Source organism: Oncorhynchus gorbuscha, linkage group LG11 (genome assembly GCF_021184085.1).
Source record: "Oncorhynchus gorbuscha isolate QuinsamMale2020 ecotype Even-year linkage group LG11, OgorEven_v1.0, whole genome shotgun sequence".
Taxonomy (NCBI): Eukaryota; Metazoa; Chordata; class Actinopteri; order Salmoniformes; family Salmonidae; genus Oncorhynchus; species Oncorhynchus gorbuscha.
The window spans coordinates 51,113,382-51,257,560 of record NC_060183.1 but is presented as its reverse complement, the minus strand read 5'-3'; the positions used below and the strand labels follow the sequence as shown (position 1 = coordinate 51,257,560).

Here is a 144,179-nt window from a genome sequence, read left to right as displayed (position 1 = left end):
GTGGCAAGATGATTAGTTAAATCGTGCATTTAAGTGTCTGATTGGAACTAAAACCTGTCCGTCCACTCTCCTCTCTAGCTCTCTGGTGTGCCAGCCATGGTTTGAACATTACAGTGCTGTGTAATAAGACCAAGACTAAAGCACCTCCAATACCTGAATGTAGTTGTAAACCTGCAGTCACATGATCACAGGCCCAGACTTGACCCATAAAGCCCCACTGCAATACTCTATTGTAAACACTGGACCCATTTCCTGACCCCTGATGCTTAATCCTCTACCCTCTGAGTGACATTGGATTGTTGGTTGGTCTGTGGCAATGGACGTGGTTGTGAATGTAACTGAGTATAAGAAGTGGGTTCATTGCATTTACAATACAATATTGCAGTGGGGATGGTAACTAACTAATAATTTTGCTTTGTCTTACTACACAGCACTGTAATTTTCACACCATAACAATTGACCAGATCACAACCGTGTATCTGTGTTCTTGAGACAAGTAGAATACTGAATAGATAATTTAAAAAGCTTATTGCAATTTCAATGAGGTAGTCATCAAGGAATGAATGAATCAGGAGACGAATTAATGATGGAAAGCAATTGTGCCAGTATGTAGCATGTGTAATCAGCCCATTCTGTGCCCATTCTCACTTTACTCATGAAATCATTGTTATTACCATGGTGCTACAAAGGTACATTCATCCCCAGTTATCCATCTTTACACCATCTGCCAATGAAGCATGGACTTGTGAGTCATAAATACATAAATGCATCATGAATACAATACCTTTGGAATAACCTTGTTGAATAAGTTAATCAGCTCGTTCAAAAAGTAGAGTTTAGAAAAAAAAGTAGACATTTAGAAAGTGTCACACATTCACTAACGCTGAATTGAAATGGAAACTGTATTTATAGTGTGTTTGGCTGTCACATCACACTTCACACATTGACATGTCTCTGTAGACTATGACATGAAAAAGCATTAATAACCATTCTATATTGAAGGACAATTTTTATTCATAGCCTAGATCCTATATGGCACCCTATTCGCTATATAGTGGGCCCTATGGGCTCTGGTCAAAAGTAGTGCACTAAATATGGGATAGAGTGCCATTTGGGACATAGATATACACTACATGACCAAAAGTATGTGGACACATGCTTGTCGAACATCTCATTATGCAGACAATCTGGAATTTTCATGGCATTAATATTTCTCATAAAAACTAGGAGAAGCATTTAATCTCTCGTCAACACTCAATCAGGAAATACTGTATGTGCAGTTATAGGCATGTTGCTCTGTTTTGAGCCAGCTGCAGCTTTGCTAGGTGTTTCTTTGCTGCACTTGACCGTACTACCAGACAGTAATCAAGATGGGACAAGACCAGAGCCTGAACAACTAGTACAGTTGTGTCATAACTCCTGTGACGATCTGAAGGATCAGGTTACAGTGGGTCTGCTCTGTAGAGCAGAGAGGGAGAGCGGGAAGTCGGCTGTTTTATGGTCGGTATCTCTTAAAGTGTACATTATCCAGCTGTCAGGTTTACATCTAAATATTGTGAAACGTATGTGATTAAACATGAAACAACTTGTGAAAATATGTAATGTGATATGAAAATATGGGTTTTTATATAAAGTTAAACAAATCATTGGCCACGCCCACGTGAGCATAGACATTACGTTGGCGTCATGGACCGCCTTTTCCTACGGAGTATAAAACTACTTCCAACTAAATGTACATTAAGTCAGAGAACGCTGGGATGGAGTCCCCACATTGGAATGGCTACAATTCTATATACCATTAGACCAGAAAATATGGAGCCGAGGCTACATGTTGACATGGTTAAGAACTACATCTCTATAGACCATTAGACCAGAAAATATGGAGCTGAGGCTACATGTTGACATGGTTAAGAACTACATGTTGACATGGTTAAGAACTACAACTCTATAGACCATTAGACCAGAAAATATGGAGCCGAGGCTACATGTTGACATGGTTAAGAACTACAACTCTATAGACCATTAGACCAGAAAATATGGAGCCGAGGCTACATGTTGACATGGTTAAGAACTACAACTCTATAGACCACGGAGACCAGACAGCTGTAGTTTTGGCTACACGGCTTGAAATGGTTCAACTTTGAGACTATCGATCACTGCAGAATAAGAGTAAACCCTAGACGTATAATTACTAGTCTACAGCTGGAAATGACGTAAGTGTAGTAGGAGAATACCGACAATACCGGCATCTATTCTATGCAACAACCATCTGTATGCCTGACGTATCCATTATGAACACAACCAGAGACTTTCTGCCGATTGACTCTTCAGCAGACGGACGGGCGACCACAGGGAGAGACAACAAGACATACACTCGTAAATATGTAAATTGCAATTTATTTTTGAATGAGCGGTCGTTCATGTAAAGTATTAGCAATTTCTATGAGTGTTGTTATTAGCTATAAGTTTCCCGCTCTTGAGCATCCCACAACCCCTTTCCTTTGTCTACTAAGCCATCATACTGGTTTAGCCCACTAGGGACTTATAAATGCATTGTGTTAGTAACCAATATCTACCGTTAGTTTGTTATGTATTTTGTATGTTGCTGATTCATCATTTAGGCTAGGGTTTGTGCAGATATCCAAGGGTTTGCGACGTTCAGTAATGAGAACTGATGAGGTAGTAATGATACATTAATAGAAGACTAATCAATCAATAAGATGTGAAAATATCTGAAGAGTTGATTCGGGAAATAGAGACTCTATAAACATTTTCTCATGGTGACCCAACTTCCTAGTTATTTAAAGTTTACATGACTAGTTTAATCACATAGTAATAATTACACATAGAGAAAATAACAGTCTTCACATTTAATGATAGTCACAGACACAACATTATGGTGCCCCTTGTGAGGAGTCTAAGATAGAATGAGGTCTTCATGATTGAATTAAGTATATATATTAATTGTAAAAACATTTTACTGTACAAACAGACTGCGTTAGATATGATACGAATAGAGCCCATAGTAGTTGCCCCGGTGTCGCGTATCTGATGACGTCAGGGTGTCTTAGGAGTTGGAGAAGGCCAGCATCCCAGAGTCGCCTCTTCACTGTTGACGTTGAGACTGGTGTTTTGCGGGTACCATTTAATAAAGCTGCCAGTTGAGGACTTGTGAGGCATCTGTTTCTCAAACTAAATACTCTGATGTACTTGTCCTCTTGCTCAGCTGTGCACCAGGGCCTCCCACTCCTCTTTCTATTCTGGTTAGGGACAGTTTGTGCTGTTCTGTGAAGGGAGTAGTATACAGCGTTGTACGAGATCTTCAGTTTCTTGCTAATTTCATGCATGGAATAGACTTCATTTCTCAGAACAAGAATAGACTGACGAGTTTCAGAAGAAAGTTCTTTGTTTCGGGCCATTTTGAGCCTGTAATTGAACCCACAAATGCTGATGCTCCAGATATTCAACTAGTCTAAAGAAAGCCAGTTGTATTGCTTCTTTAATCAGAACAACAGTTTTCAGCTGTGCTAACAGAATTGCAAACGGGTTTTCTAAAAACTATAAAAAATATTCCAGCTACAATAGTCAGTTACAACATTAACAATGTCAACACTTTATTTCCGATCAATTTGATGTTATTTAAATGTACAGAAAATTGGCTTTTCTTTCAAAAACAAGGAGATTTCTAAGTGACCCCTAACCCCCCCCCCGAATTGTCATAACGTGGTATGTAGGATGTTATGTAACAAAATGTGGCTGTAATGTAACAAAACCTTACCAAAATATTGATTTCCTTGTCATTTTCATGTCAGAGAAGGTGTAACCCACTTTTCAAACTTGTGTTTTATTATTGTGTTTTGTTAGCAGAAAGGGCCTTCATTTATAGTTTCTGACAGACACCGACAGCTCAAGAACAGTAGTTCCCATCTTACACAAGCTTTTGTGACACAGCAGACAATGTTGTCTGCCTTCTCCTCAGTGTGTGAGAGACATTCAATATCCCTCGCCTTGACAGTACAGTACTGATGAAGTTATTCAATCTGTCTTTACAAAGGAACACTACAAGTTGGATCTTGAAATGTAAATAACGTTACTGGTTACTGCATCCACAGTTTTAAGGCAAACCGACAGCCCAGCAGTGTTTAATCGCAGGGATTTCCTGTGCAGGGCCATTTCTGAGATAGCATGCAGGTAGTCACTGGGGTATTGTATCCAATTTACCTGAGTGCTGGTCGATGATTCAAAAACTAAAGCCCATTCTGATCAATACAGGGGTTAACCAAAGTGATGCGTGTTATCTATTCCTCTCCTCCTCTCGCTCTCACTCTCTCACTCTCGTATTCTCTTTTCCTTTTGTATCGCTCGCTCTATCTTTGTCCCTTAATTCTCTACACCTCTATTGTCAGTCACTATCTTATTCTCTCTCACTGGTCCCATTGTCCATTTCTCTCCACTGTTTCTATGTTGTCCACCGGAATTAGGATTTCCAAAACCCTGAGAGGTACAACCTCTCGATTCAGCATATTTTCTCTCCCCTCTGACGTCAATTGTAGCATAGTGACAAGTCATCACCTTTCTCCTGAGAACCCAATCTCCATATATTCCTCCGTCTCCCCAGCTAAGATCCACTACCAACCTGCTCTACCCATTCAGAGAGAACACCTCACACAGAACATGCCTGTTGGGCACTTGATGAAGTTTGTCATCACCTACCAGATGGTCAGTAACACACACACACACACACACACACACACACACACACACACACACACACACACACACACACACACACACACACACACACACACACACACACACACACACACACACACACACACACACACACACACACACACACACACACACACACACACACACACACACACACACACACACACACACACACACACAGTCAATAACACCATTTATTAACACCTTTGGCTCATAAGAGACTTGACACACATTGATAATAACAAGGCTTTTCTCATATAATGTTCAAAATATATCCTCAGTGTGTACTGTATATGAACATGATTTGTTAAAAACAAAATGTTAGTCTAAAATAAATGTGAGATAATCTTTTTTTTATAGTGGAGATCAAGTTTATAAATTGCCTGGCTGGAATGATAAGACAGTAGATTGCACAATCAGATGGAACTGTGTAAATAGCATTTTAACTTAATAGATTTAGCAGGTTATAACTTGTGGGATAGACACCAGCTGGAATGCGGTTTTAACCAATCGGCATTCAGGATTAGAACCACCCGTTGTATAATATAATAATAATATACACGGTGGGATCTCTTGGGCACCTGTAAACATAGAGGGAATATCAACAATAAGGTCAACACATAACTACAGTGGGGAGAAAAAGTATTTGATACACTGCCGATTTTGCAGGTTTTACTTACAAAGCATGTAGAGGTGTGTAATTTGTATCATAGTTACACTTCAACTGTGAGAAACGGTATCTAAAACAAAAATCCAGAAAATCACATTGTATGATTTTTAAGTAATGAATTTGCATTTTATTGCATGACATAAGTATAAACCAGAACTTAATATTTGGGACAGAAACCTTTGTTTGCAATTACAGAGATCATACGTTTCCTGTAGTTCTTGACCAGGTTTGCACACACTGCAGCAGAGATTTTGGCCAACTCCTCCATACAGACCTTCTCCAGATCCTTCCCAGCTATCGCTGGGAAATACGGACTTTCAGCTCCCTCCAAAGATTTTCTATTGGGTTCAGGTCTGGAGACTGGCTAGGCCACTCCAGGACCTTGAGATGCTTCTTACACAAACACACAGCCAGTTTCCCCCAGTTGCCCTGGCTGTGTGTTTCGGGTCGTTGTCATGCTGGAAGACCCAGCCACAACCCATCTTCAATGCTCTTACTGAGGGAAGGAGGATGTTTGCCAAGATCTCGCGATACATGGCCCCATCCATCCTCCCCTCAATACGGTGCAGTCGTTCTGTCCCCTTTGCAGAAAAGCATCCCCAAAGAATGATGTTTCCACCCCCATGCTTCACTGCTGGGATGGTGTTCTTGGGGTTGTACTCATCCTTCTTCTTCCTCCAAACACAGCGAGTGGAGTTTAGACCAAAAAGCTATATTTTTGTCTCATCAGACCACATGACCTTCTCCCATTCCTCCTCTGGATCATCCAGATGGTCATTGGCAAACTTCAGACGGGCCTGGACATGCGCAGGCTTGAGCAGGGAGACCTTGCGTGCGCTGCAGGATTTTAATCCATGACGGCGTAGTGTGTTACTAATGGTTTTCTTTGAAACTGTGGTCCCAGCTATCTTCAGGTCATTGACCAGGTCCTGCTGTGTAGTTCTGGGCTGATCCGACACCTTCCTCATGATCATTGATGCCGCACGAGGTGAGATCTTGCATGAAGCCCCAGACCGAGGGTGATTGACCGTCATCTTGAACTTCTTTCATTTACTAATAATTGCGCCAACAGTTGCCTTCTCACCAAGCTGCTTGCCTATTGTCCTGTAGCCCATCCCAGCCTTGTGCAGGTCTACAATTTTACCCCTGATGTCCTTACACAGCTCTCTGATCTTGGTCATTGTGGAGAGGTTGGAATCTGTTTGATTGAGTGTGTGGACAGGTGTCTTTTATACAGGTAACAAGTTCAAAGAGTTAATACAGGTAATGAGTGGAGAACAAGAGGGATTGTCATGCAGGTGAAAGAGGACCCAAAAGCGACTTAACAGAAACAGAGTTTATTCAAGTCCAAACAGAAAACGACAAATCCTGAATCCTTAACAGGAAATGTCCAAACAGGGAATAACAGAAATCCTCTAGTCTGTAGAGGGGAATAACAGGAGAAGCGGCCACAGACTGCAGGTCGCTTCGGGTAGGCGCAGGCCGTAGCTGACAGAGACACCTGCTCACACGCAGCATCTGATGAAGGCAAAAACACGACAGGACAGGGCGATACACAATCACAGCACGGTGAATTCTAAACAAGGAACCGACAGGACAGGAACGGAACACAAAGGAAGAAATAGGGACTCTAATCAGGGGAAAGGATCGGGAACAGGTGTGGGAAGACTAAATGATGATTAGGGGAATAGGAACAGCTGGGAGCAGGAACGGAACGATAGAGAGAAGAGAGAGCGAGAGAGTGAGAGAGGGAGGGGGAGAGAGAGGGATAGAAAGAGGGAAAGAACCTAATAAGACCAGCAGAGGGAAACGAATAGAATGGGGAGCACAGGGACAAGACATGATAATAAATGACAAACATGACAGGGATTCTTAAAGAAAAACTAACAGGTCTGTGAGAGCCGGAATTCTTACTGGTTGGTAGGTGATCAAATACTTATGTAATGCAATAAAATACTAATGAATTACTTAAAAATCATACCATGTAATTTTCTGGATTTTTGTTTTCGATTCCGTCTCTCACAGTTGAAGTGTATCTATGATAAAAATTACAGACCTCTACATGCTTTGTAAGTAGGAAACCTGTAAAATCAGCAGTGTATCAAATACTTGTTTTCCCCACTGTATATTGTCAGTATCCATTTTACAGTGCCTTCAGAAAGTATTCACACCCATTTACTTTTTTCCACATTTTGTTGTTTTTCAAAGTGAGATTAAAATTGATTTAATTGTCACTTTTTGTCAACGATCTACACAGAATTCTTTGTAATGTGAAAAATGTATTCTTTAAAAAATCTTCAAGCTCTGTCAAGTTGTTTGTTGATCATTGCGAGACAGCCATTTTCAAGTCTTGCCATAGATTTTCAAGCCAATTTGAGACAAAACTGTAACTAGGCCACTCAGGAACATTCAATGTTGTCTTGTTAAGCAACTCCAATGTATATTTGGCCTTGTGTTTTAGGTTATTGTCTTACTGAAAGGTGAATTTATCTCCGAGCCTCTGTTGGAAAGCAGACTGAACCAACTTTTCCTCTAGGATTTTTCCTGTGCTGTGTAACAATTTTGAAAAACATAATTCAACTTTTATATTGTGGGTATTTGTGTGTAGGCCAGTGTAAAACAAAATCTCCATTTAAATCATTTTAAATTCATGCTGTAACATGACAAATGTGGAAAAAGAACCACGCTGAAGGTAAAACACTCTGACAGGATTTGAACAAAGTAAGGATAGAGATTGACTTGAATTTTGAATATTAGATTCAGTGATGTGCTGCATCTATTACATTTTTGTTGTGTTTCGCGCTAAGATGTCATAAAGTGTGAACTTTGCTATGATCATGAGTGTGGTTTTACACAGTCATTTAAAACAGCACAATCTCTTCTAAATAGATGGAAGTTCATCCCAACAAGCATAACACATTTACAATCCACTAATTTTGGAAACCGCAGACCTCAAGTGTACTATTAGCTAGTGCATCGGGGGCGATCTGTGTGTGGTAAGTGCATCTAGCTCATCCAGCTGTCGTTCCCTCTCTCTCTCTCGCTCTCGCTCGCTCTCGCTCGCTCTCCTCTTCTCTTCTCTCTCTGCTGCAGGCGTTCTGGCGTGAGAAGGGTTTCTCGGGAGAGATAGTGGCACGACCCTCTGCAGAGTGTCCCTTGAGTGTCACTTTTGACGGCACCAGTCCCAGTGGGAGTGCTGCTCTCGTGGGCTTCATCTCCGGCGTGCAGGCCTACGATTGGAGCTCCAGAGAGGTAACCAGGATGGAGAGATAGATGGAATGGATGGAGTGATACGAGGCATATGACGGAGACACGGGGAAGACAGCATAGACAATATGTGGAGTACACTCTCCCTGAACACGGCCCCGGGGGTCAGAGTTTCTATGAAGCGTAGATCATGTTATTAAAGAATGGATATTGTTGAACTGTGAATAACCTAGCAAACGAGGCCCATGTTTTCACCCTGTTTGAACCCAGAGGCATCTATTGGATCATTACCCGACGGCTTCATTATTTTATTAAACATCCGGCTCGTTACATAACACCACCAACAGCTACAGAGATACAGTACAGAGCAAAACGGGGACACACATCACCTTACTGTAGACTACCTGTCACCAAATACATACCAGATAGATGATCGAGAATGAGAGAAAAAAAACAGTTCCACTCCACTGGTAAATGTGTGTGAGATATTTTCACACAGTTTGTGATAGAAAAAGCAAATCGACAGATAAAGTGATCCCTTTCACACAGTCCTGTGTTATCAGCTTCAAATGGCAGCAGGTGAAAGACATGTGGAGAGGGAAAGAGAAAAAGAACGTGGGGAAATAGAGAAGGTGTAAATGGGTATCATTTGGCTGAAGAGTATTGGGAAGGGTGCTTACTGGCAGAGTGTGGTAAATGGTGTTGTCACCCTTTTACAGTATATGGGCCAACATGAGTGGCTCCATATCCATTTAAAAAATGTCAGTAGTGTTGAAGTGTTCACTTCAACTTTTGGGCTAAATACAAGCTGCTACCTATTTTCAGCCCTGAAATTTGAAGTGGTACACCTGGCTGCATCTCTGCTCTCAAGTGAACTATCAAATGGCAAGGCTCAATCTATTTCTTGTTGTGTCATCCTTGAGCCCCAAAACAAAGAGCACACAAAACACTCAAATTGGTATTCTTTCAAAGACGTATTATGAAAAGAGAAAATACAAAACAGATTGCACGCCAGTCCATCTGTGATGATAAGCAGAAGAATAAACAAAACTGCATATCAGTGGGATTCTACAAATCAAATAGAATCAGTCCAAGAGAAAATAGGTTCCCATGTGATTAATCATGTTTTCTCAACTTACAATCTGCTCAATCAAATTTATTTGTAAAGCCCTTCTTACGTCAGCTGATGTCACAAATTGCTGTACAGAAACCCAAAGTGCTGTACAGAAACCCAGCTTAAAACCCCAAACAACAAGCAATGCAGAAGCATGGTGGGTAGAAAAACTCCCTAGAAAGGCCAGAACCTAGGAAGAAACCTAGAGAGGAACCAGGCTATGAGGGGTGGCCAGTCCTCTTTTGGCTATGCCGGGTGGAGATTATAACAGAACATGGCCAAGATGTTCAAATGTTCATAGAAGACCAGCATGGTCAAATAATAATAATCACAGTGGTTGTAGAGGGTGCAACAGGTCAGCACCTCAGGAGTAAATGTCAGTTGGCTTTTCATAGCTGATCATTCAGAGTATCTCTACCGCTTCTGCTGTCTCTAGAGAGTTGAAATCAGCAGGTCTGGGACAGGTAGAACGTCCGGTGAACAGGTCAGAGTTCCATAGCCGCAGGCAGAACAGTTGAAACTGAAGCAGCAGCACGGCCAGGTGAACTGTGGACAGCAAGGAGTCACAAGGCCAGGTAGCCCTGAGGCATGGTCCTAGGGCTCAGCTCCTCAGAGAGATATATATATATATATATATATAATTAGAGAGAGAGCATACTTAAATTCACACAGGACACCGGATAAGACAGGAGAAATACTTCAAATTAAACAGCCTGACCTTAGCCCCCGACACATAAACTACTGCAGCATAATTACTGGAGGCTGAGACAGGAGGGGTCAGGGGACACTGTGGCCCCATCCGACGATACATCCGGACAGGGCCAAACAGGCAGCATATAACCCCACCCACTTTTCCAAAACACAGCCCCCACATCACCAGAGGGATATCTTCAACCACCAACTTACCATCCTCAGACAAGGCCGAGTATGGCCCACAAAGATCTCCGCCACGGCATAAAACAAGGATGGGGCACCAACCCGGACAGGAAGATCATGTCAGTGACTTAACCCACTCAAGTGACGCACCCATCCTAGGGACGGCATGGAAGAGCAGCAGTAAGCCAGTGACTCAGCCCCTGTAATAGGCGTCAGAGAATAAGTCAGAGTCAGAGAATCCCAGTGGAGAGAGGGGAACCTGCTAGGCAGAGACAGCAAGGCCTGTTCGTTGTTCCAGTTCCTTTCTGTTCACCTTCACTCTCCTGGGCCAGACTATACTCAAACCTTTGACCTACAGTGCCTTGCGAAAGTATTTGGCCCCCTTGAACTTTGCGACCTTTTGCCACATTTCAGGCTTCAAACATAAAGATATAAAACTGTATTTTTTTGTGAAGAATCAACAACAAGTGGGACACATTCATGAAGTGGAACGACATTTATTGGATATTTCAAACTTTTTTAACAAATCAAAAACTGAAAAATTTGGCGTGCAAAATTATCCAGCCCCCTTAAGTTAATACTTTGTAGCGCCACCTTTTGCTGCGATTACAGCTGTAAGTCGCTTGGGGTATGTCTCTATCAGTTTTGCACATCGAGAGACTGACATTTTTTCCCATTCCTCCTTGCAAAACAGCTCGAGCTCAGTGAGGTTGGATGGAGAGCATTTGTGAACAGCAGTTTTCAGTTCTTTCCACATATTCTCGATTGGATTCAGGTCTGGACTTTGACTTGGCCATTCTAACACCTGGATATGTTTATTTTTGAACCATTCCATTGTAGATTTTGCTTTATGTTTTGGATCATTGTCTTGTTGGAAGACAAAGCTCCGTCCCAGTCTCAGGTCTTTTGCAGACTCCATCAGGTTTTCTTCCAGAATGGTCCTGTATTTGGCTCCATCCATCTTCCCATCAATTTTAATCATCTTCCCTGTCCCTGCTGAAGAAAAGCAGGCCCAAACCATGATGCTGCCACCACCACGTTTGACAGTGGGGATGGGGTGTTCAGGGTGATGAGCTGTGTTGTTTTTACGCCAAACATAACATTTTGCATTGTTGCCAAAAAGTTCAATTTTGGTTTCATCTGACCAGAGCACCTTCTTCCACATGTTTGGTGTGTCTCCCAGGTGGCTTGTGGCAAACTTTAAACAACACTTTTTATGGATATCTTTTAGAAATGGCTTTCTTCTTGACACTCTTCCATAAAGGCCAGATTTGTGCAATATATGACTGATTGTTGTCCTATGGACAGATTCTCCCACCTCAGCTGTAGATCTCTGCAGTTCATCCAGAGTGATCATGGGCCTCTTGGCTGCATCTCTGATCAGTCTTCTCCTTGTATGAGCTGAAAGTTTAGAGGGACGGCCAGGTCTTGGTAGATTTGCAGTGGTCTGATACTCCTTCCATTTCAATATTATCGCTTGCACAGTGCTCCTTGGGATGTTTAAAGCTCGGGAAATCTTTTTGTATCCAAATCCGGCTTTACACTTCTTCACAACAGTATCCCGGACCTGCCTGGTGTGTTCCTTGTTCTTCATGATGCTCTTTGCAATTTTAACGGACCTCTGAGACTATCACAGTGCAGGTGCATTTATACAGAGACTTGATTACACACAGGTGGATTGTATTTATCATCCTTAGTCATTTAGGTCAACATTGGATCATTCAGAGATCCTCACTGAACTTCTGGAGAGAGTTTGCTGCACTGAAAGTAAAGGGGCTGAATAATTTTCCACACCCAATTTTTCAGTTTTTGATTTGTTCAAAAAGTTTGAAATATCCAATAAATGTCATTCCACTTCATGATTGTGTCCCACTTGTTGTTGATTCTTCACAAAAAAATACAGTTTTATATCTTTATGTTTGAAGCCTGAAATGTGGCAAAAGGTCGAAAAGTTCAAGGGGGCCGAATACTTTCGCAAGGCACTGTACTGAAGAGATGAGTCTTCAATAAATACTTAAAGGTTCTTGTGACCGTAGCGTACGTGTAGGTATGCACGGCAGGACCAAATCGGAAAGATAGGTAGGAGCAAGCACATGTAATGCTTTGTAGGTTAGCAGTAAAACCTTGAAATCAACCCTTGCCTTAACAGGAAGCCAGTGTAGGGAGGGTAGCACTGGAGTAATATGATACATTTTTGGGTACTAGTCAAGATTCTAACAGCCGTGTTTTGCGCTACCTGAAGTTTATTTAGTGCTTTATCCGGGTAGCCGGAAAGTAGAGCATTACAGTAGTCTAACCTAGAAGTGACAAAAGCATGGATTACTTTTTCTGCATAATCTTTGGACATAATTCTTTTCTGATTTTTGCAATGTTACATATATGGAAAAAAGCTGTCCTTGAAACATTCTTGATATGTTCGTCAAAAGAGAGATCAGGGTCCAGAGTAACGCTGAGGTCCTTCACAGTTTTATTTGAGACGACTGTACAACCATCAAGATTAATTGTCAGATTCAACAGTAGATCTCTTTGTATCTTGGGACCTAGAACAAGCATATCTTTTGTCTGAGTTTAAAAGTAGAATATTTGCCACCATCCACTTCCTTATGTCTGAATCACAGGCTTCCAGGCAGGGCAATTTTGGGGCTTCACCTTGTTTCATCGAAATGTACAGCTGTGTGTCGTCCGCATAGCAGTGAAAGATAACATTATGTTTCCGAATGACATCCCCAAGAGGTAAAATATATAGTGAAAACAATAGTGGTCCTAAAACAGAGCCTTGAGGAACACTGAAATGTACAGTTGATTTGTCAGAGGACAAACCATCCACAGAGACAAACAGATATCTTTCCGACAGATAAGATCTAAACCAGACCAGAAGTTGTCCGTGTAGACCAATTTTGGTTTCCAATCCCTCCAAAAGAATGTGGTGATCGATGGTATCAAAAGCAGCACTAGGTTCTAGGAGCTCTAGGACAGATGCAGAGCCTCGGTCTGACGCCATTAAAAGATAATTTGCCACCTTCACAAGTGCAGTCTCAGTGCTATTATGGAGTCTAAAACCAGACTGAAGCGTTTCGTATACATTGTTTTTATTCAGGAAGGCAATGAGCTGTGGGAGAGGAATGGGAGATTCGATATAGGCCGATAGTTTTGTTAATATTTTCTGGGTCAAGGTTTGGCTTTTTCAAGAGAGGGTTTATTACTCCCACTTTTAGTGAGTTTGGTACATATCCGGTGGATAGAGAGCCGTTTATTATGTTCAACATAGGAGGGCCAAGCACAGGAAGCAGCTCTTTCAGTAGTTTAGTTGGAATAGGGTCCAGTATGTAGATTGAAGGTTTAGAGGCCATGATGATTTTCATCAATGTGTCAAGAGATATAGTACTAAAAACTTGAGTGTCTCCCTTGATCCTAGGTCCTGGCAGAGTTGTGCAGACTCAGGACAACTGAGCTTTGGAGGAATACGCAGATTTAAAGAGGATTCCGTAATTTGCTTTCTAATGATCATGATCTTTTCCTCAAAGAAGTTCATGAATTTATCACTGCTGAAGTGAAAGCAATCCTCTCTTTGGGAATGCTGCTTTTTAGTTATCTTTGCGACAGTTTCAAAAATACATTTTGGATTGTTCTTATGGTCCTCAATTAAGTTAGGATGATCGAGCAGCAGTGAGGGCTCTTCAATACTGCATGGTACTGTCTTTCCAAGCTAGTTGGAAGACTTCCAGTTTGGGGTAGCGCCATTTCCTTTCCAATTTTCTGGAAGCTTTGCTTCAGAGCTCGGGTATTTTCTGTATACCAGGGAGCTAGTTTCTTATGAGAAATGGTTTTAGTTTTTAGGGTTGCGACAGCATCTAGGGCATTGTGCAAGGTTAAATTGTGTTCCTCAGTTAGGTGGTTAACCGATTTTTGTACTCTGATGTCCGTTGGTAGGTGGAGGGAGTCTGTAAAGGCATCTAGGAATATTCGGGTTGTCCTAGAATTTATTGCATGACTTTTGATGATCCTTGGGGTCTGATCAGATTATTTGTTGCGATTGCAAACATAATAAATGTGGGTTCAATAGTCCAGGATTATGAGGAAGAACATTAAGATCCACAACATTTATTCCACTGGATAAAACCAGGTCCAGAGTATGACTGTGGCAGTGAGTAGGTCTGGTCCATGATGGCTCCGAAAGCCTTTTGGAGTGGGTCTGTGAACTTTTCCATGTGAATATTAAAGTCACCAAAAATGTGAATATTATCTTCCATGACTACAAAGTCCGATAGGAATTCAGGGAACTCAGTGAGGAACACTGTATATGGCCCAGGAGGCCTGTAAACAGTAAACAGCTATGAAAAGTGATTGAGTAGGTTGCATAGATTTCATGACTAGAAGCTCAAAAGACGAAAAATTTTTTTGTTTGTTGGTAAATTGACATTTGCTATTGTAAATGTTAGCAACACCTCTGCCTTTGCAGCATGCACGTGGGATATGGTCACTAGTGTAACCAGGAGGTGAGGCCAATCACATCAAGATTATGATCAGTGATTAGTTAATTGACTATAACTGCCTTGGAAGTGAGGGATCTAACATTAAGTAGCCCTATTTTGAGATGTGAGGTATCACAATCTCTTTCAATAACGGCAGGAATGGAGTAGGTCTTTATTCCAGTGAGATTGCTAAGGTGAACACCGCCATGTTTAGTTTTGCCCAACCTAGGTCGAGGCACAGACACGGTCTCAATGGGAATAGCTGAGCTGACTACACTGACTGTGCTAGTGGCAGACTTCACTAAGCTGGCAGGCTGGCTAACAGCCTGCTGCCTGGCCTGCATGCACCCTATCTCATTGTTGATCTAGGGGAGTTAGAGCCCTGTCTATGTTCATAGATAAGATGAGTGCACCCCTCCAGCTAGGATGGAGTCTGTCACTCCTCAACAGGCCAGGCTTGGTCCTGTTTGTGGGCGAGTCCTAGAAAGAGGGCCAATTATCTACAAATTCTATCTTTTGGGAGGGGCAGAAAACAGTTTTCAACCAGTGATTGAGTTGTGAGACTGCTGTTGAGCTCATCACTCCCCCTAACTGGGAAGGATCCAGAGACAATTACTCGATGCCGACACATCTTTCTAGCTGAAGCTATGTTGCACTTGGTGACCTCTGACTGTTTCATCCTAACATTGTTGGTGCCGATGTCGATAACAATACCCCTATACTCTCTACACTCGCCAGTTTTAGCTTTAGCCAGCACCATCTTCAGTTTAGCCTTTACGTCGGTAGCCCTACCCTTGGTAAACAGTGTATGATCGCAGGATGATTCATTTTAAGTCTAATACTGCGGGTAATGGAGTCTCCAATGACTAGGGTTTTCAATTTGTCAGAGCTCATGGTTGGAGGCTTCGGCATCTCAGACCCCGTAACGGGAGGAGTAGACACCAGAGAAGGCTCGGCCTCTGACTCTGACTCGCTGCTTAATGGGGAGAACCGGTTGAAAGTTTCTGTTGGCTGAATAAGCGACACCGGTGTAGCTTACCTACAGCATTTCCTTTCAGAAGCCATGAGAAAATTGTCAAGCTGCAGGGACTGTGCGAGGGGATTTATACTACTATCTTTTTATCTTTCCTACACTTAAATTACCATTGCCTAACGATTGCGTCTGAAGCTGGGCTTGCAGCACAGCTATCCTCTCCATAAGGCAATCGTTTTCCTGTATATTATGAGTACAGTGACTGCAATTAGAAGGCATCATGTTAATGTTACTACTTAGCTTGAGCTGGTGGAGGTCCTGACATACCACATCCAGATAAAGCATCCGGAGTGAAAAAGTTGAATGAAAAAAGTTGAGTGAGGGAAAAACTCAAACTAAAAATATAAACGGTAATTAAAAAGTAAAAACCGTGAAGTTGGCAGGTAGCAAAGTAAGGTTTGCAACAAAACGCACATCAGCACGTAAACAGGTGAAACAGATCAGGGCTGATTTTACGTTTGATACTGGAGCTCGGAGGCACGCGTTGAAGTCGCTAAGATTTCAGCACGGACATGTTGGACTTGAGCCTTGATCTTTCATTTCTTAGATAGTGAACATTCATACCGTAGTAGAAGGCTAGTTAATTCATTATGGACACTGAACTATTCATGACCTGTTGCTCCTAAAGTGTATAGTCATAAAAAAAACATGAATCAGGGTTAAAAAGCAGAGGAGACATGTTAACTGTCTGAAGTAACCCCAAGTTTAAACCTATATAATGATACGTTATACCGTATGTCATGAAATGGAGTTTTAGAGGAATACTATAATCTGGCAACGTCTGTCCCTCTGTGCTGTGTTGAACGTGGACTTGTGGCACTCTGGTCTCCACACTCTGTCTCTCCTACTATAACTCAACCAGAGACATGAGGCATTCACATCGATAGTCCACCAGCGGACCTCAGCTTGAAGGGGCTTCATATATTGCATTCATATTTTAACAGGCCAAGCATATTTCTGTGCATGATGAGTGAATTCAAAGCTTCAGGATTAAGACTCTCATTTCTCCTCCTGTTCAGCTGAGCGAGAGGAGGGATGCTGTCATTCTCAGCCTGGTGAAATACCTGGGAGAGGAGGCTGCTAGCTACATCCACTATGAGGAGAAAGTAAGTGTCTAATTGGCCTAGATATAAATGTCATAGAATGTCAAGCCTGAATAGGACAGTCATACTTGAATGTTGGGTCTTAGTGGCTGCATAACCCCCTAAACCTCTTTGTATTTAATAATATGCCTAGTATGATATTCTTTATATAGTTAGAAATAGCTTTGGTTTAAAGACACTGGGAAACTTTGGGACTGTGTTGGATGAGCAGTAGACTGGAGCCTCTCCACTAAACCCACTGTTCCGTCTGCTATCATGGTCCCTGGCTAGTAACTGCCTCAACAACTGCACACTGGTTTTTCTCATAATATCTCTCCAGCAAGAACATTTGAGCAGCATGAAGTGCAAGGGTCAATTGCTTCCCTGGGACTAGTCGGTCTTGTAGGGAAGTAGAAAACACACATATCGCTTGTCGCCGTGACACAACACACTACCAAGATTGACAAACGAGCACATTGGCCTGACAGATGTTGTCTGTTACAATATGTTAGCATTCTGCTCCCTGGGCGGATTTTCATGCGCTTAAGCTTTGAGTGGTGAGGAAGAATTGCCTCTGAGGAATCCAGGGCTAGGAAGGGCATGAGGGGGTGATGATTTTCCCTGCTTGACTAGTTACGAGACTCTGGAGGGAGAAACAATATAGAGAGATGGATATCAACAAGTAGGAGATACAGTGACGACTGAGAGAGGAAGTGAGTGGACAGATGGATTCACACACAACACAGGGGGACTATTAGTGCTTCATTTGAGCCGGATCCTGTTGGAAAAGGATCCGGCACCTCTCAGATTTGACTTAGTTCGTTCCGTCACCGGATCCAGTATCTCTCGCAGCAAGATTGATTCATTATTTCACTGTTCGTACTGTAGAAAAAAGCGTGGGAATCCTCCTATCCTGCCACACTGATTCCAGACCTGCTCTCTTATTTGTAGACATAGAGTTTATGGGGAGGGCCGGTGGGGTAAGTAACTGACTCTGGCACAGGTCTTGTCTTGGTAGTGATGGTCAGCTAATGAAGAGGTCCCTACGTAATCGTGTCACGTAGCTAGGCTAGTCATCTCACTACTGAAGTTGAAATGTGGGAAAGACAAATAAAACAAATCACCACCGGCGCCTCCACTCATGCAAAATTCAAAGCTGGGCTGTACAGCGACAGGCCCGCTAATGGGGGAAATCGACTGTAGGGAGTTAAATGGACTTGACATGGGGAGAGTCATTGTGGGAGGTTTTAAAAGCTAAGGTAGGAACATCTTTTTCCTTTACAAACTTATTCTGTACTGTGAAATTAATATGGATATTGTCACGTAGGCAGGAGGCCTATATATTCTCATACAGTATGTGTGTTCTTCTGTCGTCTACATTGATTTATTGTAGTTGAAGTTCTATTCAGATATTGTGATATTTGTTCTACCGCTACATTGATGTCTGGAAAATGATATGAAATTCAAGTCTTGTAAGCCCTACAGCTGAGTATGTGTGCATATGGCAGGTGTTCTGATGTATGTTGCTGTACATTAATGTCTTGAAAATGTCGCTTATCAGAAATTCTGACTTGTGTAAGCACCATAGCTTTACTGGAGTACGTGGGCATGTTATAGAGTATAGCCTACCATGGCGGGTGTTCTGCAGTGACGTCGAAATTGCTTTGAATTAATCAGCTGTCTGTTTCACACCCATAGATAGTAGGCTGTTGGCTCCAGATAACCCCCATCTCATGCTCACTATGGGGTCTGGGATCTCCCGATTTACAAATGCAAGTCGCTCTGGATAAGAGCGTCTGCTAAATGACTTAAATGTAAATGTAAATGTAAATGAAGTACCAGGGAATATGACATACCTGGGTAACCTAGAAGAGGTGTGGTGCGTTGAGACATCATTTTACAGAGAAAAAGCTGTGTAATTTTACAGAGAAAAAACACAAACCTTGTTACCTTATCTCTGGTTTTCAGTAATTTATTAATTTCAACATGCGAGCACATTAAACACATTAACATAAAAACTGTTGTGTTGTATGTAGTGAACAGAGAAGCCTGTGTTTGTGTGTTGTTGTGGTAAATAGAGACGTGTTGTTGTCTCTAGGACTGTACTGTATGTTCTAGATGTGTGTTCTAGATGTGCTCTGCTGTGTGTTGTGTTGCAGGACTGTGAGTTCCAGATGTGCTCCGCTGGTTGTTGTGTTGCAGGACTGTGTGTTCCAGATGTGCTCCGCTGGTCGTTGTGTTGCAGGACTGTGTGTTCCAGATGTACTTAGCTGGTCGTTGTGTTGCAGGACTGTGTGTTGCAGATGTACTCCGCTGGTCGTTGTGTTGCAGGACTGTGTGTTCCAGATGTACTCCGCTGGTCGTTGTGTTGCAGGACTGTGTGTTCCAGATGTACTCCGCTGGTCATTGTGTTGCAGGACTGTGTGTTCCAGATGTGCTCCGCTGGTCGTTGTGTTGCAGGACTGTGTTTTCCAGATGTGCTCCGCTGGTCGTTGTGTTGCAGGACTGTGTTTTCCAGATGTGCTCTGCTCTGTGTTGTCAGGACTGTGTGTTCCAGATGTGCTCCGCTGGTCGTTGTGTTGCAGGACTGTGTTTTCCAGATGTGCTCTGGTCTGTGTTGTCAGGACTGTGTGTTCCAGATGTACTCCGCTGGTCGTTGTGTTGCAGGACTGTGTGTTCCAGATGTGCTCTGCTGGTCGTTGTGTTGCAGGACTGTGTTTTCCAGATGTGCTCTGCTCTGTGTTGTCAGGACTGTGTGTTCCAGATGTACTCCGCTGGTCGTTGTGTTGCAGGACTGTGTGTTCCAGATGTGCTCCGCTGGTCGTTGTGTTGCAGGACTGTGTTTTCCAGATGTGCTCCGCTGGTCGTTGTGTTGCAGGACTGTGTTTTCCAGATGTGCTCCGCTGGTCGTTGTGTTGCAGGACTGTGTTTTCCAGATGTGCTCCGCTGGTCGTTGTGTTGCAGGACTGTGTTTTCCAGATGTGCTCCGCTGGTCGTTGTGTTGCAGGACTGTGTTGTCCAGATGTGCTCCGCTGGTCGTTGTGTTGCAGGACTGTGTTTTCCAGATGTGCTCCGCTGGTCGTTGTGTTGCAGGACTGTGTTTTCCAGATGTGCTCTGCTCTGTGTTGTCAGGACTGGGCCTTGGAGGAGTACAGCGGGGGTTGTCCTGTTAATGTCATGGCACCGGGGCTGCTGACATATTACCACCCCAGCCTCTGCACGCCCTGTGGCAGGTAATAAACCCTGCTAAGCTGCTACTGTTCTAAACCTCTCCTCTAGTCCCCTCCATCCCTCCTCTTCATCGGCACCATCCTACCTGCACGTAACGCCACTGACATATCTACCCTGTCTATATTTACCAACGACCGCTATTGTACCCCGCTCTTTCACCACCCACATCTTGTCTATGCTCTTTCCTTCCACTATAACACACTCTCACACACACACACACACACAATCAGCCTCTGTAACCACCGTATGGCCCCATAACAAATCCGCACCAGCACCAGCTAACCCCTGAGCAACGACCTGAACTAACATAAAGGAGAACAATATGAGTGATTACTTCTTCACTATGAGACATTCATCGAGGTCCAAGGAAAATGGATGTGGGGTCGGAGGGGACATCACTTTCTTGGGAAGACGGTCACATAATGAATTTGCAATGGCTTGTTAGGAGACGCACACAGCTGAACGGATGCTCATCCATGGACAAGAGAGATGGAGAGAGAAAAGGACGGAAAGAGGGGAAGAGAGGGGGAAAGAGTTAGGGAGATAGTGAAAGAGGGATGGAGAGAGAGGGAAAGATAGATGTAGAGAGAAAGAGCACACATGAAAAAAGACTACCGTTTTACTCTAGAATAGTACAGTATTTACTTTAGAATTCTATAGTAAACTGTAGTATACTGTAGAATATTATACTACACACTGTAATATCCCTCGATCGTGTGTAGTACTTATTATAGAATGCTGTAGTATACGACACTAAATACTACAGTATTATCTGAAAAGAAACACTAGTCCGCAAAAACACAACACTTTTTAAACTATATTAAATACTACGGTATACAATTTACATACAGTCCATTCAGAAAGTTTTCAGACTCTTGACATTGTCCACAGTTTGTTACGCTGCAGCCTTATCCTTATTTTCCCCTCATCAATATACACACAAAACCAATAATGACAAAGCAAAAACATGTTTTTAGAAATGTTTGCAAATTCATAAAAAATGTCAAACTGTAAAATCACATTTACATAAGTATAATGACCTGTTACTTAGTACTTTGTTGAAGCACCTTTGGCAGCAATTACGGCCTTGATTCTTCTTGGGTATGACGCTACAAGCTTGACCCAAGGCCCTTCTCCCCTGACTGCTCAGTTTGCCGGGTGAAAGAGTCTTGATCGTTACAAACTTTTTCCATTTAAGAAAGATGGAGGCCACTGTGTTCTTGGGGACCATCAAAGCTGCAGCCAGTTTTGGTACCCTTCCCCAGATCTGTGCCTCGACACAATCCTGTCTCAGGGCTCGGCTTGGTTTTTGCTCTGACATGCACTGTCAACTCTGGGACCTTATATTAACAGGTGTGTTCCAGATCATGTCCAATCAATTGAATTTACCACAGGTGGACTCCAATCATGTTGTAGAAACATCTCATTGGAAACAGGATGGACCTGAGCTTTGAGTCAAAAAAGCAAAGGGTCTGAATACTTATTTCTGTTTATTCTTTTTATTTTTAATACATTTGCAAACATTTCTAAAAACCTGTTTTCACTTTGTCATTATGGGGTATTTTGTGTAGATTGATTCGGATTTTTAATTTTTAATCAATTTTAGAGTAAGGCTGTAACATATCATAATGTGAAAAAAGTCAAGGGGTCTGAATATTTTCCGAATGCACTATATGCAAGCAGCAATACCCATATAGAACACAACAGAATCAGTGGATTACCCAAACCTCCCATATCTCTCATCCAGACCCACGAGGTGCTTTAAGATCACTGCAGGATCACCAGCAGCATACCACCCTGCATCCTTCTGCTGGCTTGCTTCTGAAGCTAAGCAGGGTTGGGCCTGGTTAGTCCCTAGATGGGAGACCAGAAGCTTTTGGAGTTCCAGTAGGAGGAATTCTTTACTCTGATCTAAAAAAATGTCCCAATGCCCCAGGGCAGTGATTTGGGACATTGCCCTGTGTAGGGTGCTGTCTATTCCCCAGGATGTTGCTGTAAATAAGAATGGGTGCTCAGTCAACTTACCTGGATAAATAATTAGAGGAGATTTTAAATTATGTAAGAAGATTTTTAAATTATGTAAGAAACTGTAATGACTTTAAAGAGCTCCCCAATGAATGGAAGCCCTAACCAGAGGATGTTCACTGTTTGTTATTGTGCTGAACAAACTCTTGTTCTACCCTTCATTATAACTCTGTGTCTGCTGAGGATGAACAGCCCAACACACAAACATCCTCCGCTCACATGTAAGTGATCTGTATTTATATCTATATTTATATCGGAAGAGAGAGAGACCCATTCAGTTGGTGAAAAGCACTGTGGGTAAAGTGACCCAGGTGTTCAGGCATAAGTCAGCCTGCACATCCATAATGCATGCAGAGTAAACATGTTTCTGCTGGAACATCTGGATAGTGTTTTTATTCAAAGATGTTGAGAGTCATTTTTTTTGTTTTCTCTTCAGAGTCATGTAATAGTATCTAATCACATTTTAGATCAGATTGTTCTACAACAGGCTTTATGCTACAGGCTCTCTATTAGCAAATCATCTCAATCAGAAGTAAATAACACGTTGTCCTCTTTGAAGCATATTCTAAGTGCAGGTGTCATTTCTCATTAACTTTCACTCTGATGTCACAGATAATCACCCCCGCTTGTTTCAGGATTGTACTCTCATCGTTGAAATCTGTTCCTATTTAGCATTGGCAAGCAATGAAATAAGCATGGTAAACATTTCAGTGTGAAGACAGCTGGCAGGGAGTGATAACTGTGAATGCAGATGATTCCATAATCTACATCCAAAGCCAGTGTGCTCACTGACATTCTAGATAATGAATTATAGTCTTACCAGAATGGGGGATTAATAATAAACTGGTCTTAAATACATCTATAACTAAAAGCATTGTAGCTACACTATATATACAAATGTATGTGGACACCCCTTCAAATTAGTGGATTTGGCTTATTCAGCCACACCTGTTGCTGGCTGGTGTATGAAATTGAGCACACAGTCATGCAATCTCCATAGACAAACATTGGCAGTAGAATAGCCTTACGGAAGAGATCAGTGAATTTTAACGTGGCGCGGTCAAAGGATGCTACCTTTCCAACAAGTCAGTGTGTCAAATTTCTGCCCTGATAGAGCTGTTCCTGTCAACTGTAAGTGCTGTTATTGGGAGGTGGAAAACGTCTAGGAGCAACAACGGCTCAGCTGCAAAGTTTTAGGCCACACAAGCTCACAGAACGGGTTCCGGCAAGTGCTGAAGCGCGTTGTGCGTAAAAATTAGTCTGTCTTCTGTTGCATCATTGACTACCGAGTTCCAAACTGCCTCTGGAAGCAACATCAGCACGATAACTGTTAGTTCGGGAGCTTCATGAAATGGGTTTCCAGCTGCACACAAGCCTAAGATCATCATGCACAATGCCAAGCATCTGCTGGAGTGGTATAAAGCTCGCCACCATTCGACTCTGGAGTGATGAATCACGCTTCACCATCAAACAGTCCGACGGACGAATCTGGGTTTGGTGAATGCCAGGAGAATGCTACCTGCCCCAATGCATAGTGCCAACTGTAAAGTTTGGTGGAGGAGGATTAATGGTCTGGGGCTGTTTTTCATGGTTCGGGCTAGGCCCCTTAGTTCCAGTGAAGAGAGATCTTAACGCTACAGCATACAATGACATTCTTAGCCATTCTGTGCCTCCAACGTTGTGGCAACAGATTGGGGAAGGCCCTATGCTGTTTCAGCATGACAATGCCCTCGTGCACAAAGTGAGTTCCATACAGAAATGGTTTGTCGAGAACGGTGTGGCAGAACTTCACTTGCCTGCACAGAGCCCTGACCTTAACCCCATCAAACACCTTTGGGAGGAATTGGAATGCCGACTGCGAGCCAGGCCTAATTGGCCAACGTCAGTGCCGACCTCCCTAATGCTCTTGTGGCTGAAAGGAAGCAAGTTCCCACAGCAATGTTCCAACATCTAGTGGAAAGTCTTCCCAGAAGAGTGGATTCTGTTATAGCAGCAAAGGGGGACCCAACTCCATATTAATGCCTATGATTTTGTAATGAGATGTTTGACGAGCAGGTGTCCACATACTTTTGCTAATGTAGTGTATTTGGTTCAAGACATTCTCTAAGACCTCAGCCTTAACTGGAGTTGTGCATAAAGGGTGTGACCATTGAGACAGGTGAGGACATTAAACTCTTAGGTATAACATTTGGTGGTCAATTATCATGCTCAACTCATATTGTCAATGTTGTTGTGAAGATGGGGAGGGGTATTTCTGTTATAAACAATATATATATATGTGACACAAAAATCAACTATACTAGTTTTTCAGGCTCTGGTCTTGTCCCATCTTGATTACTGTCCAGTAATATGGTCTGGTGCAGCAAATAAATACCAAGAAAAGCTGAATCTGGCTCAAAAGAGAGCAACATGGCTTTAACTGCACATACAGAACTAAGGTCAACAACATGCATGCCAGTGTTTCCTGATTGAGGGTTGACGAGAGATTAACTGCTTCTCTTCTAGTTTTTATGATACATATTTACTGTGATGAAAATTCCAGATTGTATGCATAATCAAATAACATTAATCTCAGACACCCATACATACTGTACGCCCAAGACATGCCACCAGAGGTCTCTTCACAGTCCCCAAGTCCAAGATTCACGACAACGCACAGTATTATATAGAGCCGTGATCGCATGGAACTCCCTTCTAAATCCTTGTATCATCACGCACCAGCGACTCCTGTGGCGGGCCGGGCGCAGTGCGCGCTAACCAAGGTGGCCAGGTGCACACTGTTTCCTCCAACACATTGGTGCGGCTGGCTTCGGGTTGGATGCGCGCTGTGTTAAGAAGCAGTGCGGCTTGGTTGGTTGTGTATCAGAGGACGCGTGACTTTCAACCTTCGTCTCTCCCGAGCCCGTACGGGAGTTGTGGCGATGAGACAAGATAGTAGCTACTAAACAATTGGATTCCACGAAATTGGGGAGAAAAACGGGTCAAATATATATATATATATATATATATATATATATATATATATATATATATATGTAATGGAACGGCAGGGACTGTGAGGGGACACACACACTAACACAACATTATTTTGGGGGGGTTGTAGTGTTTGTATTATTGTTACATTTTTCTGTTGTATTGTTCGTATATTGTTGTATTTTAAATTTGTATGTGACTGTCCTTCTATCAGTGTTTTGTTACTTGTCAAGTTTTGTGTTTTTTTTGTGGATCCCAGGAAGAATAGCTGCTGCTCCTGCAAAAGTCAATGGGGATCTAAATAAACAAATAAAATGAACTCTCCTTCCCAGGATCCACTGGGCCGGCACAGAGACGGCCACCCAGTGGTGTGGCTATATGGATGGGGCAATTCAGTCAGGTCAGAGGGCAGCCCTAGAAGTCCTAGCCAGGCTGTGCCCTTTCACCCTGACCCAGGAGGAGCAGGAGGCTGTGCAGGCTGCCCAGAACCAGAACCATGAGTCTGGATCATGGCAACACATACCTTCCACATCCCATCTCCGCAGGGCTCTGATCCTCACCACGCTCATCATGGCCACTGCTGTACTATTGGCTCAGCCACAGCTCTGCCGAGACTGGATTGGACAGGCTCGGCAGGTAGTGCTACGAAGGTTTGCTTTGTGGTAATAGAATATGCTGTTGTGTTGGAAAAACATCCACTTGACAGGGAAATGCCTCCGCTCACAGATATCTAAAGATGTTAAATATGATTGAATTATCTGTGACATACAGTATGGTTAACACCGTTTGCCTGGTGGACATTTTTCATTTAAAGAAATGTAATGCTTGTACAGTGGAATGTGGTGGTGGGTGGGGGTGAGACTATACAGAAAAAAAAGTTTACTTTGGACTGCATTGTACTGTAAGTAAATTCAATTATATGTAAAGGGTTTTATATGTGAACATTCCCTACAGTCGTATTAAGTCATACAGTGCCGTCAGAAATTGTTTTCACAGCCTTGACTTTATCCACATTTTGTTGTGTTACAAAGTTGGATTAAAATGGATTTAATTGTATTTTTTGGTCAACGATCGACACAAAAAACTCTAATGTCAAAGTAGAAGAAAAATTCTAAAATGTAAAAAAAGTGTAAAATGAAAATAAATGAAAATATGAATATGAAAATAACACAGATACAGTGGGGCAAAAAAGTATTTAGTCAGCCACCAATTGTACAAGTTCTCCCACTTAAAAAGATGAGAGAGGCCTGTCATTTTCATCATAGGTACACTTCAACTATGACAGACAGAATGAGAAACAAAATACAGAAAATCACATTGTAGGATTTTTAATGAATTTATTTGCAAATTATGGTGGAAAATAAGTATTTGGTCACCTACAAACAAGCAAGATTTCTGACTCTCACAGACCTGTAACTTCTTCTTTAAGAGGCTCCTCTGTCCTCCACTCGTTACCTGTATTAATGGCACCTGTTTGAACTTGTTATCAGTATAAAAGACACCTGTCCACAACCTCAAACAGTCACACTCCAAACTCCACTATGGCCAAGACCAAAGAGCTGTCAAAGGCCACCAGAAACAAAATTGTAGACCTGCACCAGGTTGGGAAGACTGAATCTGCAATAGGTAAGCAGCTTGGTTTGAAGAAATCAACTGTGGGAGCAATTATTAGGAAATGGAAGACATACAAGACCAGTAGTAATCTCCCTCGATCTGGGGCTCCACGCAAGATCTCACCCCGCGGGGTCAAAATGATCACAAGAACGGTGAGCAAAAATCCCAGAACCATACAGGGGGACCTAGTGAATGACCTGCAGAGAGCTGGGACCAAAGTAACAAAGCCTACCATCAGTAACACACTACGCCGCCAGGGACTCAAATCCTGCAGTGCCAGACGTGTCCTCCTGCTTAAGCCAGTACATGTCCAGGCCCGTCTGAAGTTTGCTAGAGAGCATTTGGATGATCCAGAAGAAGATTGGGAGAATGTCATATGGTCAGATGAAACCAAAATATAACTTTTTGGTAAAAACTCAACTCGTCGTGTTTGGAGGACAAAGAATGCTGAGTTGCATCCAAAGAACACCCTACCTCCTGTGAAGCATGGGGGTGGAAACATCATGCTTTGGGGCTGTTTTTCTGTAAAGGGACCAGGACGACTGATCCGTGTAAAGGAAAGAATGAATGGGGCCATGTATCGTGAGATTTTTAGTGAAAACCTTCGATCAGCAAGGGCATTGAAGATGAAACATGGCTGGGTCTTTCAGCATGACAATGATCCCAAACACACCGCCCGGGCAACGAAAGAGTGGCTTCGTAAGAAGAATTTCAAGGTCCTGGAGTGGCCGAGCCAGTCTCCAGATCTCAACCCCTTAGAACATCTTTGGAGGGAGTTGAAAGTCCATGTTCTCCAGCAACAGCCCCAAAACATCACTGCTCTAGAGGAGATCTGCATGGAGGAATGGGCCAAAATACCAGAAACAGTGTGTGAAAACCTTGTGAAGACTTACAGAAAACGTTTGACCTCTGTCATTGCCAACAAAGGGTATATAACAAAGTATTAAGATAAACTTTTGTTATTGACCAAATACTTATTTTCCACCATAATTTGCAAATAAATTCATAAAAAATCCTACAATGTGATTTTCTGGATTTGTTTTCTCATTTTGTTTGTCATAGTTGAAGTGTACCTATGATGAAAATGACAGGCCTCTCTCATCTTTTTAAGTGGGATAACTTGCACAATTGGTGGCTGACTAAATACTTTTTTGCCCCACTGTATCTTGATTACATAAGTATTCAATCCCCAATGTCAATACATGTTAGAATCTCCTTTGACTGTGATTAAAGCTGTGAGTCTATCTGGGTAAATATTTGTCCATTATTCTTCAAATTCTTCAAGCTCTGTCACATTGGTTTGATCATTGCTAGACAATCATTTTTACATCTTGCCATAGATTTTCATGTAGATTTAAGTCAAAACTCCAACTCTGCCACTCTGGAACATTCACTGTCTTCTTGGTAAACAACTCCAGTGTAGATTTGGCTTTGTGTTTTAGGTTATTGTCCTGCTGAAAGGGGAATTAATCTCCCAGTGTCTGGTGGAAAGCAGACTGAACCAAGTTTCCCTCTAAGATTTAGCCTCTGCTGTTCCATTGCGTTCATTTTTATATCCTGAAAAACTCCCCAGTCCTTAACAACTACAAGCATATCCATAACATAATGCAGTCACCACTATACTTGAAATATAAAGAGTGGTACTCAGTAATGTGTTGTATTGGCTTGAAAATATAGAGGGCAGTACTCAGTAATTCATTTGTTTAAAAAAATTATCCAAAAACATAATTCCACTTTGACATTATGGGGTAAAAATAAAATAACAAATGCAACATTCAACATTTGATCCATTTTTAATGCAGGCTGTAACACAACACAATTTGAAAAAAGTAAACGGGTGTGAAAACTTTCTGAAGGCACTGCTTATCAAATTATTTCACATTAGCTCTATGCTTTTCAAACAAATAATGTTATACAGTTATCAGATTCGGAGTTATTCCATTAGAGAAGAATATAGAAATTGAAACAAGATGAGTAGTGTGTTAAATCAAATTGACATGCATTTAACTCTAAAATGACATGGACGGTACACCAGTGCCATGGTGAATAGAGTAGAGTACAATATATAGTATTTTCCTACAGATATTCAACATTTCTTCATGGTCACACAGCAAGTAGTCAACAATGTAGGTTTGGTTTGAAATAAATGAGGTGTGTTTGAAAACTGGTCTTGACTAGGTTTGGAAGGCACATTTATGATATGCTGTGTTTTTCCCAAAGACCAGGAAAAGCCTGCTAGCGCAGCTTTGTGATATCGCCAGACAGTGCTTACGCACTCACTCTTTCAAACACATACATGCACCCTTCCACAGACACACGCATACATCCACAGACACACTTGCACTTAGATGAGTGTGTGATGGATGAGCCAGTCATACAACGATAACTTCCCAGTGTAAGTGATTTAATCGCTATCGCTCAATTGCACAGTTGAAAGCTTTTTGTCAGACACAGGCTCCCTGCTAGGGGTAGCTCTCACACCCAGCGGTCATTGGACGTCGGTACTGGGTCTCCGTCGGTGCCCAGACATGTTATTTGTCTTCGCTATCACTGGTTTTGTTTCAACCAGCCCAGATTAAATCAAGGCCAGCAGCACCACAACTCTTTGTATGTGTCCATTTGTGGGCCCCCGAATGGGTCACGGGACAAATGTTCCCTGGTGGTTCGAAATTCCTTTAAATTACCGCACATCAATTCAATGGCCATTTGTTGGCATAGTATCTCACCTGATATAATACCAACACACCCACATGGAGAGCTTAGAAAACAGATGCTACGGTAGGTGAATATGGGTAGTTCCTTCTCACTGTTATATATAGTATGTCATCGGCAGCATAAGTCATGCATGTGCCATCTGGGGGTTTGGCAACATGCCATGTTAGCTGTTTTTTTCTGGGGTCATTTAACACAAAGTGATGAGTTGACTCTGTTCTGGGTGAGGGACTGGCAGTCCCATATGGCTTTTAATGTAAAAAAAGGTGGACCAGAAAAGGGAGCTAAGATCTTTCTGTCAGGTCCTGTCTGTGTCTGTCTGATGAACAGTAATGCTAAGGATCAGGGTATTACAGTCTGTGCTTCGAAAATGAATGGTGGTTTTGCCTGAGTCTATGAAAAGCAGTGTGTAACGTTTTTAAACATCTACTTACAATATTGTCATTGCAAAGTCTGCTAAAAGCTAAATATATGCTGTGTTTTCAGAAAGTCACAAGAGCATTACAGTTTGCTTGGGGGACATAGCTGTATTATAGTAATTAAATTGTGGAACCATAACTATCAGCATTAATACTGTCTAAAGGAGATACAGGAATGCTAAATGTGCAATGGAATTGTAGAAATAAACCTTGAAACATAGTGATGATAAGGGGCTCTAAGGACTTTTTTTAATCAAAGGACTTTCTTCCAATTAGTTTTAGGGGAAGTAAACATACTCAACATAACCCGTGCCTTATCTGAAGTGTTTTTCTCTTTCTCTTTAGCTACATTATCAAGACTGCAACCTCTGAATGGCCTTACTGCATTTTATTGAAGGATGATTAGTAGGCTACGGTGTAACCCATGCTGACTTATGTCATCCAAGAAATTGCAATTTTTCTACATTGCACAATGAAAAGTAAAGTGAGGTGGATTCAAATGAGCACTTAGCCTGACTTACGTCAGGAATCTCTTTGAATTGAATGTGAGACTATGATAGTGCAACATTTCTTAGAGACAGCCCATGCACCGGTGTAAATGCCTGGGTATGGATGCGTGGGAGAGGAGTGTGGGATGGAGGCCCTGCAGGTATCGACACAAGCTTTCAATCTCTGTCCTCCCACTACCTTAAGAGAAGTCAGAGGCATAGCTAGCTAGCTGAAATCAGTTGATCTATGCCCCTATGCATGGCTAGCCAGGGAGATGCATTCGGCCATGAAGCACAACCTATGCTTTTAATGTCCAGGTAGACAGATGACATGGACCTGCACACTGCAGAAGGAATAAGGAAGGGAGCGTCATTCATTTATTGTTTCGAGTCAATCCCCTTGGGACTGTTGTGACTGAAGACGGCTAATTTCACAATTCCCCCCATCACTCTTTTCTCTCTCCTCTCATTCTCTGTGGCGAGAACAACAATCACAGCCTCAGCAGGTTGCTATGGGCATTGAGGTGGAAGACAGAGTGAACAGAGCAGACATGGCCATGGCAGTGAGGAAAGGGACGTGGGAACAGCAATTCCTCCATCACCAATTACAGACCTGTTATTTCAACATAACTTGAAGAGCATGAGAAGGAAGAGATGTTTTTACCCGACCCGTTATCTTAACCTTTGATGAAAGAATAATTGTACGTGAGAAATGTATGGGTGAGGATAATCTGTAAATTGGAAAGTGTATTCATCTCGACTGCAACATTTAAAAGACTGTATTCAAGTAGGACAGAAAAAAACACAGTGCTAGGTGTTTCATAAGTGTAGTACTCAAATTACGTCATACTTAAATGGGATTTTTTCACCATGGGAAAATGGTCCATGCAAGTGGAGTCTAACTGGCGTAGACACATTGCATAAGTAGATACACTTCCTGGGTCTATTTTCGGTCAATAGTGGCCCCTGCTTGTTTCTTTTTGTGTCTAAGGACTGAGGGGGTGGTCTTTGCCAGTGCAAAATTGGAGAAAAATCCACATTGGGCTGAATTGCACTACGTTCTTTCTCTGCCCGTTTCAACTATTCTGTATGTAATCCAAATTGCACCCAAATGGGAGAGAGATGTAGTACCTTCACAGTGTCAAGCTGGATTGCATACAATGCAGTGGTGGTCCGTGCCATTTAAGATTAGGGAGGATGATTATTAGAGCTTGGCCTCATTTCTATTACAGCACATTGGATGACTGTCATTCATATTCCATTCACCCAGCTCAATGTAACATCGACACGTATGGGCTACTACATTATACTTGCATTTTCCCTATACCCATCATGAGGTTGCTACAACCTAGCCTACGACAGAAAGTTTATAACGTAGGTGCACAGGTCGGGAGACACATTGTATTAATCAAGGTGACAGAATCTTGCCTGCATCTAGCTAATCTGGGGTGTAATCATTAGTCCAAACAAACAAGGGTTTCTATTGGACAAATTCAGGTAGATCACTCATCCTTTCGTTTTCTTCCGTTTAAGAAACATTTTGCAACAGAATCGGTGGAATGAATACATCCCTGATCAACCGGACACACAGTTCATTTTCATAGCAGCCACATACAGCATCATCACTCCTCTCACCTTTCAAATTAATAAAACTGAAAGCTTACTTTGACTTGGAAGAGTTGCAGTGTTGTATAGCCTTAGCCAGCTAGCCACATAAATAACATTCCTCTCTGTTTGAGTCATGTTGTTGAGTAGGCTAAATTAGCTGCATTATCTAAGTAAGTGAAATGTAAACTAAGAAGAAGAAACAAATACAATGAAATATAGCTAGCTCTCTCGGCTGCTTCTCCTTAATTTTTTAAGAATGTATTTGTTCAAAACTGTTCAACTATTGTCTTTCTCTGAGTCAACTAATCACCAGAATACATGCACTGTAGTGCTAGTTAGCTGTAGCTTATGCTATCAGTACTAGATTCATTCTCTGATCCTTTGATTGGAATGGCAACATGTCAGTTCATACTGAAAGAGCTCTGATAGGTTGGAGGTTGTCCTCCAGATGTCGTCATAATTACTATGCAAGGCTATGGAAGGGGTGAAAACCATGAAGAGGATGGAAACCAACTGTCCTCCGGCTACACCATGGTGCTACCCTACAGAGTGCTGTTGAGGCTGCTGTGGACCTTCATTGAAAAACAGTGTGTTTTAATAAATTATTTGCTGACCTGAATATATTTAGTTTTTATCTAAAAAGGATAACTCTTTTAATGTTTCACTATTTAGATTTTTCCTCTGAGGAGCCTCCACTGGTATACCCTACCGTTGAACATCTTCACTCGGGGGCCTTCCGGAGGAGGAAATGTTATGGACTGCCAACTGTCTGGTCTGGACCCTGGTCAACACTATACAGCCTCATGCATTATTCAATTGGCGTGGTCTCTCCAACACAGCGCTCTGTCTGTGTCACTATCACCGAAGAGCAGGGGGGAGAGAAAGAGAGAGAATGAGTGGAGGATGAAATGCCACAGGGAACACCAGGCAGATTTGCCATCTGGACCTCTGAGGTGACAGCTTGACACACGTTTCAAGAGCAGCTAAACGCGGGAGCAAATTCACAAACTTGGCCCCCTCTTGAGAAAAGCTATGCTATGGTACATGGAGCGTAAAGCGGTTGGTGCAGCGGAGTGGTGCACATGGTGTGTCACAGTATACGGTCGAACAGAAGTCAATGCTCCAAAATTAATTCAGCTAATGGTGATGTGACAGGAGAGATGTGTGTGGAATAGAATGGACTCTATCAAGCATAAACTTACAAATAAGCATACTGTGCGGCAGTCAGTCATTTGTACGATCAGTAACATTCACGTCTTGTGAAGAGTGCTGATGTCTTGGTCTTTTGCTAGTTAGCAGGTGCATCGAGTTCATCGTACAACTTCATACATCTGTAATAACTGCGTATGGACATACACAGGCAGACGCATGCATACACACACCATACAGACACGCAGGGTACTAACAAGTTCATCCAAAGACTACTCACACTTTCTCGAGTTGGTGTGCTCATGCTCACGTTTCCTTCAGTTTTATTATTTAATGTACACCCTGAAAATCCATATGCTGGAGAACGGCTCCGTAACAAATGTATATGGTTTCCATTACAGTATGGTAGAAAAGAAGGATCAATGACATTTCCATTTTATCCATTTATATTGCTCACCATTGACTCAGACATCATTTTCTTATAAAACAGAACAGTTTTCAGTGAACAAATAGTACAGTTAATTATAAAATGTTCGGGGGGAGAAAGCAGAAATATACAGTACAAAATAGCTATCTTTTCAGTGTAGAAATCCATTAATACTCTTTTGACGAGGAAAACACCTCCAAGCTCAACCCCATTTTGAACACATACGAAGAACAAAACAGGTGAAACTAATGACTCCCCCCATCCCTCCCAATCTCTCTGTACACACAAGCACACTCAAATGTAAGTCATCCTTTGAACACTGGAACTGCCAAAGGGCAACGCCCACTGCCATTTGATTTTGTCATTCAAATAAAGCAACATCCTGCTTCTTCGCTGACTTTCCCTTCATATTTGTATTTTACATTGCTCAGCTGTCAGAATGTTTTAAATGTCCTTTGTAAGAAATGATCTGATCATGGATTCTATTACTTACTACTAATCTAATTGATAAAATGTATTTAAAATACATGTTGAAGTAGTTTCTATGTTGGTATTTACAGGTATTTAGGTTGGTAACATCACAGTAAATGAATCTCAAAGGCTCACCGTTCTCTAGCGGGTACACTTAAAAAGAAAAAAAAGGCTTCCAAAAGGCTTCTTCAGCTGTGCCCATAGGAAAACGCTTTTTGTCCTGGTAGAACTCTTTTGAGTTCCATGTGGAAATGGTTTTTACATGGAACCGAAAAGGGCTCAACCTGGAACCAAAAAGGGTTCTTCAAAGGGTTCTCCTATGGGGACAGCCGAACAACCGTTTTAGGTTCTAGATAGCACCTTTTTTTTTTTAAGAGTGTACTTGTACGCTGAGATGCTCAGCGGTTCTAGTGTTAAATGGGATTTGACATAACCTTTTAAGGAGATTTTGATGTTGTCGCGTTTTCAGCGTTACTCATAAGTTGTTAGAAGTGGCATGAACTGTATTTGTGGCACACGTACATAATACTGTATCTGGCTCAAACACACTATCAGGAAATGCAAACACACTCATGCATGAAGACACGCGACAGATACACACACACATACACCCACCCACCCACCCACCCACCCACCCACCCACCCACCCACCCACCCACACACGTTGATTTGGCAGAAGAGCACTGTAGTACTATAAGAACAGGAGAGAGTTGAAGCTTCGTCCATCTTCAAAGATTACAGAGGAATCCAAGGAATCCTCTGTGGAACGTTCATCATTCCAACGAATGAACGCACACACACACACACACACACACACACACACACACACACACACACACACACACACACACACACACACACACACACACACACACACACACACACACACACACACACACACACACACACACACACACACACACACACACACACACACACACACACACACACACACACAAAAGAGCTGATTGGATATAGAACATCTGTCCCTCTAGTGCTCTGACCCTATGGCAATAGTCTCATATCAGTGAGTATTATCCCAGAGGGAACTCTGCTTTGAAATGGTTTCACTGTGAAATCATCTGGTCCTCTCTTAATGTGACAGAACAACCACGGAGAGAGTCCTCCCCAGTCCCCACGAGACAGAGGGCTGGATTCAATCTGTATTGCTGAAGCGTTACAGATTGCACAATGAAAATGTAAAGGTCATTTACGATTGAGTCAACATATGCAGCGTTTACCGTGAATGCAGTCTAAACTAACGTGGGAACATTGCCTTTAAATTTAAAATCACACTGACTGAATAGAGGCCAGAGACACTCAAAACACCCACCCCTAAAGGCTTTTGTTGTCGGAGAGAGACGGTAGATTTTTCGTTCTTGAAATAGACATATACCCCAGTTGAGAAGCTTGAGACTCAGGTTTACCTTTTTATTTTATTTCCTGGCCTGATTATGGGCCAAGGTGTGTAATTACAGTTGTCTGTGTGTCTGGGAATAGACTGAGTCCTCCACCGGGTGTGATTGGCAAGAGGATCAGTTGTTCTCCAGAGTAGATCCTCAGACCTTTTAGAAAACGACCTCCAGCTCCCCAGGGGACTAGATGAACAATGACAGCTTAACTCAAATATTACTCAACAGACAGGTGCACACTGTAAACTTACAAAGCAAACAAAATACACATAAATACTTCTGAGCCGCAAATCAGCGGATAGCTCTTTTTGTAGCCGTCTCGACAGAACAGAAATGATTCATATTTTTTTAAACCACAGCTGCAAATAATGGGTTGTTCAACAGCAAAGAAAAATCATGGAAATGGCTGGGCTGAAACTTCACTGTGAAATGTCTGGGCGGTCACAGCCCTGTCCACTTGTCACCTTCATTAGATGTAATGTTCCGTAAGCTCCACAGCTCACTTCCACATCGCCAGCCTCCAGCAGAGTGACAGGGTTCCACTGCTCATTGTGTCACACGCCAAGTCAGAGTCCCGCGTTTCCGTGGCAACGGTCAGAGGGGTGCTGCAGACGCGAAGTGTTTCAACCCCCCTCAATCTGGACTAGCACAATTGGCTAATCAAAGGGTTAAAGTGGCCGGTGCGTTAACAGCAACCTAGGTCATAGCTGGATGAACACTGTCCCAGGGCAGCTGAGAACCAGTCAGAAAGAGTATAGAGACCTTGTAAAAGAAAAGAAAACATAAATATTCAGTGGGATAGAAATCATGAAAGTCATTCTTGCTCCTATATTAGATTGTCAATGGGCTCGTGGAGGCATACTGTAGACGTTTAGAGAGTGCCACTGTAGGATCAGAACAGACAGTAATGGAGAAGCTGTAGTGTTGTAGGGCCTGATTCCTCTGCTAGTTCGCAATGGGCTGGTTAAACATACATCTTCTAGTGAATGGTGGGTACGTCTCCAAGCCAAGCTCCAGGCAATGGTCGGGGACACGTGTATTCATTCTGAGGGGAAAATAAAGATGACAAAGTTAAAACAAGCGGTGAGTGTGGTACATTGGTGGTGGTTACAACAAAGTAATTACAGTTCCTGATTAATCTGATCATGGCACAATGGAGCCATGACAATGCAAGCAAAGCAAATTAGGGTAAGCAATTAAGCAGACAATGAAATGCCACCGCTTTGACGGTTTCGAGGTTTGAAATGGAGTGGCTTCGCCTAATGATAGAGACAGAGCGAAGAGACTCCACAAAATTAAAATAGTGACTCGTCATCCATGTTCATTTTCAGAAATGTTAATTAAAGTTTTGCCAATTAAATCAAATTGTTCCATTGTGTTCAATTGACCTTGCTTACATTAACACTTCATCTTAAGCAAATTAAAACATCCTGTCTGAATACTAATGGTAATGTGTATTGTGCGCAACGATCGTTATCTCAATTACCCTCTAGTTGGACAAAGGCCTTTAATCTAAAGAATCTCTGTGGTGCAGACCTAATAGGCTACATTATGTTTCCCCCTTTGAAAGACCTCAGTAATTACATGACAAATCGGGGCTAGCAGTTTTTCTCTCTGCAGATATGGGAATGCATTAACCCATGTTGCTCCTCCACAGCACTTGGGTTAAAAGTCCATTAACCTGGTAAAAAAAACAAGCTCCACACCAGCTTCACACTAACTCCAGAGTCACAAGCTGTGAATGAATCTTAAACCCGAATAACGACAGGAGGAGACTCAGTCTCTGCCTTACCAAGGTTGCCTCTTTGCATTAACCTTGTAAGAAGCCTATTTTGGGGCTTGGCTCGAGGTAAATCCAATCTTAATAACGGAGATGCTTTGGATTTTGCCATCCTAAGCTATTTCTGGAGTTCTCTGAATCCGCCTGGAATTATAAATGTGAGGCTTTCTGCTGCCACAGCTTAGATAACTGTGTGTCAGTGACAGATGCCCTCTTCCTCTGACGGGCTGTAAAGCTACATATACAGTAGGATGCCCTGAGACTCATTTGGATTCAGCCTGCTCTCAAACATGCAGACACAACTCACTCATCTCTCTCTAAACAGGATCTGATCGAAATGTGTTGCGTCTACACATGGAAATACAATCTGTCTCTTATCTGCTCACATTGTCCATATTGTGACCAGATTCCCTGTATGCAAATTAATCTAACATGCCTTATATGACACACCCACTGGGCACACGCTGGTTGAATCAACGTTGTTTCCACGCCATGTCAATGAAAGTACGCTGAACCAATGTGGAATAGACATTGAATTCATGTCTGTGCCAGTGGGAAGCTGTATAAATCGATAGAAAACACCACACTTTTATAGTCAATAGTTTTTATACTCTCATAATTTCAGCCTACTTTTGTTATCCAACATTTTAAGAATGGGCTTAATAGGCTAGAGTCCCTATAGACGGGTGGGCTGATGATGTCACGAAAACGATGTGTGTGCATCAATGTTGCCCTAAGCCACACGTTGTTATGCTTCTGAACAGTCAGATAGTAGCAACAATGACAAGAAGCTGCCACGTGAGGAATCGTAGGTGGCTCATTACAGCTCGTTGTATCTTGTTAACAGTTGTTGTATCTTGTTGGTACCATGTCTTGTTTTGAGGTGTTTTGACTGATTTCATGTCAATGCTAATTTGGCAAAAAAAATGCCATCGAGCTAACAAACAAATGTAACAATGTATTTGAGAGACAATGATTCTGACAACGAGTGTTCAGGAAAACTCTCTGATCGCTAAAAAAGACACCAAACAAACGAGCTGAGAATCTGGATGTGTGTACAAAGTACAATTAATGCACAGTATGAATAAAGAGCACACAGAGTAGGCTACAAATCCGACTGGGATATATTTTTTTTTAAGGGGCATCCAACTCGGAATTCTAAGTCGGACACTCGGGCATCTTTTTTTAGATCGATGCCGTGTTCAACACAACTGGGAGCTCAGAACTCGGAAATCTCAGACTTCCAACCTCACTGCGTTCAAAACAACTGGGAACTCTGAAAAAAAACAATCTCCCACTGGGAAAATCTATTTGAACGGTCATCCAATTCTAACTCGGGAATTCAGGCCTCATTCTAGAGCTCCGAGTTACGTCATGATTTTACCTTGTATTTTCCCAAGTTCCCGGTTGTTTTGAACGCGGCAAGAGCTATGACTTTCCGACCTGAAGGTCACTGACGTCATGATTTTACTGATCTATTTTGTTATCAAAGCTCGAGATTTGAAATGCAGTATAGTCTGAGAAGTACAATGTTTGCAGGCCAGGCATAAATGTATTAGGCCTAACGCATAAACCTCAATCCTACATAGCTGTTTTTATTTGGTTCATGTAAAAAAACAAACATCTGAGCTGTAAATCTCGGCTTGCCTTTTGACTGCGAAAGTGATCTTGACAGTTTGGTGACCACTGAATGAACCTATAGCAAGATGCGTGGTCAAAGGATTCAAATACATGGATAAAAGAGACAATTGGTGAAAAGTGCAAAGGAGGTCACGTGTTTAGCAAATACTATGGCCTTAGGTAGCCGTAAGAGTCCTTCATGTTGTAGCCTACATTATATTTGACAGTAGCCTCCGCTTATACTTACAGAAAGCTATGCGCCTTTACGCATCAGTTTGGTCATCTTCTGCACTGTGTTAATAGTTGGAAAATGCAACAGAATATAATACAATTGAAAAGGATTGCATTATAATAGCACTGTATGGTTTCCACATCTGACACAGTAACTGAATTATACTATTCACCTCCCGCCCACTGTTCAGTCTGGCTATATCTCCAGGTGGAAAATTAGGCCTACATACTACACCTAGCCATACACTTGTCATGCATGGTACCCTTCTGTTGTGACTCCATCATAGTCTGTCCCATGCATCCCCAGTACATTTGTAGTTCAGTTGAAATTCTGATATTACAGTCCTTGGTCTTTCTGTACAATGTTTTCAAATATTTGATTTTGCGCTGGGATTGGATGTGGGAACAGGAGAACCAGTTCTCTCTCTCTCATCCAGAACAATATTATATATATATATATATATATATATATCTTTATTTCTATCTGGCAATTTTAGCTGTATGCGGTATTGGACTGTGGATTCCGAACACAGTGCACAGGTACTTGGTTTCTAACGAAGACCATGATCTTAATTCAACTGGCTGGTGTTATTTTTTTGTTGCCAAATGTATAATGCTTTCGTTGTCTGGATTTGATTACTTACATTTTTTATATATATTTTCACCTTAATTTAACCAGGTAGGCTAGTTGAGAACAAGATCTAAATTACAACTGCGACCTGGCCAAGATAAAGCAAAGCAGTGCGACACAAACAACAACACAGAGTTACACATGGAATAAAAAACGTATATATACACTGTGTGCAAATGAGATAAGATAGGAGAGGTTGGCAATAAATAGGCTATAGTGGCAAAATAATAACAATTTAGCAATTAAACAGTGGAGTGATAGATGTGCAAAAGATGAATGTGCAAGTAGAGATACTGGGGTGCAAAGGAGCAAAATAAATAAATAATAAATAACAGTATGGGGATGAGGTAGTTGGATGGAATATTTACAGATGGACTATGTACAGGTGCAGTGATCTGTGAGCTGCTCTGACAGCTGGTGCTTAAAGTTAGTGAGGAAGATATGTGTCTCCAGCTTCAATGATTTTTGCAATTCGTTCCAGTCATTAGCAGCAGAGAACCGAAAGGAAAGGCGGCCAAACGAGGAGTTGGCTTTGGGGGTACCCAATGAAATATACCTGCTGGAGAGTGTGCTACGGGTGGTTGCAACTATGGTGACCAGTGAGCTGAGATAAGGCGGGACTTTACCTAGCAAAGACTTATAGATGACCTGGAGCCAGTGTGTTTGGCAAGGAATGTGAAGCGAGGGCCAGCCAACGAGAGCATACAGATTGCAGCGGTGGGTAGTATATGGGGCTTTGGTGACAAAAACGGATGGCACTGTGATAGACTGCATCCAATTTGCTGAGTAGAGTGCTGGAGGCTATTTTGAAAATGACATTGCCGAAGTCAAGGATCAGCAGGATAGTCAGTTTTACAAGGGTATGTTTGGCAGCATGAGTGAAGGATGCTTTGTTGCGAAATAGGAAGCTGATTCTAGATGTAGTTTTTGATTGGAGATGCTTAATGTGAGTCTGGAAGGAAAGCCTACAATCTAACCAGACACCTAGGTATTTGTAGTTGTCCACATATTCTAAGTCAGGACCGGCGGGCAGGTGCGGGCAGCGATCGGTTGAAGAGCATGCATTTAGTTGAAGAGCATGCATACAGCTGCACTGTATTTTCTCTTAACCATAACCGATGGCGGTTATGATATCATTTAGGACCTTGAGCTTGGCTGAGGTGCACCAAAGACCGGCTCGAAGTATACGAGACTGCATAGCAGGGAAGTTACTGTGGGATTCGAAATGGTCTGTGATCTGTTTGTTAACTTGGCTTTCAGAGACCTTAGAAAGGCAGTGGCATAGATATGGTCTGTAGCAGTTTGGGTCTAGAGTGTCTCTCCCTTTGAACACTGGATGACCGCAGAGCAGCTTTCCAATCTTTTGGGATCTCAGAAACCAAGGCTGATTGAACAGGCTAGTAGTAGGGGTTGCAACAATTTCGGCTGATAATTTTAGAAATTACATTTTTTTTTTTACATTTAAGTCATTTAGCAGACGCTCTTATCCAGAGCGACTTACAAATTGGTGCATTCACCTTATGACATCCAGTGGAACAGCCACTTTACAATAGTGCATCTAAATATTTTAAGGGGGGTGAGAAGGATTACTTTATCCTATCCTAAGTATTCCTTAAAGAGGTGGGGTTTCAGGTGTCTCCGGAAGGTGGTGATTGACTCCGCTGTCCTGGCGTCGTGAGGGAGTTTGTTCCACCATTGGGGAGCCAGAGCAGCGAACAGTTTTGACTGGGCTGAGCGGGAACTGTACTTCCTCAGTGGTAGGGAGGCGAGCAGGCCAGAGGTGGATGAACGCAGTGCCCTTATTTGGGTGTAGGGCCTGATCAGAGCCTGGAGGTACTGAGGTGCCGTTCCCCTCACAGCTCCGTAGGCAAGCACCATGGTCTTGTAGCGGATGCGAGCTTCAACTGGAAGCCAGTGGAGAGAGCGGAGGAGCGGGGTGACGTGAGAGAACTTGGGAAGGTTGAACACTAAACGGGCTGCGGCGTTCTGGATGAGTTGTAGGGGTTTAATGGCACAGGCAGGGAGCCCAGCCAACAGCGAGTTGCAGTAATCCAGACGGGAGATGACAAGTGCCTGGATTAGGACCTGCGCCGCTTCCTGTGTGAGGCAGGGTCGTACTCTGCGGATGTTGTAGAGCATGAACCTACAGGAACGGGCCACCTCCTTGATGTTAGTTGACAACGACAGGGTGTTGTCCCGGATCACGCCAAGGTTCTTAGCGCTCTGGGAGGAGGACACAATGGAGTTGTCAACCGTGATGGCGAGATCATGGAACGGGCAGTCCTTCCCCGGGAGGAAGAGCAGCTCCGTCTTGCCGAAGTTCAGCTTGAAGTTCACTTCAAGGACATCCGTACAAAATGCGTCTTTGACTACCTCCGAAGTTGGTCAGAAAGATATAATCACAATCAGATCACAATGCGTATTTCGATTGTCTACACATCGACAAATGTGGGCACAACCAGAATGTGGACAAGATCAGGACAACAGACGCATGTTAGAACCAGGTATAAATGGAGCTTCGGAGTCTCTCAGTTGGGGGAGCTAATGATAAGGAGTTAGACCATGCAAGGTTATGACAGAGCTCAACACAGACACAACACACTTGGTGTATACACACAGAACACACAGAGGGCACACAGAACAGACACACACACACACACACACACACCTTGACTGTCATTCACAGAGAAAACCTTTAACTCCGGACACTAACAAATGAATACATTGAAGCAAAAATGTAAAATACCCTTTCTACTAGTGAATGCACACAGGCTCAGGTAGCGAAGACCCCTGGATTTACCTGCACTTGCTTAGCAGACAGGAATTGAACACAGGCACTATATCAGTGGTTCTTAACCTGATATCATTTGAGTCAGTCTCAGGGGTTGGCTGAGGTCAAGACACACATCCGACTCATATGATTCGTGATGACACGCCCTGACTGGCCATCATTGGCTGCAGGTGATCACGCTACAGCTTGGCCTATCTGTGCTCCAGGGAATTTGGTGTGCCCAGTAGTCTACTTGTGACTGTTTGATGGTATGTCTTGTGATTTCTTTCTTAATATTTGAATCCTTCATACTTACTATGTCGAGCAAAAAATGAAAGTGGTCGGACAAATATGTACAATATGGTTCTGTATAACGCAGATTGGAGTCAGAGTGTCTAACTGCATGATTTGCAATGCCAAGGGTATGTCTACACGCAAAACTAAGAACACTTCCTTAAGCTGCATGGAGATGGAAAATCAAGAACACAAGAGAGAATTGAACAGGCTAGTAGTAGGGGTTGCAACAATTGATCCCCACAGCATGATAATTTTAGAAATTACAGGGAGCCCAGCCAAAACACTCAGCTGTGTTGCAAATGGCGAATATCATGTCTAGTCTAGCACCGGCAAAACTAAGAACACTTCGCTGCATGTGGAAAATACACAAGGGAAAAACAAACTGACGGGAGAATGACAAGTGCCCAAATTCCTCTTTCAAATGACACCATTCAAATCGCGAGACCACAGACGTTTCCAATCTAAGCCAACTTGCTCTATTCGTGCACTATGTGAAACACGACGTGATAAAGGAAGATTTTTTTCATTTTGTAAGCCTTTTACAACAACAACTAAGGCAGCCATGTGAAGAAACTTGTGGATGACTTCTTCAAAGACAACAATCTTTCGTGGGATATGGTTTCTGCAGTTTGTTCAGGAGCTCCAGTCATGCTGGGAAGAAAGTCTGGTTTTGCGCGCTGAATGGAGTACCACACATCATTGTTATGCATTGTATTCAGCACAGGCATGCGTTGGCATCAAAAACCTTGCCTCCAAAATTGGCAGAAGTATTAAATATTGTAGTGGAATGTGGAACTATGTGCCAACTAGTGCTCTGAGGCACCGCATCTTCAGTGAGCTGTGTAAAGAAATGGGCTCTGAATTCAGGTACTTCTGTTCCATTCTAAAGGTGGTGTCCGGGGACAGGTGCTGAATGTGTTTTTGTCTTTGAATAAACCCTGTTTTTCAAAAGAAACATTGTCATAGATCTACAACAATGAGTTAATTCTCATTTTAGCGTACATGGCTGATATTTCGCAGTCTCAATCATCTCAATCAAAAGATGCAGGGCGGTGGAGTCAACATCATCGAATGTGGAAAACCTGAAGATTTTCAAAAAAAGACAACAGGAAACGACATGAGAATGATAACCAGCTGTGTGTATAAATGGAGATGTATCTGGAGTCTCTCATTTGGGGAACTGAGCTAATTGTCACACACTTAGAGTTAGCTCTTCGAGCTTCATGCAAGTGCAACAAGAGAGTCATATCCAGCATAGGTGAAACAGACACACACGTTTAGTGTTGAGACAACAGATGTCAATGATGAATACGCACATGAAATCATTGAAATTCAGCCGACCAGGTTCAACAGCAATTCTTCAGAACAACAACGCTTTCAACATTTTGGTGTCAACAAATTGTAACACCCTGTTATTGCTAAGAAAGCTCTTGAGATTTTCAGACCTTGTTACAACATATCTTTGCGAGCAATCCTTTTGAGGATGCTGGACATAAAAACAAATGGAACAGACTTTGAAGCAAAATGACATGAGAGTGGCACTTGCCAAAATACCCATTTCTGAACTGGTCTCTGAAAGGCAACAGCAGAAGCACACTGATTTGCAGTAAATATTCATTATTATGTTTTTGTGTACTACCTCATGTTTTGATGATTTTGTTCTTTGAACACAGTGATGTTGAACACATTTTGGCACCAGTAAAATTGACCTATGTTTTGCAATTTGAAAAAATCATAATTTATTTTTCACTTTTCCAAATGAGCATATGAAACTGGTTTCAATTTTTCCAACAGGGTTAAGAACCACTGCACTATATTGAGTTGCACATACATCTCTCTATTGTTTCACTTTTCCAAAGAGATTCCTCTTTCCAAAAGGTGAACACCTATACTGGCATCTCAAACAAAGTACTGTACAGAGATTCTTCTCTCCTTTTCTGGAAAAAACGGAGAGAGGGCGTCTGACCCCTCTTTCCTCCTCTCCGTCAGTTTGCGATGTGCTTGTAATTAGCCCGTTATAGTGTGCACTAATTAGGATGATATAAACATGAGGTAATTAGTTTGCTCTTTGTCAGGGGAGCGGGAGCTAACACAGACATATGCCAGCCGCTCTCTCTGGGAGCACAGGCTCCTCTCTCCCGCTCTCTCCATCCACTCAGGGCTCCAATTAGCCAAATGTCTCCCCACCAATTCATTGTATTTCTTTTATAGAAGCTTTCACTCCCCTCCTATACAACATTATGAGAAGAAGCAGCAAGCAGAAGCAATTAGAGATGCTCCGGTGTTCGAAAAAAAGGGAAATCACTGGAATTCTGTCTTTTTCTTGAGCTAAATTATGCTTCAGTGACCTGTGCATGCACCGTGGAGCAGGTTAGCGTGGCTGTGGAGGAACACGGCCCACGCTAGGTCTTTGTAGAGCATGTGATTAACAAGGTCGGCTAGGACTGGGGAGGAGGTGAAAGTGAGGAAGCACACTGGGGACTGTGTGATTCACACCCGCCAACAAATGAGATAATGATGGACGTGTAGCAGCTCTAGTCTTCTCACCGGAAAAGGACAAAAGAGAGAGGGATGAAATGAGAGCAAAGCTGAGGTTCTCTCTCAAATCAAATCTCTCTCTCTCTCCCTGTCTGTCTGCCCGCCTGTCTGTCTGCCTGTCTGTGTAGAGCGTAGGCACATTGTTAATGTTGCATCTTACTGGTGATATATTAATATACAGTACAGCTCTGACGTTGGAGCTATTACAAACCTCATGAAATAGATATTTCTTTAACTCTCTCTCTTTCTCTCACTCTCTGTATTTACACCTTTCAAATGAGCATTTTGGAAATATCAAATATATAAAGGACTTTGACATAATTGTGTTGACTTTGTATGTCTTCACATGCCAATAGCTAGACAAGTAGGTTCCCAGCTACATAAACACAGTACATATCCTGCTGTATCATCCTTAGAAAACATTTCACAGAATGTTGGTGACATTCATGAAGACGTGTTGTGTACGACGGGGAACAACGTTCTGGCTGCAATGTTTTATGTTAGCTGATTACTAACTTCCAAATAAACAGTGTGATCAACACAAGGCAAAAACAGAGGGGCTAAAACCAATTGCTCGTCATCTGTCACGAAGCCTGCAGGGAGACGTAGGCCTGCAGGGAGACGTAGGCCTGCAGGGAGACGTAGGCCTGCAGGGAGACGTAGACCTGCGCACTCAGTAATTTGACTGCAATCTGCTTGCATTTTGCAGGGGGAAATCTTAACAAAAATCTCAAATCTATCAGAACATGTAGAGTAGAACTACACGTTTACATTTCAGTTATTGCTTTTCAAATGGTCATACATTGACCAACGTATTGTGCAACGCTACCAGAAAAATCTTGTCATGAAAGTGAGAGGGTAGATAGATCTAAAAAACAAAGCTGGGTGGATTAGCAATCATCTGGAACTATACTGTAGGCAGGTCTGATGTCTACTGGAACACATTTGATTAGGGTCATTCTCACAGAGGTCTCTACCTACCAGGATACTGTGCTATTACAGGACAATGCTACAACATGAGAACAGTTTCTCTCTCTGAACATAGACTGTATACTTACTATCTTATTTTGAAAGTATACAATTTGCCCCCATCCTGAAGAAGAAAATAATAAAAGCACATATTAACAGTAGTGCTGAAAGCTTGAATGCATGAATATATAAATCTTGACAGCAACAGTAATATTTTGCCCGGGGACACATATCATGACTCAAACTGCAATGCAAACTTCAACGTGACAGGGTGCACAAATCTCCAGGAGCCTAACAAAGGGAAGCCAGCCAACACATCTGCCTGTATAGGAGGTAGCTATGGACTGCTGCAGTGACTAAGTATGTTATAGAAGAGTGATTAAGATTTTGGGGGGTTGGATAATGATTGTGTATGTACATGCAATGCAGAGCAGAAAAAAAGACACAAGCTTGAGGAATGGTGTTGGCTGAAGGATCTCTCAGAGGTAATGTGTCGCAATGACTTGTAGAGAGGATCCAACACAAGGATGTCCCGATGAAATTGTGCATGTGTGTGTGTGTGTGCGGCGTGCGGCGTGCACGCCTGCGTATGTGTGTGTGTTGTGATTTATGAATATGATTTATGCTAGTGATAGACGACCACATTAGGAGCGGCAGCTTCCTTCCAACATAATCTCACTCTATTCCTCTCTCTCACACACAAACATCATCAACAATCCAACAAACTCTCGAATTCAACGAACCCAGGATATTAAAATAATATTACAATGATGTTAAAATGTTTCCCATATGTATCTATTTATTCATGGTTTATAATACTCTAAACAGGGATAAGCTCTCCACCTCGAATATCTAACAAAGAAATGTGCCTTCTTCAGATTTAATTCAGTAGTTAAGTTTAGAGAAAGGCTATCTCCACTCACCATTATTCTTTAAGAGGCCTCATTAATATGTACGCAAAGAAGGATCGTATTGTAATTACCGTATTCTAATACAATTAGAAAAATTAGGAAAATAAGTAGACATTTGAGTTTTTCCTGTTTTTCTTTTCAACCGGGCAGAAGAGAACACAGGAATGGTGTGTTATATTCCTACGGTCACAGTGACTGCAGTCTAACACTGGCACCAAGTGAACGCACATCTCGACAAATGTCTCCGTTCCCCTCTGAAAACCACCCTTTAATAATTCAAACATTTGCTGAGAAAGAGAGCCAGAGTCTTTGTGAATTAAAATTAATGTGACAAGAGAAAAGAGGCAAATATGTTCTCAAAAAACTTTACGGGGCAAAAAACATTGTCCCCGTTTTCTTTTCCAAGCAGGAGATAATATTGTGGAAGCCTGCTCGTGAATTTGATCTTGTTTAGTTTGACAATCTTTCATGATCTCTATTCAGGAGGAGGGGACACAAAGGTGACACAGGGCATTGTTTATTCCTTTGATCTAACATTGACACTGCCTCCACTTAAGCAACCCTAGGAATGGTACAGTCAAAGCATGTGATGTACAGTTTAGAGTGCAAGGTCTCAACAGTGCAGCCTTGGGACTTACTATTAAAGAACCAGACTAAGGAACACTCATGAGTCATGGAGTAGTTTGAATATGTCAAGAAGCCAAAATGTGACTACTCAGACAATATAGTCTGAAAGGAAATTTGGTATGTGATTGGACTTTACTTCGACTGCAAAATCATGTTATAGAAACTGGCAAATGGTATGTGACATAACTCTATTCAGCAAGTAAAATGGAAACAGTTGTATGTGTTGGTCAGATGAAAGTACACTGTGGTTCCCAGTGTTAACTGGTCAGGTTCACGGTCCTGTAGACCAGGCGTGCCTAGATACAGATCCATATCTCCCCTTTGACCCTTCAGTAGAGGGTAGTGATGGTCATTCTGAGTACTTCTCGGTGAGAAGGATCTTCTGGCTCCAATCACTGACAGTACAAGAGCCATTCACTTTCAGTCGGTATATTCAAAGACCAATCATATTCACCTGAAGAAAACTGAACTCATGCCCAATGGGCCAATGGATGCTAAGCCTGCCCTAGGAAGCCTAGAAATGACCAAAGTCCCTGAACCTGGTGTGGATTGGATATCAGAATGACGGTACCACGAAAGCACATTGTTTCTACCCAAGGTTCCTCGTGTTCAGGGGTATCGAGAGTGCGGCGTCGTCCAGCTGTGGGCATAATAAACACAGTTTCTTCCCCACATTCTGACACACAATTGTCAAGAGCGGGTGGGTAATTTGTCCCAGTCCTAAGGGTTTCCCTCTGTCCCTTAAGGAGATAATGTATGGGAGACTGGCAGCATGCTATGTCCAGTGGCTGGCATGCGCAGTTTCACCATGAGTGATGAGGATGGTGATGAGGACTGTGACAAGGGGGTAGTTTTCTGTGTGTCCTCCTCCTTTTCATCATTAAGTCAATGGTCCTAGAAGTCCTGCACTCGAGTGTTTTAAACATGCACCTCAAGGTTTGCAAAGTTCAAAATGCTCACACTTCACTGGCTATTGCAGTCGGTGTGTCCCATCGATTGGTTCATGTCCGTAGATCTGAACATGCGTACTTTCATGTAGTTGTACATCTTTCCCACAGAAAGTTTCTGAGGTTTAATTTCAAGGATGTGACCTACGGGTTTCTGGTGCTGTCGTTCGGCTCTCCCTATCGCCCTGAACCTTTTTTACGGTGATGGCGATGGCTTTGGCAATGGTGTAATGCCAGGGGATCAGAGTATTGGCCTATCTGGACAATTGGCTAGTCGTATCGGAGTCGAGGGAACTTGTTGAGCTACACACTGCTACACTGGTTTCCCAAATTCAGTCTCTGGGGTTCATAAGGAATCACAAGAAATCCTTTTGACTCTGGCTCAGTGCACTCAGTTTCTGGGTCTGCTTCTGTACTCAGTTCTGAATCATGCATTTTTGTCCCAACAGAGTAAGGTCGCATTCCGGCTGTCTGGCACGGTTTCCGTTGGGGCACTCTGTGCCTTTTCACTTGTGCCTGCAGTTATTGGGTCTGATTTTCTCTATGATAGCTGTGGTGCCTCTGGGACTTCTGTTGATGCGTCTATTTCAGTGCTAGGTGATTGCTACGCGTCTGGACTCATCTCATCACCGCCAGCAATTGCTCAAGGTATCCTCGTCATGCCTAAGGGTGTTGACTCCTTGGAGAGACCCATGGGACGGGTAGTGTCCTGCAGGCTGATCACAACAGACACATCCTTACTGGGTTGGGGAGAACTGTGTGTGGGCTATTCGGAAAGAGGGTTTTGATCAACAGTGCAATGGGCGATGCATAACAATTACCTAGAGATACTGTTTTGGTAGCGCTGTGGGGTTTCCTTCCGATGTTAGAGGGCCAGCATGTGTTGGTAAGGTCCGACAACAGGACGGTGGTGGCGTAGATCAAATGGCGGGGGGGGGGGGGGTCTCTCTATCTCCTAAACCTGGCCCGTTAGCCGCTCGTATGGAGTATCTTGCCGGATCCCTCAACGTGGGTGCAGATCTACTTTCCAGAGGGGGTCCCATCTCTATGGAGTGTAGACTGCACCCCTCAGTGGTTGTGCAGATATGGACCAGATATGTGACCAGTTTCGGCGCATAAATCTTCACACATTTCAAGAAAATACGCATTATCATCTTTTCTTCTCAATGAGGGATCTGGGTGCTCCATTGGGAATCGATGGTTTTGTGTATCAGTGGCCTCGAACCCTGTTCTATGCATTTCCTCCGGTGGACCTGATTCAGGCCACTGTCGAGAGGGTCTGGCAGGAGGGTCTGATTCTGGTGGCACCTATTGGCCCAGACTACCCTGGTTCCCGAAAATCGTCCGCCTGTTGGGCGGGGACCTGGGGAGGATTCCGTGTTGTCAGGATGTATTGTCCCAGGCGCAAGGGACAGTTTGTCAACCCCAACGACAGATCTGTGGGTATGGCTCTTGAAAGATTGAATTTGACGGTTAGGAGTTTACCCTCGACCGTGATTACAAGAGGGTAATATAAGTGGCTCGCATTTCAGGATTGGTTTCAGGTTAAATTAGTTTCTCCCCCCCCCCCTTCGGACCTCTTTGTTGGACATTTTGATGTTCTTACAAGAGCTTTTTGAGCAGGGCCTTTCTTTTTCCACATTGAAGGTTTATATGACAGTCATCTCGGCGTGTCATGTAGGGATTGACGGCTCTACCCTGTAGTCTCATCCTCTGATGGTGTGGTTCCCGAAAGGCCAGTGTCTAAGCCCATGGCATCGACATTGGACCTGGCTTTGGTCCTTGATGCTCTGTGTGAGTCTCCCATAGAACCATTCAGAGTGTCCTTTCATACAAGACTGCCTGCTCATGGCTTTGGCGTTGGCCAAGAGCATTGGGGATCAGTACAGCCTTCCTATTTGGAGTGTGGGCCTGGGGACTCCAAAGTGATGTTACATCTTAATGCAGCTTTTTCTCCCAAGGTTATGCCCATGTCTAACAGGTCACTTGCTTTTCTTTCAAGCTGTTCCCTTTCTCACCTCCTCCTTTTGCTTCCGGTAAACAACAGAGGTGCCATGGCCTGTGTCCGGTGCACACTTTACGCACATATATGGATAGGACCAAGGATACAGTGGTTCTTCCTTTAAAAGTTGCAGCACAGTCTATGGGGTTCCGCAGAATTCTATGGCACGTTATTTAAGTGTCAGCCATTGTTGCCAGAACGGAGAAATTTACCACAATCTGCCACCATCTACCACAAAAGTTTGCAACTTATGCTCAAAACATTTAAAGGAAGAACCAGGGTTTGTGACCAGCTTATTGTCCGTTTCGCTAATACAACTCGGGGTAGGGCGCTTTCGAAGCAGCATCTTTCTCATTGGATTGTGGATCTCCCTAGCACATGATAGCAAAGGAAAAGGGTTGCCTAGCGGTGTGTGTGCTTACTCCACTAGGGGTGTGGCAGCTTCTTGTGCATTGTTCAAGGGCATAAGGATTGGTGACATGTGTGCTGCAGCGAGTTGGGGTTCCCAACATACCATTGTGAGTTTTATTGCTTGGATGTAACTGTTCCCAGTGTGGCTCATAGTGTTGTTATGGCTCCGGGAGAGGGTGTTTGGCAGTGTGCAGGTTGCGCATCTATCTGGGTTACCACAGTTCCCTGTGGGTTTAAGCCTTGGGATGCCTTGGGGTGCAGCAGTGTGTAAATTGCGCATTCATCAGGGTTACCACAGTTTCCTGTGGGCTTGAGCCCCGGGCTGCCATGATTCATTGACTCTGATGCTATGCAGCATGTATGTGCGCTTTACCAAGAAACTATAGGTGTTGTGGTTCCTTGTGTGACTTCTGACATTTCAGGCTCACAAGGTAGGTATTGTTCTTGAAACTGTGGGGTCTATAGACTTGGGCTGCAGTGGCAGCATGTCAGTATGCATATCCAAGTGGCAGCAGGTTCTGATTCCCTATATGGGGCTCTCAAAGTTCAGGTATCTGGTAAGTATTAGGCTTCTGAAACCCCCTTTTGAGGCTGGTGGAACCCTTGTGTGCTTGGGCTGCCGTGGGCCTCCTAGTTTGGTACACTCCGAGCTGGCTTGTTTGTCCCATGTTACACCGAGTGACATAATGAAAGGGAACGTACAGTTATGAATATAGCTACTGTTCCTTGAAGGAGGGAACGAGGTATAATATATTTTGGCCCTGCACCATTATGTAGTTTGGGATCGTTGAAGAGCGGTACTGAATTCCTGTCTGGGTTGGCGCTCCCTCCATTGGGTTGTGCCGTGATGGAGATCTTTGTGGGATATACTCGGCCTTGTCTCAGGATGGTAAGTTGGTGGTTGAAGATACCCCTCTAGTGGTGTGGGGGCTGTGCTTTGGCAAAGTGGGTGGGGTTATATCCTTCCTGTTTGGCCCTGTCCGGTGGTATCATCGGATGGGGCCACAGTGTCTCCTGACCCCTCCTGTCTTAGCCTCCAGTATTTATGCTGCAGTAGTTTATGTGTCGGGGGCTAGGATCAGTTTGTTATATCTAGAGTACTTCTCCTGTCTTATCCGGTGTCCTGTTTGAATTTAAGTATGCTCTCTCTAATTCTTTCTTTCTCTCTTTCTTTCTCTCTCTTGGAGGACCTGAGCCCTAGGACCATGCCTCAGGACTACCTGGCATGATGACCCCTCGCTGTCCCCAGTCCACCTGGCCGTGCTGCTGCTCCAGTTTCAACTGTTCTGCATGCGGCTATGTTTAGTTTGTTTAGTTTATTTTATTTTTACAGGGACAGTGCACATTAATCAACGTTTCAGTAAAAGTGCCGGTTTTAGCCAGCCGGCTAATTTTCAACCGCAGTCCCTGGGCAGGTTATGGAATCCTGACCTGTTCACCGGACATGCTACCTGTCCCAGACCTGCTGTTTTCAACTCTCTGGAGTCAGCAGGAGTGGTAGAGATACTCTTAATGATCGATCAACTGACATTTACTCCTGAGGTGCTGACTTGCCGCACCCTCGACAACTACTGTGATTATTATTATTTGACCATGCTGGTCATTTATGAACATTTGAACATCTTGGCCATGTTCTGCTATAATCTCCACCAGGCACAGCCAGAGGAAGACTGGCCACCCCTCATTGCCTGGTTCCTCTCTAGGTTTCTTCCTAGGTTTTGGCCTTTCTAGGGAGTTTTTCCTAGTCACCGTGCTTCTACACCTGCATTGCTTGCTGTTTTGGGTTTTAGGCTGGGTTTCTGTACAGCACTTTGAGATATCAGCTGGTGTACGAAGGGCTATATAAATACATTTGATTTGATTTGAGGAAATTAATGCGAGCCCCGGTATAAAAGCCAGAAAGTTGGGGCTTCTGAGGGCGGGCTTGGCATCCATTGACCTGTTGGGCGTGATTTCAGGTGAACATGATTGGTCGTTGCCTCTCCATAGTATGTTATACCTCGTTCCCCCCAGGGAACAGTAGTTATATTCATAACTGTACGTTCACTTGGCTCCCAAATGGCTCTTTGTTCAGTACTGCAAAATGAGAACAGTTGCAGTAACAGTATGAAAAAAAACAACAACACATGAACGTCTATCACAGATGCGGTTTGGTTCTTGGAGTTCACCCAAAAGATATGTCAAAAAAGAACCGTTCGTTCGTGAACGACTCATCACTAGTAGAGGGACAGACAGAGCTGTAGGACTGTCTTAAGCATATCTCGGGAGATGGATCCATGTATCCTTGATCCCTCCTCTTGATATAAATAGAAACAGGAGTGCAGGAGCAGCTCATTCTTTGCTTTCAATTGCAGTTGAATCCCTGGAGGCTTTTTTCTCTCTGTCCCTCAGCCCACTTAATTGACCTCTTCTTACTTATGGACCACAGTGATACCAGGAAGTGGGGAGGGAACGGCAGCACAAGGGGGTTGAGGTTTCTAATAAGACAAATGGCTTGACACTGAAGACCTGCGCTTGGACGACACTGTCTGTTCTAAATAATAACACACTCCCAATCACCGGCTGTGTGTGATTCGACATATTGTGTGTGTGTAGCCAGTGTATGTGTGTCTGCGTAGCAGTATGTAGGCTACAGCAGTGTGTGTGGGTGAACTGGAAGGTGGGTAGGTGTTACTGTTATCTGTGGACACAGTACAAAGTGTCTGCCAGCGCCGGTGGCAAAATGAAACAGGAGCAGGTAGAAGATTACAAAATTCAATTTAAGGCAATGGAGGGGGTAGGTCTTTTACATGAGGTTTCACACTGCCACTGCGTTTGTTTCCTTCCAGTGTCACAGCAACAGATCAGCCATAGAATCTCTCCCCGCACTGTCAGTGTCAGATCTGCTGTAAAACAGGCAGACTCTGGCTCTCCCTATTTGTCTTAGCTTCAGGACCCACCGTGGTGCCAGATGTAGCTATTAATAAACACTTCAGTAGGGATTGTAGTGTTGGGGGATTGGGATGAGGGAATAGTCTGCACGAGCCTGGGGTATCCTATCCATGCAGCCACAGTTTTCACACAAGGCGTCCGGGAAACTACTGCACATCGGCACCAATTTGCAATCTAGGCAGGAACAAAATCCTGCTACTGAGACACAGTTGAGGAGTTCAAGCTCAGGATATCAACATGTAAGAACGATCAGGGGCATCATTTGTTTGCCTCACTGGGCTCAGTGCTGTTTAGTCTCGTTTCCGTCAGTCACTGCCTTTTTTATAGACCGATTTCGCCTCTCCTTTAGAGAGTCAATGGGAGTGTGATGTAGTGGAGCTAGACAATGGAGAGAGTGTTCAAGGACTAGTTCATCATTCACCACCTAAACCCTCCACTCAACCATGAGACTACCCCACACCTCCATTCTTTACATAGACAATTGTGATCTGCTCACTGAATCGATTAACAAATCAGTTAATTAATAATAAAATAATAGTGAAAAAAAAATCGGATGACCAACACATTAAGCAGCTCTCTAGCAGACCATAGATCCCGTTAGTGGGGATGAGACCGGATTTGAAAAATGGGTACAAAATATCAAACCAGAAGCTATTACATATTCATTAACAAGCCTCAGTGGAATGCGTGATTTGAGTACTTAATGGCTACTTAAAGCCGAAGAGAGAGCGAGAGAGAGCGAGAGAGAGAGATAGATAGATAGAGAGAAACAGAATGGCAGTGTTCAATGAAAGTGTTCTATAAATCAGGGATGGGCAACTCCAGTCCTCGGGGGCCTGATTGGTGTCTCACTTTTGCCCCAGGCCCAGCTAACACAGCTGACTCCAATAATCAACTAATCATGATCTTAGTGCAAAATTAAATTAGTTTAATCAGCTGTGTTTGATAGGGAAAAAATGTGACACCACTCTGGCCCGCAAGGACTGGAGTTGCCCATCCCTGCAGTAAACGTTTTTTAGAGGGACACTTGTCAAGTGAAATGTACTGGAGGGTAAATTAGCCGTGGGAAAAGCAAACAGTGGGCTGTGTCGGTCTGAACAATGCCTCAACTAGTGGCACTGCTTTGACACTGATTTTTATTCATGCCTCTGCCTGATGATATTATATTGGAACACGGAGCACAATCCGATGATTCTGATGCACTGTATAAGATCACGTCACCAGTGAGATCTAGAATCTAGAGAATATTCAGGACATGAAACCAGATTATTGTTTACTTGAAATCAAAGAACATTTCAGCTTCTTACGTATGTAGTGAGCTTTGAAAAACGGGCAGCTCTTTTTGAGTAGGAGAAGGAGATCAAAAAGGCAGTTATACTTGACATGAAATCTTATGACATGGAAATATCTTACACAAAATCTTAATACTGTACATTTGGTTTTCAGTTTGACTTTTCACAGCCTTTGAGATAAACAGTAACCTGTTTCTATCGCTAGCTGTAGCAAGATGTTCATGATGATAACAAACAAGACATCACAATAATAAACATATACAGTGGGGCAAAAAAATATTTAGTCAGCCACCAATTGTGCAAGTTCTCCCACTTAAAAAGATGAGAGAGGCCTATAATTTTCATCATAGGTACACTTCAACTTTGACAGACAAAATGAGATAAAAAAATCCAGAAAATCACATTGTAGGATTTTTTATGAATTTATATGCAAATTATGGTGGAAAATAAGTATTTGGTCAATAACAAAAGTTTATCTCAATACTTTGTTATATACCCTTTGTTGGCAATGACAGAGGTCAAACGTTTTCTGTAAGTCTTCACAAGGTTTTCACACACTGTTGCCGGTATTTTGGCCCATTCCTCCATGCAGATCTCCTCTAGAGCAGTGATGTTTTGGGGCTGTTGCTGGGCAACACGGACTTTCAACTCCCTCCAAAAATGTTCTATGGGGTTGAGATCTGGAAATGATTCTTACGAAGCCACTCCTTCGTTACCCGGGCGGTGTGTTTGGGATCATTGTCATGCTGAAAGACCCAGCCACGTTTCATCTTCAATGCCCTTGCTGATGGAAGGAGGTTTTCACTCAAAATCTCACGATACATGGCCCCATTCATTCTTTCCTTTACACGGATCAGTCGTCCTGGTCCCTATGCAGAAAAACATCCCCAAAGCATGATGTTTCCACCCCCATGCTTCACAGTAGGTAGGGTGTTCTTTGGATGCAACTCAGCATTCTTTATCCTCCAAATACATAGAGTTGAGTTTTTACCAAAAAGTTATATTTTGGTTTCATCTGACCATATGACATTCTCCCAATCTTCTTCTGGATCATCCAAATGCTCTCTAGCAAACTTCAGACGGGCTTGGACATGTACTGGCTTAAGCAGGGGGACACGTCTGGCACTACAGGATTTGAGTCCCTGGCGGCGTAGTGTGTTAATGATGGTAGGCTTTGTTACTTTGGTCCCAGCTCTCTGCAGGTCATTCACTAGGTCCCCCCGTGTGGTTCTGGGATTTTTGCTCACCGTTCTTGTGATCATTTTGACCCCACGGGGTGAGATCTGCGTGGAGCCCCAGATCGAGTGAGATTATCAGTGGTCTGGTATGTCTTCCATTTCCTAATAATTGCTCCCACAGTTGATTTCCTCAAACCAAGCTGCTTACCTATTGCAGATTCAGTCTTCCCAGCCTGGTGCAGGTCTACAATTTTGTTTCTGGTGTCCTTTGACAGCTCTTTGGTCTTGGCCATAGTGGAGTTTGGAGTGTGACTGTTTGAGGTTGTGGACAGGTGTCTTTTATACTGATAACAAGTTCAAACAGGTGCCATTAATACAGGTAATGATTTGAGGACAGTGGAGCCTCTTAAAGAAGAAGTGACAGGTCTGTGAGAGTTAGAAATCTTGCTTGTTTGTAGGTGCCCAAATACTTATTTTCCACCACAATTTGCAAATAAATTCATTAAAAATCCTACAATGTGATTTTCTGTATTTTGTTTCTCATAGTTGAAGTGTACCTATGATGAAAATTACAGGCCTCTCTCCTCTTTTTAAGTGGTGGCTGACTAAATACTTGTTTGCCCCACTGTATACAGTTGAAGTCGGAAGTTTACATACAATTAGGTCGGAGTCGTTAAAACTCATTTTTCAACCACTCCACAAATTTCTTGTTAACAAACTATAGTTTTGGCAAGTCGGTTAGGACATCTACTCAGTGCATGAAACAAGTAATTTCTCCAACAATTGTTTACAGACAGATTATTTCAATTATAATTCACTGCATCACAATTCCAGTGTCAGAAGTTTACATACGCTAAATTGACTGTGCCTTTAAACAGCTTGGAAAAGTCCAGAAAATGATGTCATGGCTTTAGAAGCTTTTGATAGGCTAATTGACATAATTTGAGTCAATTGGAGGTGTACCTGTGGATGTACTTCAAGGCCTATCTTCAAACTCAGTGTCTCTTTGCTTGACATCATGGGAAAATCAAAATAAATCAGCCAAGACCTCATAAAAAAAATTGTAGACCTCCACAAGTCTGGTTCATCCTTGGGAGAAATTTCCAAATGCCTGAAGGTACCAAGTTCATCTGTACAAATAATAGTACGCAAGTATAAACACCATGGGACCACGCAACCAACATACCGCTCAGGAAGGAGACGCGTTCTGTCTCCTAGAGATGAACGTGCTTTGGTGCGAAAAGTGTCAATCAATCCCAGAACAACAACAAAGGACCGTGTGAAGATGATGGAGGAAACAGGTACATAAGTATCTATATCCACAGTAAAACGAGTCCTATATAGACATAACCTGAAAGGCGGTTCAGCAAGGAAGAAGCCACTGCTCCAAAATCACCATAAAAATGCCAGACTACAGTTTGGAACTGCACATAGGGACAAAGATCATACATTTGGAGAAATGTCCTCTGGTCTGATGAATCAGAAATAGAACTGTTCGGCCATAATGACCATTGTTATGTTTGGAGGACAGGGGGGGGGGCTTGTAGGTCAAAGAACACCATCCCACGGGGGCGGCAACCTCATGATGTGGGGGTGCTTGCTGCAGGAGGGACTGGTGCACTTCACAAAATAGATGGCATCATGAGGGAGAAATTACGTGGATATATTGAAGCAACATCTCAAGACAGGAAGTTAAAGCTTGGTCGCAAATGGGTTTTCCAAATGGACAATGACCCCAAGCATACTTCCTAAGCAAAATGGCTTAAGGACCACAAAGTCAATGTATTGGAGTGGCCATTACAAAGCACTGGCCTCAATCATATAGAACATTTGTGGGCAGAACTGAAAAAGTGTGAGCAAGCAATTTGGAAAGTATTCAGACCCCATTTTGTTACGTTACAGTCTTATTTTTTCTATTACATTTTTTGGCCCCTTTCTTGTCCTCAATTTCGTCCTATCCAAATTGGTAGTTACAGTCTTGTCTTATCGCTGCAACTCCTGTACGGACTCGGAAGGCAAAGCTCGAGAGTCGTGCGTCCTCCGAAACACGACCCAACCAAGCCGCACTGCTCCTAGACACAATGCAGTGCCTTAGGGTCGTAGTCCTGTTGAAAGGTGAACCTTCGCCCCCAGTCTGAGGTCCTGAGCGAACTGGAGCAGGTGTTCATCAAGGATCTCTCTGTACTTTGCTCCGTTCATCTTTCCCTCGATCCTGACTAGTCTCCCAGTCCCTGCCACTGAAAAACATCCCCACAGCATGATGATGCCATCACCATGCTTCACCATAGGGATGGTGCAAGTTTTCCTCCAGACGTGACGCTTGGCATTCAGTCCAAAGAGTTCAATCTTGGTTTCATCAGACCAGAGAATCTTGTTTCTCATGTTCTGAAAGTCCTTTAGGTGTCTTTTGGCAAACTCCAAGCAGGCTGTCATGTGCTCTTTACTGTGGAGTTGCTTCCATTTGGCCACTTTTCCATAAAAGCCTGATAGGTGGAGTGCTGCAGAGATGGTTGTCCTTCTGGAAAGTTCTCCACAGAGGAACCCTGAAGCTCTATCAGAGTGACCATCGGGTTCTTGGTCACCTCCCTCCCCCGATTGCTCAGTTTGGCCGGGCGGCCAGCTCTAGAAAGAGTCTTGTTGGTTCCAAACTTCTTCCATTTAAGAATTATGGCAGCCACTGTGTTCTTGGGGACCTTCTAAGCTGCATAAATGTTTTAGTACCCTTCCCCAGAACTGTGCCTTGACACAATCCTGTCTCAGAGCTCTATGGAACATTCCTTTGACCTCATGTCTTGGTTTTTGCTCAGACATGCACTGTCAACTGTGGGACCTTTTTCTAGACAGTTGTGTGCCTTTCCAAATCATGTCAATTGAATTTACCACAGGTGGACTCCAATCAAGTTGTTGAAACATCAAGGATAATCAATGGAAACAGGATGCACTTGAGCTCAATTTGAATACTTATGTGAATAAGTATCTTCTGTTTTTTTGTTTTAATAAATAAAATTAAAAAATGTTGCTTTGTCAGGTTTCAGAATAAAAGGGACATAAAACTGCTCATCCCTTTTCTTTATGTTTGACTTGATGTTTCTGCTAATATACCTGAGCAAATGATGGATGGTTGCTGATGACAGAGATCTATCATAAAAGTTTATTTAAAAACTATGAAATTATTTTCTTTAAACCTTTGAGCATCACTTTAAATGTCCTATCTTGACCATAATCATGGAGGAAGCAGACAATGTTCTGTCATTTAACAGCTGATTGAAATAGTTCTCTCCAGTAGCGGTAAGCAGTGTAGCTCATAATTGCCTGATGGGGAAAAGTGGCCTAACTCAATTGAAGCTATGCACCATAGTAATACTCAAACTGTCATGCTGATTGAATGCTAATTCTGATGAGCACTCTTCAAGGTAAAAGTATTCCATTAATTGCACCTAACCACAGTTTATATCATCAAATCATGGCTATTATTTCCTGAGGGGTTCATTGTTTCAGTCAACAAACTCAAATATGTGTAACATCTGTTGTGACTTCTACCATACGAAAATGTATTTATTGTGACTATGCTCTCAGTTTGTGTCTCAGTGCTATTTTCCATTACCACTGGCAAGAATACACTCGTTCTCTCTATTTGAAAGGAAATATCAGAGGGGGGCATTGTAGTGTACACGAAATTGAACACAAATGTAAGTGTTTTGGAGATGTCTGAATGTAAATCTGTTCCAATTGAGCTTTCAGAGCATGAAGCATAGCATTGAGCTTTTAGGACATAAAGCACAAGACTTCCTCTCAATTATTATACTTTTGATTTATAGGCGAGAAATATACCTCTGTACGAACTACCTCTGTGTAAACCACCTCTGTGTAAACCACCTCTGTGTAAACCACCTCTGTGTAAACCACCTCTGTGTAAACCACCTCTGTGTAAACCACCTCTGTGTAAACTACCTCTGTGTAAACTACCTCTGTGTAAACTACCTCTGTGTAAACCACCTCTGTGTAAACTACCTCTGTGTAAACCACCTCTGTGTAAACTACCTCTGTGTAAACCACCTCCGTGTAAACCACCTCTGTGTAAACCACCTCCGTGTAAACCACCTCTGTGTAAACCACCTCTGTGTAAACCACCTCTGTGTAAACTACCTCTGTGTAAACTACCTCTGTGTAAACTACCCAGTTTTGTGTTCCCCAGTTATAATCATATTATTGACACTTGCACAGTAAACCAGACTTGACATCATAACAATTTACGTTTTTGTGAGTCCAAACACCTTTCATGACCAAACTGAAACAGCCTCAGAGGAAAAATCACACCATCTCTGATCCTTTCTCCCTTGTGCTTTAATTGGGCTTTGACCCAGCATGCAGCATTCCTCTCTCGTCCTCCTCTTGAGGATGGGCCGCAACTTACAGTCTTTCTCACCGCTTTCCGTTGGGACTGCCTGCACTGCACTGAGCCATAATGAAAGGCTGTGCTGGTCGGCAATATGGCTCTTTTATCAAGCTAAACCGAGCTGACGCCTGCTGCTCAATTATTAAACATTCCCCGAAATGAGCAACAACATACCATAGAAAAAAAAACTGCTGTAGACCCCCTTTAGTACTTTGCAGAGGACAGGGAGAAAAGAAATGTCTGTGTATGTTTGAGATGATGAGATTCACTTTGTCACTGTAATGGGGAGAAACACATTTGTACTAAGGCTACATTGCACTGGCATGTTTCCATGAAAACAAGAAAGTACAAGCCTTGGGATCCCCTTCCGGGAAAATCCATGCATTGTCTGAGAGAAAACTCAGATTGAATTAAATGAAGTTCCAATCAGAAATAATATTCCAGCCTTTAAAGTTGAGTTAATCACTTTGCAGGTAATACGAGGTCTCTGTATCTCCATGGATTAAGGGCACAACATGTTGACAGAGTGCAAAAGAATTAGCCACGCAACAGCTCTGCTTGTCATAGAGGAGCTTAGCCATTAAGAGGAATTTTAATGAATGGCTTGGTGCCTATAGGTGCTAAATGAAATATTTCTCAAATAACTCACAAAAGGTGAGGCGTTTAAAAATAATTAGAAAAGGTTTTGTGCCGAATGAAAATTGGACGTCGGTGTTGTCAAATCAAATAAATGCCTTATACTTTTATTACCATGAATGACGCTGGAGGCTTACTTAGCTGCATAGACAACAAGGCAAAAATCAAACCTGATAAAACAATTCGCAAACTGCAGTGAGCAGTAAGGGTAAACAATGTTGTTTATAAAGTGATCATTCATATGGATAACATAGGTTCTGTGGACTTCTTTTGTTTTGCTGCACTATAGTAGTATCATTCATTCAACCTGTAAACACACAAGTGTGTAGATTAATTTACTCATTATACAAACCGAACATTTACAGGGTTTTAGATTTTGCTTACTGTGATCTTTGGTTCCTTCCAGTTGAGTTTAATAAACACATTACTTTCTGTCACTTTTTTCTCTCCTCCTTCCAAAACGATACCTCTCGGAGCATAAATAATCCCATTTTACTAAATCACTTCAGGTGCGTATCCATTGATAAAACAGTGCATCTGTACAGGGAAACATGCTTCCTGAGATCAAACGTAGACGTGGTGCTGGTGGCTGGTGATTGTAATTACCCTGGTATTGGGTATAAATAAGTGCCTCATCCTGGCAGGCCTGGGGCATCCATCTGCATTAAACAGCCCTATCATAAGCTTTGGGATTACCCGTATTGCTAAGGCTCTTTTATGATTACCATAAATCTTCCCAAAACAGGCGGGAGCTAACCGAATGCCCCTTCCACTATGCCCTCTACTATTTTACTAAACACACTGCTGAGTTAAGCGGTTGGAGACACTAGGCTGAAGAAGGCATTAGCTACTGCAGTCTGGCAGGCGGTGGGACAAATGTTTTATTTTATTTCACCTTTATTTAACCAGGTAGGCCAGTTGAGAACAAGTTCTCATTTACAACTGCGACCTGGCCAAGATAAAGCAAAGCAGTGCAACAAAAACAACACAGAGTTACACATGGGACAAACAAACGTACAGTCAATAACACAATATAAAAATATGTATACAGTGTGTGCAAACGTAAGGAGGTAAGGCAATACATAGGTCAATAGTTGCAATAGTGGTAATTACGATTTAGCAATTTACACTGGAGAGATATGTGAAGATGAGGATGTGCAAGTTGAAATAGTGGTGTGCCAAAGAGAAAAAAATATATTAAAAAAATATGGGGATGAGGTAGGTAGTTGATTGTATGGGCTATTTACAGATGGGCTGTGTACACCTGTAGCGATCGGTAAGCTGCTCTGACAGCTGACGCTTGAAGTTAGTGAGGGAGATATAAGAATCCAACTTCAGTGATTTTTGCAGTCATAGGCAGCAGAGACATGGATGGAAAGGCGGCCAAAGGATGTGTTGGCCTTGGGGATGACCAGTACAATATACCTGCTGGAGCGCGTGCTACGGGGGGGTGTTGCTATGGTGACCAGTGAGCAGAGATAAGGCGGAGCTTTACCTAGCAAAACTTATAGATGACCTGGAGCCAGTGGGTTTGGCGACGAATATATAGCGAGGACCAGCCAACGAGAGCATACAGGTCACAGTGGAGGGTAGTATATGGGGCTTTGGTGACAAAACGGATGGCACTGTGATAGACTGCATCCAATTTGCTGAGTAGAGTGTTGGAGGCTATTTTGTAAATGACATCGCTGAAGTCAAGGATCGGTTGGATAGTCAGTTTTACGAGGATATGTTTGGCAGCATGAGTGAAGGAGGATTTGTTGATGCTTAATGTAAGTCTGGAAGGAGAGTTTACAGTGTATCCAGACACTGAGTTGTCCACATATCAGAACCGTCCAGAGTAGTGATGCTAGTCAGGCGGGCAGGTGCGGGCAGCGATCGGTTGAAGAGCATGCATTTGGTTTTACTATCATTTAAGAGCAGTTGGAGGTCACGGAATGAGTGTTGTATGGCGTTGAAGCTTGTTTGGAGGTTTGTTAACTTCACTAGGATAGGGGGCAGCATTCGGAATTTTGGATGAAAAGCGTGCCCAAATTAAACTGCCTGCTACTCAGGCCCAGAAGATAGGATATGCATATAATCTAAAGTTTCCAAAACTGTTAAAATGATGTCTGACAGTCTAACATAACTGATATGGCAGGCGAAAACCCGAGGAAAATTCAACCAGGAAGTACTATTATTTTGAAAGGCTGTTTTTCCATTGAAAGCCTATCCAACATACAAAGACTTAGGACCCAGTTCGTGAGCTCTGTTGCTTCCTCTACATGTGGCCATTCTTTAGGCATTGTTTCAGGCTTTTACTCTGAAAAAATGAGGGAGATACACCACTTTCAATCAGAGGCCAGAGGAAATTTCCAGACATCAGCCATGTGCCTGATTGGGAACACGCCTTTCTTTTTTCTCCTTTCCTATTGACAAAGCTTTTGTCTGGTTGAAATATTATTGATTATTTATGACAAACACACCCGGAGGATTGATTTTAAACATTGTTTGGAATGTTTCTACTAACTTTTATTGTACTTTAAAAAAACATTTAGTCTGATTTAGTGCACGCGCCTTAAGCATTCGGATTACTGGACAAAACACGCAAACAAAAATAAGGTTTTTGGTCATACAGAGGGACATTATCGGACAAAACAAACATGGAGACCTGGGAGTGCCACCAGGTGAAGATCATCAAAGGTAAGTGATTCCTTTTAATGCTATTTCTAACTTTTTTGGCGCTCTCCTTGGCTGGAAAATGGCTGTGTGGGTGTCTGTGGCTAGGGGCTGACCTAACATAATCGCAAAATGTGCTTTCGCCGTAAAACCTTTTTGAAATCTGATACAGCGGTTGCATTAATAAGGAGAAGTTTATCTTTATCTGTATGTTTAACACTTGTATCGTTTATCAATGTTTTATGGTGAGTATTTCTGTAATTTGATGTGGCTCTCTGCACTTTCACCGGATGTTTGTTTGAGACAACGCATTTCTGAACATAACGCGCCAATGTAAACTGAGATCTTTGGGATATAAATATTAACTTTATCGAACAAAACATACATTGTGTATTGTGTAACATGAAGTCCTATGAGTGCCATCTGATGAAGATCAAAGGTTAGTGATTAATTTAATCGCTATTTCTGACAATGTGAGCCCTCTCCTTGGCTGGAAAATGGCTGTATGGTTTTCTGTGACTAGGTGATGAACTAACATTAACCTCTTCAACCTATGGGGGCGCTATTTCATTATTGGATAAAAAAACGTGCCCGTTTTAAGCACAATATTTTGTCACAAAAAGATGCTCGACTATGCATATAATTGACAGCTTTGGATAGAAAACACCCTTGACGTTTCCAAAACTGCAAAGATAATAATCTGTGAGTGCCCCAGAACTGATGCTACAGGCGAAACCAAGATGAAACTTCAAACAGGAAATGAGCAGGATTTTTGAGGCTCTGTTTTTCATTGTCTCCTTATATGGCTGTGTAAGCGCCAGGAATGAGCCTGCCCTTTCTATCGTTTCTCTAAGTTGTCTGCAGCATTGTGACGTATTTAGGCATATCATTGGAAAATTGGCCATAAGAGACTACATTTACCAGGTGTCTGCCCGGTGTCCTTTGTTGAAATTGCTGTGTAATCTCCAAGCTGCTCGCATTCATCCATGTGATTGAGACAGAGAGGAGACTTCCAGGAATGATATATCATGAAGAGATATGTGAAAAACACCTTGAGGATTGATTCTAAACAACGTTTACCATGTTTCAGTCGATATTATGGAGTTAATGTGGAAAAAAAGTTTGGCGTTTTGATGAATGAATTTTCGGGTGTTTTTGGTAGCCAAACATGACGCAGAAAACGGACCGATTTCTCCTGCACAAATAATCTTTCAGGAAAAACTGAACATTTGCTATCTAACTGAGTCTCCTCATTGAAAACATCCGAAGTTCTTCAAAGGTAAATTATTTTATTTTGAATGGTTTTCTGGTTTTTGTGAAAATGTTGCCTGCTGAATGCTAACGCTAAATGCTAACACTAGCTATCAATAGCTATCAATACTGTTACACAAATGCTTGTTTTGCTATGGTTGAGAAGCATATTTTTGAAAATCTGAGATGACAGTGTTGTTAACAAAAGGCTAAGCTTGAGAGCTAGCATATTTATTTCATTTAATTTGCGATTTTCATGAATAGTTAACGTTGCGTTATGGTAATGGTCTTGAGGATGTAGTCACAATCCCAGACCCGGGATGGCTCGACGCAAGAAGTTAATGCATGGTGTGCTTTCGCAGTAAAGCCTTTTTGAAAACGGACACAAGTTTATCTTTAAAATGAGAGGGGGATGACCGCGGCCGCTTTCCAATCTTTAGGAATCTCAGACGATACAAAAGAGAGGTTGAACAGACTAGTAATAGGGGTTGCAACAATGGCAACGGATAATTTTATGAAGAGAGGGTCCAGATTGTCTGGCCCAGCTGATTTGTAGGGATCCAGATTTTGCAGCTCTTTCACATCATCAGCTGTCTGGATTTGGGTGAAGGTGAAGCGGGTGGGGGCTTGGGCCAGTTGCTGTGGGGAGGTGCAGAGCTGTTGGCTGGGGTTGGGGTAGCCAGGTGGAAAGCATGGACAGCCATAGAGAAATGCTTATTGAAATTCTCGATTATCGTGGATTTATCAGTGGTGACAGTGTTTCCTAGTCTCAGTGCAGTGGTTAGCTGGGAGGAGGTACTCTTATTCTCCATGGACTTTACAGTGTCCCAAAACTTTTTGGAATTAGTGCTGCAGGATGCAAATTTCTGTTTGAAAACGCTAGCCTTTGCTTTCCTAATTGACTGTGTGTATTGGTTCCTGACTTCCCTGAAAAGTAGCATATTGTGGGGACTATTCGATGCTAGTGCAGTAGGCCACAGGGTGTTTTTGTGCTGGACAAGGGCAGTCAAGTCTGGAGTGAACCAAGGGCTATATCTGTTCTTAGTTAAAACATTTTGAAAGGGGCATGCTTATTTAAGATGGTGAGGAAGGCACTTTTAAAGAACAACCAGGCATCCTCTACTGACGGGATGAGGTCAATATCCTTCCAGGATAACTGGGCCAGGTCGATTAGAAAGGCCTGCTCGCAGAAGTGTTTTAGGGAGCATTTAACTGTGATGAGAGGTGGTCGTTTGACCGCGGACCCATAACGGACGCAGGCAATTAGGCAGTGATCGCTGAGATCCTGGTTGAAAACAGCAGAAGTGTATTTAGAGGGCAAGTTGGTCAGGATGATATCAATGAGAGTGCCCATGTTTACGGATTTGGGGTTGTACCAGGTAGGTTCCTTGATAATTTGTGTGAGATTGAGGGCATCTAGCTTAGATTGTAGGATGGCCGGGGTGTTAAGTATATCCCAATTTAGGTCACCTAACAGTACGAACTCTTACGATAGATGGGGGGCAATCAATTCACATATGGTGACCAGGGCACAGCTGGGAGCTGAGGGGGGTCTATAACAAGCGGCAACAGTGAGGGACTTATTTCTGGAGAGTTGGATCTTTAAAAGTAGAAGCTCATAGAAAAAAGTAGAAGATCTTTAGAAGTAGAAACTGTTTGGGCATAGCCCTGGATAGTATGACAGAACTGTGCAGGCTATCTCTACAGTATATTGCAATTCCGCCCCCATGCGGCTCGTATAGGACCACCGAGGCCGTTAAAGCGGCAATCAGCAGTTCGAATAGTCCCCGGCCCTGTTTAGGTAAAAAGCTCAGGGACGGGCCTGGAGAAATACAACCACACTCAAATTCATAGATGGATGCAAGGATTGACCATTCATGATATCTACACTATAGTTTTAACCATGGTTCGAGGCTTTTCAGTATTTATTTACATTTACTTTGTGTACAAACATTGGACTAAAACAAGCTGATATTTTAGGTTCCGATGGGGTACGACAGTTGAACTAAGCTCTTGAGGCATCTATAAGTTATAATCTTCAAGAATCAATGGGTACATATCATTAATGTAGAAGTCCATCATTTGATGTTGCAACTGCAGACTGGTCCATTAAATAAGCCACCAGTAATAGGCATCCAGCCATGGAGACTGGGAGCATGTTGATCCCCACCTCTCCTTTTTCTGCCACATTAGAAGACAGGCAGCCAGGGCAGGTCCAGTCGCTCTATTATGGGGGATCCTACTAATGCTGATCAATACCTCATTAATCCATGTTGTGACTTGGCTTGAATAGACTTGAATAGAGTTTGTTTTTAGGAATCTTATGAGTTGGAGAGCTTCACTTCTCAGTTAGGTCAAGACGGGGTAATGTACTGTAAACTAGCTAGTGGCCCAAAAATAATTCCTGCATTGTCTTTAATTTTGGCCTTTAAAGAAATACCCCTATAGATTAAACACACACATATTATGCGTGTAGTAAACATAACAAACATGATGTTGTGACTAATCTACAGTATATCTAACCATCCAAGGAGCCAAGCCATGATGCCGTATCAATGGCTTATGTGAGACCTTAAAGCAGGAACAGTGTATACAGGATGTGTCACTGGAGCCATGCAAAATGCTTTTGCTTTTCATCATGTGCATGATTAAATATTGTGCCTCAAAATGCTACTGAAGCACAACGCTGTACGAAAATAAGGTGATTGGTAAATAAACTATACAAACCAAAAACTAAACAAAGTGCATTAAAGCCAGAGAGCCGAACATGACACGTGGCAGTGTAATAATGCAGCTCCCTGAACCCGAGCTAGGTTGCCATTGCCTCCTGGTTCTAAATGAAAAAAATGTACGTTTCCAGTGTCTGGTTCGATTTATGAATCAAAACCGCAGAAATAATTGGAAACCGTCAAGGTTCTAAGTCGACTGTATTATGAACCAAGATTCAAGGGTGCTTACCCCATTATATATGACTTTTTTGCACTATGTGGTCAAAATAACACTTTGATATTGTGAAAATGCAGTTTTCGTGTAAGAGCGGTTTGAAAACAACGCCTGCAATTTCAGCCTGTTCAGGTGGGATGGAACTTTTGGCCCACATGATATCACATTGCAATCTGATTATAATAGACCAATGACTGTTCATCTGGGTAAGGGGTTGGGCTCTAGACCATCAGCCAATCAGGGCTGTGTATATAAATATCTTCACATTTGTTTCCTAACGCCCACACAATCAGGCTGAGCATTTGAAAGGACAAAGGGAATTAAATGATAAAAAATATATTTTGAAGTTATTTTCATTAAATAAACACACACAGTGATGTATTAGACATACAGTGACGATTTAAAAATACAATTACAAAAGCTGCATGGGGGTTTAACAGTGTATGCCTGATAAAGGATTTACCTCTCTTTCTTGAGCCTTTGTGTTTTTGCTTTTGGGGTTTTGTTTTTAAAGGCTCATGTGACTGGTCATACCTCGCATTCCCTGGAGCCAGAGATGCAGGTGCAGGACCCAGTCCCGTTGCCGAGCACCTCCAAACCCTCCGGGGTGGCAGCCGGGTTGTAGCTCATGTAATATTCCTGCAGCTGGGAGCTCAGGTTCTGCTCTGGCTCGGGGCTCTTTTTCCGTCGCTTGCGGCCCACCACGGAGCTCTGCTGCAGGAGTCGTGCAGCGTTCGGGTAGCGCCTCCACGACACATAGATGACGGTCAGGATGAGCGACATGGAGAAGAAGAGCGCCACACTGCCCACCACTACCTTGTGGAAGGACATGAGCTCCAGCTCTGGGGGCTGAGTCACCACCAGGCTGCGGAGGGAGGGTGGGGCCTGGGGAGGGGAGTCTCTGGGGTCAATTCCTACCCGGCTTGGGAAGGTCGGGCGGGGAAGGGGCTGAGGCCGAGGTGGGGGTAGGGGGGCCAGGGTGGTAGGTGGAGGCAGGGGTGGAGGGGGGCTGGTGGGAGCAGGGGTTGGGTCGGGTGTCGTCTCAATGAAATCTGGTGTCGGGGAAGGAGTTTCTGTCTGGAAGTAGTCTGTTTCCTCACAAATTCCGTTGTTCCTCGTAGCCTCCATGATCTTCTCTCCCTGGAGATGCTTTGGGCTGCTGCATATCATGGTGGTGTCTTTAGTGCCTCGAAAGTTTCTCAGCCAAGCCACCAGTGGGCAGATGCCTGTCCCACATTCCCACACGTTACCCGCCAGGCTGATGGAGGTCAGAGATATCCAGGCAGACACTGCCTCCTGGGACACGTTGGACAGTTTGTTGGACTCCAGATTGAGGATCTGTAGGTTGGGCAGGCAGTGGAATACGGCTGGGTCCAGGGTCTGGATCTCGTTGCCAGACAAGTCCAGTTTCTGCAGCGTGTGCCAACTCCAGGGCAGGCCCTGGTTGACTGCTCGGATGCGGTTCCACTGCAGATAGAGCCCCCGCAGGTTAGCAAGACGTGGAAACAGAAAGAAGTTGATCCGGGAGAACTGGTTGTGCTCCAGGTGCAGCTCCATGAGCCTCTGCAGCCCCAGGAAAGTGGTCCTGGTGAGGGCCCGGAGACGGTTGTAGCCCAGGTCCAGAAACTCCAGGCTGCGACATTCCAGGAAGGCCCGGATGGGGATGTTGGTGAGGCCGTTTGAGCGGAGGTGGAGGTTCTGCAGCTTCCTCAGGCCGTGGAACTGCCCCGGCTGCAGCATCTGCAGCTTGTTGTAGGACAGGTCCAGGCTGCGGAGGTTGGGCACCCCGTGGAAGGTGGCATTGTGGAGCTGAGAGATCTTGTTGGAGCTGAGGATCAGCTCTTTAAGCCTGCGGACCCCCTGGAAGGACCGGCTATCTAGAGCAGAGATCTGGTTGTGGTCCAGGTAGAGCCAGAGGATTTGGTTGAGGTGGGCAAACTGGTAGGGGAGCAGTGTGTGCAGGTCATTGTAGCGGAGAGAGAGGCCTTGGCAGCCCACTGAGATGTTCTCAGGGACATCTGAGAAGCCAGCTGACTCGCAATGGACGATTTTCCCATCACAACGGCAGCTGTGGGGGCAGGTGCGTTCACCAGAGCAGAGCAGCAGCAGGGCCTGGAGGACGAGGAGCAGGAGGAGTGGGAGGTGCACCAGTCGTCCATCACGCAGCTTAGAACCTACGGATAGAGAGACAGAAAGGGAGAGAAGAAGCAGGCATGTTAGAAAGGAATTCTTACTAATCCACATAGACAGAAATACCCATAAAATTATAAATATTAATGATTTTATAGTTCAATTAGAGTACGTTCATCATTGCCACATTCAAGGATGTTCCGTACATTGTAAAAGGATATTCTGAAAAATATTTGATTTTAAATTAATACATATAACACCTATACATCATGTTTTCATATTCTCGTTGCAATCAATATGAGATTGGTGTACAACAGTTAGTGCATTATGAATATTACGCTTTCAAGGTCTGTTGATTGACATGGCAAAAATGTCTAAGTGCACACACACAATGTTTGTATTGAGTAATTGTGCTCCCTTTTCACCCCGGTGAATCTGTGCAAGGCTCATAGTCTTGTGTTACAGCTCTTTGCATTTCTAATGCTGCAGTAGACAGCACACAGACTACAGACTTATGCCCTGATAAACTAGTCAGGAGACAAGACCCTACTTGTCTTGACACATAACACTCCTCTCACCCCCTCTGTGATTCAATGCTTTGATCCTATTCTTCTCTGCTTTGTTCTTTTTGTGCAGCTGATAATAACGTCTTGTCCCCATTTTAAACCATTTGTTAGGAAACAAGAACACCTGTAGATTTAGCTCTAATTGAGGCACATTGCTGCCTGCTGTGTGATGTCTTCCCTTTGCGCATAAAGACAGACAGTGTGACGTGACAGTTAGCAAAATTGAATTCCCTCGAGAACTGATGTGTCCATGAAGTGGCACCTTCAGCTGGAATGTTACTTCAGTGTAATCGAGGAGGTTCTCTAGGTTATGGATGGATGACTGTGTGATCAGAGGCTCCGTACAGTACATTGACATGGGGCCCCTGATCAAAGCAACCCATTCTCTAGAGCAGTGTTTCCTGTTTGATATCCGTGAGGACAAAAATGTGAAAAAATTCCCTATTTCCTGAAATGACATAACTTGCACACCATGCCACTGATGAATGCTAGATATCACGCCCTCAATGAAACAATGAAACAATTGAATATTGAAGCGTATATATGAAATGTAAATGTATGTTAAGTAATTTAGCAGACACTCGTATGCAGAGCGACACAGTTGTTGCATTCATATTAAGGTAGCTATGTGAGCCAACCGCATATCAAAGTCAGATGCTAGGTTTTCATCGAATTGGCGACATTTTCAACAATCTGCATAAAGAAAATATGCGCATTTCCCCACCAGTGGTGTGTTTCCACCATACTGACTTGTTGCAGATAAAAATCAGTGTGTGATGTCGTAGGTCACACAAAATGTACTTCGCTTAAATTTTCATGTACTGAATAAAAATCTAAAGTTCAATATGTTTCCATTGCATTTTCAACTCTACCAATAGTTTTGTCACAAAGTCTGTTGCGTTAAATATCAAATGTGCCGACTCTGGTCTTGGCACATGCACTCTAGCCAACAGCTCACAGACACAGTGGTGCGGATAGGCTGAGTGGGGAGGCTACTTACATTATGAAATTATTATTGATAAGAGCGATATTTGTATTTGTCAAATGGCAGTCAAGCATCGATCATCACGTCACCAGAAAAAGACCCTTGCTATTTATTTGAATGTACAGTTGAAGTCAGAAGTTTACATAAACTTAGGTTGGAGTCATTAAAACTAATTTTTCAACCACCAATTCCAGAAAATTATATCATGGCTTTAGAAGCTTCTGATAGGCTAATTGACATAATTTGAGTGAATTGGAGGTGGACATGGGAAAATCAACAGAAATCAGCTATAACCTCAGAAAAAAAATTGCCTGGTTCATCCTTGGGACCAATTTCCAAACACCTGAAGGTACCATGTTCATCTGTACAAACAATAGTACGCAAGTATAAACACCAGACGCGTTCTGTCTCCTAGAGATGAACGTACCTTGGTGTGAAAAGTATAAATCAATCCCAGAACAACAGCAAAGGACCTTGTGAAGAAGCTGGAGGAAACAGGTACAAAAGTATCTATATCCACAGTAAAACGAGTCCTATATTGACATAACCTGAAAGGCCGTTCAGCAAGGAAGAAGCCACTGCTCCAAAACTAATGATGGCCATCGTTATGTTTGGAGGAAAAAGAGGGAGGCTTGCAAGCCGAAGAACACCATCCCAACCGTGAAGCACGGGTGTGGCAGCATCATGTTGTGGGGGTGCTTTGCTGCAGGAGGGGCTGGTGCACTTCACAAAATAGATAGCATCATGAGGGAGGGAAATTATGTGGATATATTGAAGTAACGTCTCAAGATATCAGTCAGGAAGTCAAAGCTTGGTTGCAAATGGGTCTTCCAAATGGACAATGACCTCAAGCATACTTACTAAATTGTGGCAAAAAGGCTTAAGGACAACAAAGTCAAGGTATTGGATTGGCCATCACAAAGCCCTGACCTCAATCCTATAGAAGCTGTGTGGGCAGAACTGAAAAAGCATGTGGGAACAAGGAGGCCCACAAACCTGACTCAGTACTCTACCTCTGTCAGGAGGAATGGGCCAAAATTCACCCAACTTATTGTGGGAAGCTTGTGGAAGGCTACCCGAAACGTTTAACCCAAGTTAAACAATTTAAAAGGCAATGCTACAAAATACTAATTGAGTGTATGTAAACTTCTGACCCACTGGGAATATGATGAAATAAATAAAAGCTGAAATAAATAATTATCTCTGCTATTATTCTGACATTTCACATTTTTAAAATAAAGTTGTGATCCTAACTGACCTAAAACAGGGATCTTTTTACTATATTAAATGTCAGGAATTGTGAAAAACTGAGTTTAAATGTAATTGGCTAAGGTGTATGTAAACTTCCGACTTCAACTGTAGCATCAATCTCATCACCATGCACTTTCACCACACTTTCCATCTGTGACTCCAGGTTTCTTCAATATGATGGTTATTATATCAAGATTTACGCATAAAGGCATTTCCACCGCAATTTCTTGCATAATTAATCTTACAGACACAAAAAGATCCCACCATGTCAAACGAACAAATGATCTGTCAGCATTTGTAAAATTGTACCGAAACGTTTCCATCATACCGTAGCTGTCGAGATGTTCTTTTATACAGTACTCGCATAAAAACTGTTGAAGGAAACGTGATTATTGTAAGCCGTTTTTCCCTTAATAAAGTAGCTATCAACAAAGTTAGTGCTAGTAAGAAAAGACGAGGGAGTATAGTTCATAAAGGCAAGTGTTGTTTTTCCTTAGTGAGATTAAATACCAACCTCTGCTGCTGTTTGAGAAAAAAAAGTAATGCCCTAATGCCCTCATTCAGAATGCCCTAACCTGCAGTGCCTTTGCAAAGTATTCAGACCCCTTGACTTTTTCCACATTTTGTAAGGTTACTGCAGTGTTACTCAATATGTTTTTGTAAGGGGGCCACTTTGGGTTGAGACAATCATTCAGAGGGCCACACAGATGTTTAATTTGTACTTTTTCTTCCGACATTATCAATTGAGAGAAAATTCAGAGCAATAGAGCACATGCAATTTATTTGATGTACAGCACATCACAAATATATACACACACACATGTTATGTAGCCTATTCGATGTGTGTAAGACCCATATTAAGGGTTACCTCAGTAGTTCGATGAGTGAAAATGTGCCTTCTGCTCCTTGACTGAATTCATTCTACATGTATAGTCTGTTAGTGCTATCCTTGTGAGGAAATCCAGGTGTGCATTGGTCAGTCTGTTTCTGTTTTTGTTTCACAATATTCATTGTTGAAAACGTTTCTTCACATGAATAAGTGTTGACAAAAATTGCCACCTTTTGCACGCACTGCTTCAGAAGTGGATACGCTGTGTCTGACACAAGGCTCCAGAAATGGGTAACACCTGATCTTAGTTCACCTTACAATGTGTCATTTGCCTGCAGCTCCACTATCTCACTCTTTATTCCAGCACGGTCAGGACAGAGGACTGTGATGACTGGGGTCAAAGATGACACTAGAACACGAAAGGGGTTCTCACTGACGTTGATAAACTCCTTGTATTCCATGATATCCTTGAATCTTGACTCAAACTACTTCAACTCTTCCAACACACACAAATGCATCACAGCTAAAAATGTTTCAGTATGCTGGGTTGGATGTGGTGACTGCCCTGAGTTTTGGGAAATATGAACAGTATGGTGATTTAATTTTGAAATGCTGTGACCACACGCAGCATTTTGCCCAGTTGTATCTTTCCTTGAAGCTGCAGATTCACCATGTTTAGGTAGCATGAGATGTCAGTTAAAATTAATATCCACTATGGATCATCCAGCTCCGGCTCCTCTCTCCCTTTGCTTGCAACACATTCATGAATTTGAGGGAGGAGAAAGAGAAATCTTTCCAAACTGCCACAAAACAGCCAACTCACCTCGTTGTGAAATATCAAGTCGCGTATTCCGTCTGGTATTCCTCCAGCAACTCAGTGCCCTCGCAATAATAAATGTTCACCACATACACGACTTGCTGCATCACATTCTTTGAGTTTAGCCACAAGTGCTTCCTGTTGAATGATACTGTACAATGAAATGTAACAAATTTGGGGAAATCCTCTCACTTTCTCACCAGGCCTATGAATCCCTTCTCCTTACTTCGCATGCTTGGGGTGCCGTCAGTGCACACAGATGCCATATTTGACCAGTCAATATTATTATCAGCAAAAAATGTAACATGGGCAGTAAACATTTTTTGAGGGAGGCGGACCCAAACACATAATTGGGCAATGTCACTTACATCAGTGCTTTTGTCAAACGCAATTCTAAAACACGGCACCACGGATATGTCAGTAATCAGTCGCTTACCGTTGTCCTCGCCGATGTCTTCTACTGTATGTGTCTTGTTACATTTACATTTTACATTTAAGTCATTTAGCAGACGCTCTTATCCAGAGCGACTTACACATTGGTGCATTCACCTTATGACATCCAGTGGAACAGCCACTTTACAATAGTGCATCTACATATTTTAAGGGGGGTGAGAAGGATGACTTTATCCTATCCTAGGTATTCCTTAAAGAGGTGGGGTTTCAGGTGTCTCCGGAAGGTGGTGATTGATTCCGCTGTCCTGGCGTCGTGAGGGAGTTTGTTCCACCATTGGGGAGCCAGAGCAGCGAACAGTTTTGACTGGGCTGAGCGGGAACTGTACTTCCTCAGTGGTAGGGAGGCGAGCAGGCCAGAGGTGGATGAACGCAGTGCCCTTATTTGGGTGTAGGGCCTGATCAGAGCCTGGAGGTACTGAGGTGCCGTTCCCCTCACAGCTCCGTAGGCAAGCACCATGGTCTTGTAGCGGATGCGAGCTTCAACTGGAAGCCAGTGGAGAGAGTGGAGGAGCGGGGTGACGTGAGAGATCTTGGGAAGGTTGAACACCAGACGGGCTGCGGCGTTCTGGATGAGTTGTAGGGGTTTAATGGCACAGGCAGGGAGCCCAGCCAACAGCGAGTTGCAGTAATCCAGACGGGAGATGACAAGTGCCTGGATTAGGACCTGTGCCGCTTCCTGTGTGAGGCAGGGTCGTACTCTGCGGATGTTGTAGAGCATGAACCTACAGACGGGCCACCGCCTTGATGTTAGTTGAGAACGACAGGGTGTTGTCCAGGATCACGCCAAGGTTCTTAGCGCTCTGGGAGGAGGACACAATGGAGTTGTCAACCGTGATGGCGAGATCATGGAACGGGCAGTCCTTCCCCGGGAGGAAGAGCAGCTCCGTCTTGCCGAAGTTCAGCTTGAGGTGGTGATCCGTCATCCACACTGATATGTCTGCCAGACATGCAGAGATGCGATTCGCCACCTGGTCATCAGAAGGGGGAAAGGAGAAGATTAATTGTGTGTCGTCTGCATAGCAATGATAGGAGAGACCATGTGAGGTTATGACAGAGCCAAGTGACTTGGTGTATAGCGAGAATAGGAGAGGGCCTAGAACAGAGCCCTGGGGGACACCAGTGGTGAGAGCGCATGGTGAGGAGACAGATTCTCGCCACGCCACCTGGTAGGAGCGACCTGTCAGGTAGGACGCAATCCAAGCGTGGGCCACGCCGGAGATGCCCAACTCGTTGGAGAGGGTGGAGAGGAGGATCTGATGGTTCACAGTATCGAAGGCAGCCGATAGGTCTAGAAGGATGAGAGCAGAGGAGAGAGAGTTAGCTTTAGCGGTGCGGAGCGCCTCCGTGATACAGAGAAGAGCAGTCTCAGTTGAATGACTAGTCTTGAAACCTGACTGATTTGGATCAAGAAGGTCATTCTGAGAGAGATAGCGGGAGAGTTGACCAAGGACGGCACGTTCAAGAGTTTTGGAGAGAAAAGAAAGAAGGGATACTGGTCTGTAGTTGTTGACATCGGAGGGATCGAGTGTAGGTTTTTTCAGAAGGGGTGCAACTCTCGCTCTCTTGAAGACGGAAGGGACGTAGCCAGCGGTCAGGGATAAGTTGATGAGCGAGGTGAGGTAAGGGAGAAGGTCTCCGGAAATGGTCTGGAGAAGAGAGGAGGGGATAGGGTCAAGCGGGCAGGTTGTTGGGCGGCCGGCCGTCACAAGACGCGAGATTTCATCTGGAGAGAGAGGGGAGAAAGAGGTCAGAGCACAGGGTAGGGCACTGTGAGCAGAACCAGCGGTGTCGTTTGACTTAGCAAACGAGGATCGGATGTCGTCGACCTTCTTTTCAAAATGGTTGACGAAGTCATCTGCAGAGAGGGAGGAGGGGGAGGGGGAGGAGGATTCAGGAGGGAGGAGAAGGTGGCAAAGAGCTTCCTAGGGTTAGAGGCAGATGCTTGGAATTTAGAGTGGTAGAAAGTGGCTTTAGCAGCAGAGACAGAGGAGGAAAATGTAGAGAGGAGGGAGTGAAAGGATGCCAGGTCCGCAGGGAGGCGAGTTTTCCTCCATTTCCGCTCGGCTGCCCGGAGCCCTGTTCTGTGAGCTCGCAATGAGTCGTCAAGCCACGGAGCGGGAGGGGAGGACCGAGCCGGCCTGGAAGATAGGGGACATAGAGAGTCAAAGGATGCAGAAAGGGAGGAGAGGAGGGTTGAGGAGGCAGAATCAGGAGATAGGTTGGAGAAGGTTTGAGCAGAGGGAAGAGATGATAGGATGGAAGAGGAGAGAGTAGCGGGGGAGAGAGAGTGAAGGTTGGGACGGCGCGATACCATCCGAGTAGGGGCAGTGTGGGAAGTGTTGGATGAGAGCGAGAGGGAAAAGGATACAAGGTAGTGGTCGGAGACTTGGAGGGGAGTTGCAATGAGGTTAGTGGAAAAACAGCATCTAGTAAAGATGAGGTCGAGCGTCCTGCCTTGTGAGTAGGGGGGAAGGTGAGAGGGTGAGGTCAAAAGAGGAGAGGAGTGGAAAGAAGGAGGCAGAGAGGAATGAGTCAAAGGTAGACGTGGGGAGGTTAAAGTCGCCCAGAACTGTGAGAGGTGAGCCATCCTCAGGAAAGGAGCTTATCAAGGCATCAAGCTCATTGATGAACTCTCCGAGGGGACCTGGAGGGCGATAAATGATAAGGATGTTAAGCTTGAAAGGGCTGGTAACTGTGACAGCATGAAATTCAAAGGAGGCGATAGACAGATGGGTAAGGGGAGAAAGAGAGAATGACCACTTGGGAGAGATAAGGATCCCGATGCCACCACCCCGCTGACCAGAAGCTCTCGGGGTGTGCGAGAACACGTGGGCGGACGAAGAGAGAGCAGTAGGAGTAGCAGTGTTATCTGTGGTGATCCATGTTTCTGTCAGTGCCAAGAAGTCGAGGGACTGGAGGGAGGCATAGGCTGAGATGATTGTTATTGTCGAGTCAGAGTTGCAGTCCCTTAGTTTGTGAAATCAGCACATCGGCCACTTTCAGCCAAAAAAATATTCCTTGACAATCTCCACATCTGTGAAGGCTTTCTTGTTTCTCGGAGTATCCAAGCAATCTCATATGTTGCCTCTGTTGTTTTCTCTGCAACAGTGCTAGATCTGTCCATCATCTGTTGTTGTTCTTTGAGCTGTCCTTTTGAGTTGTGCTATTTTGCGGTTTCTGTGGTTGCTTTGTGGCAGATATGTTTTGTCAAAGTGGGCATGATGTGACTGGAAATGTCACTCTAAATTTGCTCGTTTAAAACAATTGACTGCTTTCTGGCTAATTGAGCAACTCCCATCATGCAGTACAACAAAAATACTGGTATCTCCATTTCTCTTGGAACGTTCTGTGTTTTTCTTGAATTGACCGAATCCTTCTCTTTGCCACTGGAGCCATGTTAGCTACGTTAGCTACGTTAGCTATGTTAGCTAGCTGCATTTCCCCACTCCCATTCTTCTCTGCAGATCCACTCAAGCGCTGTCAGGTTGGATGAGGAGTGTCGCTGCATAGCTATTTTCAGGTCTCTCCAGAGATGTTTGATCGAGTTCAAGTCTGGGCTCTGGCTGGGCCACTCAAGGACATTGAGAATCCATTTCCGAAGCCACTCCTGCGTTGTCTTGGCTCTGTGCTTAGGGTCGTTGTCCTGTTGGAAGGGGAACCTTAGGACCCCAGACTGGGGCGGAGTGCTCTGGAGCAGGTGTTCATCAAGGATCTCTCTGTACTTTGCTCTGTTAATCTTTCCCTCGACTAGTCTCCCAGTCCCTGCCGCTGAAGAACACTCCCACAACATGATGTTGCCACTACCATGCTTCACCGTAGGGATGGTGCACGGTTTCCTCCAGACGTGACGCTTTAGTCTTGGTTTCATCAGAGTTCAGTCTTGGTTTCATCAGAACAAAGAATCTTGTTTCTCATGGTCTGAGAGTCTTTAGGTGCCTTTTGGCAAACTCCAAGCGTGCTACATGTGCCTTTTACTGAGGAGTGGCTTCGATCTGGACACTACCATAAAGGCCTAATTGGTGGAGTGCTGCAGAGATGGTTGTCCTTCTGAAAGGTTCTCCACAGAGGGGCGACAGGGTAGCCTAGTGGTTAGAGCGTTGGACTAGTAACCGGAAGGTTGCAAGTTCAAACCCCCCGAGCTGACAAGGTACAAATCTGTTGTTCTGCTCCTGAACAGGCAGTTAACCCACTGTTCCCAGGCCGTTATTGAAAATAAGAATTTGTTCTTAACTGACTTGCCTGGTTAAAAAAACAATAAAAAAACAGAGGAACTCTGGAGCATCGGGTTCTTGGTCACCTCCCTTTCCAGATTGCTCTGTTTGGCCGAGCGGCCGGCTCTAGAACGAGTCTTGGTGAGAGAAATAATCTTCTTCCATTTAAGAATGATGGTGGCCACTGTGTTCTTGGGGACCTTCAATGCTGCAGAAATGTTTTTGGTATCCTTCCCCAGATCTGTGCTTCGACACAATCCTGTCTTGGAGAATTTATTTGATATCATGGCTTGGTTTTTAGCTCTGACATGCACTGTAAGCTGTGGGAGCTTATATAGACAGGTGTGTGACTTTCCAAATCATGTCCAATAAATTGGGTTTACCACAGGTGGATTCCAATGAAGTTGTAGAAACATCTCAAGGATGATCAATGGAAACAGAATGTACCTGACCTTGATTTGGAATCGCATAGCAAAGGGTCTGAATACCTATACAGGGTCAGAATACAGTATATATACCTAAATAAAGTATTTCAGTTTTTAATTTTTAATACATTTGCAAACATTTCTACAAGCTTGTTTTCACTTTGTCATTATGGATTATTGTGTGTAGATTGCTGAGGATTTTTTTCTTTAATCCACTTTAGAATAAGGCTGCAACGTAACAAAATGTGGAAAAAGTCAAGGGGTCTGAATACTTTCCGAAGGCACTGTATATGGTGATGCTACAGCTCACTCATGAAAAGACGTATGGTTTTCAAGAATTCATAATGGTATGTAAATGTTGTACTTGTCTGGGCCTTGAATTGCATTTACATTCTGTGCCCCCTCAGTATTTCCTAATGTTCTGACCTTGGTGGTTTGAGTGCCCATTGCCCACACTATTGCCTTACATTGGCTTTAGTGTCTTTTTAATAACAGCACTGGACACACACTGGACATGAAGAAACAGGCTTCTTTCTTTTACAACTGATCTCTTCAGCGAGTTTTCTGCCATTGAAATCGTTGTGCGGGCCACTTACATGTTCTTTCAGGACACATTAGTCAAAAAAAAGTGTAAAAATATACAGTATATATACTATAATATTATATATACACACACACATATTGTATAATGTTCTGTCAGAGTGACTGAATTCACACCCCTTGAAATGAATTCAAAATGGATTCAAGTTAGATATATTTTGTCACTGGCCTACACAAAAGTCCCCATCATGTCAAAGTGGAATTATGTTTTTCACATTTTTACAAATGAATAAAAAATTAAAAGATGAAATGTCTTGAGTCAATAAGTATTCAACTCCTTTGTTATGGCATGCTAAAATAGGTTCAGGAGTAAAAATGTGCTAAACAAGTTGCATGGACACACTGTGTGCAATAAAATGTTTAATATGTTTAATATGCTTTTTAAATGATTACCTGATCAATGTACCCCACACATACTGTACCACAAAGACCGGGGTGGCTTTTCAATGCCTCACAAAGAAGGGCATCAATTGGTAGATTGGGGGGGGGACATGGAAGTTGGTGAGGTTATTATTACACTTTGGATGGTGTGTCAATACACCCAGTCACTACAAAGATACAGGCGTCCTTCCTAACTCATATGCCGGAGAGGAAGGACTTTAAAACAGTTAGAGTTTGTTGTCTGTAACAGGAGAAAAATGAGGATGGATCAACAACATTCTAGTTACTCTACAATACTGTACAGAATACAAATATTCCAAAACATGCATCTTGTTTGCAACAGGGCATTAAAGTAATACTGCAAAAAAATGAGGCAAAACAATTCACTTCTTGTCCTGAACACAAAATGTTATGTTTGGGGCCAATCCAATCCAACACATGACATCCAATACAACACATAACTGAGTACCACTCTCCGTATTTTCAAGCACAGTGGTGGCTGTTTGATGTTATGGCTATGCTTGTAATCGTTAAGGACTGGAGAGTTTCAGTATAAAAAAAGAAACAGAATGGAGCTAAGCACAGGCAAAATCCTTGAGGAAAATCTGCTTGTCTGCTTTCCATGAAACATTGGAAGATTAATTCACTTTTCAGTAGGACAATAGCCTAAAACACAAAGCCATACTTACACTGGAGTTGCTTACCAAGAAGACAGTGAATGTTCCTGCGTGACAGAGTAACAGTTTTGACTTAAATCTTCTTGACAATCTATGTCAAGACCTGAAAATGGTTGTCTAGCAATTATCAACAACCAATTTAAAAGAGCTTAAAGAATTTTGAAAAGAATAATGGGGAAATGTCACACAATCCAGGTGTGGAAATCTCTTAGAGACTTACCCAGAAATACTCACAGCTGTAATCGCTGCCAAAGCACTGACTCAAGGGTAGAAATACTTACGTGAATGATACATTTCTGTATAAACTTCCTAAAATCTTAAAAAAACATCTTTTCACTTTGTCATTATGGGGTATTGTGTGTAGATGGGTGAAGAAAAAACAATAATTGAATACATTTTACATTCAGGCTGTTACACAACAAAATGTGGAATAAGTCAAGGGGTATGAATACTTTCTGAAGGCACTCAGTGGACAGTTTATTATGTAGACAGTGAGTCTCGTGGCCGTGGCTTTCTATTTAAAGCAGGCAAACAGGCTGCTTCAAGGACAGCTTTTTTCCATCTACTTAACATTGCAAAAATCAGAAACTTTCTTTCCAAAATTATGCAGAAAAATGTATCCATGCTTTTGTTACTTCTAGGTTAGACTACTGCAATCCTCTACTTTCCGGCTACCCGGATAAAGCACTAAATAAACTTCTGTTAGTGCTAAATACGGCTGCTAGAATCCTGACTAGAACCCCAAAAAATGTATCATATTTCTCCAGTGCTAGCCTCCCTACACTGGCTTCCTGTTAAGGCAAGGGCTGATTTCAAGGTTTTACTGCTAACCTACAAAGCATTACATGGGCTTGCTCCTACCTATCTTTCCGAATTGGTCTTGCCGTACATACCTACACATACTCTATGGTCACAAGACGCAGGGCAGCCTAGTGGTTAGAGTGTTGGACTAGTAACTGAAAGGTTGCAAGTTCAAACCCCCGAGCTGACAAGGTACAAATCTGTTGTTCTGAACAGGCAGTTAACCCACTGTTCCTAAGCCATCATTGAAAATAAGAATTTGTTCTTAACTGATTTGCCTAGTTAAAAAAAAAAATAGTCCTTAGAATTTCTAAGCAAACAGCTGGAGGCAGGACTATCTCCTATAGAGCTCCATTTTTATGGAATGGTCTGCCTACCCATGTGAGAGACTTACTCGGTCTCAACTTTTAAGTCTTTACTGAAGACTCATCTCTTCAGTACGTCATATGATTGAGTGTAGTCTAGCCCAGGAGTGTGAAGGTGAACGGAAAATCTCTGGAAGAAAACGAACCGCTCTTGCTGTCTCTGCCTGGACGATTCCTCTCTCTCCACTGGGATTCTCTGCCTCCAACCCTATTACAGGGGTTGAGTCACTGGCTTACTGGTGCTCTTCTATGCCGTCCCTAGGAGGGGTGCGTCACTTGTGTGGGTTGAGTTGCTGACGTGGTTCCTGTCTGGGTTGGCGCCCCCCCCCCCCCCCCCCTTGGGTTGTGCCGTGATGGAGATCTTTGTGGGCTATACTCGGCCTTGTCTCAGAATGCTAAGTTGGTGGTTAAAGATATCCCTCTAATGGTGTGGGGGCTGTGCTTTGGCAAAGTGGGTGGGGTTATATCCTTCCTGTTTGGCCCTGTCCGGTGTTATCATCAGATGGGGCCACAGTGTCTCCTGACCCCTCCTGTCTCAGCCTCCAGTATTTATGCTGCAGTAGTTTGTGTCGGGGGGGCCAGGGTCAGTCTGTTATATCTGGAGTATTTCTCCTGTCTTATCTGGTGTCCTGTGTGAATTTAAGTATGCTCTCTCTAATTATCTCTTTCTCTTTCTCTCTCTCAGAGGACCTGAGCCCTAGGACCATGCCTCAGAACTACCTGGCATGATGACTCCTTGCTATCCCCAGTCCACCTGGCTGTGCTGCTGCTCCAGTTTCAACTGTTCTGCCTGCGGCTATGGAACCCTGACCTGTTCCCTGGTCGTACTACCTGTCCCAGACCTGCTGTTTTCAACTCTCTAGAGACAGCAGGAGCGGTAGAGATACTCTCAATGATCAGCTATGAAAAGCCAACTGACATTTACTCCTGAGGTGCTGACTTGTTGCACCCTCAATAACTACTGTGATTATTAGTATTTGACCATGCTGGTCAGTTATGTACATCTTGGCCATGTTCTATTATAATCTCCACCAAGCACAGCCAGAAGAGGACTGGCCACCCCTCATAGCCCGGTTCCTCTCTAGGTTTCTTCTTAGGTGTTGGCCTTTCTAGGGGGTCTTTCCTTGCCACTGTGCTTCTCCACCTGCATTGCTTACTGTTTGGGGTTTTAAACTGGGTTACTGTACAGCACTTTGATATATCAGCTGATGTAAGAAGGGCTATATAAATACATTTGATTTGATCAAGGCATTCAGTTACTGTTCGATTGAACATTAGAATTGGCAAAATGAGTGACCTATGCGACTTTGAGTGTTGTATGATCGTTGGGACCTAGCGCGCCGGTTCCAGTATCTCCGAAACTTCCGGCCACCTGAGTCTTTCACATACGACTGGGTGTAGGGTTCACAGAGAATGGTAAGGCAAACAAAAAACATCCAGTCAACGGCAGTCTTGTGGGGGAAAACAGCTCGTTGATGAGAGGTCAAAGGGGAAAGGCAAGAATCATGCTAGCTAACAGGCAGGCCACAAACAGGCAAATAATGGTGCAGTACAATAGTGTAGAGGTCGACCGATTAATCGGAATGGCTGATTAATTAGGGACGATTTCAAGCTTTCATAACAATCGGTAATCAGCATTTTTGGGCACTGATTATGGCCGATTACATTGCACCCGACGAGGAGACTGGGTGGCAGGCGGACTACCTGTTACTCGAGTGCAGCAAGGAGCCAAGGTAAGTTGCTAGCTAGCATTAAACTTATCTTATAAAAAACTATTTCAACACAATCACTAGCTAGCTACACATGGTTGATAATATTACTAGTTTATCTAGCTTGTCCTGCGTTTCCTATAATCAATGCGGTGCCTGTTCATTTATCATCAAATCACAACCTAATTCGCCAAACGGGTGATGATTTAACAAGCGCATTCGCGAAAAAAGCACTGTTGTTGCACTAATGTGTACCTAAACATAAACATCAAAGCCTTTCTTAAAATCAATACACAAGTATATATTTTTAAACCTGCATATTTAGTTAATAATGCCTGCTAATATGAATTTCTTTTAACTAGGGAAATTGTGTCACTTCTCTTGCGTTTAGTGCAAGCAGAGTCAGGGTATATGCAGCAGTTTGGGCTGCCTGGCTCATTGCGAACTGTGTGAATAACATTTCTTCCTAACAAATACTAATTAATTTGCCAGAATTGTACATAATTATGACATAACATTGAAGGTTGTGCAATGTCACAGCAATATTTAGACTTAGGGATGCCACCCATTAGATAAAATACGGAACAGTTCTGTATTTCACTGAAAGAATAAACTTTATGTATTCGAAATGATAGTTTCCAGGTTTGACCATATTAATTACCCAAGGCTCGTATTTCTGTGTGTTATTATTTTAATTAAGTCTATGATTTGATAGAGCAGTCTGACTGAGCGGTGGTAGGCAGCAGCAGGCTCGTAAGCATTCATTCAAACAGCACTCCTGCATTTGCCAGCAGCGCTTCGCTGTGCTTCAAGCATGTGCTTCAAGCAAGTTTATGACTTCAAGCCTGCCAACTCCCGAGATTAGGCTGGCAATACTATAGTGCCTATGATGACTCATTGCGAGCTCACAGAACAGGGCTCCGGGCAGCCGAGCGGAAATGGAGGAAAACTCGCCTCCCTGCGGACCTGGTATCCTTTCACTCCCTCCTCTCTACATTTTCCTCCTCTGTCTCTGCTGCTAAAGCCACTTTCTACCACTCTAAATTCCAAGCATCTGCCTCTAACCCTAGGAAGCTCTTTGCCACCTTCTCCTCCCTCCTGAATCCTCCTCCCCCTCCCCCCCTCCTCCCTCTCTGCAGATGACTTCGTCAACCATTTTGTAAAGAAGGTCGGCGACATCCGATCCTAGTTTGCTAAGTCAAACGACACCGCTGGTTCTGCTCACACTGCCCTACCCTGTGCTCTGACCTCTTTCTCCCCTCTCTCTCCAGATGAAATCTCGCGTCTTGTGACGGCCGGCCGCCCAACAACCTGCCCGCTTGACCCTATCCCCTCCTCTCTTCTCCAGACCATTTCCGGAGACCTTCTCCCTTACCTCACCTCGCTCATCAACTCATCCCTGACCGCTGGCTACGTCCCTTCCGTCTTCAAGAGAGCGAGAGTTGCACCTTTTCTGAAAAAACCTACACTCGATCCCTCCGATGTCAACAATTACAGACCAGTATCCCTTCTTTCTTTTCTCTCCAAAACTCTTGAACGTGCCGTCCTTGGCCAGCTCTCCCGCTATCTCTCTCTGAATGACCTTCTTGATCCAAATCAGTCAGGTTTCAAGACTAGTCATTCAACTGAGACTGCTCTCCTCTGTATCACGGAGGCGCTCCGCACTGCTAAAGCTAACTCTCTCTCCTCTGCTCTCATCCTTCTAGATCTATCGGCTGCCTTCGATACTGTGAACCATCAGATCCTCCTCTCCACCCTCTCCGAGTTGGGCATATCCGGCGCGGCCCACGCTTGGATTGCATCCTACCTGACAGGTCGCTCCTACCAGGTGGCGTGGCGAGAATCTGTCTCCTCACCACGCGCTCTCACCACTGGTGTCCCCCATGGCTCTGTTCTAGGCCCTCTCCTATTCTCGCTATACACCAAGTCACTTGGCTCTGTCATAACCTCACATGGTCTCTCCTATCATTGCTATGCAGACGACACACAATTAATCTTCTCCTTTCCCCCTTCTGATGACCAGGTGGCGAATCGCATCTCTGCATGTCTGGCAGACATATCAGTGTGGATGACGGATCACCACCTCAAGCTGAACCTCGGCAAGAAGGAGCTGCTCTTCCCCCCGGGGAAGGACTGCCCGTTCCATGATCTCGCCATCACGGTTGACAACTCCATTGTGTCCTCCTCCCAAAGCACTAAGAACCTTGGCGTGATACTGGACAACACCCTGTCGTTCTCAACCAACATCAAGGCGGTGGCCCGTTCCTGTAGGTTCATGCTCTACAACATCCACAGAGTACGACCCTGCCTCACACAGGAAGCGGCGCAGGTCCTAATCCAGGCACTTGTCATCTCCCGTCTGGATTACTGCAACTCGCTGTTGGCTGGGCTCCCTGCCTGTGCCATTAAACCCCTTCAACTCATCCAGAACGCCGCAGCCCGTCTGGTGTTCAACCTTCCCAAGTTCTCTCACGTCACCCCGCTCCTCCGTTCTCTCCACTGGCTTCCAGTTGAAGCTCGCATCCGCTACAAGACCATGGTGCTTGCCTACGGAGCTGTGAGGGGAACGGCACCTCAGTACCTCCAGGCTCTGATCAGGCCCTACACCCAAACAAGGGCACTGCGTTCATCCACCTCTGGCCTGCTCGCATCCCTACCACTGAGGAAGTACAGCTCCCGCTCAGCCCAGTCAAAACTGTTCGCTGCTCTGGCCCCCCAATGGTGGAACAAACTCCCTCACGACGCCAGGACAGCGGAGTCAATCACCACCTTCCGGAGACACCTGAAACCCCACCTCTTTAAGGAATACCTAGGATAGGATAAGTAATCCCTCTCACCCCCCCTCCCCTTTAAGATTTAGATGCACTATTGTAAAGTGACTGTTCCACTGGATGTCATAAGGTGAATGCACCAATTTGTAAGTCGCTCTGGATAAGAGCATCTGCTAAATGAATTAAATGTAAATGTAAATGTATAAGAACATACAATAATCAACGGTATGTGAAATACAAATGGTATAGAGAGAAATAGTCCAATAATTCCTAGAATAACTACAACCTAAAACTTCTTACCTGGGAATATTGAAGACTCATGTTAAAGGGAACTACCAGCTTTCATATGTTCTCATGTTCTGAGCAAGGAACTTTTTTACATGGCAAATATTGCACTTTTACTTTTGTTACGGTTTTCTTTCGTCGAAGGAGAGGAGGACCATAATGCAGCGTGGTTATTTGTATACATCTTTAATAAAGATGAAAACACAAACAGTATACAAAAACAATAACTGTGAAAAAACCTAAACAGCCTATTTTTTATAGTTGTTATTTTTATAAAAAATCATTTATTATCTTCAATACCATTCATTCTTTACAACTCATAATTTTCATACATACTCAAATAATGGTAGTTTAATTAACTATTTTAACTAAACATAAACCCCAAACAAAACCACAGGGGAGCATTTTCTCTCCCCGTCCCTAATCTATCCCCTTACAAATCTAAATGACACCCAGCCCTAAACCCCCCTTCCACCTCTTCCGAGCAGCATGCTTCCCCCACTTCCTCTCCTCCCTCTTCATCCTCCACCTCAAATCTCCTTCCACCCTCCTCACTATCCCTTCCACCCCCCAATCTCTCCCTGTCTTCACCATGTTCTTCCTTGCTTCCCACAGCCCTCGTTTAAAGAGACTCATGGGAAGCCAGAGCAGAAACCTGTCCCTATCCGTCCCTCTCGCTCTCCCTATACCTCTCTCTAACCTGGCCCACGTCAATACAAAATCCCCCTTTACCAAACCTAACAACACCCGTGCCCTAGCCCATACTACTCCGGCAAAGGCACAGTCCCAAAAGGATCTTGGACAGGTGGGGGGATTGCACCAAACTATACCGGTACATGATGGAACATACCGGCAAGCACTTATGGAGGCTCAACCAATTCAGGTCCTTGAGCCTGTTGTCCAGACCCCGCGCCTGCACTCCCTCCCAGACCACTTCCGAGATGCCCACTACAGGCGCCGGACTCCCTGCCTTTTTGACCTCCTCGTACAGGTGCCTATGATCTAAACCTACTCGGGCAACTTCAACCTCAGGGTGCGAACGCAGACACTTGGCCGCATGATCAAAGTGCCACGGCAGCTGTTCCGCCCGAGGACCCATGTTAGACCACACCATTACGCTTCTCGCCTGATACGAGAAGAACACCCGCAGGAGGTAACCGGACGGGTGTATCACTGGCTGAGCAAGCTCCGTTAACAAGAAAGAAACAAAAATTGTGTCCAGTTTGAGGGGGAAATGTGGTACCCCCCTACCTCCCTCCCTGATGGGACAGATCATGCGTGCCCTGGCGACCCACTCGCACCTGCCAATCCACATAAACCGAAACACAAGCCTCACTAGAGGCCTCCTCAGACAAGCCGGCAATGGGTAGTTGTATGCCAAATACAAAAGAGACGGCAACCCATCCACCTTTAGGACCAGGACTTTGCCCATAAAAGACAAATACCTAGCCTTCCACATTGCTAGCTTCCTCTGTACCACTGCCATACGCATGTTCCAGTTTAGCGTCGCTGAGCCGGAGGTCTCAAAATGGACCCCGAGAATCCTCAGGGCCCCCTCACAGAGAGATAACTCCCCAGGCACATCCGTTCTACCGCGCAATCTTCCGAAAAACTTGACCGAAGACTTTGCATGGTCCAGAACTGCTCCCGACACTCGGGTGAAATCCCCAAAGATGGCAAGGGACCTTGTCAGGCACGAGTCCTTGCACAGCAGCAAGGAAGAGTCGTCGGCGTACTGCATCATCTTAACACGCAGCCCACCACTTCCAGGGATCAGCAAGCCTTCCACCCCTGTGTCTGCCCCAATGGCAGCCCCCAGAGGCTCCATGTACAGAAGGAAGAGGAGAGCCGAGAGTGGGCACCCCCTGCCTGACCCCAGACGAGAGGTCAAAAACGTCACCCAAGTGACTATTTACACTAACTCGGCACCCCGCTCCGACATATAATGTACGAATCCATCCTATGAACTTCTCCCCAAATCCTAATCGACCTAACACTCTGAATAAAAAGGATCTATTCACGCGATCAAAGGCTTTCGCCTGATCTAGCGCTGCTACCATTAAAGGCAGTCCTCTATCTTCAACCCAACCGATGGAGTCCCTGATTAACTGTAGGTTCCATCTAATAGAGCGGCCCTCTACCCCGCACGTCTGATCGACGTAGGGAAGGGCTGTGCGCAACCGGTCTGCTAAAACCTTTGCAAGTAACTTGTAATCTACACACAGCATGGTCAACGGCCGCCAGTTGCCAAGGTCTGTTACTTCCCCCTTCTTATATAAAAGTGACAGCACACCAACAGCCATTGATCCCCCCGGGACCCCCGTCTCAAGGATGGCCTTCAAGACTTCGAGGACCACTGGTCCAAGTATACCCCAAAACTTGAGATAAAACTCAGCCGGCAGCCCATCCATCCCAGGCACCTTCCCTTTTCCCATCCTCCTAAGAGCGCTCTCAACCTCTTCTAGTGAGATCTGGGCCTCCATCACTTCTCTAATGTCCTCCGGCAACCGCCTAGACAAGTGTTCTAAAAACACATTTCCCTGCTCTACATCTATTTCCCTTTCCTTAAATAAACCTTGGAAATGATCAGTTGTCACCCTGACCATATCCTCTGGTTCTCTAACTATACTACCATTTTCTTCCCTAACGCCATGCATTACCTTCCTACTCTGTCTGGCCCTAACCGACTTAAAGAACATAGCAGAACACGTCTCATTATGTTCTAGAAAGCCACTATGCGCACGCTCCAGGAAAGCTCGAGCCTTCCGCTCCTGCAACTCCCTGAGCTGCGCCTTTAGGGTTGCGGATCTCTCCCAGTCAAACGACCCGCCGAGGTTGCCTGCCTCGTATTCGAGTTCAATTAACCTTTGGATACGATCCACCTCCCTCCTCTCCTCCCTTTTTTCCTCTTGCAATACCCTATTATAAAAGCCCTAATCCTCACCTTAACTAATTCCCACCACTCTAACACCCCCTCGCACATGGACCGGAGGCCTTCAAGCATCCATAAGAAACCATAAAACCCGTCAACAAAAGCCTGCTCCTCCAGCACATCCCGATCTAACTTCCAGTACCCCCTACCAAAGAGGCAGACTGGCAACCCCACCTGCAGGAGCACCCCGCAGGAGCACCCCGTCGTGATCCGAAAAGAAAACAAGCAACAGCCGCGCAGACAACTTATCCAAAGACCTGGGTACAAAAATATAGTCGAGCCTCCACTCAACCCCCCTGGAGTTGCGCCATGTAGGACCGGCCATTTTCGGAGTAGTGTGCAGACCACCATCTACCAGACCATGGCAAGCCATTATCCCGGCAATGGCGCCTGCACTGCTATCCCCCCTATTCCTAAATCTGTATTAAAATCCCCCCCTATCACTAATTTCCTATTTATGACACACAGGGGCGTCAGACAGTCCACCATCTCCCTCCTGTCTGCCACCACCTGTGGCCCATACACCACCACTAATCTAAATTTACAATCCCTTATCGTGACATCCACCCCTATAACCCTCCCCTGCATTACCACAAAAGAGTCCTCCACTTTTACCTCCCTGTGCCCACACAAAATCCCTACCCCGATGAGTGCACCCCCCAATACCCCAAACCGACTCCCCCTTGTCCCACTCCCTCTTAAACCTACTAACATCCCCTCCATCCCTCAGGTGAACCTCCTGTAAAAAACAAAAATCAAAACCCACACCCTCCAAATAACTAAAAACCGCCCTCCTCTTAACAAAATCCCTTAAACCCCTTACATTTAAACTAACAAAAGTAAAATTAGACCCCATGAAAGAATAAAATAAAAACATGTAATACACACAAATTCTAAACCCAGACAGAAAAAAAACTAAAACAGGAGACTCACCCGTTGCTCCCCTGCACCATATCTACTGGTGAGAACACCATCCGTACTCCCGACATCCCCCCCTCTTCCTCCATCTAACCAACCCAGGATGCTCCTCTTCTTCCCCCTGACGAGCCGGGCACCCCCACCACAGGTGTGCTGACGAGCCACACCAGTGGCACGCCTTAGGCTTGTCACAATCCCTCGCCTCGTGTTCCTCAGATCCACAAAATCTTCATTTTCTTGTGCTGCACGAAGCGAATATGTGGCCGTAGGCCATACAGCGCCTGCAAAATGGGGGCTGACGTGCATAAAACAACGTCCCCCTGTCAGCCCCTGGGAGAATGGAGGTAGCCACCATGTCCCTTTGGGTCCTCCCTGAGGAGTGCCTGGAAGCCTCTCCTCCCATTCCAAAACCCAAGGGAGTCTTTGAGGTGCCTTGCTGAGGAGACATTATCCATGTATCTCCCCAGAAAGGCCCTCACCTCTTCATCCTTAACGTATGGGTTGTAAATGTTGACAGTTACAACCCTAAAGTTGTTCTTCGCCAGGCTTGTTATTTCATAGTGGCTCATCGGCCTCTCACCTCCCACTGCTCTTGCCCTTCTCAGGATATCATCGTGTTTCTCCTCTGTATATAGTGCCACGTCGTATGCTCCCTCCAACGAGTTGCCTTGGAAACAAAACACTTCCTTCACCATCAGCTTTAGAATCCCCATCAATATTATCCTTCCAAAAGTTTCCCGTCCTAAAGGCTCCAACTCCTTTTACTTCCAAGCAAACCGAATCGTGTTGGCCAGCCCAATCCCAGGGACCGACCGTGTTGATGTATTTTGCACCATCTCCGCAAGGAGAATGGCGCTCGTTCTCTTCTCTTCCAAAATAAGGAAAAAATAAAAACCAAAGTGACTGAGCCTATACTGGTGCAAACTAACACAGAGACAGGAACAATCACCCACAAAACACTCAAAGAATATGGCTGCCTAAATATGGTTCCCAATCAGAGACAACAATAAACACCTGCCTCTGATTGAGAACCACTCCAGGCAGCCATAGACTATTCTAGACATCCCCACTAATCACTATCCCATAAACTACAACAAACCCCTAGACAAAACACACCACATAAAATAACCCATGTCACACCCTGGCCTGATGAAAATAAATAAAGAAAACACAAAATACTAAGACCAGGGCATGACAACTTTCTTCTCCAACACTTTGTTTTTGCATTATTTAAACCAAATTGAACATGTTTCATTATTTATTTGAGACTAAATTGATTTGATTGATGTATTATATTAAGTTAAAATAAAAGTGTTCATTCAGTATTGTTATAATTGTCATCATTACAAATATATATATATATATATATAAAAATTGGCCCATTAATCGGTATCGGCTTTTTTTTGGTCCTCCAATAATCGGTATCTGTGTTGAAAAATCTAAATCGGTCGACCTTTACCATAGTGGTATGAGACGCGTACAGAACGGCATCTCTGAACGCACAACTCGTTGGTATTTGTCACGGATGGGCTATTGCAGCAGACGACCACACCGGGTTCCATTCCTATCAGTTAAAAACAAGAAGCAGCAGCTTCAGCGGGCACGTGTTCACCAACACTGGACAAATGAGGAGTGGAAAAACATCACCAGGTCTGACGAATCCCAGTTCCTGTTGTGTCATGCTGATGGCAGAGTCACGATTTGGCATAAGCAGCATGAGTCCATGGCCCAATCCTGCCTGGTGTCAATGGTACAGGCTGCTGGTGGTGGTGTAATGGTGTGGGGAATATTTCCCTTGATACCAATTGAGCAATGTTTCCATGCCCTGAAGAATTAAGGCTGTTCTGGACGCAAAGGGGGATCTGACCTGGTACTAGATGGTAATAATACCTAATACACTGGCAACAGAGTTTATATACACACTTTACATTCAATACGCAACAATTGAAACATTTTACTGAGTTACAGGAAATCAAGTCAATTGAAATAAATTCATTAGCTCCTAATCTATGAATTTCACATGACTGGGAAAACAGATATTCATCTGTTGGTCACATTTACCCCCCCCCCCTCACCCCCCCAGTCAGTATCTGCTGTGGCCACCATTCACCTCATGCGGAGGGACACATCTCTTTCACATAGAGTTGATCAGGCTGTTGATTGTGGCCTGTGGAATATTGTCCCACTCTTCTTCAATGGCTGTGCGAAGTTGCTGGATATGGGCGGGAACTGGAACACGCTGTCGTACACGTCGATCCAGAGCATCCCAAACATGCTCAATGGGTGACGTCTGGCGAGTATGCAGGCCATGGAAGAACTGGGACATTTTCAGCTTCCAGGAATTATGTACAGTTGTGGACAAAGGTTTTGAGAATGACACAAATATAAATTTTCACAAAGTCTGCTGCTTCAGTTTGTATGATGGCAATTTTCATATACTCCAGAATGTTATGAAGAGTGATCAGATGAATTGCAATTAATTGAAAGTCCCTCTTTGCCATGCAAATGAACTGAATCCACCAAAAATATTTCCACTGCATTTCAGCCCTGCCACAAAAGGACCAGCTGATATCATGTCAGTGATTCTCTCAGTAACACAGGTGTGAGTGTTGATGAAGACAAGGCTGGAGATCACTCTGTCATGCTGATTGAGTTTGAATAACAGACTGGAAGCTTCAAAAGGAGCGTGGTGCTTGGAATCATTGTTTTATCTCTGTCAACCATGGTTACCTGCAAGGAAACAAGTGCTGTCATCATTGTTTCGCACAAAAAGGGCTTCACAGACAAGGATATTGCTGCCAGTAAGATTGCACCTAAATCAACCATTTATCAGATCATCAAGAACTTCAAGGAGAGCGGTTCGATTGTTGTGAAGAAGGCTTCAGGGCACCCAAGAAAGTCCAGCAAGCGCCAGGACGTCTCCTAAAGTTGATTCAGCTGTGGGATCGGGGCACCACCAGTACAGAGCCTGCTCAGGAATGGCAACAGGCAGGTGTGAGTGCATCTGCACGCACAGTGAGGAGAAGACTTTGGAGGATGGCCTGGTGTCAAGAAGGGCAGCAAAGAAGCCACTTCTCTCCAGGAAAAACATCAGGGACAGACTGATATTCTGCAAAAGGTACAGGGATTGGACTGCTGAGGACTGGGGTAAAGTCCTTTTCTCTGATGAATCCCCTTTCCGATTGTTTGGGGCATGCATATAAAGCTTGTCCGGATGTAGTTACCTGGTATATTTATGTTTACCAATAGATGGCAGTATTGACTCAAGACAGGGGTTAGCTTCCCGCTAACCATAGTTATTTCCTATGTCTGCCTATATAACTATGATTAAGAACGCTTCAGGTAGCTTAAAAGCCAGGTGCATTGGAGAATGTAATTCTAAGTTACAATGAAATACTAAACCGTACTTAAGTCTCATGAGTCATAACTCTAAGAAGCCTTTGAGGATACTACATATTTGGCGATGAGGATAACTATGGAGAACTGCGCTGGATTTTTTTGCCACGAATTTAACGTGCATTGGAGAATGTAATTATATGTTACAATGAAATACTAAACCGTACTTAAGTCTCATAACTCTAAGAAGCAATTAAGGATACTACACCGGAGAAGACAAGGTGAGCGCTACCATCAGTCCTGTGTCATGCCAACAGTAAAGCATCCTGAGATCATTCATGTGTGGGGTTGCTTCTCAGCCAAAGGAGTGGGCTCACTCACAATTTTGCCTAAGAACACAGCCATGAATAAAGAATGGTACCAATACATACTCCCAGAGCAACTTCTCCCAACCATTCAGGAACAGTTTGGTGACGAACAATGACTTTTCCAGCATCATGGAGCACCTTGCCATAAGGCAAAAGTGATAACTAAGTGACTCGGGGAATAAAACATCATTATTTTGGGTCCATGGCCAGGAAACTCCCCAGACCTTAATCCCATTGAGAACTTGTGTTCAATCTTCAAGAGGCGGGTGGACAAACTCCAAGCATTGATTATGCAAGAATGGTTTGCCATCAGTCAGGATGTGGCCCAGAAGGTAACTGACAGCATGCCAGGGCGGATTGCAGAGGTCTTGAAAAAGAAGGGTTAACACTGCAAATATTGACTATTTGCATCAACTTCATGTAATTGTCAATAAAAGCCTTTGACACATATGAAATGCCTTTAATTATACTTCAGTATTCCATAGTAACATCTGACAAAAATGTCTAAAGACACTGAAGCAGCAAATGTTGTGGAAAATAATATTTGTGTCACTCTCAAAACTTTTGGCCACGACTGTACATATCCTTGCGGCATGGGGCTGTGCATTATCATGCTGAAACATGAGGTGATGGGAGCGGATGAATGGCACAACAACGGGCCTGAGTATCTCATCATGGTATTTCTGTTCATTCAAATTGCCCTTGGTAAAATACAATTGTGTTTATTGTCTGTGGCTTACTCTGCCCATACCATAACCCCACTGCCACCATGTTTGCCCACTGAAGTCAGTCACAATGCCGAATTGCAGTCAAGTCAAGACCCTAGTGAGGATGAGCTTCCCTGAGAAGGTTTCTGACAGTTTGTGCAGAAATTCTTTGGTTGTGCAAACCCACAGTTTTATCCGGGTGGCTGGTCTCAGACGATGCCGCAGTTGAAGGAGCCAGACCTGAAGGTCCTGGGCTGGCGTGGGTAATCGTGGTCTGCGGTTGTGAGGCCGGTTGGACGTAATGCCAAATTCTCTAAAATGATGTTGGATGCGGCTTATGGTAGAGAAATTAACATTAAATTGTCTGGCAACAGCTCTGGTGGACATTCACACAGTTAATATGACACTTGCATGCCCCCTCAAAACTTGAGGCATCTCTGGCATTGTGTGGTGTGACAAAACTTCACATTTTAGAGTGACCTTTTCTTGTCCCCAGCACAAGGTGCACCTGTGTAATGATAATGTTGTTTAATCAGTTTCTTGATTTGCCACAGGTCAAATGGATTACCTTGGCAAAGGAGAAATGCTCACTAACAGGGATGTATACAAATTTGTGCACAAAATTTTTATGTCAGCTCATGTTGCATTTCTATTTTTGTTCAGTGTATACATACTTTAAAAATACATTTTCGGGACGGAAAAACTTTTAGTGTAAACTTAAACGACTACAGGACCTAAATATAAAAAAATATATATAATCTTTGAGAACTAACAATCACTCAAATAAAAGCTAGACAGTTAGAGATAATTACAAATTTAGAAGTATGTTATTACGTTTGAGCAAAATAACAGAGCATTCGCCATGGCAAAAGGGATAGAATCGCAGGAAATTAGCTTGAATAAAACTGCAACATTTTCTCTCAGCTCGATGGCAAAATGTGTAGAATTCCAGGAAATTAGTTTTAAAACATCAAAAATGTATCTCAGATCCATGGAGAAATGTAGAACATTTCGGAACATTGGCAAAAATATAAAAAATAACATTGTCTACACCGCCAAAATGGGGATCTCAAAAATTCTCTCTCAAATCCTGCCTCGTCGACGGGCTGACCGTGCCCATTGCCACACCCACTAACTAAACTCTGGCCTTGTTGTATGTTTCATCTCACAGTCCTATGCTTCTGGATTTCAGTTGCCATTCATCCATGTAAAACATGTTTAAACTCTGACAAACAAGTATTAGGGTTGTGACAAATGTAAAAACAAAAAGCCTTACCATTTCAACTAGCATCATAAAATGATGTGAATTCACAATTCAGATATAGTCCTGCGTATGCCCGCTAGGGGGCGATGCAGTTCAAATCTACCGCAGTCCAGGCTACCTACCAGACGGCGCTCACCTTACTGCTGCACCCGACCTACTCAGCAACAATATAATTAATGCCGTTTTAGGTTCTCTGTTGTGTGCCTCTCCTCCACGTTATCAGTTGTCAGTACATGGGACTTCAGTCCCACTTCTCATCAAGGTTATGGCTTGTTGCAGTGATGTATGACAATGTGTTTATAGACGTCCAACCATCTGTTGTTAATGCCACGTATGGTGTTTGAGAGCTCGTATGGTGTTTGCAGAGCAATCATTGTACAATTTCTCCAGCCAGGCCATGACGTTGTTTTTACATGGTATCTTGCAGTCTACAGTGCCTTGCGAAAGTATTCGGCCCCCTTGAACTTTGCGAACTTTTGCCTCATTTCAGGCTTCAAACATAAAGATGTAAAACTGTATTTTTTTGTGAAGAATCAACAACAAGTGGGACACAATCATGAAGTGGAACGACATTTATTGGATATTTCAAACTTTTTTAACAAATCAAAAACTGAAAAATTGGGGCGTGCAAAATTATTCAGCCCCTTTACTTTCAGTGCAGCAAACTCTCTCCAGAAGTTCAGTGAGGATCTCTGAATGATCCAATGTTGACCTAAATGACTAATGATGATAAATACAATCCACCTGTGTGTAATCAAGTCTCCGTATAAATGCACCTGCACTGTGATAGTCTCAGAGGTCCGTTAAAAGCGCAGAAATATCTAATAAATGTCGTTCCACTTCATGATTGTGTCCCACTTGTTGTTGATTCTTCACAAAAAAATACAGTTTTATATCTTTATGTTTGAAGCCTGAAATGTGGCAAAAGGTCGCAAAGTTCAAGGGGGCCGAATACTTTCGCAAGGAACTGTATATACCATTAGGGTATTGAAGCTGACATCCTCTACCATTGACAATGGCTGCATATCAACTGCAATCAGCACTGTGATTTTCTCACTCTGTCCCTTATCACACTGCTGCCAGCAACAATTTGGGTCTCACGTTGCCTCCCTTTCAACATTGCACCTGTAGCCTGCTGCCACACTAGCTCAATTCCAACTCATTTCATCACTTTCTCATTTAACTTCTCAAAGTATTGCCATAGAGGATTTCACTGCTGTGACTTCCTTGTCTTACTCTCTGCCATTTTTCCAACTGTTAATTATGATGAATAATTGATCATTTGAAAGATTCATTACTCCTCCTACTAGGCCTATAGTATTTTTGCATTAGGTATTTGTAAAAAAAAACAAAAAAACATTTGCCTTTATGATGATGATTAAGACCTGTTAGTGGCAGTTTTGTGATAACTGCACTGTGATTTAATTTCTGTGAAAAAATGTTTTGGGATTTTTATTGTAAACGTTAACGATCACAAATCCATGTAAAAGTTTAAAAGTCACACTCATAACAAGTATGGTCAGAAAATGATCAGCATCCATTTCGAAGCTGTAATTGATCAGTGACCCATTTGGGCCCAGAATCACCCTGATATTTTGAGGCTGGCTTTCAAAGATTAGTTACCAAAATTAAACCCATTACAGGAGAGAATTCCCATAAGTCTCTGGCTTAGTAGAAAGAACACCTCTGTGAGAGAAAATCATCCAGCCTACAATACTTCCAGTTTATGAAATTATGATTCAAACTGTGTTGGAAATTATGATTTAAGCTACTGTGTGTAAATTAAGCTCTGAGGTCCTCAAAGTGATACAGTATGCAAAGCCAGCGCCCTCACCTTTATTAAGAGTACACCGACAGAGCCGGCCAATCATCCATTGCAATTTACAGACTCATCACTTTTACCTAAATGGTAATCCCACTGGAACAGTTAGCACATCCCTCAATGAGCCTACAGAGAACCCTCTCTTAAATGAAATAACTTACAGATGATTTGGTGGCTTGCATTAGCACACATGCCTCTCAATAAAGACCTATGCTATAAGGGGGAAATCAATAGAGAGACACATCTGGACATATTTAAACCACAAGCTAAATTCTCCAGGTGTAACATTATCTGGGGTCGGACCAGTCTCTCGTGCTTCGGGCTCATTGATGACTTTGCAAGTCGGCTACGCTAATAAGCACACATCGGCTCAACATAGATCTCAGAATGGACACGGAGCGATAACACCCAGTGGAAGTGTCTTTATTGTGCTCCCTCGGGGACTTTTGAAGAGTGCCAGGCAGAGACGTGGCCATTACTGGTCATTAAACATGGCGTACTGTTCAGACGTAACCTGATTTTCTCCCTCACATAGATCTGACATAATATAGGGCCTGCCAGGAGTCCCCCTTCCCAACGTGGTGACAATACTCTCTAGAAACCACTTAAACAGAGATGAATCAACAAGCCTGTGAGATAAATAGAGTAAACAAATTGTTATGCCATTGCCTGCCTCTGTAGGCATACCAAGGGGAATTAAAAAAGAACATGAGAGGTGCAATGACAAAGGACTAGAATTACTTAGACACACACGAGCACACACACAGACACACAGGAGCACACAAACACTAGAGCACACACACACAAACTTATTTGAGATTCATTACAATGCTTAGCTAACATTAGCATTACATAAAATACCCCCAGCCTAAGGTTTTATCTGGTACCCTCTCTATCCAATGTTAATTATAGACTAAAGTTACTTTTCAATCTGATTTCAGAATGAACAAATTGAGCATGTGCCTCCCAATGCTCTAATTCTGCTACAAACATCATCATTGAGAGGAAAATATCATAAAATTATGAACACTGACAGCTCAACTTATTCTAATGTCATTTTTAACAACAATGTTCTACTTCAAGGCCGTTGCATAATTGGTAGTATATTCCACAGAACCTTCTTTACAAAGTCGAAGGCATGAAACAAGGTTCTGGTGTAAGCATAGCTACCACCTCAGGGTTGCACTGCAGATAAAAATCTATCCAAATTCCACCCGCTTCTCTCTGTTGCTAAAATACATTGATGGCATCGAGCTCCTCCAAGGTTAGTTCATTTAAAAGCAACTCATTTAAAATCGTCTAAGAGGCTGGCCCTTTCATAAGCCTGGGTTGGATTCTGGCAGCCATGGCAGAGTCAGCTGTCGTCTTCCTTGGCGGAGCGACAAGTTGATATTTCATTTGAATGCACAGTGCTCTTGTGGTGGGCTGACGCAAAGGCTATTACCCAGAGTGCCCATGTGAGCAGAGTGGCCAGCCCCAGGAGTGCTGCACCGTGAAGCACTTCAGAGAACCAAAACATATGACATATAGCCTAAGCCCTCAGCATAGAGCATGGGTCAGGTACGGTATGCTATGGAATGTGCAAAATACATAGGGCCCTCCCTATTCAATCACTCTCAGTAATAGGTTTCCTTAATAAGTAGAAATCCATAAGGATATTGCACTACTAGCAATGGGGAAATTCATAAGGACATTATATTTTCTTTCCCCATTGCTAGTAGTGCAATATCAAGATAACATGGCTCAAGATGTTCTATTCTAATGTGTCTTTGAAATTAAGAATAAGATACTCAAATTGTATATCTGAGCTCATTAAAACACTTCAACGTCATCTTATTTATTCTACCCTGAGCTGCTGCCTACATGGAAACATGCTCTCCTCTATAGTAGGTAATTACTAGAGGTGGGGTTCCCAAGGGATATGGGAGTTAGGTGCTTCAAAGACAAACAAAATGGAGGAATTAACCTCTCCTTGTAAAGGTAAAACGCCAAGATCAAACACATCCTTTATAGTACATTTTGCTAACTCAACAAGTGGATAAGGAATAGATGCAAGACAATCCATAGTCTAGACTTATTCTTTCAACATTGATAATGTCTCCTTGGACACAGGAGCAGAGAGCTTATAGTACATTGCCTTCGGAAACAGGCCCCTTGACTTTTCCACATTTTGTTATGTTACAGCCTTATTCTAAAACTTATTAAATAAAACATTTTCCTCAGCAATCTACGCACAGGTTTTTAATTATTTTATTATTATAAATGTGCAAAAAATATGAAATAGCTTATTTACATAGGTATTCAGGCCCTTTGCTATGAGACTTCAAATTGAGCTCAGGTGCATCCTGTTTCCATTGATCATCCTTGAGATTTTCTATACATTTCTTGATTGGAGTCCACCTGCGGTAAATTCAATTGTTTGGACATGATCCAGGACAGGCACACACCTGTCTATATAAGGTCCCACAGTTGACCGTGCATGTCAGAGCAAATTACCAAGCCATGAAGTCAAAGGAATTGTCCTTAGAGCTCCGAGACAGGATTGTGTCGAGTCACAGATCTGGGGAAGGGTACCAAAAAATGTCTGCAACATTGAAGGACCACAAGAACAAAGTGGCCTCCATCATTCTTAAATGGAAAGTTTGGAAACACCAAGACTCTTCCTAGAGCTGGATGCCCAGCCAAACTGAGCAAATCTGTGGAGAAGGGCCTTGGTCGGGGAGGTGACCAAGAACCTGATTGTCCCTTTGACAGAGCTCTAGAGTTCCTCTGTGGAGATGGGAGAACCTTCCAGAAGGACAAACTGCTCTGCAGCACTCCACCAATCAGGCCTTTATTTAAGAGTGGCCAGACGGAAGTCACTCAGTAAGAGGTACATGACAGCCAGCTTGGAGTTTGCCAAAAGACTCTCAGACCATAAGAAACAAGATTCTCTGGTCTGATGAAACCAAGATTGAACTCTTTGGACTGAATGCCAATCGTCACATCTGAAGGAAAACTGGCACCATCACTACGGTGAAGCATGGTGGTGTCAGCATCATGCTGTGGGGATGTTTTTCAGTGGCAGGGACTGGGAGACTAGTCAGGATCGAGGGAAAGATGAACGGAGCAAAGTACAGAAATATCCTTGATGAACACCTGCTCTAGTTCGCTCAGGACCTCAAACTGGGGTGAAGGTTCCCCTTCCAACAGGACAACGACCCTAAGCAAACAGCCAAGACAACGCAGGAGTGGCTTCAGAAATGGATCGGCCCAGCCAGAGCCCAGACTTGAAGATGATCAAACATCTCTGGAGAGACCTGAAAATAGCTGTGCCACAACGCACCCCATCTACAAACCTTTTTTTGCTTTGTCATTATTGGGTATTGTGTGTCGATTGATGATGGGAAAAAAAAACAATTTTATACATTTTAGAATAAGGCTGTAACGTAACAAAATTTGGAAAAAGTCAAGGTGCCTGAATACTTTCCGTAGGCACTGTATGTATTAGTGCTGAGCCAAGCTCTGGCTTAGTAGCACTATACGTGATCTACTGCAATATTGAGTGTGTTCACTCAGATTTAAGACACATACAATTAAAAAGACTTTCAAGCCATAGAAGTTCGTGACATATTACCGATGCAGGACTGCCATCATGCAACACAGATTAATTGGTCACACTGAAATTGCAATATTGAAATGAAGTACGCCTTACACACTTAAAACCCATTATTTCACACACATTTATTTAGAAATGGGAGAGAGCTGTAAAGTTCACAGTGGAAGCAGGGCGCAGTATAAAATCGACTGATTTATGATAAAAGCTTATTTTATAGGTAGAGCTAGCAGAAGTGTAGCAGCAAAGGCAGTGGAAGTGGAGGCAGAGGTAGAGTAGATAAAGCTATAGCACAGCAACAGCTGTAGATGTACAATAAAGGAGCTGGTTACTGGTGGCAACAGGATACTGCTGCTAATCATTATCAGAGAGACAGTAATTGTGAGAGAAATTCATCCTGGATTACAGTACATAAATTAGAGCCTTAAATGAAATGAGGACAAACATCCTTAACCTCAATTACTCTGTGTTCATCTCTATGGCTGGAATGAGGTAGATTTGGTACGTCTCTGATGCAGAACTGAGGGAGAGAGGCCAACCCACACACATCCCTGGGATCATAGTGGGAGGCTGGGGAATGGATTAACAAAGCATATTAAATTATTTGAGAAAAAATATATTAGGGAAGGCTCAAGAGAAGAGCAAGAGCTGTCTTATGTGCTCTCTTCAAGAACATTTTGGGGGGAGACTAGTTTGCATTTTACTTTGTCTTTTCCTATGTCTCAACTGATTAGTGTTTTCCTGTGCATATTATATAACGGTATAGTTTTGGGTCTATTTTTCTAAATGATTTATTTTAAATAAGGAAAGCAATATTTTCCAGTATTTCATACAGAATAGATAACTCAAGCGTTAAGAGATAATGTCAAGATTAAACTGCACAATTATGGGCATTAAGTGCTGATTATCAAATATAATCTTCCGATTAAAGGATTGTAGATAATTCTAGGATTTCATCGCTTATTATCGATGAACAGACTTGCAGTTGAGCCAACAACTTTTTTAAAGTTCAAGTTTCAAGTTTTATTAGTTGTGTATACGAATCAGAGCAGGTGGTCAGTCCAGTTCAAGTGTTCTGCTGTCTGATGGCTTTTCAAATAGAAATGGTCTCTGAGCCTGTTAGTATCAGAACTTACCGTGATCTGGGGTCAGGATCTGGGGACCCAGGCCAAATCTTTTCAGTCTCCTGAGGGGGAAAAGGTGTTGTCGTGCCCTCTTCATGACGGTCTTGGTGTGTTTGGACCATGATAGTTTGTTGGTGATGTGGAAACCAAGGAACTTTAAACTCTGGACCCGCTCCACAACAACCCTGACGATGTGAATGGGGGTGTGTTCGGCACTCCTTTTCCTGTAGTCCATGATCAGCTCCTTTGTCTTGATCAGGTTGAGGGAGAGGTTGTTGTCCGGGCACACCCCCACACTCCTCACTATAGGCTGTCTCATAGTTTTTGATGATCAGGCCTACCTACCACTGTTGTGTCGTCAGCAAACTTAATGATGGTGTTGGAGTCGTACTTGGCCACGCAGCGTGGCAGATGTGTTGTTGCCTACCATTACCACCTAGGGGCGGCCCGTCAGGAAGATTGAACTCTTTGGCCTGAATGTCAAGCGTCATATCTGGAGGAAACGTGGCACCATCCCTATGGAGAAGCATGGTGGTGGCAGCATCATGCTGCAGGGATATTTTTCAGTGGCAGAGACTGGGAGACTAGTCAGGATTGAGGCAAAGGTGAAAGGAGCAAAGTACAGAGAGATCCTTGATTTAAAAAACCTGCTCCAGTTCGCTCAGGACCTCAGACTGGGGTGAAGGTTCACCTTCCAACAGGACAACGACCCTAAGCACACAACCAAGACAGCGCAGGAGTGGCTTCGGGACAAGTCTCTGAACGTCCTTGTGTGGCCCAGTCAGAGCCCTGACTTGAATCTCTGGAGAGACCTGAAAATAGATGTGCAGCAGCACTCCCCATCCAACCTGACAGAGCTTGAGAGGATCTGCAGAGAAGATTGGGAGAGGGTCCCCAAATACAGGTGTGCCAAGCTTGTAACGTCAGACTCAAGGCTCTAATCGCTGCTAAAGGTGCTGGAACAAAGTACTGAGTAAAGGGTCTGAATACTTACGTAAATTTGATATTTAAAAATATATATAATAATACATTAGCAAATAAATCTAAAAACCTGCTATTGCTTTGTCACTATGAGGTATTGTGTGTAGATTGATAAGGAAAAAATCTATTGAATCAATTTTAGAATATGGCTTTAACCTAACAAAATGTGGAAAAAGTCAAGGTGTCTGAAGACTTTGCGAAGGCACTGTATACCTGTTTGCTTTAAGTGTGTGGTATCTTTGTCACAGGAAACAAGCTGTAATAGCAGGGATAGGAGATTCAGCACCATTGAAACTACTGACAGAATTCTGATGTTCAGCACCACATTACACTGGACAGCAACTGTCTCTGGTGCAGCCTGTAAATAAGGCCTAACCATGGAAGTAACTCTGATAGCCTGGTTAGTCATATTGACGTTTTTCAACCACGCTTTTGAAATATAAATAATAAGGAATACATGTTTACATTTTAGTAGACACTCTTATACAGAGCGACTTACAGGCGCAATTATGGTTAAGTGCCTTGCTCAAGGGCACATCGACAGATTTTTCACCTAGCCAGCTCGGGGATTCAAAAGAGTGATCTTTCAGTTACTGGCCCAACACTGTTAACCGCTAAGCAACCTGCCACCCTAAACCATTTAAACTGACCTAAAACAGTCCTCCCCATTGTTGCTTTGAAATCCCAACCAAAAGTGTTACATATTTTCATAAAATAAAGTAACTTTACATATCTTTATCCAGGAGGAGATTAAGTGGCTACATTAAGCCAGATGTGATCCCATGTCTCGATGAAGCTGAGAGCAGTTCTTGCATGTCTTGTTTTAGTAAACATGCAAGGCAAAGGGGATTTAGCATGGATCTACTCTGTCTTACAAGCACTCATGTCTGGCCGATTAACAAGCACAATGAGCAAGCAACAAATAAATTAGCATGGCAGCCGACAGACACAGCCACAGACAAACCATTCTACATCAAAGAAAGCTGGTGATTAGACCATGTCATCTTATAGCTCCCCAATGATCCCTATCACCTATCTGTCATCATTTGTATCTAAAAGCCACCAATAAAATGCTAATTGTTCTTAAATGTTAATGTCCCACCCCACAAAATCTAAAGAGGCCCTTGAGAGGCAAAACCATGCCAGTGCCTGCATCTACGGATCTGTGCATTTCAAAGTCTGACATTAATTAGGTAAGGGATGGGATTTAAAGTGGAAGGTAGTAAAACTGTTTTACTTTGTTCCATCACAGTTAAATTTAAAGGAAGGGGCTTTATATAGTCTCAATTGAAAAATATTATTCATCTCAAGGGTAAAATAAAGGTGAAACAAAAACAACTGTAACTCATGAACTGATTTATCTCATTATGATTCAGGATCCTATATCTACGCAACATTCAGAATTTATACAATGCAAACCAAGCACATTTATGAAAGTTTTTCAGTGCTACTAGCTACAGTTGAAGTCGGAAGTTTACATACACTTAGGTTAGAGTCATTGAAACCCGTTTTTTCAACCACTCCACAAATTTCTTAGAAACAAACTATAGTTTTGGCAAGTCGGTTAGGACATCTACTTTGTTCATGACACAAGTCATTTTCACAACAACTGTTTACAGACAGATTATTTCACTGTATCACAATTCCAGTGGGTCAGAAGTTTACATACACCAAGTTGACTGTGCCATTAAACAGCTTGGAAAATTCCAGAAAATGATGTCATGGCTTTAGAAGCTGCTAAATGACATCATTTGAGTTAATTAGAGGTGTACCTGTGGATGTATTTCAAGGCCTACCTTCAAACTCAGTGCCTCTTTGCTTGACATCATGGATAATTGCAAAGAAATCAGCAATGATCTAGACCTCCACAAGTCTGGTTCATCATTGGGGGCAATATTTAAACACCTGAAGGTACCACGTCCATCAGTGCAAGCAATAGGACGCAAGTATAAACACCATGGGACCACGCAGCCGTCATATCCCTCAGGAAGGAGACGCGTTCTGTCTCCTAGAGATGTGAAAAGTGCAAATCAAAAAACCGCTATAAGAAAAGTCAAACTACGGTTTGCAACTGCACATTGGGACAAAGATCGTACTTTTGTCCTCTGGTCTGATGAAACAACAATAGAACTGTTTGGCCATAACGACCATTGTTATGTTTGGAGTAAAAATGGAAATGCTTGCAAGCTGAAGAACCCCATCCCAACCGTGAAGCACGGGGGTGGCAGCATAATGTTGTGGGGGTGCTTTGCTGCAGGAGGGACTGGTGCACTTCACAAAATAGATGGCTTCATGAGCAAGGAAAATTATGTGAATATATTGCAGCTACATCTCAAGACATCAGTCAGGAATTTAAAGCTTGGTCGCAAATGGGTCTTCCAAATGGACAATGACCCCAAGCATACTTCCAAAGTTGTGGCAAAATGGCTTAAGGACAAAAAAGGTATTGGAGTGGCCATCACAAAGCCCTGACCTCAATCCTACATAAAATGTGTGGGCAGAACTGAAAAAGCGTGTGCGAGCAAGGAGGCCTACAAACCTGACTCAGTTACACCAGCTCTGTCAGGAGGAATGGGCCAAAATTCACCCAACTTATTGTGGGAAGCTTTTGGAAGGCTACCCAAAACGTTTGACCCAAGTTAAACAATTTAAAGGCAATACTACCAAATACTAATTGAGTGCATGGTAACTTCTGACCCAATGGGAATTTGATGAAAGAAAAGCTGAAATACACAATTCTCTACTATTATTCTGACATTTCACATTCTTAAAATAAAGTGGTGATCATAACTGACCTAAGACAGGGAACTTTTAGTTGGATTAAATGTCAGGAATTGTGAAAAACTGAGTTTAAATGTATTTGGCTAAGGTGTATGTAAACTTCCAACTTCAACTGTATATATAATCAATTAGTTGGATTATTTGTTGGATTTCAGTCCAACTGTCCTTTCTACCAAAAAGCTCTGACACATGAGGCGAATCAAATTCCACCATTGTTAAAGAGTATTAACTCCTTATTTCTAGGATACCCACTAGCCTACAGTACTCCCATGTTGTTTTTCACAGTATACCAGTACCACGGTACTATCATGGTACCAAAACCTCATAATAAAACATTTTAGGATACCTAGTACCATTTCATATGATACTACCACATTTTTGGTGGTATCATATGCCCTACCGATCTAAAGAAGCTGCTGGCGCCTGTTATAAAATGTTTATAAAGTCACTTTCATTTACAAATTTAAGCAACAGCCACTAACTAGTCACTTGTATGCTCCGGTCCAATATCCAATTCACTTTCAAACGTGTGGCAGGTGTAATCTGCCAGCCGCATTTCCTTCCAGCCATCACTCACCTGCTTCTCTCCGTCCACACTTCCTAAACATCTATTCCTTCATCAGATTTTAAAATATAATTTAGGCGTGATGGCGAGAGGGGATGCAGACCATGATGAGTCTTCTGTTGTTACATATGTACTGTACATTCAATACATTGGAGCAGCATGCAGAGCGAGCACAGTTGATACATTGTATACAGTGGTGGAAAAGTACTACATTGTCATACTTGAGTAAAAGTAAAGATAACTTAATAGAAAATGACTCAAGTAAAAGTGAAAGTCATCCAGTAAAATAATCCTGGAGTAAAAGTCTAAAAGTATTTGGTTTAAAATATACTTAAGTATCAAAAGTAAATGGAATTGCAAAAATGCACTTAAGTATCAGAAGTAAAAGTTGAAACCATTTCGAATTCCTCCAGAGTACCTCCAGGCTCTGATCAGGCCCTACACCCAAATAAGGGCACTGCGTTCATCCACCTCTGGCCTGCTCGCCTCCCTACCACTGAGGAAGTACAGTTCCCGCTCAGCCCAGTCAAAACTGTTCGCTGCTCTGGCTCCCCAATGGTGGAACAAACTCCCTCACGACGCCAGGACAGCGGAGTCAATCACCACCTTCCGGAGACACCTGAAACCCCACCTCTTTAAGGAATACCTAGGATAGGATAAAGTAATCCTTCTCACCCCCCTCCCCCCTTAAAATATGTAGATGCACTATTGTAAAGTGGCTGTTCCACTGGATGTCATAAGGTGAATGCACCAATTTGTAAGTCGCTCTGGATAAGAGCGTCTGCTAAATGACTTAAATGTAATGTAATGAATTCCTTATATTAAGCAAACCAGATGGCACAATTTGATTGTTTTTTTTATTGATGGATAGCCACGGGCACACTCCAACACAGACATAATGAACAAACAAATAATTTGTGTTTGGTGAGTCCTCCAGATCAGAGGCAGTAGGGATGACCAGGGATGTACTCTTGATGTGAATTGGACCATTTTCCTGTCAAAATGTAACAAGTACTTTTGGGTGTCATGGAAAATGTATGGAGTAAAAATTACAATATTTTCTTTAGGAATACAGTGAAGTAAATGTTGCCAAAATATAAATAGTAAAGTACAGATATTCCAAAGAACATTTTACTTAAAGTACTTTACACCACTGATTGTATATAATTTCCCTGGTATAATAACCAAGAGCACCAGCCAGTCAGCTAGGCTTTGCAAGTTTACTTTCACCCAGTAGTGCCAGAGAGGAAAAACCACTTCACGACAGTCATGCTTGCAGCTTTACATCAAAGAAAACAGCTTGTCTGTAGATCAAACGGTAAAAAGAACATGACTCATATTACCAGAGCTACCTTTCTTTCTTACTGCGTGACTTCGTGCGCATTTGATGTAATTTCACAAAACATGTAGAGGGCCGTTTTGAACTAATCCCGGCCGTTTGTTATTGTTTTGATAACAAACAATGTTGTTCAGTCATGTTACCTAGCTAGCTCACAACCTGGTAACTTGACAGTAGGTCGATATGTGAAGCAGTAATTGGGTTTAACCTGCCGGGGTCCTGCCTCACTGCAGACTGGCAGGAACAGCTCATCAGCTAGGTCAACATTGGATGACTATAGGGGGCAGAGGGCAAAAAAACGATTCAATTTTCAGTTGAATTTAATGAGACCATACCAGCATCTCACCAGTGGAATCCTCATGCAGAGCAGGGCAGAGCAGAGCAGCACATTGGTGCGATTAGAAAAACCTAGTTTTCCAAAATGAGAACGTCTCAACAACTGTTCATAATGCACTAGTGCATAACCCATGCATAAGTAAATATAAGTAAATACATGATTAAGTTCATCTATTAGCAACAGCCAATGATCTGTAAACAAGTGCATCATACCTATAGCCTTCCAATTAAAACCAAGAGAAACACATTCATGTCTTAAAAGCAGTGGTATATAAGGTGCATAATATGTTGTCCATAATACTACAAATGTTGATAATGATATAGTCATCTCATAAATCAAATCAAATCAAATGTATTTATATAGCCCTTCGTACATCAGCTGATATCTCAAAGTGCTGTACAGAAACCCAGCCTAAAACCCCAAACAGAAAGCAATGCAGGTGTAGAAGCACGGTGGCTAGGAAAAACTCCCTAGAAAGGCCAAAACCTAGGAAGAAACCTAGAGAGGAACCAGACTATGTGGGGCGGCCAGTCCTCTTCTGGCTGTGCCGGGTGGAGATTATAACAGAACATGGCCAAGATACCTACCACTCAGTGTGCTGTTACCCAGTGGCATAGCGCAGTTTGGTGAGGTGCCCCCACAAGGTCCAAACAAGCCCCCCCCCCTAACTTCCTGCAATTCTACACATTTTGCCATGTGCCAAAGAGAACAATATTTTTTACATGCATGCTGGATGGACCTAGCAGCTGGGTCTTTTTTTATGATCTCATTAGGTTATTTCCAGGATCCATGGCTTATTAGGGGCGTGGCTTTCAGTTCGATCTTATTGGCCACCCATGAGAGTAAATGTAATTCCTGTTCATCATCATATGTTTGGATACTGCACATGTAAATTGTTCACTTTTGTTGTTGTTGCATTTGCCATATTCCTTGAGAATATTATGATTATTTATGACATATTATAATAAGGTATGCTACCTTTAATGAATAATAAGGTTGTATCCCAACAATGAGGTTTAAGAGAACTCAAACTTCTGTAAGCCTCATTGGATACAAAAATGTCAACATTCAACCTTAACGTGTGATACCTATAAAACAAACTGATGAACAGGATTTACATTTACTCTCACGGGTGGCTAAAAATAACTATGTGAAAGCCACGCCCCTACTAAACTACACTGCCAGCTTTCTGATCTGACCTGATGTGTCATATCACTATAACCCAACATCAACAACCCAACCGTGCTCTTTTTAAAGAAAGCAACCCAACTAAGTGACCCAACGCCTGCAACCCAGTAGTTGGGTCAACCAAACATCCCACCATTTTTTGTGTGTAGTTGGCTATTCATTTATCAAAATGAAAAGTAGTCTCGTTTAAAAATCAGACTGTATCCACTCACCCATATCGGCGTGCCTGGCTTTTCCCCAGTGTTCGGAGGCGTAATCCCCAGCACAGATCACCGCTGATCACTGCGCCGTTCTCCACCGTTCTCCAACACTTGGCTTCGTTCTATCCGTGGGCAATGCGCGCGTCGCCTCACTAGACAAACACGAAGACTGACTCACCTGCTCTCATGCTAAACAATTCATCCAAACGTTAATGGTTTAGATATCGCAAATTCAAGTTTACCCCCATGACTACATCCACGATTAGTTAACTTTTGTAGTTATATTCAGAATTGCGTTTAAGTTACGGATGAATGTAGGCTATTTTTGACGTAAGGAAAAAATACCCCACGCACAAAACTCATATTTTTGTGCTATGGTTTTATCCACAACAGCAATACACCAAATAACGAAAACGCTAAAGGCAGGATGAAAAGTTAAATAAACTCTACATGTTGCTGCAAAAAGAAAGACCCCCTTTCAAGATGCCCTCATAGCTGTCTTGCCACAAACATCAAGAGGAAGCGTCGTATTCTGAGGGAGACCAGAGGAATCCGGGCTGTCATTACAGTGTGCAGTCTGATGCGAGCGTGCGCCCGTGATGCGCGCGCGCCTGAGCGTGCGTGTGTAAATGCGTGTGCTTGTGTGTGTCAGGCAGAGCTGCAGCAATGGAAACAACAGTTTAGTCTGCAGGTGGCTCTGTAAAATGACTGCCCTACCGGTTTATGGGCTCAGATTGATGTTTAATACACCCATTTTCTTTCTACCTCGATCGTGTTCCCACAACACTATTCTGCTAACCCTGTATCGCCTACGCACTCGATTCGGAAGGTAAATTATTATATTAAATTCACAAATGTTGTGCTAACATTGAGGAATACTGAGGGCTACTGTACACAGGAAGGAACTCGCTTTATAACGAGGGATACCGGGAGAAAATCGGACCTCTCTGAAATTAAAATGGTGGCCCTCCCTTCATTAAAATATATTTTTACCTGAACACTTAAAAAAAAAGTGAACCTCCCCTATACTCAAAATAATAATTAAAACATAAAGTGGATAGCAGAGAACATGCCTACAGGTTACCCAGTGGTGTAAAGTACTCCAGTAAAAATACTTTAAAGTACTACTTAATTCGTTTTTGGGGGTATATTTACTTTACCCAAAAGTACTTGTTACATTTTGACAGGAAAATGGTCCAATTCACACACTTATCACAAGAACATCCCTGGTCATCACAACTGCCTCTGATCTGGCAGACTCACTAAACACAAATGCTTTGTTTGTAAATGATGTCTGAGTGTTGGAGTGTGCCCATGGCTATCTAGCAATAAAAAAGCAACAATCAAATGTTGCCCTCTGGTTTGCTTTGAAAGGATTTCTACTTTTACTTTAGATACTTAAATATATTTAAAACCAAATACTTTTATACTTTTACTCAAGTAGTATTTTACTAGGTGACTTTCACTTTTACTTGATTCATTTTCTATTAAGGTATCTTAACTTTTACTCAAGTATGAAAATGGAGTACTTTTTCCAACACTGAGTACCCTCACATAGGACAGACCTGTACTGGGTTTACCAAAAGCATCGTAGCACTAAGATCATCTTAATTCTATTGACACTAAATGGACAGAATATTATTTTAGTGCTATATATATATATATATATATATATATATATATATATATATATATAGATATGCCATTTTAGAAACTGTTCTTGTTTTGTTATGCATTACATTGCGAAAGAAGCCAGAAGGTTGTGGATTCACAGACCACCGCGGACAAGGGTAGGGGTGAAAAGATATCCAATATAATAAAAGTACTGCATGAATCTATCACCTTATTTTCGGTCCAGGAAATAATTGCCTTTTATTAACTAATTTCATGCAATTTTATGTCAAGTTACATCACTGGAGACAAGCAGAATATTTTTTAATACCAAAACAAAGCATGCAGCACTCTATATACTTTTTCATTTCTATACAGGCTATTGTTAAAAAAGAGGACACCGGTAGTCTAAGTTTGGAACAATGCTAAAGTTGTCTATCAACTGTGAAAATGTAGCGCAACAGAACCAGTTACAACTGAAGTATCTGATATCATGACGTTGCCCTCTTTGGGTACAGCAAGCCCCTTCCCCCTGTCTCCTACACCCAGGCTGCTGTAGTCAGAGAGAGGTCATAAATTCCTGGAGGAGATTATCTCCTCATGGCCACAGTATAGAGAGAGAGAGTAGAGTTTTCATAGAAGAGAACAAAGGAATTTCTTCCACCTCACAGAACTTGAAGTCTGAACAACATTTATGTTCTGGAGAAGGTATAAAAGATCGGTGAATAATCCAGCTACGAACTGGTCCATTTGGTACAATTTTGTGAAACTCATGGGAGACAATACTGCCACATTACCATAACACTGTTTATATAATAGCCTCAGATATGAGGTTTACATCTAATTGTTGTATAAGATGAATGAGCGAGGATGATACTGTTTGTAAAATTGTGTAATGTGATTTTGGACTGTTTAATGAAGGTTAACTCCAATTCTCTTTTGAGTTTAACTAAATCAGAGGACTGCCCATGAACACAAGTAACACCTGGCATCATGAGACAGCCCTTTTCTGCTCTCCCGAATAAAACCCCCACCTTGAGAATTTCTCAACAGACCATGTTGCTCTCAATTACGACTTGACAAAGGTTGCAGACCAGCTTACCTCGATAATGAGAGGGCCAAGGTTTGAGACCAGACTGCTGAATCTTTTAACCATCCCACGTGGTTAAACTCTTAGACTATCGATACCTACAGAATAATAACAAGTCTTTGATATTAATTACTAGTCTGCAGCTAGGAATTCAGTATCATTGAAAGCGAAGACCGACAACCGCCAAAACATTTATTCTATAACGACATGAATTAATGTCACTCTGAACTATCCATTCTAACCACGACAGAGAGGGCGGACAAACTCTCCAACAGAAACAAACTTTTCAACAGAGATCCCGACGACACACTGAGCATAAATATATACATTGATTGCAATTATTCCCGAATGAGTGAGCGTTCATGTGCAAAGGATTAGCATTTCAATTGTTATAATTATCAACTGTGTGTTGTCTTATCTTTTGATTTTATTTTACCTTTATTTAACTAGGCTTATTATTTTCAATGATGGCCTAGTAACAGTGAGTTAACTGCCTGTTCAGGGGTAGAACGACAGATTTGTACCTTGTCAGCTCAGGGGTTTGAACTTGCAACCTTCCAGTTACTAGTCCAACGCTTTAACCACTTGGCTACCCTGCGTCGACCCCCACTTCCCTTTTGTACACCAAGCTGCGATGCCGGTGTATCCCACTAGGGAAACTCCGTTATCGTTTCCTTGTAACTATCTACTGTTTGTTTATGCATTTCTGTGAATTACTTAGTTAGTAAATGAATGATTTAAGACAATTGATGTATGGATGGCTCATAGTGAAGACTGGGTTCGTGCAGAATGAGACTAACATTTGGAATGAGACGAACGTGAGGTAAAGAAGAATTCCTTAATCAGAATATATGAAAATATCTGAAAGTTATATTGGGAAAATTATAACTTTATAATCTGAATATTTTCTTTGGTGCTCCGACGTCCTAGTTAATTACAGTTACATGATAAATCAGTTTATTAATAATAATTACAGAGAGTTATTTGATAAAGATTAATGTTCAGTTTAATGATGCCAAAGACACGACACTGATCATATATGAATTCAAGAAAAAGCCCGTTGTTGTTTAATACAGCAGCCGCCTATCATCAGGTAGGCCTATATGCACTTGTAACTTTTTTATTTGGGGAAACTATCATTTTCTAATTTATTCTGTTTTATTCCGTGATATTTTTTGTTAGAACATAGATTTGTGTTGACTGTGATTAGGGCATGGGAATATAAAACCATCTGCTGGGCTAAATTGACAAACTAAAGTGTAGGCATGTTTAGATCACTGCATGATCCTCAAACTAAAGACTGGCCAAACTTGTGTTTCTAAATGTGAATTCAAAGACACTGTAGAATTACTGTATAGCCAAATAAGGCATTTTCATGTCAATATTACTTAACAAAAAATAAAAATAAAAACATTTTTGTTTTAAACAGGCTAAATGCGAAATGTATAGGCATGTTGTTGAAGTGCTGTTGTTGATGTGTTGTTGAAATGCTGAGCACTCGTGACAGCCTGTAGTATGTCACACACTCTTCATTATTGATTTCTTAAAATGGCAGGCTATAGCATTGAAATAATAATAATTTAGCCGAAATAATTCAAGCAGGTGCAGAAGGTGAGTTTAATAATAAGAAACATGAAGATCCTGGCAGTGACTCCTAAGGAACCTCCCCAGCTCCTGGTTCATCCTTTCCACCTGCCCGTTGGACTGAGGGCGGTACCTGGTTGTGAGGCTGACCGTGAAACCCAGCTTCTCCATGAAGGCTCTCCATAACCATGACGTGAATTGGGGGCCACGGTGGGAGACGATTTCCTCCGGAAAGACCTGCTGGAACAGTGCCTCAATGCCCTGGAGAACGGTAGGGGGACCAGAGAGAGAGGGATAAAAAGGCAGGATTTAGATCATCTGTTCACAACAACCATAATAGTAGTGACACTATCATAAGAGGGGAGATCAGTGACAAAATCAATAGATAGATGAGACCAAGGCTGCTGAGGCACGGGAAGGAGAAGGAGTTTCCCTGCTGGAGCGTGCCGGTGATATTTAGTCTGGGCATATACTGAGCAGGAGTTGACATAGTGAGCAATGTCCTGCTCCAAGGTTGGCCACCAGTACATTCCGGACATAGATTGAATAGTACAGGTGATACCTTGGTGTCCAGCGGCGAGAGATGTGTGGGCCCAGGTCAACAGAGCTGCTTCCTGTGCTTGGCCCTCCTATGTTGAACATAATAAACGGCTCTCTATCCACCGTATGTGTACCAAACTCACTAAAAGTGGCAGTAATAAAGCCTCTCTTGAAAAAGCCAAACCTTGACCCAGAAAATATAAAAAACTATCGGCCTATATCGAATCTTTCATTCCTCTCAAAAAGTTTTGAAAAGGCTGTTGCGCAGCAACTCACTGCCTTCCTGAAGACAAACAATGTATACGAAATGCTTCAGTCTGGTTTTAGACCCCATCATAGCACTGAGACTGCACTTGTGAAGGTGGTAAATGACATTTTAATGGCATCGGACCGAGGCTCTGCATCTGTCCTCGTGCTCCTAGACCTTAGTGCTGCTTTTGATACCATCGATCACCACATTCTTTTGGAGAGATTGGAAACCAAAATTGGTCTACACGGACAAGTTCTGGCCTGGTTAGATATTATCTGTCTGGAAAGATATCAGTTTGTCTCTGTGAATGGTTTGTCCTCTGACAAATCAACTGTAAATTTCGGTGTTCCTCAAGGTTCCGTTTTAGGACCACTATTGTTTTCACTATATATTTTACCTCTTGGGGATGTCATTCGAAAACATAATGTTAACTTTCACTGCTATGCGGATGACACACAGCTGTACATTTCAATGAAACATGGTGAAGCCCCAAAATTGCCCTCGCTAGAAGCATGTGTTTCAGACATAAGGAAGTGGATGGCTGCAAACGTTCTACTTTTAAATTCGGACAATACAGAGATGCTTGTTCTAGGTCCCAAGAAACAAAGAGATCTTCTGTTGAATCTGACAATTAATCGTAATGGTTGTACAGTCGTCTCAAATAAAACTGTGAAGGACCTCGGCGTTACTCTGGACCCTGATCTCTCTTTTGAAGAACATATCAAGACCATTTCAAGGACAGCTTTTTTCCATCAAAACATTTGATCATATTACTCCAGTGCTAGCCTCCCAACACTGGCTTCCTGTCAAAGCAAGGCCTGATTTCAAGGTTTTACTACTAACCTACAAAGCATTACATGGGCTTGCTCCTACCTATCTCTCTGATTTGGTCCTGCAGTACATACCTACACGTACGCTACGGTCACAAGACGCAGGCCTCCTAATTGTCCCTAGAATTTCTAAGCAAACAGCTGGAGGCAGGGCTTTCTCCTATAGAGATCCATTTTTATGGAACGGTCTGCCTACCCATGTCAGAGACGCAAACTCGGTCTCAACCTTTAAGTATTTACTGAAGACTCATCTCTTCAGTTGGTCATATGATTGAGTGTAGTCTGGCCCAGGAGTGGGAAGGTGAACGGAAAGGCTCTGGAGCAACGAACCGCCCTTGCTGTCTCTGCCTGGCCGGTTCCCCTCTTTCCGCTGGGATTCTCTGCCTCTAACCCTATTACAGGGGTTGAGTCACTGGCTTACTGGGGCTCTCTCATGCCATCCCTGGAAGGGGTGCGTCACCTGAGTGGGTTTATTCACTGATGTGGTCATCCTGTCTGGGTTGGCGCCCCCCCCTTGGGTTGTGCCATGGCGGTGATCTTTGTGGGCTATACTCAGCCTTGTCTCAGGATGGTAAGTTGGTGGTTGAAGATATCACTCTAGTGGTGTGGGGGCTGTGCTTTGGCAAAGTGGGTGGGGTTATATCCTTCCTGTTTAGCCCTGTCCGGGGGTGTCCTCGGATGGGGCCACAGTGTCTCCTGACCCCTCCTGTCTCCCTGTCTCAGCCTCCAGTATTTATGCTGCAGTAGTTTATGTGTCGGGGGGTTAGGGTCAGTTTGTTATATCTGGAGTACTTCTGTCTTATCCGGTGTCCTGTGTGAATTGAAGTATGCTCTCTCTAATTCTCTCTTTCTCTCGGAGGACCTGAGCCCTAGGACCATGCCTCAGGACTACCTGGCATGATGACTTCTTGCTGTCCTCAGTCCACCTGGCCGTGCTGCTGCTCCAGTTTCAACTGTTCTGCCTGCGGCTATGGAATCCTGACCTGTTCACCGGACGTGCTACCTGTCCCAGACCTGCTGTTTTCAACTCTCTAGAGACAGCAGGTGTGGTAGAGATACTCTTAATCATCAGCTATGAAAAGCCAACTGACATTTACTCCTGAGGTGCTGACTTGCTGCACACTCAACAACTACTGTGATTATTATTATTTGACCATGCTGGTCATTTATGAACATTTGAACATCTTGGCCATTTTCTATTATAATCTCCACCCGGCACAGCCAGAAGAGGACTGGCCACCCCACATAGCCTGGTTCCTCTCTAGGTTTTCTCCTAGGTTTTGGCCTTTCTAGGGAGTTTTTCCTAGCCACCGTGCTTCTTCACCTGCATTGCTTGTTGTTTTGGGTTTCAGGCTGGGTTTCTGTACAGCACTTTGAGATATCAGCTGATGTACGAAGGGCTATATAAATACATTTGATTTGATGATCATATATTCATATGACAACCCAATGATAATTTGTTATGAACTTTATTCATAAGAGGGGGGGAAACGTATGGACAATACAGCATAGGACAAAGGCTTCAATGGCATAGGACAACCTGCTGTGTTGACTGTTGGTTATTCAAGCCCAAAAATAGATGTAATCTTTTTATGACAATAAAACACCTGAATTAAATACAACCAAACCATTTAGAGCCCTGATGGTGTAGGTGACCTGAATTGATTTTCTAACATCAGGTTTGCTTTTAATTTGCTTATGTACTACTGTAGGTTCACCAGCTGACCTCTAGACACCCATGCAGATTGGATTCCCACTGAGAAGATGAGCAATTTCTACTTCAATGTCTACTTTTATGATTCTGTCGTGCCAATTGAGTAGAGCACCTTCACCTTGTCGTCATGACAAAAGTGCTCCCTTAACCTCAAACAGTATGAATATATAACATGTCATTTGGAACATGTACAATGCTATTGTTTATGATATTGTAAACATATTGTACTTTTCTAACGGGCTATATTGTTGTATGGGTGAAATTAAAAGTATTTTGTCATCTCTGCTTTGCCTAACCCCATTGAATGAATCATCTTTGTCATCGTCCAACAATTTTTTTTATTTACAATTTTAAATACATTTAACAGACAATGTAATTGTGGTAGACTTTGGCAAACCATCTCCATTACCACAGTGGCACCTACAAGTGCCACTCAGACATTCTTGGCGAAAAGTATCTGGCAGTGAACTTGGTGGTAGCAGATGTGTGTGTTTTAAGCTAACGATCCCATCTCCTGCTTCCATACACCACATTTGTGGTATTACATTTCACTACAAATGTAACATTAGAACAAGGCATATACAAAATCTAGCATAATGATTAGCCTCATATCCATTATCTACTGGTATCGTTTTTAATTTGAAAACATATAGCTGAACAGTGTGTGAGTTAAGCTGTTCTCTGCTTCAGATGCACAATGTCAAGGGATGCATTGCAAATGCACATAAGGCTTAAAGGCGCTGCATGGTTAATCCGGCGTCTGCATTGGCCATGCAGCATTTACATGATACGGCCTCTGCAGAAGCCAGGGCACTCCTACTTCTTGCGCGTCACAGAGCAGCACAGAGCGTTGTGAAGGAAGTGAGTTTGTTTTATAAAGGAACTCTCGCCCCCAACTACTGTCAACCAATCATGTCAATGCAGAGCTACATGGAGGCCTTCCCATTGTTGCAAAATTTGAGAGGCACCCGGCGTTGCGGAACAGAGCTCAATTTGGCCTCTGCAATTGTGTCACACCACCCATACGGCACCTCCTACCACATTTTCGGGTCAAGCATGAATTGGCTCTGTCATAATACTGTAGGTCAATGGTTCTCAACTCCAGTCCTCATGGACCCAGAACAGTGCAGTTTTATTGTAGCCACAGACAAACACACCTGATTAAACTTGGCAACTAATCATCAGGCCCTCAATTTATTGAATCAAGAATGTTTTTCCGGGGCTACAAGTGTGTTCGGGGTACTCAAGGACTGGAGTTGGGAACCACTGCTGTAGGCCTATGGCTGCATTGGCTTTGCATGCCATTATCAGTTGTGAAATGGGTTCACATGGCAGATAAACAAAATTGTGACAATCAAAAAACTAATTGGAGAGTTTATGACTGAACAAAAAGGTCATGTTCATTTGAGAATACAACAGAGAAATCAGAGACAGATTCCCTGCCCTCATTTTGTTGCTGGATTGTGAACTGTGATTAACCAACATCAACACTAGTTCATCTTGAATAATAGTTAAGTTAACACATTAAAAACACTTACCTTCAATCAACACTTTCATATAATTTTATAGTGTACAAGTAAGTGAACTCGTATGTAAAGGTTCAACAGTTCAGTAACAAGTAGGCTATTATTACTAAAACACAATTTCAGCTAAAAAAAAAATACCAGAGGTGGCCAACGTCACTCCACTGATCCCTGATCTACTAGGTGAGCAGACTTCTGTTGCAGTCCAGCAATAACACACTTGATTATAAACTAATTAGGTTTGATACATTGAATCAGGTGTGTTAGTACTGGGCTGGAACAGAAGCCTGCACACCACAAGAGGTTGGTGGCACCTTAATTGGGGAGAACGGGCTCATGGTAATGACTGGAGTGGTGGAATGATATCATTCATGGTTTCCAGGTGTTGAATGCCATTCCATTTGCTCAGTCTGGACATTATTCTAAGCTGTTCTCCCCTCAGCAGCCTCTGCTGCTGCACACCCAGCAGGGTTGGCCTGCTACCGTTGTAATAGGTTTATACAATGTGTGACCTTGAACTGTATTTTTGTTCACATAATTTGCGAACATATACAGTAATCCATTGTATATAAGGATGACCCTATTCTCGCGAGACATTCATTGGGACCTCTTCATCTGCAGACAGGGTTTGGCAGCTCTCTGTATATGAGGACAGAAAACATCACCAAGAATCCGGCTGCATTCTACTCAAGTTAGACAGCCCTGACTATTATGTTGCTAAATCTCTCTCTGTCCTCGGTTTCTCAACAGGGACTGAAACTGGAGAATAGTTTCATAATGTCCTCTATTCAGAGTAGCCTACTCTCCCTTCTGTCAGCGCTAGCTAATCCTTTCATCCTCTTCCATGGCTGTTAGCAAGATACCTACCTAGCTACAAATGAATCAAGATAGCTAACATGAAGCTATTTAATTCATGTAGCTAGCTATACAGAATGTAAAGTTAGCTAACATTACGTTAGCAGCTCAAATTTAGGTTAGCCTTCACACTAAGTTTCTGTGTCAAGCTAGTTAATAATTACTTACTTGAATAGGTTCACCCACCGGCTCCATTTTCTGGGTCCTTGGAAAAACTAAACTTCTTCCCGAAGTTTCTGGTGGTAACAAAATGCAGCCAACGTAAATGTACGATTGGAGGACTTTCAACAGACTGAGTTTGGTCTTCCAACATGGTGATTAGTGACGCAACTGAAAGCGCTCTATAGAGGCTTGAGAAAGGGTTATTATTTGTGTGTGTATATGAGTCATTATTATTCACATGAAGGTGATCATTTTATGATGGGTCATCCCTATAACTCATATTGGGCAATTACAGGGGAGGAAAAGGGTAGACCTGCGAGTCAGATCTAAACAGGAAAAAACACGCTGTTTGACAAGCATTACGGGACAAATCATTCTAATTAATCTGCTGGTCAGACAATTGGCTTATTTTCAAGCTGTTCCTGTGATCTGTGGGCATGTCATAGATTATATAAACTCAAGTTGAAAAAGTTAGGAGGAGAACTCAGTTGCGGAGCACAGAGTTCTATATATGACTGAGCTTTTACATTAGAAGTTTATTAATGTACAATAACCCCCTAGGTGTTAGTTTTCTAGTTAATTAGCCACCACCATCTCATGCAACCAATCATACACATGAACAGGCGACATTAACAGACACCACCACCTTGATTGAAGTATCTCTAAATCATCTCAAGGCCATGGTTACATCATACATCACATACTGTACCAGTACAAGTCCGACTGCACATAGGGAGCTCTATCAGAATGTTTACAGATGGTTTCTTTTTTTTAATGCCCGAGGGTTGACTTGTGAGGTTAAATGTAAAGTGTCAACACATATGACATAAGAAAATCTATGGGCACGTCTCTGACACTCTTAACATGAGCTAGGATCATTCAAGCATAAAAAGGTCATATTACCATAATTAGCAATTGTTATCATCACCAAACATTTCCTTCAGAGTGGGTTTATCCATAGCCATCGGAACTGAAGTCTAATACAATGGCCTTTCCCACTGGGCAAAAAATGGTTTGAATCAACGCTGTTTCCATGTATTAAAAAATGCATAATAATGTGACGTTGAATCAATGGCTGCGTTTCAAACACATGGAAGTACACACGGTCCTCCACTTACCCTGCCATATGCCCTAGGGGAATCCAAGCGGCCATCTTTGCCTTCGGTCCAAACAATTAGCCAAGCAAGAGAAGTTGGCAACATAAGCCTCTCAACCCTCTTTTGTGATCGAGGTTGCGAGTGTACAATTCTGTTCACTCCGGGGCCTGAAACGCCCCATAATTCAATTTGCAATAATTGTACATCCGCTAAGAAGTCAGCCAAAACTTAAAACCAACATCAATATGGATGAGTCAACATACTTGTAAGTAAAAATGAATGTAAATAAGTTTGAAATTGTGGTACTAATGCACATGACGGCACAAACACATATCCTAAAAGTAATTATGTTTTTGTTCAGTTAGCTTTTGGACACATTAGCTAGCACATACAACTTTCCCTGACAATACACTTATACGTTGTAATTTTAGATTTACCAGATATAGTCAGATGTCTGCGGATGCGTTGTCTTTTAGTCAAGACAGGAAATGCAATCATAATTGAAGGTAGTGTATAAAGAACACACAACAGCTACCGGTGGTTCTATGATGACTGAAAACACAACCGTGGGATGAACAAGTGACACATTTCCAGGCAAGGGCAGTCCATTTAGAATGAATTCGTTCCCATGCCCTGCAAGTGTCAACTCATCATACGTCATGATACGTCATCCGAAGTGTCCTCTTAACTTGAGGGCAGAGGGTGTGTCTTTTACATGTTTGGAATGCAGGCAATGTGAAACTTTTTTATTTTTTAGTACATCAACATAAGGAAATTGTCTCTTTTTTTCCCACCCAACTTTTAAGCAAAATCCAATGACATGGTGATTTTTTTCTCTCTTGATTTCACGTTAGTTGACAACAACCAAATGTAAATCAAAACTAGACGTTGAACTGACATCTGTACCCATTGGGTTGTTTCTCGTTATAAGCGTATTCTATCATTTATTGAGCATTATTAGCTCAAGGCTTTGTTTTAAGCAGGTTTGCTGAAACAGGCAGCTCACTGCCACTCTTCATCTTGGTGTCATAATTCAGCATGAAAGAGAAAGAGATGCAATGCATAACGCACAGCAAAGCATAGACGTTCACCATTCACAGCTAGAGACAACTGACACGGAAGGTTAGAAAATGTGCATGTGTGTGCCTGCTTGTATCCTGCGTTTATGAATGAGTGTGTGGTGTATGACTGTCATATACTGTATGTGTGGCCTATAGGTGCGGATATGGGCAATTCCAGCGGGAGGACTGGGGCGGAACATGTCTGAGGTGGTGCTGGAGTTGTTTGTGTGTGCATGTATGTCTCACTAGAATCTAAGGAAATGGAATTTGGATGTCTTGACTTTATGAACTCTTCCATTAGCGCACTTCTCTCTGCTGTAGATTTTGGGATTTAGAAATGATGAACGCTGCAGTTAAATCAATGATAGATAAGAGTTCACACTACCCATAAACCTGTCATTGATTTTTTTATTACGTTTAGAAAGTTAAATGCCCAATGCAGCCATTTTATCTCAATGTCAAATCATTTCTGGGTAACAATTGAGAACCTTACTGTGATTGTTTTCAATTCAAATTGTCCCCCCCCTTCTTACCAAAGACCAATTTGTCAAGCAATAATTTTTTCTAGGACTGTCTGGGAGTGGTCTGAGTGGGGAGGGGAAAACTGAAAACTAGCTGTTATTGGCAGAGAGGTTTGGAAGTCTCTTTCTTGTTGGTCGATTAAAGGTCCAATGCGGCCTTTTAAATAATCTTAACATCAAATCACTTCTGGGTAACAATGAAGCACCTTACTGTGACTGTTTTCGATTAAAATGCTCAAAAATAAACAAATTGCTTCTTAGCAAAGAGCAATTTCTCAAACCTGAATTTTGCTAGGACTGTCTGTGAGTGGTCTAAGTGGGGAGGGGGAAACTGAAACTAGCTGTTATTGGCAGAGATGTTTGGAACCAGTGGAGGCTGCTGAGGGGAGAACGGCTCATGGCCTGAACAGAGCAAATGGAATGGCATCAGACACCTGGAAACCATGTTTGATGTATTTGATACCATTCCACCAATTCCGCTCCAGTCATTACCATGAACCTGTTCTCCCCAATTAAGGTGCCACTAACCTTCTGTGTTTGGAACTCTTTCTTATTGGTCTTTTAATTAACCACCTGGTGTTGTCAGGAGGCAGGCCAAAACTCCATCCCACCAAAACAGGCCAACATTTCTGGTGGTCTTTTCAAACAGCTCTTACACTAAAAGTGCATTATCATAATATGGAAATTTATATAAAACACAGGAAATTACCATTTTGCAACATAAATATTCATATGCAGTCAGCCAGCCTACCTCTTTATTGTTCCCGACAGTGGTCACCAACGCAGAGTAGCACATGATCTAAGAGTTCAAATCAAATCAAATGTTATTCATCACATGCTTCGTAAACAACAGGTGTAGACTAACAGTGTAGTGCTTACTTACTGGCCCTTCCCAACAATGCAGAGAGAAAGAATAGAGAACAAATAGAAGAGTAAAACGCGTAATGATAGAAGTAATAATAAATACACAATAAACGATAACGTGGCACATACATGGGTAACCACTACCGAGTCGATGTGCAGGGGTACTAGGTAATTGAAGTAGATAAGTACATATAACTTGGAATAAAGTGACGAGACAACAGGTTAGATAATAAACAGCAGCAGCAGCGTATGTGATGAGTCAAAAAAGTAAGTTCAAAAAGGATCAATGCAGGTAGCTATTTGGTTAACTATTCAACTAACTATTTAGCAGTGCATCTGTAACGCCTGCCGTGTGGTCGGAGAGGGAACAGTCCATGACTTGCGTGGAGATTTTAAGGCCTTCCTCTGACACTGCCTGGTATAGAAGTCCTGGATTTCAGGGAGGAGCTCAGCTCCAGTGATGTACTACCCTCTGTAGCGCCTTACGATCAGAAGCCAAGCAGTTGCCATACAAAGCGGTGATGTAGCCAGTCAAGATGCACTCAATGGTGCAGCTGTATAACTTTTTAGGATCTGAGGGCCCATGCCAAAACTTTTCAGCCTCCTGAGGAGGAAGAGGGGTTGTCGTGCCGTCTTCACGACTGTGTTGGAGTGTGTGGACCCATGATCCTTAGTGATGTGGACACAAGGAATTTGAAGCCTCAACCCGTTCCACTAAAGGCTACCGATGTGAATGGGGCATGCTCGGCCCTCTGTTTATTTTACTCCACGATCAGTTCCTTTGTCTTGCTGATATTGACGGATAGGTTGTTGTCCTGGCACCACACTGCCAGATCTCTGACCTCCTCCATATAGGCTGTCTCATTGTTGTCGGTGAACAGGCCTACCATTGGTGTGTCGTCAGAAAACTTAATGATGGTGGTGGAGATGTGCACGGCCATGCAGACGTGGGTGAACAGGGAGTACAGGAGGGGACAAGGAACGAACCTTTGAGGAGCCCCAGTGTTGAGGGTCAACATGGTTGATGTGTTGTTGCCTAACATCAACACTTGGGGCGGCCCGTCAGGAAGTCCAGGATCCAGTTGCCAAGGGTGGTGTTTAGTCCCAGGGTCCTTAGCTTAGTGATGAGCTTTGAGGGCACTATGGTGTTAAACGCTGAGCTGTAATCAATGAACAGCATTCTCACATAGATGTTCCTCTTGTCCAGGTGGGAGAGGGCAGTGTGGAGTGCAATAGAGATCCCGTTGGAGATTGCGTCAGCTGTGGGTCCATTGTGTCCGGGATGAAGGTGTTGTTGTGATTCAAGACCAGCCTTTCAAAGCATTCCATGTCTACACAACTGTGCGTGCTACGGGGCGATAGTCATTTAGACAGGTTACATTTGCGTTCCTGGGCACAGGGACCATGGTGGTCTGCTTGAAACATGTAGGTAATACAGACTGGGTCAGGGAGAGGTTGAAAATGTCAGTGGAGACACTTGCCAACAGAGCCTGCTAACCTTCTAATCAGCTTGTTTGCATGGTGGCATCACAAGACTGTAAATTGGTTAATATACCAATAACAAAGAGTTCCAAACCTCTCTGCAGTTTGTTTGCTCAAGGAGAAAGCCACTTCTATGTCAAAGATAATAAAACAAAAACACTAGATTATATACCTGTATATTGCAGTCTGCAAAAACACTACATGAATTACTATATATAAACGGTGTATAGTACAGTTATTTTACTATAGTATTTACACTATAGTTAACTAACTACTAGTACAGTATTTACTGTAGTGTTTTTGCGGACACAGTGAATACTACAGCAAAGTCCACAAAAACACTACAGTGAATACATTTACATTTACATTTTAGTCATTTAGCAGACGCTCTTATCCAGAGCGACTTAGTATGTTACATGAGAGTTTTAATGCAAAAGTATTCATCCCCCTTGGCATTTTTCCTGTTTTTGTTGCATTAGTACCTATAATTTAAATAGATTTTCATTTGGATTTCATGTAATAGACATACACAAAATAGTCCAAATCGGTGAAGTGAAATGAAAAAAATACTTGTTTAAAAAAAGGCCCCAGAGTCCGCAACACCACTAAACAAGGGGCACCACCAAGCAAGCGACACCATGAAGATCAAGGAGCTCTCCAAACAGGTCAGGGACAAAGTTGTGGAGAAGTACAGATCAGGGTTGTGTTATAAAAAAATATCCGACACTTCCCACGGAGCACCACTAAATTCATTATTTAAAAATGGAAAGAATATGACACTACAACAAACCTGCCAAGAGAGGGCCGCCCACCAAAACACAATGACCAGGCAAGGAGGGCATTTATCAGAGAGGCAACAAAGAGACCAAAGATCACGCTGAAGGAGCTGCAAAGCTCCACAGTGCAGATTGGAGTATCTGTCCATAGGACCACTTTAAGCCAACCCTTCACAGAGCTGGGCTTTATGGAAGATTGGTCAGATAAAAGTATTTGCTTAAAGATTAAAATAAGCAAACACGTTTGGTGTTTGCCAGAAAGCATGTGGGAGACTCCCCAAACATCTGAAAGAAGGTACTCTGGTCAGATGAGACTAGAATTTTGGCCATCAAGGAAAACGTTATGTCTTGTGCAAACCCAACACCTTATCACCCCGAGAACACATCCCCACAGTGAAGCATGGTGGTGGCAGCATCATGCTGTGGTGATGTTTTTCAATGGCAAGGACTGAGAAACTGGTCAGAATTGAAGGAATGATGGATGGTGCTAAACACAGGGAAATTCTTGAGGGAAACCTGTTTCAGTGTTCCAGAGATTTGAGACTGGGACAGAGGTTCACCTTCCAGTAGGACAATGACCCTAAGCATACTGCTAAAGCAACAGTTGAGTGGTTTAAGGGGAAACGTTTAAATGTCTTGGAATGGCCTAGTCAAAACCCAGACCTCAATCCAATTGAGAATCTGTGGTATGACATAAAGATTGAAGGAGCTGGAGCTGTTTTGTCTTGAAGAATGGGCAAACACCCCAGTGGCTAGATGTGCCAAGCTTATAGAGATATACTCCAATACACTTGCAGCTGTAATTGCTGCAAAAGGTGGCTCTACAAAGTATTGGCTTTGGGGGAGGGGGGGGGGGGTGAATAGTTAAGCATGCTCAAGTTTTCTGTTTTTTTGTCTTATTTCTTGTTTGTTTCACAATAAAATATATTTTGCATCTTCGAAGTGGTAGGCATGTTGTGTAAATCAAATGATACAAACCCCTGATAAAATAATTTTAAAATCCAGGTTGTAAAGCAACAAAATAGAAAGGGGGTGAATACTTACATTTACATTTACATTTAAGTCATTTAGCAGACGCTCTTATCCAGAGCGACTTACTTCCGCAAGCCACTGTAGTAATGTACTTAATTCTTACCCAGAAATTATTTGATTTTTTTTAAATGGCTGCTTTGGGCCTTTAACAATGTCTTCTGTTGTGTACGGCCCTGATCTCATCTCTACTAAACTCAGTGAAAAAATAAATGTCATCTCATTGTCAACTGCATTTATTTTCAGCAAACTTACCATGTGTAAATATTTGTATCAACATAACAAGATTCAACAACTGAGACAAACTGAACAAGTTCCACAGACATGTGACTGACAGAAATGGAATAATGTGTCCCTGAACAAAAGGGGGTCAAAATCAAAAGTAACAGTCAGTATCTGGTGTACCCACCAGCTGCATTAATTTCCATCTGCACCAGATTTCCCAATTCTTGCTGTGAGATGTTACCCCACTCTTCCACCAAAGGCTCCTGCAAGTTCCTGGACATTTCTTGGGGGAATGGCCCTAGCTCTCACCCTCCGATCCAACAGGTCCCAGACATGCTCAATGGGATTGAGATCCGAGCTCTTCGCTGGCCATGGCAGAACACTGACATTCCTGTTTTGCAGGAAATCATGCACAGAACGAGCAGTATGGTTGGTGGCATTGTCATGCTGGAGGATCATGTCAGGATGAGCCTGCAGGAAGTGTACCACATGAGGGAGGAGGATGTCTTCCCTGTAACGCACAGCGTTGAGATTGCCTGCAATGACAACAAGCTCAGTCCGATGATGCTGTGACACACCGCCCCAGACAATGATGGACCCTACACCTCCAAATCGATCCCACTCCAGAATACAGGCATCGGTGTAACGCTCATTCCTTCGACGATAAACACAAATCCGACCATCACCCCTGGTGAGACATAATCGTGACTCATCAGTAAAGAGCACTTTTGGCCAGTCCTGTCTGGTCCAGCGACGGTGGATTTGTGCCCATAGGCAACGTTGTTGCCAGTGATGTTTAGTGTGGACCTGCCTTACAACAAGCCTACAAGCTCTCAGTCCTGCCTCCCTCAGCCTATTGCGAACAGTCTGATCCCTGATGGAGGGATTGTGAGTTCCCGGTGTAACTCGGGCAGTTGTTGTTGCTGTACCTGTCCCGCAGGTGTGATGTTCGAATGTACCGATCCTGTGCAGGTGTTGTTACACATGGTCTGTCACTGCGAGGACGATCAGCTGTCCGTCCTGTCTCCCTGTAGTGCTGTTTTAGGCCTCTCACAGTAATGACATTGCAATTTATTGCCCTGGCCATATCTGCAGTCCTCATGCCTCCTTGCAGCATGCCTAAGGCACATTCACGCAGATGAGCAGGGACCCTGTGCATCATTCATTTGGTGTTTTTCACAGTCAGTAGAAAGGACTCTTTAGTTTCCTAAGTTCTCATAACTGTGACCTAAATTGCCTACCGTCTGTAAGCTGTTAGTGTCTTAATGACCGTTCCACAGGTGCGTATTCATTAATTGTTTATGGTTCATTGAACAAGCATGGGAAACAGTGTGTAAACCCTATACAATGAAGATGTGTGAAATGACTTAAATGTAAATGTAAATGTAAGTTATTTGGATTTTTATGAATTATCTTTGAAAGACAGTCCTGAAAAAGGGACGTTTCTTTTTTTGCTGAGTTTATACATGGCCATGTAAACACAATGCACCTCTCCCCATGACATGTCAGTACATTAAGAGAGAAAGCATGAATTAGTGAAGAATGAAGGAGGCGAATGCACTGTAATTCCATTCAACACATCTCTCCTGTCTCCTTGAGAACATGGTTCTCTCTGATCATCGAGAAGCAAAACAAAGCAGACCTAACTGCTGCTGTGCTCTTAATGTACGACACAATGTCGCCAGGAATACTCGAGGGAGAGGAGATGCATACAAAACGAGAATAATGACACAGGATTAAAGGGAATCTATTGGCCTTCTTGGCATTCTTTTTTTTTCAATTGCTAACAAGCATTGATCAATACTGAAGCCACTTTTGCAAAACTCTTCACACAGTCTGCATTACCAACATGCATCTTGGCCAAACAGTTCATCTCACCTACAAAACTCAAATCACCAAAACAATTTGTACATGTCTCAAAATAAGCTTGTTTGACCATAACACTGGCAACAATTCTCACTCAGAAAGCATATGTTGTCACTCATAACACACTGACCTAAAAAAACACTAACAGGGAGCATTACATAAATTATCTTTGAAGTTTGAATGATTTTTCACATAAATGAGTATAGAATAAGAATAACACCTTTTCACTTTAACTGTACTAATGAGGGAAAAAAGTATTTGATCCCCTGCTGATTTTGTACGTTTGCCAAATGAAAAAGAAATGATCAGTCTATAATTTTAATGGTAGGTTTATTTGAACAGTGAGAGACAGAATAACAACCAAAAATTCCAGAAAAACACATGTCAAAAATGTTATAAATTGATTTGCATTTTAATGAGGGAAATAAGTATTTGACCCCTCTGCAAAACATGACTTAGTACTTGGTGGCAAAACCCTTGTTGCAATCACAGAGGTCAGACGTTTCTTGTAGTTGGCCACCAGGTTTGCACACATCTCAGGAGGGATTTTGTCCCACTCCTCTTTGCAGATCTTCTCCAAGTCATTAAGGTTTCGAGGCTGACGTTTGGCAACTCGAACCTTCAACTCCCTCCACAGATTAAGATTAAGGTCTGGAGACTGGCTAGGACCTTAATGTGCTTCTTCTCGAGCCACTCCTTTGTTGCCTTGGCCGTGTGTTTTGGGTCATTGTCATGCTGGAATACCCATCCACGACCCATTTTCTGAATTGTTGTCACCTTCTCACCTAGCTGCTTGGCGATGGTCTTGTAGCCCATTCCAGCAATGTGTAGGTCTACAATATTGTCCCAGACATCCTTGGAGAGCTCGTTGGTCTTGGCCACGGTGGAGAGTTTGGAATCTGATTGATGGATTGCTTCTGTGGACAGGTGTCTTTTATACAGGTAACAAACTGAGATTAGGAGCACTCCCTTTAAGAGTGTGCTCCTAATCTCAGCTCGTTACCTGTATAAAAGTCACCTGGGAGACAGAAATCTTTCTGATTGAGAGGGGGTCAAATACGTATTTCCCTCATTAAAATGCAAATCAATTTATAAAATTTTTGACATGCGTTTTTCTGGATTTAAAAAAATGTAAATTATAAAATGAATTATATTAAATGATCATTTCTTTGCCAGTGGGCAAACGTACAAAATCAGCAGGGGATCAAATACTTTTTTCCCTCACTGTATATGTAACAAGAATTAATCAGAAATTCAGCAATTTACTATATCTTTGAAACAAAAAACAAATTCCTGAAATTCAAAAACATGTGTAGTATAATCACTCATATTGTACAGTACTGTGAGGGTTCTACTTCTCATCAACATGTATAGTATAATCACTCATACTGTACAGTACTGTGAGGGTTCTAGTTCTCATCAACATGTATAGTATAATCACTCATACTGTACAGTACTGTGAGGGTTCTACTTCTCATCAACATGTGTAGTATAATCACTCATATTGTACAGTACTGTGAGGGTTCTACTTCTCATCAACATGTGTAGTATAATCACTCATACTGTACAGTACTGTGAGGGTTCTAGTTCTCATCAACGTGTATAGTATAATCAATCATACTGTACGGAACTGTGGGGTTTCTACTTCTCATCAACATGTATAGTATAATCACTCATACTGTACAGTACTGTGAGGGTTCTAGTTCTCATCAACATGTATAATATAATCACTCATACTGTACAGTACTGTGAAGGTTCTAGTTCTCCCTCTCTCCTGCATTTGGCCACAAGTTCTCATCAACATCACATATTGCATCTTTTCTGGCGATGCAGTTTGGAAATTGTCTTCTGGAATGTCTAATCCAACCCTGGCAGTCTTCAGGAGAAATGTCTCCACACCCTCGCAGTCTTCAGGAGAAGTGTCTCCACACCCTGGCAGTCTTCAGGAGAAGTGTCTCCACACCCTGGCAGTCTTCAGGAGAAGTGTCTCCTCACCCCTGCATTCATGGCATCCAGTAAGGACATCTGGTCATGTGGATGGTGGTCATAAACCTTCCACCTCCACGCTGAGAAAAACTCCTCTATGGGGTTTAGGAAGGGGGAGTATGGAGACAGGAATAGTACTGACATCCTGGGATGTGCAGCAAACAAGTCTGTGACTGCAGCAGAGTGGTGGAATATCACATTATCCCACACAACAACGAAGGTAAGAGAGTTTCTTGCCCCTCTCTCCTCCACTGGCACAAGTCGATTATGCAGGTCATCCAGAAAATAAATGAGCCTCTCTGTATTGTAGGGGCCAATGAGTGGTTTGTGTAACAGCACACCATCATTGGACAGTGCTGCACACATTGTGATGTTAGCTCCTCTCTGGCCTGGGACATCCACGGTTGCTCTCTGTCCAATCACATTTCTTCCCCTGGGGATTGTTTTTGCCATGTTGAATCCAGTTCCATCCACAAGATGAATGTACAGTATGTGCAGTTTGCCTGGTTTCCATCTCCATTACTCTCTAAATTACAGTAAATCCACAGTTTTACAGTACCTTACAAATCAAAGCAAACTTTATTTGTCACATGCGCCAAATACAACAAGTGTAGACTTTACCATGAAATGCTTACTTACAAGCCCTTAACCAACAGTGCAGTTGGTTACATTATGCATAGCGGTGTATGTACCCTGTTTGGTTGAACAGACATCTTACCTGGACATATTGATACCTGAGTTCTTTCACACGTTCACCGTTTCTCTCAAAGGTTACAGTGTACAACTGCTTCCTCCTTATTTTATGTTTCTCTAGGACTCTGGAAATCGTTGTGCTGACCGTATTCACATTCCCAAAAGTGATATTGTCTGCCAGCACTCTCTCCCAAATTTCTCGCAGTTTTATTGCATTGTTGCCAATTACCATGTCAACAATGGCAATTTCCTGCGCATCTGATAATATTCTGCCTCTCCCTCCTGTGGGAGGCAACCCTTGGATCCTACTGAAAAACACAAAACAATCAATATATTTCAAAATGTCAGTACATGTAAAAATGTGAACAAACTGTATTGTACTGTAATATGTAGTTCAATTATCATTGAAGGATGCACATCTCACCTGTTGTTTTGACGGAAAATTTGTACAATTGATGCAACTGTTAAATGCTGCAAATTTGGTTGCACCTTAAACCATGGTTTACAACATGGTCAATAATTGTGGCACTTATCTCGTCATGGTGTTCCTCTCCTTTGTCCTCCACACATTTTCCCTCTCCCTGCCACTCTTCTTTCCCCACCAACCTGTCTTCCTTGATCCATGTTTCCAAACAAAATCATTCCAAAGCCGTCCTCTTTTGTCTGTTTGGTAACGAGACTAAAAACAGGACACGTGGGAAGGCTTTCAGCTGAAATTGCAATCAGCTGTGTTTGGAATTATTAAATATTCAGCTGAGATTTTCTACATGTTTCAATAGACCATAATTGATTTTGGCCCAATAGGCCTGGTATATTCCCACATTCAAGGAGCTTTCTGTTTTGATTGGGTTATTTTACCTAAAAACCTCTAGGCCTACCTATAGATTTTTTTTAAATATTTTTTTTTACAAATGTGTGTTTCTAAAAATGAATTAAAAGGCACTAATACTTCATTTTTCATTTAATGTATTTAATTTAAGTGAGTCACAGCCTATATGCGCAATTTACAGACTAATGATTTAATACAACAAAATGTTGTTTAAATGGTGAGCACGAGCACTTTATGTTCCTACCAGCCTATTGTCTCACACTTGCAAATTCTTCACAATGTATATCTTTGTAGGCTATAGCTTTGAAACAATTGAAATAATATAGCCTAAATAATTCATTTTATGTTCCTTCTTAGGCTCGCTGTCTGGCTCCTGACCTATTTAGAGTGTTTATATGCAGTTTAATATGATGTGTAGCCTATTTGAAATTATGTTAGCTTCTGACATTCACCTTTTCATGTCTATTCAAATATTTTTCATTCAAGTCCATATGCTTCGGTTTCAATACTTAAAAACCAATTGGTAGGTTCAGGTAGTCACAAAAATAGATGGGTGTTGGTTAAATTGTGATTTTAATGAATGGAGTGAATTTAGAGCTGGAGTTTTTTTTCTTCCTGTGAGCAATGAGAGGGATTTCCAACTGCTCAGCTCCGCTCAAATGCTTTGATTAGCACTCATAGGCTCTGTCCTGACCCAGTTCCTGCACTCTACATACCAACAGTCCTTGTGACCAATGCTCTAATCCCTGTTTTTCCCTACTGCCTTTATGTGGTCCTCTGCATGTGTTTGTGCCTGACAGCCAAGTCTCATTCTACAGACTGACTGGGAATGTCAGTGGAGCCCCTGGCCCTTGAGATCAGTCTGACCCGCATCTGGAAGATTTTTTGGGGTGTTGCAGTGGCTACACGACTCCCTGGGGAAGTCTCCTCCTGGTAGCGCTGGCATCCTGCCTATCTGAGCAGAGAAGCATAGCACACATCCCAGGGTATTCAGAGTCAGACACACAGCAAGAAACACGATGCAACGGGATGCCGGCATTGATTTCTCAGCCCTTGATTGGCTGGTTGGAGCCTGACCTTGCTGCTGTTGAAGGGAATCTGTGTGTCGACAAGGTACTGTAATCACGTTGATAGCACAGAGCACAATGCAACACAAACAGAACAGGTTGACCTGACCCCACACCCTGACCTACACTCTACTCCGCCCTCTCTCTCTTGCTCCAAGGAAAACAATCTACAGAACACATCTTCATTGTGAGAAATAGAATAGACACTGCAGAAAGTGTTCACTACAGATATTGGACTAGTAAGAGGTGCTTACTGTAATAGGGTGGACATGGGTTACACTTGAGTAAAGTTATCTGTGATTAGAGAGTTTGAACTTTACATGCTTGCTGCAAACTCGTTATAGATGTTCCAGACAGTTCTACCTCAACCTGGTCCTTGAGAAGCTAAGGACCCTTATTCCCAGCTGTCAGAGCATGAACTTGATTCAACCATACCAGAGCCTGCTACTGCACTCTTAGTCTCTGAGTAGATAGTACTTTACTTTCTAGTAGTGCCTTCAGAAAGCATTCACACCCCTTGACTTTTTCCACATTTTGTTGTGTCACAAACTGAATTTAAAATGGATTCAATTGTGATTTTTGGTTACTGGCCTATACACAATACCCCATAATGTCAAAGTGGAATTACATTTTTTGACATTTTTACAAATACATTACAAATGAAAAGCTGAAATGTCTTGAGTCAATATGTATTCAATTCTTTTGTCATGGTAAGCCAAAATAAGTTAAGGAGTAACAATGTGGGAGACAATTCCTGCCCTATATGTGTAAATAATTTCATTTTCTACAGCTGTGAGTGCTACGAGGCGATAGTCAGGACTGAAGTAAAAGTAAAAGTCCCCCAGTAAAATACTACTTGAGTAAAGGTCTGAAATTATTTTGTTTTAAATATACCTAAGTATCAAAAGTAAATGTAAATCGCTAAAATATAAGTATACATAATTTCAAAATGTATGGATAGCCAGGGGCTCAAACACTCAAATAAACCATGTGTATTTAGTCCGCCAGATCAGAGGCAGTAGGGAAGACCAGGGATGTTCTCTTGATAAGTGTCTGAATTTGACCATTGTCCTGTCCTGCTAAGCATTCAAAATGTAATGAGTACTTCAGTATGTCAGGGAAAATGTATGGCGTAAAAAAAGTACATTTTTGTCTTTAGGAATGTATTGAAATAAAAGTTGTAAAAAATATGAATAGTAAAGTAAAGTAGAGACCCCCAAAAACTACTTTAGTAGTGCTTTTAAGTATTTTTACTTAAGTAATTTACACCACTGTGAATGACCACGTTGTCTTTGTACCGCACACATACAATTATCTGTAGGTCCCTCAACCGAGCAGTGAATTTCAAACATAGATTCAACCACAAAGACCAGAAAGGTTTTCCAATGCCTCGCAAAGTGCACCTAATGGTAGATAGGTAAAAATAAAAAAGCAGACATTGAATATCCCTTTGAACATGGTGAAGTTATTCATTACACTTTGGATGGTGTATCAATACACCCAGCCACCACAAAGATACATGTGTCCTACCTAACTCAGCTGCCAGAGAGGAAGGAATCTGCTCAGGTATTTCACCATAAGGCCAATTGTGACTTTAAAGCAGTTACTGAGTTTCTTTGCTGTGATAGCAGAAAAAGTATGGATCAACAACATTCTAGTTACTCAATACAATACTAACCGAATTGAAAAGGTGGAAAAAAGGAAGCCTGAAAAGGAAGCCTGTACAGAACAAAAATATTCCAAAACATACATCTTGTTTGCAACAAGGCACTATCAATCAATCAAATGTACTTATAAGGCCTTTTTTACATCAGTCGATGTCACAAAGTGCTATACAGAAACCCAGCCTAAAACCCCGAACAGCAAGCAATGCAGATGTAGGCTAGGGAAAACTCCCTAGAAAGGCAGGAACCTAGGACGAAACCTAGAGAGGAACCAGACTCTGAGAGGCAGCCAGTCCTCTTCTGGCTGTGCCAGGTGGAGATTATAACAGTATATAGCCAAGATGTTAAAACGTTCATAGATGACCAACAGGGTCAAATAATAATAATCAGTGGTTGTAGAGGGTGCATCACGTAAGCACCTCCGGAGTAAATGTCAAAAACAGCAGTTCTGGAACAAGGTAGCACGTCCGGTGAACAGGTCATGGTTCCATAGCTGCATGCAGAATAGTTGAAACTGGAGCAGCAGCACAACCAGGTGAACTGGGGAGAGCAAGGAGTCATCAGTCCATGTAGTCCTGATGCATGATCCCAGGACTGAGGTTCTCCGGGAGGGAGAGGGAAAACTAGAGGGAGCATACTTAAATTCACACAGGACACTGAATAAGACAGGATAATTAAGAACCAGCAAGGGAGGTTTGTTGCTCCAGTGCCTTTCCATTCACCTTCGTACCCCTGGGCCAGACCACACTCAATCATAGGACCTACTGAAGAGATGAGTCTTCAATAAAGACTTAAAGGTCGAGACAAGAGTCTGCAGGCTACCTAAGTATGATTCTCAATCAGAGACAACTAACGACGCCTGCCTCTGATTGAGAACCATACTAGGCCGAACACAAAAACCAACATAGAAAAACCAACATAGACTGCCCACCCCAACTCACGCCCTGACCATAGTAAAACAAATAATAAAATAACAGAACTATGGTCAGAACGTGACACCAGCTGTTTGCTTTGAAATTCTAGGGACAATTAGGAGGCCTCCGTCTTGTGACCGTAAGTGTGTATGGCATATCAGAGAGATATGTAGGAGCAAGCCCATGTAATGATTTGTAGGTTAACAGTAAAACCTTAATCTGCCCTAGCCTTAACAGGATGCCAGTGTAGAGAGGCTAGCACTGGAGTAATATGATCAAATGTTTGGGTTCTTGTCAAGATTCTAGCAGCCGTGTTTAGCACTAACTGAAGTTTATTTCGTGCTTTACCCGGGTAGCCGGAAGATAGAGCATTGCAGTAGTCTACTCCAGATGTGACAAAAGCATGGATTAGCTTTTCTGCACCATTTTTGGACAAAATGTTTCAGATTTTTGCTATGTTGCAAGAATGAAATAAACAAAAATGATTACAAGCATAACCATAACATGATGCAGCCACGACTACTCTTGAAAATATGGAGATTGGTATTGGAAGCCCCAGTGATGTACTGGGCCGTAAGCAACTACCCTCTGTAGGTGATTCTAACAAGGTATTGAATACTTATCTAATGAAGATGTGAGTGATTTATTTTTCATAATTTATTTGACAAATATCATAATTTTTCTTCCACTTTGACATTACGGAGTATTTTGTGAAGATCGTTGTCAATTTTACTCCCAGTTTGTAACACAACAAAATGTGGAAAAAGTCAAGGGGTGTGAATACTTTCTGAAGGCACTGTATACATCTCCTGAGCATATCCTATCTCCAAATATCGGCCTTACTGTTGTTTCAATATAGGTCAACTGCTTTCATGAATAATTTGAGAAACCATTTTTAAGATTCACATGCATTCACTTCTGTTTCTGGGCAGATTGGGATCCCAGCGGTCGGAAGATGCTACCCATGGCAGCGGAAGTCACTGTGGAGAGGTGCAGTACATATGGTTGTGGAACATAAAGACAGTTTTGTATTACATGGGGTTATTTAAAATACAACTGCAGGTGTAGGTAGGGATTAGGGTGCTGCATGTCTACTGCCTGCTGCCTGGAGGCTGTATGAGGACATTTCTAGTGCTACGGTACCAGAGTGTGTCTAATGCACTCTGTGGTTCATGTGATGTTGTCTATTGCCTACATAACTACATGTCAAATCCTTTTAATGATATCATCTGAATCTGAATATGAATGTTTCGGGCCATGTTTTGGCCTTTGGATCTAAACTGTATTGAATGTTTGGGCATATATCTCACAATATGAATTGTAACATGCTTACCCGAATACACGTGTTGGGTGTGCAAGCGTTGCAAAATAAATGTACACGTTATTCAATCATTTCATCTAAACTGCTAAAGCGCATCTGCGTAGTCAGGTGTTAAAATAGAAATTGGTTCTATTATCCAACTAGTACTTGGATCTTTTTTATGCCTGACGTGCAGCAAGTTCCGCCTCTCCCATCTCATTGTTTTTTAGGAGAATACAACCATGTACTGTTGAAGTCGGAAGTTTGCATACACTTAGGTTGGAGTCATTAAAATTTGTTTTTCAACCACTCCACAAAAATCTTGTTAAACAAATTATAGTTTTGGCAAGTCGGGTAGGACATCTACTTTGTGCGACACAAGTCACTTTTCCGACAATTGTTTACAGACAGATTATTTCACTTATAATTCACTGTATCACCATTCCAGTGGGTCAGAAGTTAACATACACTAAGTTGACTGTGCCTTTAAACAGCTTGAAAAATTCCAGAAAATGATGTCATGGCTTTAGAAGCTTCTGATTGACATCATGTGAGTCAATTGGAGGTGTACCTGTGGATCTATTTCAAGGCCAACCTTCAAACTCAGTGCCTCTTTGCTTGACATCATGGGAAAATCAACAGAAATCAGCCAAGACCTCAGAAAAATAATTGTTGACCTCCACAAGTCTGGTTCGTCCTTGGGAGCAATTTCCAAACGCCTAAAGGTACTACGTTCATCTGTACAAACAATAGTACGCAAGTATAAACATCACGGGACCACACAGCCTTCATACCTCCCAGGAAGGAGACGCGTTCTGTCTCGCGTTCTGTCTCCTAGAGATTAAAGTACTTTGGCACGAAAAGTGCAAATCAATCCCAGAACAACAGCAAAGGACCTTGTGAAGATGCTCGATCAAACGGGTACAAAATTATCATATCCACAGTAAAACGATTCCTATATCGACATAACCTGAAAGGCCGTTCAGCAAGGAATAAGCCACTGCTCCAAAACCGCCATAAATAAGCCAGACTACGGTTTGCAACTACACATGGGGAGAAAGTTCATACTTTTTGGAGAAATGTCCTCTGGTCTGATGAAACAAAAAGAGAACTGTTTGGCCATAATGACCATCGTTATGTTTGAAGGGGAAAGGGAGAGGCTTGCAAGCTGAAGAACACCATCCCAACCGTGTAGCACTGGGGTGGCAGTATCATGTTGTGGGGGTGCTTTGCTGCAGGAGGGACTGGTGCACTTCACAAAATAGATGGCATCATTAGCAAGGAAAAGCCCCAAGCATACTTCCAACGTTGTGACAAAATGGCTTAAGGACAACAAAGTAAAGGTATTGGAGTGGCCATCACAAAGCCCTGACCTCAATCCCATAGAACATTTGTGGGAATAACTGAAAAGGCGTGTGCGAACAACAAGGAGGCCTACAAACCTGACTCAGTTCCACCAGCCCTGTCAGGAGGAATGGGCCAAAATTCACCCAATGTATTGTGGGAAGCTTGTGGAAGGATACCCAACACTTTTGACCCAAGTTAAACAATTTAAAGGCAATGCTACCAAATACAAATTGAGTGCATGTAAACTCCTGACCCACTGGACATTTGATGAAAGAATTAAAAGCTGAAATAAATAATTCTCTCTACTATTATTCTGACATTTCACATTCTTAAAATAAAGTGGTGATCCTAACTGACCTAAGACAAGGAATATTTACTAGGATTAAATGTCAGGAATTGTGAAAAACTGAGTTTAAATGTATTTGGCTAAGGTGTATGTACACTTCCGACTTCAACTGTATTACAGTGCCTTGCGAAAGTATTCAGCCCCCTTGAACTTTGTGACCTTTTTCCACATTTCAGGCTTCAAACATAAAGATATAAAACTGTATTTTTTTGTGAAGAATCAACAACAAGTGGGACACAGTCATGAAGTGGTACAACATTTAACATTTAACTTCAGGCAGAAGTTTGCATCCTGTAGCTCCAACTCCAAAAAGTTCTGGGACACTGTGAAGTCCATGGAGAACAAGAGCACCTCCTCCCAGCTGCCCACTGCACTGAGGCTAGGTGCGACACTGAGGCTAGGTAACACGGTCTCCACCGATAAATCCATGATTATCGAAAACTTCAATAAGCACTTCTCAACGGCTGGCCATGCCTTCCGCCTGGCTACTCCAACCTCGGCCAACAGCTCTGCCCCCGCAGCTCCTCGCCCAAGCCTCTACAGGTTCTCCTTTACCCAAATCCAGATAGCAGAGCTGCAAAACCTGGACCCGTACAAATCAGCTGGGCTTGACAATCTGGACCCTCTATTTCTGAAACTATCTGCCGCCATTGTCGCAAACCCTATTACCAGCCTGTTCAACCTCTCTTTCATATCGTCTGAGATCCCCAAGGATTGGAAAGCTGCCGCAGTCATCCCCCTTTTCAAAGGGGGTGACACCCTGGACCCAAACTGTTATAGACCTATATCCATCCTGCCCTGCCTATCTAAGGTCTTCGAAAGCCAAGTCAACAAACAGGTCACTGACCATCTCGAATCCCACCGTACCTTCTCCGCTGTGCAATCTGGTTTCCGAGCCGGTCACGGGTGCACCTCAGCTACACTCAAGGTACTAAACGATATCATAACCGCCATCGATAAAAGACAGTACTGTGCAGCCGTCTTCATCGACCTCGCCAAGGCTTTCGACTCTGTCAATCACCATATTCTTATCGGCAGACTCAATAGCCTCGGTTTTTCGGATGACTGCCTTGCCTGGTTCACCAATTACTTTGCAGACAGAGTTCAGTGTGTCAAATCGGAGGGCATGCTGTCCGGTCCTCTGGCAGTCTCTATGGGGGTGCCACAGGGTTCAATTCTCGGGCCGACGCTTTTCTCTGTATATATCAATGATGTTGCTCTTGCTGCGGGCGATTCCCTGATCCACCTCTACGCAGACGACACCATTCTATATACTTTTGGCCCGTCATTGGACACTGTGCTATCTAACCTCCAAACGAGCTTCAATGCCATACAGCACTCCTTCCGTGGCCTCCAACTGCTCTTAAACTCGAGTAAAACCAAATGCATGCTTTTCAACCGATCGCTGCCTGCACCTGCATGCCCGACTAGCATCACCACCCTGGATGGTTCCGACCTTGAATATGTGGACACCTATAAGTACCTAGGTGTCTGGCTAGACTGCAAACTCTCCTTCCAGACTCACATCAAACATCTCCAATCGAATATCAAATCAAGAGTCGGCTTTCTATTCCTTCTATTTCTATATCAAGAGTCTGCTTTCTAAAGCCTCCTTCACTCACGCCGCCAAGCTTACCCTAGTAAAACTGACTATCCTACCGATCCTCGACTTCGGCGATGTCATCTACAAAATGGCTTCCAATACTCTACTCAGCAAACTGGATGCAGTCTATCACAGTGCCATCCGTTTTGTCACTAAAGCACCTTATACCACCCACCACTGCGACTTGTATGCTCTAGTCGGCTGGCCCTCACTACATATTCGTCGCCAGACCCACTGGCTCCAGGTCATCTACAAGTCCATGCTAGGTAAAGCTCCGCCTTATCTCAGTTCACTGGTCACGATGGCAACACCCATCCGTAGCACGTGCTCCAGCAGGTGTATCTCACTTATCATCCCTAAAGCCAACACCTCATTTGTTTCGTTCCAGTACTCTGCTGCCTGTGACTGGAACAGCAAAATCGCTGAAGTTGGAGACTTTTATCTCCCTCACCAACTTCAAACATCAGCTATCCGAGCAGCTAACCGATCGCTGCAGCTGTACATAGTCTATTCGTAAATAGCCCACCCATTTTCACCTACCTCATCCCCATACTGTTTTTATACTGTTTTTTATTTATTTACTTTTCTGCTCTTTTGCACACCAATATCTCTACCTGTACCTGACCATCTGATCATTTATCACTCCAGTGTTAATCTGCAAAATTGTATTATTCGCCTACCTCCTCATGCCTTTTGCACACATTGTATATAGACTGCCCATTTTTTTCTACTGTGTTATTGACCTGTTAATTGTTTACTCCATGTGTAACTCTGTGTTGTCTGTTCACACTGCTATGCTTTATTTTGGCCAGGTCGCAGTTGCAAATGAGAACTTGTTCTCAACTAGCCTACCTAGTTAAATAAAGGTGAAAAAAAATAATAATAAAAAATGGATATTTCAAACTTTTTTAACAAATCAAAAACAGAAAAATTGGGCGTGCAAAATTATTCAGCCCCCTTAAGTTAATACTTTGTAGCGCCACCTTTTGCTGCGATTACAGCTGTAAGTCTCTTTTTTTAACCTTTATTTAACCAGGCAAGTCAGTTAAGAAAATATTCTTATTTTCAATGACAGCCTGGGAACAGTGGGTTAACTGCCTGTTCAGGGGCAGAACGACAGATTTGTCCTTGTCAGCTTGGGGGTTTGAAATCGCAACCTTCCTGTTACTAGTCCAACGCTCTAACCACTAGGCTACGCTGCCGCTTGGGGTATGTCTCTATCAGTTTTGCACATTGAGAGACTGAAATGTTTCCCCATTCCTCCTTGCAAAACAGCTCGAGCTCAGTGAGGTTGGATGGAGAGCATTTGTGAACAGCAGTTTTCAGTTATTTCCACAGATTCTTGATTGGATTCAGGTCTGGACTTTGACATGGCCATTCTAACACCTGGATATGTTTATTTTTGAACCATTCCATTGTAGATTTTGCTTTATGTTTTGGATCATTGTCTTGTTGGATGACAAATCTCCGTCCCAGTCTCAGGTCTTTTGCAGACTCCATCAGGTTTTCTTTCTTTCTTGTATTTGGCTCCATCCATCTTCCCATCAATTTTAACCATCTTCCCTGTCCCTGCTGAAGAAAAGCAGGCCCAAACCATGATGCTGCCACCACCATGTTTGACAGTGGGGATGGTGTGTTCAGGGTGATGAGCTGTGTTGCTTTTACGCCAAACATAACGCTTTGCATTGTTGCCAAAAAGTTAAATTTTGGTTTCGTCTGAACAGAGCACCTTCTTCCACATGTTTGGTGTGTCTCCCAGGTGGCTTGTGGCAAACTTTAAACTACACTTTTTATGGATATCTTTAAGAAATGGCTTTCTTCTTGCCACTCTTCCATAAAGGCCAGATTTGTGCAATATACAACTGATTGTTGTCCTATGGACAGAGTCTCCCACCTCAGCTGTA

At 42.9% G+C, this 144,179-nt stretch overlaps 2 protein-coding genes across 4 annotated transcripts in view; one reads left to right on the top strand and one right to left on the bottom strand.

The window, feature by feature from the left end:
• si:ch211-127i16.2 (probable flavin-containing monoamine oxidase A) overlaps window positions 1-26,517 on the top strand; it is a 42,266-nt gene extending 15,749 nt beyond the window's left edge. Inside the window, exons 8-12 of one of the 2 annotated variants that reach the window (XM_046370039.1) lie at window positions 4,619-4,719; window positions 8,495-8,653; window positions 17,123-17,209; window positions 20,318-20,418; window positions 25,747-26,517. In XM_046370039.1, coding sequence (XP_046225995.1) covers window positions 4,619-4,719; window positions 8,495-8,653; window positions 17,123-17,209; window positions 20,318-20,418; window positions 25,747-26,080 — 782 coding nt within the window. In that variant the 3' untranslated portion in view covers window positions 26,081-26,517. The remainder of the gene's footprint in view (window positions 1-4,618; window positions 4,720-8,494; window positions 8,654-17,122; window positions 17,210-20,317; window positions 20,419-25,746) is intronic. The other variant, XM_046370040.1, reaches the window with a different exon arrangement.
• Window positions 26,518-34,969: 8,452 nt separating this feature from the next.
• On the bottom strand, window positions 34,970-112,019 carry LOC124047864 (leucine-rich repeat transmembrane neuronal protein 4-like). Of its 2 annotated transcripts, none has more exons than XR_006841136.1 (3): window positions 111,459-112,019; window positions 69,197-70,907; window positions 34,970-36,759 (listed from the first exon to the last, which is right to left on the bottom strand). XR_006841136.1 is itself a non-coding variant. In XM_046368188.1 (3 exons), the coding sequence occupies exons 1-3, from the start codon at window positions 111,460-111,462 to the stop codon at window positions 36,694-36,696; spliced, it is 1,710 nt and encodes a 569-aa protein (XP_046224144.1). In that variant the 5' UTR covers window positions 111,463-112,019; the 3' UTR covers window positions 34,970-36,693. The 2 variants fall into 2 exon arrangements, 1 of the variants encoding a protein (XP_046224144.1); XM_046368188.1 differs by having other exon boundaries at window positions 69,268-70,907.
• Window positions 112,020-144,179: the final 32,160 nt, after the last annotated feature.

Bases quoted from the DNA above. Each gene is read 5' to 3' on its own strand.
- LOC124047864 (XM_046368188.1), bottom strand. The intron at 36,760-69,267 runs GTATGACCAGTC...TTTTCCCCTCAG, and splicing joins CTGGCTCCAGGGAATGCGAG to AATGAATACACGTGTCCCCG.